The sequence below is a fragment of the Musca vetustissima genome, unplaced genomic scaffold (genome assembly GCF_032173495.1).
Source record: "Musca vetustissima isolate MV318-11 ecotype Yass unplaced genomic scaffold, APGP_CSIRO_Mvet_v1 utg1129, whole genome shotgun sequence".
Lineage (NCBI taxonomy): Eukaryota > Metazoa > Arthropoda > Insecta > Diptera > Muscidae > Musca > Musca vetustissima.
Genome location: NW_026888644.1, coordinates 709,958 through 854,136, shown reverse-complemented (window position 1 = coordinate 854,136; position 144,179 = coordinate 709,958). Strand labels below are relative to the sequence as shown.

General features: G+C 33.7%; 1 protein-coding gene across 1 annotated transcript; it reads right to left on the bottom strand.

Annotated features, from left to right (window-relative positions):
* Nucleotides 1-73,709: 73,709 nt before the first annotated feature.
* LOC133336539 (TWiK family of potassium channels protein 18) lies at nucleotides 73,710-143,888 on the bottom strand. The gene is made up of 5 exons (XM_061544822.1): nucleotides 143,642-143,888; nucleotides 143,182-143,338; nucleotides 119,194-119,290; nucleotides 118,956-119,082; nucleotides 73,710-74,889 (listed from the first exon to the last, which is right to left on the bottom strand). Exons 1-5 carry the CDS (start codon nucleotides 143,886-143,888, stop codon nucleotides 74,177-74,179), a joined length of 1,341 nt encoding a protein of 446 aa, XP_061400806.1. The 3' UTR covers nucleotides 73,710-74,176.
* Nucleotides 143,889-144,179: the final 291 nt, after the last annotated feature.

Sequence of the window (144,179 nt, the reverse complement as noted above, 5' to 3'; positions counted from 1 at the left end):
AATATTCCACGAAACTTTAGTTGGCCTATAGAGGTGTTCTGAGTCTTTAGCTCGTCTATAAAAACTCTCTGACCTATTAACACGTCTATGAAGGACTACCTATGGCTTCAGGTAGTGTACAAGCCATTCAACTAAGGTATGAACGACTATCTGATAGACTCTCTTATACTTCCGTGTACGAAAGATCCTTCTGCTGATCTATGAAAATATCCCATCTCTGTAAGACTGTTTTACGCTTCAACACATCTATAAATATAGCATGATCCTTAAGATCTTCTATGAGAGACCCTCTGAACTTTCAACTCATGTAAAGCGACCTATTGAGCCTTTAAATCATAGAAAAAGGTCCATTGAGCCTTCAACTCTTCTATAAAAGATTCCCTGAGCCTTTCACTAATGTATGCAGAACTTCCAGTGGCTTTCTATAGAGTTTGGGTCTTCAGATCGCCTTTTTTAGACTTCCTGAACATATGGCTTGTCAGAGCAGGAACATTTTGAAGAATATCCCTTTGAAAATATGTTGTCAAACCCTACCAGAACAGAACGTGGATTCCTTAATATTTTTTCTTTCAATCCATAGCATAACTTGGATTTTTTTAAGAATATTTTGAATATGTTTTCCCGCCATAGAGAGCATATATGTATTGTCAACACGTATACGCTCACTGGGTCATATCAGTTCTCTTGATAAATTGTGAAAGATAATTTTTTATTCCCCTTCAAAGTCGGTAAATAAATTTAAGTATTTTCATTCAATCCATAGCATATCTTAGATTTTTTTAAGAATATTTTGGATATGATTTCCCGCCATGGAGAGCGTATACGTATTGTCAACACGTATACGTTCACCGGGCCATAATCATTTCTCTTGATAAATTGTGAAAGATATTTTTTATTCCCGTTCAAAGTCGGTAAATAAATTTATCAGTACGAGTAAATATCTAGCAGTAGCTATTTTCTAGTGGTCTCTCTTCATGGTACATAAACATTGCACAATTTGTCTAACTTCTGACCTCTATACATATATGGGCGAGTGTGTGTACGGGCATGTTTGTCTGCCATTTGTAGTGATGTGGCTGTGATGCTTGATATCAGCTTGTTGCAAATATTTGCACATCCCTTACCAGGCTACCAGCTAGCCAGCCAGCCTGCCTCAATATTTGCCTAAATGATTTTTAGAAAAAAAAATTTTGCATTCATTTTTTTATATGTCGAAGGGTTCGTGTTGGACATCGGATCATATTGCAGTTTATTTTAAACAATATTATAAATATTCATATATGCTTAATCCCATAAAAATGTTGAGATTTTATATGGATCCGTTGGTCATAAATATTGTTTTTTTTTTGCACGAGTATGTTCATATAGGAAATTTGGAATATTGTTGATGGAATGTTCGCTATGGAGAATATATATTTTTTCCAGCAAATGAGAAGACATATATTCAAAATATTAAGTAAAAAATATGACATATAAGTATTGACAATATGTATACGCACTCATGAACAAATAATATATTGGACGTATAAGTACTGATAATACCTATACGCACTAATGATCAAATAAAAAAATGTACAAAACATATACGCACTAAAGACCAAATAAAAATGCGAATATTTCAAACTGTGTACCTTAATATTGCTAAAAGTATAAAGAAATATATATTTTTCTTTAGGTCTTCAGCTTTTAATATTTATGTCATTCTACCACTTAATAATGTTCTTCAAAATTATTGCCCGTATGAGTGTCGACAGTACGTATACGCCACACAGACCCCTTTGTCATTGAATTGTGAGATATTTTGTGGCAGTCTTTTGTAATATTTCCTTGTGCAGACAACTGACATCCTTATTTTTGCTATCTTAAATCATAATTTCATTTCTATCTTCTTTATTAGCTCAACATTATTGAAACATGATAACAGCTGGCTCTGGCCATTAATTGAAAATGTCTTATGACACTTGATGGCTGTCTTGAAAATTGACAAACCCCAATAACACTTTGAGTAATTAACATTTAGTTTTATATATTTAATTAATTTATATTGTATTATGACAGATTTATTTGAGTAGCAGAGAAGAAGAAGAAAGCTCTAAGGAGCAATAAAATCATGCATAACACCTAAAAGTATGCAATGGACAAAGTGTTTCGACATTTTAATTTTATACACCAATAAATCTGTAATGATAATTTTTTAGTTTCTTGTTCGAAGGAAGATGTACTTAAAATATCTTCCCTACGGCTTGTCCTCGAGGAGTCCGGCCATTTCACATAAATCTACCAAGTATTTAGTCATTGCTAAGCAAATATGCTGATAGTGAGACAATTGCTTGGCCATTTTATGCTACATGTCCATAAAAAATGCCTAGACTTTTATGTTGTGGAAAATTTATTTATTTTGGTAGACTCTTGAATTTCTACCAGACAGGGAGAGATAAAGACAGGCATTACAAAAAATCTTATTTGATATATAATGGTAATACATTACTTATATGTTATCTGTGAATACAGTAAGAAGCAAAACTTCTTTAACAAAATTTTAAAACAAAAAACTATTACGGGAAAATCGTCAGAATAAGAAAAGTAACAAAATAATGCTTAAAATCTGAAAGACTCCTCCTTTAAAAACCCTTCAGGTCTGTTTATAAATATTACCTTAGCCTTAAGATCTTCTATGAAGGATAATTGTTTATCAAAGACACCAGGAAGCATCAGCTCATATACATCGACCTCCTCTGTCCTCAAAATGTCTATAAAGATTTATTGAACCTAAGCCTTCAGCTCTCCTCATGTTGTCCTTAAAGATTCATGGAACCTTCAAATGATCCATGAACGATTCTCAGAGCCTTCAGTTTGCCTATAGGGGGTTGCTAAGCCTTCAGCTATTCTACAAAATTTTCCTGTACCATAAGTACATCTACGAAAGGCGACAAAAATCCATCTATCCTTCAGCTCGTATATGAAAGACTGCCTGAGCCATCAGTACATCTATGAATGTGTTTCTGAGCCTACAGCTCAGATCATCAGGCTTCCTGAGCCTTCAGCTCAAATCATCAGGCTTCCTGAGCCTTCAGCTCAAATCATAGGGCTTCCTGAGCCTTCAGCTCGCATCAAAAGGTCGATTGATTTTTCATATAATACTCCAGGTCATATATACAGACTCTCACCTTGCCTTTAAAGATCAAGGCCCCCTATGAACACTTCCTGAGTCTTCAGCTATACCCTGAAATACTTCCTTCAGCACATTTATAAATAATACCTGAGGATTAAAGTCGTCCGCTCGTCCATAAAATCTTCCTGAGCTATAAATAAGCCTTTAAAAGACTCCCTGAGCCTTCAACTCTCGTCAAAAGATCTACAGACTCTCTGTGAATTCCATTCATCTATAAAATTTTCTGCTCCTTTCTTTAAAGGCTGTCTTAGCCTTCAGCACCATTATAAATATTAGCTATACCTTAAGGTCTTCACTCAAAGACACTCTGAGCCTACAGTTCATGTCAAAGGATCCATTTAGCCTTAAATTTGTTTTTGAAAAACACCTTGCACCTTCAGATCATATACATAGACTCTTTAAGTCTTTAATTGACGCTAAAAGCTCATTGACCCTTAAACTGACCTCTGAAAGATTCTCGGAATCTTCAGTTTATCTATAGAAATTTTCCTGGGTCTTCAGCTGGTCCAGGAAAGATTCCCAGAGTCTTCAGTTTGCCCATAGAGGTTTCCTTAACCTCCAGCCTATAAAATCTCACTGAGCCAATAATAAGCCTGCGAAAGCCTGCCTTAAGTTCACAAGACCTCTGGATCTTTCAACTCATCTTTGGATGACTCCCTGAAACTCTTCTATAAAATCTCCCTCACTAAGCCTTGAGCTCTACTCAAAGGGCTTCCCGAAACTCAAGCTCGCGTGAAATAAGCCACTTGTCCTTCAGGTCATCTATAAAAGACTCCAGCTCATATATGTATACAGACCCTATGTGAGTTTAGCTTTCCCTGAAAGATCACTTTCGCCCATAAAGACTCCATGAGCCTCCCGTTCTTCTCTGAAAGACTCCCTAACCCTTCAGCTGAGCCTTAAGTTCTTCTATAAGAAACAACCAGAGGCTTCAAATCTGAAAACATTCATTGAACTAGTTTATCTATAAGGATTTCCTGAGTATTTATTTGGTGGCAAATGCCTTCAGCCTTCAAATATCTGATATCGGAATTCAAACTGCTATTGAGATAATTTTGTCCCTATATTTAAATAATTTTTTTTCGTACTTTGATGCGTATACATATTGTCAACACTTATACGATCCAAGGGCACTACATATTAATAGAGTGGCAAGAGCTACAATAAAGGAACCGTTTACTAAATATGCGGAATTTTCTGCCTCAATCAATAACCAAAATTCGAATGATAACGGTGTTATTTTGTTATTATAATCCACCTCTATATTTTAGCGCAGATCATCTCTGGAACTCTCACAAAGTTGAAGGTATTAAAATGATCCCAAAATATCTGACCTTTGAACCATTTGATCATCAAATATATGAAAAACTAAATTCGATACATGGTTGCGTATACGTTTTTACAACACTTATACGCTACCGGATTGAAATTAGACTTCTGTTCATAGCTCAGTTATTATTTGGAATTTTTTAATGTAAAAAGTACATTTTGAGAGCTGAACTTAAAGGTCTTCTATGAAGCCCAGCCTGAACAATTTTGTCTATAGGGCCTCAGCTCGTGTTGTCTGCCCTCACATATTTGATATCTGAATTCAAAATGCTCGGTAAATTAAAGCTATTGGGTCTATTTTGGTCCAAATAATTAAATACAAAATTGTCGTACTATGTTGCGTATACATACTGTCAGCACTTATACGCACTGCGGGTATTACATATGACCTTATGAGATCTACTATAAAGGGAAAAGTTCATAACGAAAGTAAAAAAAATATGTTTTTGCTAAATTACCCGACCACATTTATCAGCAAGACATTGTTCACCCCCAAAAATTTAGCCTGCAGTTTAGCCATATAAGGAATATAATTTAAATTCTCAAATTAAATCCGTTTTCCGAGGCATATGAAGCCCTAGTACATTAACAGAATATTGGACAATAAAAATGCGCCTTTTTTTAGAAATTATTTCCCCAGTTAAATTTTATAGGTTTTGGATGCTCAAAAAACTCATTCTGCTTTAGCTCACTTTCTGTTACTACTGTCCTTACAAAATACAAAGTATATGGAAGTTATAAGGAAAAATATAAAAAAAAAGAAGAAACGAATATGTACAATATGCCAACAATATTCTTTACAAAAAGAAAATGTAAACAAAAAAAAAAATAAAAATGTCCAACAAGAAAAAAATCACACACACACAAACACATTTCACAAAGTATGGCTACAGCTGGAGCCTGTAAAACATATTTATGCTTGCCATTCATACTACCACTACTACTACTACTTCAGCATGGCCTCAGCATTCTGCCTTGAGTCCATTCTGTGAAATGACCAAATACTGGAGCTGGTCTGTTGTTGTGTTTACAATCTCTGTCTCGTCTTGGCCTTCGACAATTGTTTACACGGAAGGAAAAAAAAAGAAAAAAGGGACTGTCAGAGGGGTGCTGAATTCAATGGCTGGCAATAAAAAGATATTCTCCGTACAGATAAAGATTATGAATACGTAGTTGTATGGAATTTATGTGCCAGTGAAAATTACACCCCTGACACCATAAAATTACAACAAGTTACCACGATGAAATTGAAAAATCATGTTGGGTTACTTTTTTTTCCGCTCGCTCCCTTTATCTGCCTCGTTGAACTAAATTTCCTTCTAAACGGTGGTAGCTAAATGGGGACTGTTTTTGCTCACTGAAAGCAATTCGTAATTAACTAAACCCTCGGTTTAGCCCACCTTTACGACTTTTGTTTGGCTGTAATAAAATAATATTCCATTGTGAACATTCGGAGAAGTATAAAAAAGTGGAGGAAACCCTTTTGTAATATGTAATGCCATAAAAGTGGCTACACTTTTCAAATAATTGTTTTTAATCCGAAACTTTTTAATAATATTATTTAATAATTAATTGGTAATTTCTTTATAGGGGATTTTTGTTCTTTGTAATAAACAAGAGGGAAAAAATAAAATTCCGGAGTTCTTAAGGGGTTACATTATAAATCAAAAATGGAGATTATTATCCTTACATCAATATAAATGTACTGAGAAGATTATATACTTAGAGGAGGCCACGTAAAATAATAGTTCGAAAAATAATAAAATAGTCGAATCCCTCCGAATAGCATCTTTTTACTACACAGGGATTAGGAAATTAGGGATAATCATTGATTTCTTTGATAAGGCAGGATATGTCATCACAAATCTTTTTTATACACCAATACCCTGAATATAAAATGTCACCTTACAAAATTCTTTGAAATTCTGATCAGATGATCACCGCAACTCTCATTGATCCATTTCTACATATATGAAATACATAAAAGTAAGACCCGGTTGCGTATACGTGCTGACAACACTTATACGCTCCCGGATTGAAAGTACTTTGAAGCTCATATCTCAGTTATTAGGAGGAATTTTTGAATGTAACAAAAAAATTTTGAAAGCTGGAAACCAATGGAAATATAATTTCTAATGCAGATATATTTCTAATAATAGGTGATTCAAGATATATGAAATTTTCAGGAAAAAACCAAATACCTTCTCATTTACAGCCATATGTAATTAAGCGCCATTCCTTACGAGTTTGATGTGGGTTAGCCAGTGAGCGAGTATTTGAAAGGTTCTGAAGCCCTCGTATCAATAAAATCATCACAGATAGTCCAAATAATATAAGGTCCTTTACAAAATCCTGTCCTTTTACAAAATTTGGAATTCTAACCAGATGATCACCGCAACTCTCATTGAACCATTTCTAAATATATGACATACATAAAAGTAAGACCCGGTTGCGTATACGTGCTGACAACACTAATACGCCCCCGGATTGAAAGTACTTTGAAGCTCATATCTCAGTCATTAGGTGGAATTTTTGAATGTAACAAAAAAATTTTGAAAGCTGGAAACAAATGGAAATATTTCTAATGCCGATATATTTCTAATAATAGGTGATTCAAGATATATGCAATTTTCAGGAAAAATCCAAATACCTTATCATTCACAGCAATATGTAATTAACCGTTATTCCCAAACAGTTTGAGGTGGGTCAGTAATTGGTTCTGAAGTCCTCTTTTCAATTAAATCATCACAGATAGTCCAAATAATATATAATATACTAGCGGGCATTTGGGAAAAGATCTCTGTCATTAGGCGGAATTTTTGAATGTAACAAATAAATTTTGAAAGCTGGGAACCAATTGAAAGATAATTTTTAATGCAAATATATTTCAAATAATAGCTTATTCATGAGAATGCATTTTTCTGGAAAAATCCAAATACCTTCTCATTTACAGCCATATGTAATTTACCGTCATTCCTAAACAGTTTGAAGTGGGTCAGTAAAAGGTTCTAAAGTCATCTTTTCTATAAAATCATCACGATCAAACGATCCTGAGGTCCTTATAAACAAATCTTTCCAAATATTTGTTGGAGTGTTAATTAGTAAAACATGACCACCTATAAACGGTTCGATGTTGGTCTACCTGCGGGACATTACTTGGAATGTATTGTAGCCATATCTTCACTAGCACAATAAACTATATCCTAAATAATACCAGTCACCTTTCGATTCATGACCAACCTCGATTACACAGCATTGACCTCAAAAAACTACAACGAGTCCATTTCTTCACCGGAAAATAATGAATAAAATATAATGGTACTCCAATGCGACACAACTTATAGCCGATACATTTTTTCCCCATTTTGCAGAACTAAATTTCTCGTGGAGCTAAATTTTTAAGTACAGTTTCAAAATTTAGTATATAATTATCAAAATATGGGATATATTTAAAACCAGTTTGGAGATCTATTCGCTTTTCATTACTTATAGTGACCTCCAGCCTCGTTTACATGTAATTGACCATTAAACACAAAATCGATTATATTTCTTCCACAGAAATCAATGAATAAACCAGTGAGCGGAGCAGTATAGTCGGACGGGGCCGACCATATGATACCCTACACAAATTCCACGAAAATCGAACTTCCTGTCGTCCTATATTTTGAGATTGGGCAATATTTCGCGATATTTGCACACTTTTGACTGGCCAGAGGTCAGAAAATGTTACTAATAATCAGAAAAACCCCTCTAATTACGTGTCTAGATTCCCTTCACCGTAGGTTGTGTTGTGATGTTCGGCTTTCGACTCGAAAAGTACAAATAATTAAGTTTTCGGTCCACTTCATCCGAAAAATTATTATCTGATAATCACCTAACATTTTAGGCGTTGTCCTTGACCATAACTGGAACCTCATGGAACATTTCAAAGCGATGAGGCTATATATCCGCCCCAAACTGTGATAATAGGTTACTAAATAATATAAGAATACGTAAGCACCTGTAAATATTTAAGCGTAACTCCCGCATCAGAGTACCTACGACAATATGATTGGTATTAATTTAAAGGTCAACCACTCCTCTTGGATATACTACCAACTTCTCGGGCCTATGTCCTTCAGGAGTAAATATATACGCCATAGAATACAAGTTTTGTAATTTTTCACACAAAAATCAGGGTCCATTTGACCCGCTAAATATTGACCGATCTTTATAAAAACAGGCATGTTTATTCTTTGGCCCGCCTTCTCCATATGAAAATTCGCAAAATTCGGGTCATAATTGCGGCCTCTGGAGCGACTTGAAAATTGGACAAAAATAAAGTTTTTGGTCCATTTCATCCCCTAGATATCAACCAATCTTTACCAAAAACAATAGGGGACTTCACTGGGCAGAACCCATCCTACATGCAAAATTTCTTGAAGATTGGTCCATAACTGTGGCCTGCATCGTGGTGACAAATTATAATGGACAGACGGACGGACACACATGTCTAGATCGACTCAGCTAGTCGAGATATGACGATCGGTATACCTAAAGGTGGGTCTAGGACCAATATTTCGCGGTGTTACAAACTCTTGGGACTGCACAAAGCTATAATACCATGAAAACATAGTTGTGTAGGGTATAAAAATACCACAGGTAGTCCAAATAATATAAGGTTTGTCGTTATCAATAGCCTCCAAAACGATTCGAAACCAGTATACTAGCGGAGCAGCAGTGGATGGGTATTGAAGTCATCTTTCATATATTCAAAATAATACCGAATTCGAGATACCTGCTCTCTTCTGGGAACACACAGAGATCGCCTATATTCACTTCGTTCGCAAGAACATATCTGACCAATGAGCCATTTATTCTTCAAATATATTAAATAAAAAATATAAGAGTCTTGGTTGCGTATACGTATTGACAACACTTATACGCTGCCGCACTTAAATTACTTTAAAGCTCATAACTCGGTTACTATTTGGAATATTTGAATATAAAAAACTAATTTAGAAAGGTATAATGTTACTTTATAAAATACATGGGTCATACCCTTTATAAAATATTAGATCCATTCCAGAATCTATCATCCAAAATCCAGAAAACTTCCTAGATTCAAGATCACATGTAATTAACCACCACTGCTAAACGGTGCAATGTCAATCTAACAACGGACATTTGGGAAAAGATCCTGAGGTCCTCTGTTTCATCTCAAACAGTACCAGATTCATGATATATTCAATTTTCTGAGAAAAAATCCAAAAACTTTTCTATTTTCGCCACTCTTAAACATGGTATGTCCGTCTATCAACGGGACGTCATTCAAAAGGTCCTGAAGTCCTCTTTCCAAATATTTGTTGGAGTTTTATTTAATTAAACATGGCCAACTATAAACGGTTCGAATTTTGGTCTAACTGCGGGGCATCAGCATCAATCAACTTTATCCAAAATAATTCCAGATTCGAAATATGTTCACTTTTCTAAAAAGATCTTTTTCCCCTTGGTTACATATTATTGACCTCTTAAAACAAGGTTGAGTCAATTTCCATTTCAAACCTAACCTAATGGTACCATAGTGCGTATACGTGTTGACAAAACGTATACATCAACTCTCTGCAATTACTGAATACAGCTTATTGACCTCTTAAAACAAGGTTGATTCCAAGGTCCATTTCCATTTCAAACCTAACCTAATGGTACCATAATGCGTATACGTGTTGACAAAACGTATACATTACCTCTCTGCAATTACTGAATACAGCTTGAAAATCATGTCGCAACCTCAGGTTCAACAAATAATTAACTAAATAAATGCCTATAATACAGATTATGTTAGGTTTTTTATGAGGTATATGATTTCTTCAAACTTACATTTTCAGGTCTAAATCTAATTTTTCTCAACCGAAATTTTCCCCCCAAATATCATGCGGCCCTAGAGTTCTTCGACACAACCTTTATTTCCTAATCTCCTTAACCTCCACATTAGAAACATCCAGTACCACACACACATTTTATTTATTTTATGAACTTCGCACGCACCCAATCTAAGATATGTTCCACCTCTGCGCCCAGCATGACAGCTAAAGTTATTCTCTGAAGCTCTACGCAACATCAGGGAACTTGCTGTTCAAAATTCTTGAGTTAATAACAAACAACTTTGCTGAAGAAATCAACACTTTTGCTTCTGTACTTAGTCACTTGGTCTTAGCTTCTCTTCGTAACTCTCTGCAGGATAAGAAAAACCAGTAAGGAAAGTAGTAAAGTCGGACGGGGGCGACTATATGATACCCTTCACCACTTTGAGTATATTCAACAGATGAATCCTAACAGAAGTCGCATTTTTAAAGGACCAGTAAAATGAAATTGGAACCATAAACACGTCATTCTGCAACCGATACTAAATTCTTCATTTGGTCAGATATAGAAGCTATATCTAAATCTGAACCGATTTCAGGAAACTTAACACACATCATTCTAGACCTAATTTGTTACGCTGTGCCAAATTTCGTGCAAATCGAAAGATATATAGGGACTTTGGTGCACCATTTACATTAAATCTGACGAAAGTATATGTGGGAGCTATATATAAATCTGAACCGATTTTCAGGCAACTTTACACACATCATTCTAGACCTAATTTGCTACGCGGTGCCAAATTTCGTGCTTAAATCGACTCAAAAAGTGATTCTATGCATATTCTCAAAAGGAGCCATGGGTCTATCTCGATTATTTTTGCATGTTACAAACATATGCACAAAAACATAATACCCTGTACCAGAAAAAAGAATTTGGTTCAAGAACCTCAAAACCTGGGGGCTACCAGAAAAAATGGGCCAATATTTATAATTTATAGTGGAGAGATGTGCTACCTAATAAGAACTCGACGTACTAAATTACAGTCAATTTGGTTGAAAAATCCGATCAGAACCCCCAAAATACCAAAAAATTTGGGGTACCGTTATATGGGTACTACCAGAAAAACTGGACCTATATTTATAATTTTTAGTGGAGTAATTTGGTACCCAATAAGAACCCAATGTACAAAATTTCAGAGAATTCAGTTATAAAACGAGCCCAAAAACCCGAAAATACCGAAAATTGGGGGTGCCCTTATATGGGGGCTTTCCGAAAAAATGGACCTTTATGTATAATGTTTGGTAGGGATAGCAAATCTCCCTACCAAACATTATACATAAAGGTCCACTTTTTCGGAAAGCCCAATAAGAACACAAAGTACCAAATTTCAGTGAATTCGGTCGAAAAATGCGATCAAAACCCCCAAAATACCGAAAATTGGGGGTAATCTTATATGGGGGCTATCCGAAAAAATGGACCTTTATTTATAATTTTTGGTAGGGAGATTTGCTACCCAATAAGAACTCAATGTACAAAATTTCAGGGAATTCAGTTAAAAAACGCGCTCAAGAACCTCAAAATACCGAAAATTTGGGGGTACCCTTATATGGGGGCTATGCGAAAAAATGGACCGTTATTTATAATTTTTGGTAGGGAGATTTGCTACCCAATAAGAACACAAAGTACCAAATTTCAGCGAATTCGGTCGGAAAATGCGATCAAAACCCCCAAAATACCGAAAATTGGGGGTAATCTTATATGGGGGCTATCCGAAAAAATGGACCTTTATTTATAATTTTTGATAGAGAGATTTGCTACCCAATAAGAACTCAAAGTACCAAATTTCAGCGAATTCAGTTAAAAAACGCGCTCAAGAACCTCAAAATACCGAAAATTTTGGGGTACCCTTATATGGGAGCTATGCCTAAACGTGGACCGATTTTTTCCAATTTCAATAGGGTTCGTCCTTGGGCCAATTAAGTGACCTGTGCCAAATTTCATCCAAATCGGATCATAAATGCGACCTGTACTTTGTTAACAAAAATACATGGACGGACGGACGGACGGACAGACGGACATGCATAAATCGACTCAGAAAGTGATTCTATGCATATTCTCAAAAGGAACCATGGGTCTATCTCGATTATTTTTGCCTGTTACAAACATATGCACAAAGACATAATACCCTGTACCACAGTGTGGTGAAGGGTATAATAACAACGAGAAGAAGTGACAACTAATGAAATATTTAAATCCTTGTCCTTCAGCCACATTCAAAGTTTTTGCTATAAGAACACCAACAAATAAGTCTTGAATTTTTAAAATCAAACTCTCGATAAATGCTCCTACTGCTGCTGGTGGTGATGTTGGTGTTGGTGTTATTGTCCTGAAGATAATAATAAAACAGACACGAAAAATAATTCCTCTTAACTCGAGTTAAGTGAAAGATTAAAATGTTGTGAACCTTATTACTTAACAGCAGCAATATGCGTAATTAATTGGCCCCGGGATTGATAATTTGTAAACAAAACGGGAAAAGTAAATACGAATTCTGGCCTTAACTTGTTCGGAGAGATATTTATTAAATTGTGCCGGGCAATTGTATTGGGGATTACAATTCTTCGGGGGCATCGAATTGACCTTTGTGGTATTAATTAAAGGAAATTGTTAAACAAAGATGTTAAAAGCTTTTTGGCATTCTTGGAAATTGTTTATTGGTTTAGTGGCCTTAAATTGGTCACACAAAAATGTATCGTGGAAATCAGACACGTACATATCTACATGAATGGGGAAGATGGCAAATAAATTGTTTGGAAAATGGAAAATATAAAACTGAATCATAACTCAGCATGTAATATTCTGATCTAGACTACATCTTTCATAGGACAACATATACGCACCATTGTGCAAGTCTCTCTGTCTGGAATACATCGAACTGAGATGAAAGAAGAATCTGTTAGGCAGAAACTATGGGTCAGATATATTTTTAAGCTCTTTATATAAAATTTATTTTATTTATTTATTTCATATGCGTAATTGCAGATTAATTAAAAAAAATAAATCTGCAATTACGCATCCCAGAAAAAAGAAATCGTACCTTGATGCGTATACCTATTGACACAACGTATACGCTCTTAACCCCTGAAATATATTATCTAACTTCTAAAGCAATTTTGTGGCATTTACATTGAACTGAACATTATTCGAAGCTGTTCGACTTGATGTCTAAATGTTGAAGGGTTCAGATATGGTACTGTGGACGAATGCCCAATGATAGCTATAAACTACGGTTCACATATATTTTTCATATTCTCAACTACACTTACTTAAATCCGAATATAAGCATAAAACGATACCAATGTTAATACATTTGAAGATAGAACATGTACCTTGATGCGTGTCCACAGGGTGCAAACATTGGCTATACGCTTCGAACCTGAAACCAGTGAGCGGAGCAGTGTAGTCGGACGGGGCCGACCATATGATACCCTACACAACTTCCATGAACATCTAACTTTCTGTGGTACCACAATCTGAGCTTGGGCAATATTTCGCGATGTTTGCACCCTCTGGACACACCAGAGGCCCACAAATATTACTAAAATTCAGTACAGTGCTTCTAATTACTTGTCCAGATTCCTTTCAACGTGGGTTGTTTTGTGATGTTCGGCTTTCAATTGTGGCCTGTAGATCGAAAAAAATACATTTTCGGTCCACCTTATCCCAATATTATTATCTGATCATCACCGTAAATTATAGGCGTTGTCCTTGACCATACCTGGATACTAGTGAAAGTGATGAGCGCTATATTTCCATATTTCCGCCCTCTAGTGTGGTAATGGGTTACTAAATAATATCTGAGTACGTAAGCACTTGTAAACATTTAAGTGTAACTCTCACATCCGAGTACATACGACAATAAAATTGGTATCAGTTTAAAGGTCAGCACCTCCTCTTGGATATACTATCAACTTCTCGGGTATACGTCTTTCAGGGGTAAATCTATACGCTATAGAATACAAATTTCGTTATTTTTCACACAAAAGTCAGGGTCCATTTGACCCGCTAAATATTGTCCGATCTTTATCAAAACAGTCATGCTTATTCTTTGACCCGATCCCCTTTTGCATGTAGAATTTCGCGATGTTTGGGCCTTAAATGCGGCCTCTGGAGCGACCAGAAAATCAGACAAAAATAAAGTTTTTGGTCCATTTCATCCCCTAAATATTATTCGATTTTTACCAAAAACAATAGGGGTCTTCATTGGCCAGAACCCATCCTACATGCAAAATTTCGTAAATATTGATCCATAACTGTGGCCTGTAGACGGACGGACGGACACACATATCTAGATCGGCTCAGCTAGTCGAGATATGACGATCGGTATACTTAAAGCTGGGTCTAGGACCAATATTTCGCGTTACAAACTCTTGGGGCTGCACAAAGCTATAATACCCTGACAACATAGTTGTGTAGGGTATAATAAATTATCTACTTCCTGAAGCTGTTTCGGGGCACAGACATGGACATTGATGCGTATAAATATTTACATTAGGCATACGCTCGGAATCTGAATTAAGATATCTACTTTCTGAGGCTGTCTTGAGGCACAGACTTTGTCCTAAACTTTGCCTGAGTTCAAGTATGATACTGGAAATTAGTTCCCATGACAACTCAGATGTACCGACTGAAATCTGAATATATGCAAAATCTGGTGCAAATTGTCATTTTATTAGACGTCATTGAAAAATAAGTTGGATCTTGATGCGTATCTTGATATCCGAGAAAAAACACACCTGGTAGCGTATAAGTTTTGTCATAACGAATACGCATCGATGGCTATAAAAATGGGAATTGGTGCGTATACATATTGGCAGGGCGATAATTTGTTTTAATAAGAAATAAAATGGACTGAAATTACCAACAACTTAAATTTGATATCATTTTGAAGTCCATAAAGAAGTTCACCCTTCGCTGTATCAATTTCCTTTTTTTCTTCGGAAATTTTTTTCACTAACATCAGCAAGAAAAAAAGCTTCGTATGTTTACTACTCTCCCCTTATGGGAAAAGAAATATGAAACCTAAACATCCACAAATTGAAACCCTTTTTTTTTTGTTTTGTTTTGAAATCGTAGTAAAACTGCAATCAATTCTTGGCATTACGGCAATAGCATTCATATTTTTTCTATTAGAATGCAGTAAAAGAGACCACAAACGAGAAGCAGAAAACTAATAATTTGCCCGTTCATATGTGAGAGTGTGCGTGTGTGTGTGTGTGTGCAGGACACACATGAGCTTGCCTTGTCCATTTCCTTTTTTTCTCTGTTGTGGATTTAAAACTTGAAACCGTCACGTAGCATAGTTGCTTACATTACCTCCTACTTTTGGTTATTTTTTTTATGTCTTCGGTTTTTTTTTGCCCAGTAATGACCCTGATATAGTTGCCGGGTGCTGCTGCTACATGTTACGAATCTGTTAGATGTGGTTTAAAATTCCAGACAGCATTGAGAACATTTGCTGCTTGAACGACAACGTTAACAGTTTCCTATCGAGCAGCTAGTCAACAGTATTTCATAATATCCAATGCCTAAGCAGAAATGCTGTGGCCAGGAATGGTTTATCACAAAATGAATGAAGGCGAACTGAGGAAGTGTTACAACTATCAATTCTTGGCTAGTCCTGTCACCATCGTTGTCCTCATCATCATCATTGTCGTCATCAACTTCAAGTTTATTGCTAACCATATCACAGTTAAAACATCAAAGACTACAAAGTAGGCTGCTACAAAAAAAGATATATGCGGAAAGCTTAGGCAAAAATAATCTCGCCCAGACCTTTTTTGTGTCCTTTTTCAATTTCTTTCGTTTCCGGGAGATTTTCTATGCAGTGTTGTTTTTCTTCTCATCTTTGTTGTAGTTTAGGAAAATTGTAAAATATGCCATTGTTGTGGCTACACTCATGGCATTTCTAAATTTCTAGAATCGGAAGAATGATGGGAATTGGCAAAATTGAATTGTAACTCTTGTTTTGTATTTTCACACACACACTGCCATTTAAAAGAGGATTCCCAATTTGGCTTAGTATGGAGTAGACGTGTCATACGCACTTGAATGGTGGTTACTGTCTGGCCATAAGATAACACCATGGCTTAGTAGAGAGGACAATATCACAGTCATAGACAACACAAAAAATCCATTGGAGTATTGAATGATATTTTCCCATGGTTGTTCTAGGCTGGCAATTTATTTTAGCCCAAAATACAGGAGGCATCAATTCCCAGCAATGATGTATTGTTTCGGAAGAGGACGGAGGGTGGAGAAATCAACATAAAATTTTGCCCAAACGGAAGACAATTTTAAACGATTAAGTTGTGGTTATAGAATATTTGAATAATAGTTATGGGACAAAGCCAGAAAGTTTTGAAAAAAAAAAATTCAAGAGATTTCAGCTGGAACATTTACGAACAATGTGCTAATGAAAATTGGTTTGTTTGGGGATTTGTGGAGGTTTTCTTTATTGAAAACAGGAGATAAGTGATATATAAGGAGGAATATTGGGGGGGAAATATTTAATAGTTGAGTCATCAATCAGGCGTGGCAATAAGCAAAGGGACCATAAAAATATTTAAAGGGAAATACAAGAGATTTGAATTTCATTCCTAGAAACTGAATTAAACTGAAAACTTAGGTAATTGGGGTGCGTATACATATTGTCACAACGTATACGCATCAGTGGTCAACAAATATGTATTGTAAAGATTTATTTGGCTACAATAAATAGAAATAAAAACTAAAATGGTGGACCTATACCGACATTTCCACAAACCGATTATGTAAACCATAATACAGATTTCAGAAATTTTTAGTGGATAATTATAACCTCAGTCAACTGGCTAATGAGTGTGTATACACTTTGACACGGCGAAAATGTGCCTCATCGAAATATTGTTTCCAGACCCCATGTTTCTTTGGAACAAATTTTTTTTCAGAAAATTTTGATTTCATCCAAACTTTGCCCATCCTATTATTTCTTCCACACTTAGTTCAAGTTCGAAGATGGGGAATATCGGTCCACTTCTTCGGGTACCTCCCTTCTGCGGGTTATAGTTCATGTAAATTCCCAAAACGCGGAACAAATCAGATAACTATTTTAATATAAAAAGGGGGGTTATATGGGCACTACCACAAAAAGGGGCGAATATTAATAATTTTTGGTGGGGAGATTTCTTACGACTACAAAAATACCAAATTGCGGCGAATTTGGGAGAAAAACGCGCTCAAGAACCCGAAAATACCGAAAATTGGGGGTACGCTTATATGGGAGCTATCCGAAAAAATGAACCTATATTTATAACTTTTAGTGGAGAGACTTGGTACCTATTAAGAACTCGAAATACTAAATTACAGCCAATTCGATGAAAAAAATGCGATCAAAACCCCCCAAAATACTGAAAAGTAGGAGGTGCCGTTATATGGGGGCTACCGGAAAAAGTGGACCGATATTTATAATTTTTAATTTAGATATTTGGGCCAAATAAGAATCCAATGTACCAAATTTCAGAGAATTCGGTTGAAAAACGCGCTCAAGGACCCCAAAAACCGGAAAAGTGTGGGGTACACTTATGTGAGGCGATCCGAAAAAATTAATATACCCTCCATACTATGGTGGAGGGTATAAAAAGATTGAAATAAGATTAAAAAAAGATTAAATACAGTGGGTATAAATTATATATTGAAAACAATTAATAATATAGTTTTTTTTTTTTTTGAAGAAAAAGAGGGAGATACGAAGGATTTGAATTTCTTTTTTAAAAACTGGATTAAGGTAGTTAGGGTGCGTATACATATTGTCACAACGTATACGCACCAGTGGCTATCAAATATGTAATGGCAAGATTTATTTTGTTACAAGAAAACATAAATGAATTATCAATTGTTATTTAAGAGGAATTCGGTGCGTATACATAATGTCGCAATGCATACGTATCAATGTTCAAAGAAATTCTATTGCCGAGGCCTTAATGAAATCCAGCAGTATGCCCAAACAAATTTTCAAAAAAAAAAATCGTAAAATTTGAGAGTGATATTGAAATTGAATTGAGACATTTCACGAAGTAATTTTATTTCAAATTACCTTTGCTGATAATGTTTTGCACTAGGCTATAATGTTAATCAATATTTTGGACCCCGGAGCGTATACGTTGCGGCGATAGGTATACGCACCCAATAAAGATTATGTTTTCTTTTTTGTAAATTGACATCAAGAAATGAGAAATTCTCGGTGTTCTTCAAAATGAAATAAAATCAAATACTTAAAGGCAACATTTTAGAGGTTGTACCCTACCTACACCTTCTAAAGAAAACTATAAAAATTTTTATATTAAAAAATATTCAATGATATACCAAAGGCAATGCTCGATTTTAATCATAAAACTGAAGAAGAAAACTCACACTCTTACATACACACAGTCAGATATGAATTATCAAAGTGTTTTCAATGTATGTGTATATGTTTTTCTTTTTTGTTAACACAAAGCTATAAGTTTGTGTCTGTTTGCCTGCAACGAAGGTAAAAGCAAACAAACTTTTGATTTTTATGTTTTTCTGCCATTGCAATGACTTACATGTTCACATAAGACAGTCCAAACAGAAGCTGATAGGAAAACAGCCTGAATGAGTATATGTAAAAACTACGCACACACACACACACACCAGAAAAACAAGAAAGACGTATGAACGCCTACTGTTTTGGGAAATTTACTCAGCAGTGTTTGTAAAAAAAGAAAACAAGAAAAAATCTTCACAAAAACTGTAGAGATTGAATGAAATGCTTTATTGAAATCAAACCAAAGATACTTCAAAAAAAAGAGGGGGCTTGGTAAAAAAGAAAATGCAAGCAATATTAAATACAGTGGGACAAAAATATATATTATTCAGGGTCTATTTGTGGGTGTAGACATTCATTATCTAGGTGTGATTTTTTTAATAATACTTGTCTAGGCCAATTTCTTTTCTACAGGCATATTTTTTATATTTTCCAATATAATATATATAATATAATTTTTAATATAATTATATGTCTAGGAGTAAATTTATTTAAAATATTTTTTGTGCCTAATTTTAGGCGTGAATTTGGGAAGGCGTGATTTTTATACCCTTCACCATACTGTGGTACAGGGTATTATGTCTTTGTGAATATGTTTGTAACAGTCAAAGGGAAACGAGATAGACACATGGTTCCTTTTGAGAATATGCATAGAATTATTTCTGAGTCGATTTATGCATGTCCGTCTGTCCGTCCGTCTGTCCGTCTGTATATGTTAAATTGTAAACAAAGTACAGGTCGCATTTATGATCCGATTTGGATAAAATTTGGCAGAAGTCACTTATTTGGCCCAAGGACGAACCCTATTGAAATTGGTGGAAATCGGTTCAGATTTAGATATAGCTTCCATATATATTCGTCCGATTTAAGGTCAATGGTGCACCAAAGTCCCTATAAATCGTTCGATTTGCTCGAAATTTGGCACAGCGTAACGAATTAGGTCTAGAATGATGTGTATTAAGTTTCGTGAAAATCGGTTCAAATTTAGATATAGCTCCCATATAAAGTTTCGTCCGATTTAAAGTAAATAGTGCACCAAAGTCCCTATATATCTTTCGATTTGCACGAAATTTGGCATAGAGTACTGAATTGAGTCTAGAATGACGTGTGCCAAGTTTCCAGAAAGTCGGGTCAGATTTATATATAGCTCCCATATATATTTTCGTCCGATTTGAGGTAAATGAGGCACCAAACTTCCTACATATCTTTCGATTTGCGTGAAATTTGGCACAGAGTACTGAATTAGGTCTAGAATAATGTTTGCCAAGTTTCGAGAAAATCGGGTCAGATTTATATATAGCTCCCATATATATTTTCGTCCGATTTAAGGTAAATGGGCCACCAAAGTTCCTACATATCTTTCGATTTTCACGAAATTTTGGTATAGCGTACTGAATGAGGTCTAGAATGATGTGTGCTAAGTTTCGTGAAAATCGATTCAGATTTGGATTTAGCTCCCATATATATTTTCGTCCGATTGAAGGTAAATGGGGTACCAAAGTCCCTATATATCTTTCGATTTGCACGAAATTTGGCATAGGGTACTGAAATTAGTCTATAGTGATGTGTGTTAAGTTTCGTGAAAATCGGTGCAGATTTCATTATAGCTCCCATATATATATATATATATATATATAGATATATATATATTTTGTCCTATTTAATGTAAATTGATTAACACAACGTACTGAAATTGGTACTCCTTCGAAAAAGCGAAGTCTGTTAGGATACATATGCAGAATATACCCAAAGTGGTGAAGGGTATCATATAGTCGGCCCAGTCCGACTTTACTACTTTCCTTACTGGTTTATATTTGTAAGCGTGATTTTTTTTGTATTTTTTTTTGCCTATTTGTAGGCGTTTATTTTTTGTCGATTTGTTAGAAGATTTTCCAGGGGCTACTTCTAGGCGTTCATTTTTTTAAATAAATTTTTGGACATTAATTTTTTAACATCATTTTTTAGCCAGCCCAAATTTATCGATTTCTAGCCCACTGTGCCGTTATGAAAATAACTTCAAAAAAATGAAATAATCCTATCTTGAATGAAATGTCGCACACGCTTAAAAACAACTACAAAAGAAAAAATCGCACATAGTCACCTAGACACAGATATACTTATAGCTCAAGCATTACACACACACACACTCACGAACGGAAAAAACATATGCAATGACTGGCAATACCAGAGCATCCGCTCACTCACACATACATACACACATATACACACTCTTGCAACATAGTTGGTGCCACATAGTTGTGACATAAAGCACTCTTGTCTTTTTTTTCGCAATGTTGAAAACTTCAAGTAGCGAAAGTGAAGAAGAAAAAAATGAAAATTACAAACCCACTTCTCTGTATGCTGCCTGCCACACTTCCACATAGACTTAATAGAGCTGCATGTGTGAATGTGTGCCTCTAAGTGTGTGTGTGTGAGTGTGTCTGCAAATAAGCGAAAGCAAAATCAAGACGAAATATTTTCAAGTTAAGCCAAGGTGCGACTTGAATAGTAATCATTATGCGACTTTGAACTTATTTCCTTGTCGTTCCGCCCTTTTCCCACTTTCGCTCCTCTGCTTTCCTTCGTTCTTCCATTTATTCGTTCTTTAAGCCATCCATCTATCCATCCAGTTGCCTACCTGCTTTGCTATTTGTGTTCTCATGGTTTCATTACAGGCCTTAAAACTAATACAACAGAAACAGCAGCAGCATCAACTTGACTGTTAAAGAAGGTGTCGTTTTTTTCGTGTCGTCGTTTCCGCCTCTCTGCCAGCACTCCTCCACTATTTTATCCACCCGTTCATTCAATCTTCGGTAGTAGCGAAATCTTAACACTGACTGAGTAAAAATAAAAGATAAAGTACTGCTGCTGGTTTATATGAATCATAGATCTTTTGTGTGTGATAAATCCTTGCAAGACATATCGCACACACACACATCGAATCTTGGTGGGTACATGTGTGTCTGTGTGTGTGTTCAAGCAAGCGACATCATTTTTTTATATGACCTCCATATTGTAACGGAAAAAAACTTAAAGTTTGCTACTACTGCCATAGTTTCATTTTTTTTTAGAGGCATGTGTGTGAGCTTTAGTGTGTGTGTGTGTGTCGGCTGTGTGTGTGAGTGCATCTAAGTGATTTTTTATCTTAGCTTTATTGTCATAGACGACAAGTTTATTAGGAATTGTTCGATGGAAATACGCTTTAGAAAAATTGGAAATGGAAATACGCTATAGAAAAATTTTCACATTGGTGAAACACATTCTATAGAAAATTTTGCATTGGTGAAGATTTTTTTAAAGAAAATTTTGCATTGGTGAAGATTTTTCTAAAGAAAAAATTTACATTGGTTAATATTTTTCTATAGAAAAATATCCATTGTTGAAAATTTTCTGCAAAAAAATGTTGTAAACAATTTTCTATAGGAGAATATTTTTCTATAAAAACATTTCATTGTTGATGATTTTTCATTGGTGTGACTATTGTTTATAGAAAAGATTTTTCTATAGTGATAATTTTTTATAGAAGAAGATTTTCTATACAAAATTTTTCATTGTTGAAGATTTTTCTAAAAAATTGATTTCCATTTTTTACCAAAAAAATCCTCTTTGTAAAAATGTTTCCTTCTGGAAAATTTGTAATTTTTTGAGGAAAGTTTTCATTGTTAAAATTTGAGAATAAAATGAAAATTTTTTTTAAGAAAATTTCCTTTCCACATTTTTTTTTTTTATTTCAAAACAGTTTTGTTTTTGGAAAATTTGGTTACAACAAAATTTTCTTTTACAAAAAATTTCCACAACGCAATGCTTGTTATAACCTCCTACCCCCCGAGGACAATGTCTGCTCGTAATTTTCTTCTGTGTTTGTTTTTTATTGTTGTTGTTTTATTTTTTAAAACTAAATTCCTTAGATCCATGGGTGAACCTTTGCCGAACTGTGTGACCTTGTTTAGTAATTCAATCGCCTACTGTCACACTAATCCAAGCACACACACACACGGACGACTTTATATAGCTTTGGTACTAAAAACTACCAACATTAACCTGAGAAATAACTGTGTTATAGTGTGACGAGAGGTGGGGTGAGTAACTCTGTAAGTGCGCTCTCTGCCTCTCTCTCCCACACCCACTTAGAATATTATGTTAACATTAAACACGTAGTTGGTTGAGACAATAACTCGTGGGAATTGTCTGCTTGGCAATGAGTGTGGATATTTGCCCATGTGGTTGGATGAGTGGGTGAGTGGAAGGGTGTTCGTGTGTGTGTGTTTGAGAGACGTGTGTAACCTTTTAACAAACTCATTTACAAATGCTTTTTCGGGTTCTGCAATTCACATCAATTGTATTTGGAGAGTGCCAAAATGAAAGTGATGTTGGTAGTGTTGTCATTACTTGTTCGTGTGGATGTGTGTTTGAACGAGTTTAATGTCGAATTTCTCATAGGTGGGTGTGTGTGTGGTAAACATTGACATGTGTTTTTGTGCTTGGCCACATATGAGAGTGTGTGTGTGTGTGTTTCACTTGTGTGTGAATTTAAATTGTTTTCGTTAATTTTCAATTATTGTTCAACACTAAAATAAAACACCAAAAAAAAGAGAAAAAAAACTTTCACATGTAACTTTGTATCAATAACTGCAAATGGGTTTGGGTATAGGTTTTTATGTCAACTGCACACACCCACCCACACATACACAGATAAATGTGTGTCAGGCAAACACATTTCTAGTACGATGCCATGAAATTGTTTGCCCATCTACCAAAGTGGAAATACCACCACCAGGTTTGTTACAATTTTTTAATTTGTCAAAAGGTTTTCTACGATCCTCTTGCTGTAGCAGTTTGTTGTAGTTGCAATTTTTTATTCATTTTGTATTCGGTAAATACCACATTAAATATTAATCGTGACATACATATAACCATGTAGTGTTTTTTTTCTGTGTGTGTGTGTGCGTGTAAGCGAAAACGTTTTTAGATGGTTGCCTGGAAGCGTGCGTTATGCATTTACAATTTAAAGGCAAACATACAGTACTTTGTATATATATTTATTTATAATCAGCAATACAATTTTTATGGAAAAATTTTCTATAGAAAATTGTACACCAATTCAAAAATGTTCCACAGGAAAACAAATTCTATAGAAAAATGTTTCACCAATGCAATTTTTCTAAAGAATAATTTCTATCAATGGAAATTTTTCTATAGAAAAATGTTTCACCAACGGAAATGTTTCTATAGAAAAATGTTTCACCAACTGAAATTTTTCTATAGAAAAATGTTTCACCAACTGAAATTTTTCTATAGAAAAATGTTTCACCAACGAAAATTTTTCTATAGAAAAATGTTTAACCAACGAAAATTTTTCTATAGAAAAATGTTTAACCAACGAAAATTTTTCTATAGAAAAATGTTTAACCAACGAAAATTTTTCTATAGAAAAATGTTTAACCAACGAAAATTTTTCTATAGAAAAATGTTGCACCAACGGAAATTTTTCTATAGAAAAATGTTGCACCAACGGAAATTTTTCTATAGAAAAATGTGTCACCAATGAAAAATATTCTATACAAAAATATTTCGGAAATTTTTTATAGAAAATTTTTTCAACAATTCTCTGCAACATTTTTTATAGAAAATTCCAATGGAAAATGTATTTTTGCATTTCAAACATTTAATCATCTATTAATAAAATCTCTCACATACTGACCTTTTCTGCATTTCTATTCGTAGCTGAGTTAAGACGTATTGCACACACACACACACACTCATACGTACGCACGACTACACAATTGGAGGGACATTTGTGGACACAATGTATTTTCTTTTTCTCTTCTCTATTCTGACGATGTAGTTTTGTATGGGCTTGTGGTCATATGTGGAGATTGTACGTGTCTGTGTGTGTGTGTTGTGTACAAATATAAATAACTTTTGCATCTAACAATATTAAAGATGTCGAGGTTAACGTTAAAACGTAACCCTCTTTCATGCGGATGCCATAGAAACTTAGATTCATGTTTATGTTTAAGAATTTTGTTTGTTTGTAAATTTACATAGCCTTATGGGTAGTAAAGTGTATGTATTTTACAGTGGCAGGCAAAACTGAGAAGCAAAAATATAGATTATTAACAAAAACTTACAATTAAAAAATGAAATGATTAAAAAAATAAAAAAGAAAAAAAATAAATTTTTAAAAGTATTTGCCTTACTTTTGTCCCCCACTGTATCCCTTTGTTTGGCTGCACAATTTCCATTTCAGCCAACTTTACTTTTGACCAAAAGAAGGCGACTGCATTCATTTCAAAACTCATAAATGTGTGAGTGAGTTAAAAAGCCACTATCTAGCCACTAGAGTTTCAAAGTTGAGCTGAGCACAATGTGAGATTTATAGGACCTTAGCTTAACTTCACTGGGAGAAGAAAAACAACAACAAACATTAGGAAAAGATGTCAAGCGAAAAATATATATGTAAAAATAATATACTAAATGGCTAATATTACGAAATATATCAAAGAAATATGACCACTTTGTGACCAATGGCAAAACAATTTTTGTTGTTCTTCATTTCCCAGGAGTTCAAAAAAAAACTAAAGCCCAAAAATCTGTTAATAAAGAAATTTTAATTTAAAAGTAATTTTTTAATGGACAGAGAAGGAGTTGAATTTTTAAAAAATATTTTTTTCAAGGCCCATAAAAGGCGAAAAGGAATATTTTTTCGTGGAATTTTTAAAAAATTTTTTCACTTTTTTTATTAAAGGGGACCATAGGAGGCGTGGATTTATTAAACAATATTTTTTCTGGGACCCTAGAAGGCGTAGATTTATTAAAGAATATTTTTTCTTGGACCCTAAAAGGCGTGGATTTATTAAAGAATATTTTTTCTGGGACTCTAGAAGGCGTGGATTTATTAAAGAATATTTTTTTTTGGGACTCTAGAAGACGTGGATTTATTAAAGAATATTTTTCAAGGGCCAACTGAGGCGTGGATTTATTAATGAATATTTTTTCAGAATATTTTTTCGGGGTCCCTAGAAGGCGTGGATTTATTAAAGAATATTTTTTGGGGGTCCCTAGAAGGCATGGATTTATTAAAAAATATCTTTCAGCGACCTCTAAAAGTCGTGGATTTATTAAAAAATATCCTTCAGCGACCTCTAGAAGGCGTGGATTTATTAAAAAATATTTTTTCGGGGTCCCTAGAAGGCGTGGATTTATTAAAGAATATTTTTTCGGGGTCCCTAGAAGGCGTGGATTTATTAAAGAATATTATTTCAGGGACCTCCAGGGTCCCGGGGATTTATTAAAGAATATTTTTTCAGGGACATTAGAGGGAGGGGATTAATTAAAGATTATATTTCAGGGACATTAGAGGGAGGTGATTTATTAAAGGTTATTTTTCAGGGACCATTTTTAATTATTTCAATATTTTTTTTTCTCCGAAAATTTTTTCTCCATATTTTTGTTTTATGTCTTGCTAAAATTTTTCAATTATTTTTCAGAACCTTGAAAGTTGGCAGAATACAAACACATACTCATGCATGTTGTACACTTAAATCATTTCCCAATCTGAGCACATGTAAATATGACAACATGATAGCTGCTGACTGGCAAATCGAATGACAAGAAAACAAGAAAAACAAGAACAACCAGTCTCAAATCATTGTTAGCTGATTCTCTGACTATCTGGTTGTTCGTATTTTTTCAAAGAAATCCGAAGCCCCCACCTGTGATAATAACATCGAGAATGCCAGTGACTGCAGCTACAGCAATAACAACAACAACAGTTATGCATACATGCTTTAATTAAGCCATGCTGCGAGGGAATCAGGGTGGGATAAAGCTTATTGTTGTCTCCTGACTCACCACAGGACTCCATTGGCCCAATACCAGCTACTTTCACTTGTCAGCTTATATATGTAGGGATTTTTCTGCCACAATTTTTTTTTTTCAAATATTCAAACATATGACAAGGATGTGAGACAAAGGACATATGGAGCAAAAGAAAAAGGAAATCGTGCTTAAATAATTTTTCAAAATTAAGAAAATTTTTTTTGCAGGAATTACTGAAATAATCATTGAGAGGTATCGATATGTTCTTTGTTAAATATTTCAAAGGAAAAGGAATTTCAAATGGAACTTGTGTAGTCCTGTCAATAACCATTGCTTGAAGTCAGCCCATCACTGGGGATACGTTGCCATGTCAATTAAAGTAACAACTCTCTTTAGGCTGCTTGGCACTGTCAGCAGTGATTGGGAATAGCAGGAGCTTTGATTGCCCGGAATGATTGATGGAGATTTGGTGGAGTACAGCAACAGAAACAGCAAGAGATTAATGGGGAACTTGAGGAAACCCAGAAATGATTTGCATTTGCCAAACGCAAGCTAATATCTTTAAGAGGCCTTTAAAAAAATTCCACATAGAAACGATTAGAAGGGAGACGCATAAATTGAAAACCTTAAGAATTCTTTTATCCCTAATTTGACTCCCTAATATGGCCACAAGGAGATAATTACCAATTACCAAGGCTTAGAAATTTAAAATTGTCAAAAAAACAACCTTCAACTTTTCCTTAGAAATCAATAACCGCACCCCGACCATTTTTGACTTCAATCCATTCCGAAAAATCAGTGCTTTCAATTTTCTCACAGCCAATATAAACTGTCTAATTTCTAATCGGCTCAGCCTAGCTTAACACAAAAGGCACGAGAAGAAGTGAAAGGAAAAAACTCTATTTTCCCCCCTAAAAATCCACCTCAAAATTTTGGCTGAAACGTGTCAGATTACCAACCACTTCGAATTAAGAAGAAAATCCAGAAAAAAACTGAAGTCTGGCAATAACAACATTGACTACGGCCAGCTAACAAGGCTCAAGTGTACTTCTACCACGCAGAGGTCAAAGGAGAATGTCAGAAAACTTGATGGCCACTACTATCAATAAAAACAGCTGAAACAGCGAACAGCGACACATGTGAAGAATTACAAAGAGGTTGAACCGAAGTAATAAAGGAACACATAGGAAGGAAGGAAAAACATTTGTAGGAGTTATAGGAAGACAAAATAAGAAAAGAAATGCAAAACTGAGGAAGGTTGTTCAAAATTAAAGGGGCTAAGTAACTGGCAGTCAATAATTGTGGATTTGAAGTAAATGGAGTATTTTTAAAGGACCAAAAAGACGTGATTTTATTAAAAAAAAATTAAGTGTTCTGTAAGGACCAAAAAGGCGTGGTTTTATTAAAAAATATTTTAAAGGACCAAAAAGGCGTGGTTTTTTAAAAAATATGTTCTAAGGATCAAAAAGGCGTGGCTTTATTAAAAAATATTTTCTAAGGACCAAAAAGGCGTGGTTTCTGACTTTCTGTAACCTATGACAAATTTCATTTTATTTGGGCAGATTTAGAGTCATCTGGGTACCATGGGACAAATTTATGGACAAATTGATACACGCTATTCGGTACGCCGCACTGATAAAAATTTTATTTCAATAAGACACCCATTCGAAATACATATGGAAGCTATGGCTGCATCTGCACCAATCCGCAATAACGTCATTCAAGGCTCAATTCGATACATTTTTCAAAATTTCGTGTTATTCGGACAAACATTAGGAGTTTGGAGAGCCATTTATGTAAAATCGGACGAATTTATAAATATATGAGAGCTATATAGAAATCTAAACCGATCCTATTCTTATCACACATCATTCTAAACACAATTCAGTTCGCTATGCCAAATTTCGTGCACATCGAAAAATATATAGGGACTTTGGTGCACTATTTACCTAAAATCGGACGAAACTATATATGGGAGATATATCCAAATCTAAATCGATTTTCACGAAATTTAACACACATCCTTCTAGGCTGAATTCAGTACGCTATGCTAAATTTCGTGCACATCGAAGGATATATAGGGGCTTTGGTGCAATATTTACCTAAAATCGGACACAAATATATATGGGAGCTATATTCAAATCTGAACCGATTTTCACGAAATTTTACACACATCGTTGTTGACATAATTCAGTACGCTATGCCAAATTTCGTGCAAATCGAAGAATATATAGAGACTTTCGTGCACTATTCACCCCAAATCGGACGATACTATATATGGGAGCTATATCTAAATCTGAACCGATTTTTCCCAATTTCAATAGGGTTCGTCCTTGGGCCAAATAAATGAGCTGTGCCCAATTTCATCCAATTCGGATTATAAATGCGACCTGTACTTTGTTTACAATTTAACATGGACAGACGGACGGACATAAATCGACTCAGAAAGTCGATAAATCGTCTCAGAAAGTAATTCTATGCATATTCTCAAAAGGAATCATGTGTCTATCTCGCTTCCTATTGCCTATTACAAACATATGCACAAAGACATAATACCCTGTACCACAGTGTGGTGAAGGGTATAAATATTCCTAAGAACCAAAAAGGCGCGATTTTATTAAAAATATGAGTTAAGGACCAAGAGGGCGTGGTTTTATTACAGCATACTTCTAAAATATTTTTTAAGGATCAAAAAGGTTACGTTTTTTAGGATCAAAAAGGCTTGAATTTATTACAAATGTTTTTTAACAAAAAGTCATGGATTTATTAAAGAATATTTTTTTAAGGATCCAAAAAGATGAAGAGGGACAAAATATCGTTTTGTTATTCAAAAATATTTTTAAAAGAACCAAAGAGGAGAGGTTTATAAATAATTTTTAAGCACCAATAAGCTTGAATTGATAAAATAATATTTTTTAAGGATTTTTTTGAATAATTTAGGAAAGGTCCCAAAAGGCGTGAATTTATTATAAAATATTTTTAATGCTTGGATTTATTAAAAAAATATATATTTTTAAGGACCAAAAAGGCGTGAATTTATTAAAAAATATTAAAGAAAATATTTATAAGGACCAAAAAAATTTATGACAATAATTGTTATATTTTCATAATCTTTTATTATTAATTTAAAGCGGATTCTTTTATGAAAGTTGTAGGGGGGCGTATGAATTATATTAATTGTTAGGTAATGAGTATGATTTATGTACATTACTCATAGGTCTCGACATTGAAGTGATTCTGTGTTATCATGGTAACTTCGAAAACTAGATCGAATTACTGTAACGTCTAAGTCATTCCAAAGCAGATCCAATGATGACATATTTTTTTTAATCTCAAGATTTTTTAGGTGTGGAAAACAATGCTGATATAATTAAAATTCTAATAAAATAAAACCAATTTAATGAATTTACGAATTTAATAAAACGAGGGCCATGGATTTTATTTTCATTTCACCACATCTGAAGATAAGGATTTTTGTTTTTGGAAAACACTCTAAAGCCTTGAATATCGTAACAGGGTTATATGATTCGTATGAATAATATTTATATTAAGGCAATGAGTATGGGTTACGAACATTAATCATACGCATCGGAGGATGCCTTTATAATATACAACACTTTTAAAGTATCCCAACCCAAATCAATGTTATCAAAAGTGTTTTGAAAGAACCCTAAGAACTATACTCCAGAATTTATACTAATTATTTTGAAGAATAATTTTCCTCCTCAAACAACGTTAGTGTTATATAATTAAAATAAATTTCATATTTTTCTTTTAAATTATTTTCTTCATAATTTTAATTTATTTTTCTTTTTAAATTTATTTCTATACAAAATTGATCTCAATTATATTTCAAACTAAATCCAATTAGAACCCATCACACACATTTATATCTTTTTGGAAATTGATTTCTGTTTCCTAAAAAGTCATTCATACATAAAAAAATAAATTGTTTTGTAATTTGAAGTCATTTATTGTATTACTTCCAGCTCAAGTCTTTTAGAAAAACTTGAAGTCTTTCAAAAAAAAAAGTAAAACTAAACAACTTCCCTGATCTTGATGTTAACAATATTTAGAGAAGGAAAAACAAAAACAAGAACAAATTCAACACTTTGATATGTTTGACGTTTTTCTTACTTAAAATTCACTTGTATTATATATCTTCTATTTTATTTATTTTTATTTTGTATATATATTTTGTTATTTTATTTTTTATTCACCAGCTAGTTATGGCAACAAATTGAATACAATGACTGCAATGACATGACATATACATGTGTTGGTAAACTATAGCACACATACTACAAAGAATAAAAAAACTAGACATGAATGTATAAATTCGTGTGTGTGTGTGACTGCGTACAATTTCTGCCTTTTTTGTAGCTGTTTGCAACTTGTCCAACCAAACAAATCTACAAATCGTTAATGGTATTAAAATTCTCATGCAACAAAAAAAGCACACACAAAAAAAAAAAATACACAACGAAAGCTACAACTTTGTTGAACTATGCATGAATGTATGTATGAGAGAGTGTGTGTGTGCGTGTGTTTGTATGCCTTGAACGTTTTCATTGTGTGCATATGTGTTGTCGAATCAATTCAATATATCATCAATGGTTGTTGTGTTCGTTTTTTTTTTTTGTGTTCGCTGTTTTTCGAACATCAAGGCAAAAAAGGACATGCTATCAAACACAAACTCACACACACATACTCAGTGAGCAAAACAAACTTACAAATATCGGTACGTGTGTGTGATTGTTTGGTGTATATGCGTACATGAAGGCAGCTTCGTTTTTTGTATGTGAACATTTGTATAACAATGAAAACATTATGAGGCAATGGAAAACGTACACACACTCGGTCATACACACACACGAACACACATACAAATAGCTGTTGATTTTCCAAATATAAGGTTTATTTTTTTATTTTATTTTGGCCACAACTAAAGGATATCATCGTTTTGGATAGCACCGTTGTAAATTGAGCTACATGTCTGATAGCTGGTGGTTTTAACAGATAGCGGTGAGTGAGTGTGCGTGTGTATGAGTGAGTGAGCCAGAGAGTGTGTGTATTACAGGTACTAAGTAGCATGTAAACCGATTATTTATATACATGTCTATATAACACCAAAGTTAATTACAATATCCGTTATATATACCCTGACATACTCACACACACACAAATATATCTACTTAGGATAAGAAAAGGATATTGTATCAATTTACAAATTGAAAAGGGAGTAATAGGGTGCGTATGACTAATATTAATTATGGGTAGGGGAGTATGAGTTATGGCGCATCACTCATACGCATTGATGTTGAAGTGTGAAGGGAGCACATGTAGCTTTAATGAATATGCTTCTTGGAAGTTGGTAATGGGTTTAAAAAAATTAAGTTTCTGAATTCAGGATAATTTCTTAATTTAAAAATATTCTTTTTGGTTCGAGGCTTAACTCAAAAATGATGAAAAAATGGGCCGCCTACAAAAGTGGCTAATGTGAAAAATATGTCACAAGCTCCGCCCATGGACGTGGCTTAATTCAAAAATGTGTCTTAGGCTCCTTCCATAGGCGTGGCTTAATTGGAAAATTTAACTAAAGCTGCGAATGCGAATTTTACTACTTCATTCGATTTTTATTTATTTATTTATTTTATTTTTTTTTTGCAGAAAAACTCTATACGGATAATTTAACTGTATTAACATTTAATTCAGCAAGGTTTTATTTGTAGATAAGAACGCATCCGCAGAATTTGTGGGCGAAAAACATAATTTCAGCACAATTTTATATATGAAACCTTAATTCAGCAAGTTTTTATTGCATATTTTATTATTTTGATTGCGATTTTCTTAATTTTTATTGCAGAAAAATCAATTCAGCAAAGTTTATTTATAGCAAAAAATAATTTCATGAATTTTTTATACAGAAAAATCGCAATCCAGCTAAGTTTTTTATGAAAACTTAATTAGCAAGATTCTTTTTGAATATGTCATTATTTTGATTGCCATTTTCTGCATTTTTATTAGAGAAAAATAAATTCAGCAGAGCATATTTGTAGAAAAAAAATAGTTTCAAAAAATTTTTATATAGAAAAATTTAATTTTTTTAGCACAAAATCTTATTATTTTTATAGCTATTTTCTTCGATTTTTTTGCAATTCAGCCAAGCTAACTATACAAAATTTCAATTCAGCAACTTTGTATTTCTGGAAACTGATAATTCTGGAATTTCAGCATTTTTTTAGGAAAATTTATATAGAAAATTTTAATTCAGCAAGGTTTTTTATGCAAATTTTATTATTTAAATAACTATTTTGTCCATTTTTATTATCGAAAAATCAATTCAGCAACGTTTATTTGTAGAAAAATTTAATTCTTCATTTTTATTCTTTTAATAAAATTATTGTGTGAAAAAATCTTAATTCAGCTAAGCTTTTGTCACCAATGTTATTGTTTTTATTGTGGTAATTTGCAGAAAAATCAATTCAGCTAATTTTACTGTATTAAATTCTTATTCAGCAAGGTTTCATTTGTAGAAACTGTAAATTCCGGAAATTTGTTTTGTGAAAAGGCACTTTCAGAATTTTTTTATAAAGAAAAACCCAATTCAGCAAATCTTTTCTTCGTAAATTGTATGAGATTTGTTTCGATTTTCAATTCAGCTAATTTAATCATATTCATTTTTAATTCAGCAAGGTTTTATTTGTAGAAACTGACAAATCCAGATCTGTATGTGTGAAAAAATCAATTCATAAATTTTCGTATAAAAAATCGTAATTCATCTAAATTTGTCATTGCAAATTTTAACAGTTTTTCTTCGATTATTTTCTGAAATATCAATTCAGCCAAGATTACTCTATTTTATATCAATATTTAAGACATAAAAATTTAATTCAGCTAAGTTTTTATTTTTTTTAGTTCCGATTTTTTGCAGAAAACATAATTCAGCCAATAAAGCAAGCTTTTAATTGGTGAAAATGTCAACTCCAAATCAATACAAAAAAAATTGTATGTAGAAAATCGCAATTCAGCTAAGTTTTTCTTTGCAAATTTCATTATTTTATTGATTATTGCGGAAACATCAATTCAGGGTTTGTGCAGAAACATATATTCAGCCATGTTAATTGCATGTAATTTCAATTCAGCAAGCATTTATTTGTAGAAAATGTCAAGTTCAAATCGTTTCAGCAAATTTTTGTTTAGAAAATCGTAATTCAGCTAAGATTTTCTATGCAAATTTCATTATTTTATCCATTTTTGGCAGAAAAATGAATTCAGTAATGATTTCACTTTAAAACCGTAATTCAGCAATGTTTTATTTGTTAAAAATTTAAATTACCAAAAAAAACATCCATTCAGCAATTTTTTTTATAGAAAAACTGAATTCAGCTAAGTTTCTTTCACAATTGTTATGATTTTAATTTTCCCCACTACAGCACCAACAATTATTTGTCAAGCAAATGTCATCAGCTGTAAAACAGCTTGACTGCTTGGCTTTTCCGCCTGTTTATTATATCGTTGTTGTTGGTCCGGCGTTGTTATTATATGCCCTGGTCATCCATATGCCACTGCGTCTGTATGTTTGTGGTGCCGTGGATGCTTCGAAAAAAATTAACATTTACAAAACCTTTCACTGATGGTTGGCTGGTGGCGGCGGCGGCTTGTGTTGCTGAATACCGCATATTGAGCTATAAATGACCTTAATTTGTTTCACAAAAACCGCGCATTTGATATGCGCAATGGCTGGGCAGGCCAACACTATGGCCGGACAATCATCAGGCAGTATCAGGATCATCAGCATCGCCATCGTGAGCAACAACACGGTAGGCCAGTGCATGGACATGAACATGGATATGTGGTCAATATATTTCTGTTACTTGATCCACCAACACCAACACCAACACCAACATACATACGTTGCCTGTGACTTCTACATCCTGCCAGTTGACAGAGGCGCCATAATAAAATTGAACAGCCAATTTTTGTTGTTGTTGTTCATCTTTGACACAATTAAAGGATTGATGTTGTTGTTGTTGCTGCTGCATTTTATTTCAAAAATTAATCATACAACCCAAATCATTTAGTCTGATGCTTAAGTTATTCATCAGGCACACAAATGCACAGGGAGAGTGAGAGAGAGCAGAGGAGAGAGGGAGACATTTCAACACACACGTATGAATTGTTTGGCCCCACAAGGCATATTTCATTGTCTCGAAACATATTGACCTCAATTTACACAATTTTTATGAATAAATATTATGCCTTCTGTCCCATTATAAATATTGTAATGATGGCATTAACGATGGTGGAGACCACAACAACAACAAATGTGGGTTAATTTTCGAAGAAATGGGAAAATCATTTCGAAATGAGGTAATAATTTCCGTGGAAATGTTTATGTATTTAATAAGCGCAATTAAAAGGATGTATGTGCCGAACATTATGGTAGAATCAATAAATAAAACAAATGAGAAAATTTTTAAAGAGAAAATTACTTCTCTCTGTCCTCAGGTCTCTCTCACACACTCAATAACCTGCTCTTCGTCGAAGTCAACCTGTTGTGGGTTCAATATGTTTACTTTAGCTTCCCACTCTGGGAGGTATCAAAAGGTATTATTTTTTTCTCCTCCCCTCCCCCAATTCCCTTCTCTTCACATCATCATAATATTATATTTTCCCAACTCTTCTCTAAAAAGACTTAATTTTATTGCAGATTTCCTCTGCATTCAATTCCTCTAGGCAACTTCCTAGGATCGTCTTTGCTAGGAACTCCCACAGGATGAGGAAATAAAACAACAACATCCAAAAAAACAAACAATTGTTATTTTATCCAACATCAAGGAAATACCAAAAGGATTTCACCTGATGCACTAGCAAAAAATATCCTTAGAAGTTTAGAACATCCTCTCTCTCTCTCTTCCTCCCTTCTCATCATCAACTTCAAAGAGAATTTTCATCTAAAATGCAAATAAATTGTTGTTTGAGTGTGTGTGTGCTTGTGACAAAGTGTCAGTCTATTTGTGTCTATGTCTAAAATTATTTTGTTTCGTTTTGTTTTGAGTTGTTGTTTGATAAAGCTGTTGTTGTTGTTTTTGTTGCTGTCGTCGTCGTTTTTCTGCCTTGCATACATCCTGTCTGGTAGTCTAGAAATAGTTTATCATTGTTGTGTTATTTTTATATGTGAAACGATTTTTTCACATAAAAATGCATGAAAATATTAAGATATTGATAGAAAATACCCAATTCAGCTAACTTTTTCAGAAGGAAACCTTAATTCAGCAAACGTTCCGCTACCAATTCGAGTAGAAATTCATAAAAATATGATTTTTAAAGAATATATCGAATCGAAGAAAATACCGAATTTAGCTAAATTTTTTTTCAAGGAAATTACTTTTTGTTTTTTTGATAATTGTTGAGATTTTGAATATAACTTTTTCTCAAGGAAAGTTTAATTCAGCATTTTAAGAAAATACCCAATTCAGCTAACTTTTTCTGAAGGAAAACATTAATTCAGCAAACGTTCCGCTACAAATTTGAGTAGTAATTCTTTAAAATATTATGATTTTTAAAGAATATATCGAATTCAGCTAAATTTTTTTCAAGGAAATTGTAATTTTTTTGAATAGGAATTCTTGAAATTTTTATGATTTTGAATTCAGCTAACTTTTTCTCAAGGAAAGTTTAATTCAGCAAGGCTTTTCTTGCAAAAAAAAAATTATTTAGCAGCTATTCAAAATTTCAAATAACATAAACAATTATACAGCAAAGATTTTTAGGTCACAATTTGAATTCATCAAAGTTTTTCTCAAAAAAAAAAAAAAAAATGATTTCCACATAGGTTTCATAAAGAAAAACTCTATTCAGCTAAGACATTTGTTCATTAAAACTCAAATTACCCTCAATTTAAAAGAAGAACTCAATTCAGCTAAATTTTTCGAAAGGGAAATTTAATTCAGCAAGGATTCTTAACAGAAAAACTTTATTTAGTAAAAAAATTTCTGTTAACAAAATTATATTGTATAGATTTTTGGCCATGATTTGAATTCAGCAAAGTTTTGTCTCTAAAAAAATCATTTCAGCATAGAGTTTTGAAAAAAAAACTGAATTCAGCTAAGACATTTCTTCATTAAAACTCAAATAATTCATAATTTAAAAGAAAGATACCAATTCAGCTAAATTTTCCGTAAGGTAAATTTAATTCAGCAAGGATTATGAACAGAAAAACTTTATTTAGTAAATAATTTGTCTTAAAAAATTATGTTACATAGATTTTTGGTCATGGTTTTAATTCAGCAAAGTTTTTTCTCTAACAAAATAAATTCAAGCATAAAGAATTTTGAAGAAAAATTGAATTCAGCAAAGATATTTCTTCATAAAACTGAAATTATCCTCAATTTAAAAGAAAGAAACCAATTCAGCTAAATTTTCCAAAAGGTAAATTTAATTCAGCAAGGATTTTCAACAGAAAAACGTTATTTAGTAAATAATTTCTGTTAAAAAATTATATTGCATAGATTTTTGGCCATGATTTTAATTCAGCAAAGTTTTTTCTCTAACAAAATCATTTCAGCATAATTGTTTTTGAAGAAAAACTGAATTCAGCAAAGATATTTCTTCATTAAAACTAAAATTACCCTCAATTTAAAAGAAAGATACCAATTCAGCTGAATTTTTCGAAAGGTAAATATAATTCAGCAAGGATTCTTAACAGAAAAACTTTATTTAGTAAATAATTTCTCTTTAAAAAATTATGTTGCAGAGATTTTTGGTCATGATTTTAATTCAGCAAAGTTTTTTCTCCAACAAAATCATTTCAGCATAAATGTTTTTGAAGAAAAACTGAATTCAGCAAAGATATTTCTTCATTAGAACTAAAATTACCCTCTATATTAAAGAAAGAACCCAATTCAGCATAGATTTTAGGCCATGATTTGAATTCAGCAAATCTTAATTCAGCCAAGTTTTTTAGTAAACTAATATAAGAAATTGGAGGTTTTACTTAAATTCAGCAACATTTTTCAATAGGCAATCCTTATTTCATATTTTCTGTACTGAGGCGTATGAGTGCTCATGATCGAAGTAGTAAAAATTAATCATACGCAATGGGGTACAAAATTTGAATTCTTGATAGAAGGCTGGGAGGAGTCATCAGACATCAGGAGAGTTGAGTTCTTTCTATGGAAAAACATACTCAGAGACTGTTTCTATGGAAAAAGATCGTAGACGGTGGGGACAGTTTTTTTCCTAAAACCTTTCTCGAACTACTCAAGGGAGTCTCAAAGTATTTTGATACGACATCTTGATTCCGGTACGTTTTATAGTAAAAAAATATAATCATAGAAGGTTTTACTTCAATTCAGCATAATTTTTCAATAAGGCATCCTTATTCAGCTAAGTGTTAGTGGGGCGTATGATTGCTGCTGATCGAAGTAGTAACTATTTATCATACGAAATGGGGTACAAAAAGAAAGAACTTGATGGAGGGAAAAATGCATCGGCCATTAGGAGGACAGATATTTTGCTATAGAAATAAATCTTCAGAGACTGAAATCCAATTCTTAGGCACTGAGGACAGCTCTTTCATCTATGGAAAAATATTCGGAACAACTCTAGTTTAGTAAAAACGATCAGATTTTTCTGAATTTGTTTCCAGAGGTAGATGGTTTTACCCTAATTATGGGGATATTTTTTTTTCTTGGGGGACGTACCCCGTTTCTCGGTTGTTTGACCCGGAAGTTCGTTACGGGTACCCGTTATATGGATCCGTTTAATATAAAATCATTTTGAAGGTTATAAAAATACCTTTCCATTGAGTGGTGATATGATGGGGTTATCTCAAACCGTTTTATAGACACAGTCAAAAAAACTGGGTTTTGTATCCCGACGTTTTTGAAAAATTCCCTAAAAGTCGAACTTACGTCCATTATAGTCTCTCTGCAATCCTGATATATCACATATTGATAGATCACAATTTGCCCTTTCCAAAATGGTGCGATATGTGACTGTATCCGTTGTGCATCAAAAGATAGGAGCATTAGAACTCCAAAAAACAAAGAAATTCTGTCGCGTAGCCGGTGTTGGTATCTGTCCATAGGACAAAGTCATAAATCCCCGCCCGAAGGCCGGCTTCACAAAAAGTTTTTTTTTCTAAAATCATTCCTTAACTTCCCATGGGGAGACCCTAGAACATCCTCGAAGTTCTTCTGGCTATCCTTAAATCAAGAAAAAAATACTAAGACCCTGAAGACCGATTCCATTCTGGCCACTTCAGCTATCCGTTTGTGTTATTTTTTCATTTCTCTAATCTCATATCTAACTGACAAGCCAAAGCCAACATTTGTTAGATATGTTTAGACACACACACAAACACACTCTCTTGCATCCCGTGAGACAAGAATTCTCACATGGACTTGACGGCTTACCGGTGTTTTGTCATTTTAGCCCAGGTCGTAGCTAATGTTAGTTTGGATCTTGTCATTATATTTAACATCATCGTCATTGTTTCCTTCTCACGGAGGTTGTAGTTCTCACGGGGAGGTTAGGTAAGGCTGAGAGGGTGGGCGAGAGTCTGTGGAGGTGCCGCTGTAGATTTGTGTTTAGACGGCAAACTGTCACAACAAACAACGGTGTCTAGCTTTGTTCGTTTGGCCAGCCGAGCAAAGGTAGGTTTTGTTGGCATAATGGCTCATATAAAGGTGTCTATGTGTATTGGTGGGTGGCTACATTTGGTCTGTTGCTTCTTCAGAGGGAAGCAAATAAAAATTTAGAATTTTGGGTAAATAAAATTGGGGCTAAGAAATGTAAAAATGGGCATATTTGAATTTATTGTTGGAAGATAAAAGGAAATGGAAAATTTTTGATTAATTGTTTGCCAGGAATATTCAAAACAAATATCTACTTCTTCTCAACTTTCCCCTAACTGTTATTGTTATTATGAAACTTTTTATCACTCCTCAGCTTCTTATTCTTCGATTAACCTGATTGTTTATTTCCGCTGATACGCAGCATAACTTCCTGTTTATCCTTTTTGCTGCCATGTCTGTTTGTTTGTTTATTTACCTTTTAGCTATCATTTATGTGGCTAACCGCTTTTATTTGTTTATTTATTATCCAGGTGGTGATGGCAAAGCAAATGGGAGAGGGGGAAACCAGATGATGGAGAAACTGATGTGTGCTGTGTGGGGGTGGTGAAACCACTGCTGCAAAGAACTGCCACATTCAACAATAATTTAATTGTTGTTCATTTTCTCTCTCTCTCTCTCTCTCTCTGTTTATTTCCGTTCCTTTGTTTTTAATTCAATTTGCTGGCGTCTGGTTTGGCAGATTTTTTTCTTTTTCTTCATTTTGTCTTCATCACCTTCCTCATCATCAGTGGTATCTGCCTTTTTTTGCCTTATGCCTTTTTTTTTTGTTTTTGGTGCGGCTTGAATATTTTAAGCAAATAGTCTAAAGAAATAAAGAAATTTTGTTTGTTGCGGTTATTGTGGTCTCATTACTTAGCTGAGCGTTTAGTTGGCAGTTTTTCGGCGTTTAAGTTTTTTTGTATTCTTGCTTTGTAGCATAATTTCTTTGTTTTCCTTTGGTAATTTTTTTTCAGGCTTGGTCATAAATATTTTTTGTTCATTAAAATTAATTTTATGTACCCTACAATATAATTGGGATAAAGGGTAAGCAATATTTAAGGCGTCCGCAAAAATAACCGCCAAACAAAATCGTTTAATTTCCCGATTAAAGGTCAACAGCACCTCTTCCTTATACTGATATATTTTCCGAATATTACCAATATTCAGTACAGCCCTTCTAATTACTTGTCCAGCTTTTAATTTCGGCCTATAGATTGAATCAAAAAAAAAAACACAAGAAAAGTAAGTTTTCGGTCCACTTAATCCAAAAATTATTATCTGATCGTCATCGAAAATTGTAGGAGTTATCCTTGACCATAACTGGAACCTCATGGAATATTTCACAGCGATCAGCGCTATATTTCCGCCCTCCAGTGTGGTAATGGGTTATTAAATAATATCTGAATACCTAAGTACCTTAAATATTTAAGTGTAACTCCCACATCTGAGTACATACGACCATATAATTAGTATCAATTTAAAGATCAACCACTCCTCTCGGATATGCTATCAACTTCTGGGGTCTTTGTTAATCAGGGGTAAATATATACGCAATAGAATACAAATTTTGTTATTTTTTACACAAAAGTCAGGGTCCATTCGACCCTCTAAATATTGACCAATCTTTATCAAAATAGGCACGCTTATTCTCTAGCCTGATCCCCTTCTCCATGTTCGGGCCATAATTGCGGCCTCTAGAGCGGCCTCTCTTCAAAGGGTAATCGCCCAAAAGGCTGTAGATATATAACTAAACAGGCAGAATTCTTCAATAAATTACCCGAGATTTATTTTTAGGACGCTGACTGTGTAGGCTCTCACTTTTCCCTGCTGGGAATTTTTTTCTAGTATTTATATCGAGTACTACATTTTTCCTTCAGAATTTAATGTGAAAGGATCGCAGCCCTAGGTTATAGAAAATCTGACTTGAAGAGGCTTCAAAATCGTAAAGACGTCTTCTTCTGAGTATCAAAGTTAAGTTTTAAAATCTGCCAACAAAAATCGTTTTCTGAGATATTTTTCTAAATGACCCGGGTGCGTATAAGTGTTGACAAAACGTATACGTCATTATGTTCGGAAATACTAATCCTAAGAATGATTCGGTAAATATAAAATTTAAAAAAAAATAATTATAAAATGCAGTAGGAGACCAGAAAAAGATCTTACATCTGTTATGTTTAACTACCAGAAACAAAGGCATAAATAAGAAAAAGTAGGGAAAATATTGTATTTTAAGATCCTTTTATGAACAAATAAGAAGTCTACTTCTTCTGGAAATATTTTTTTTTTTTGATGAAAAGATCTTCTTCGTTTTCTTCTGAGTAACAAAGTTTTGTTTCAAATTCTTCCAAGACATTGAGGTTTCTGACATATTTTTCAAGGTGACCCGGGTGCGTATAATTGTTGACAAAACGCATTCGCCATTGAGTTCGAAAGTACTAAATATGGAAAGATCCCGTTCGACTTAAATGGAAACATTTTTAAATTGCAACTGCGGAGAAGATAATGATTTCAAACTCAAAGGGAAATTTTTAAATTACCAGAGACGAGGACATCTCTATCTCTATATATATAAAAATTACGTGTATGTTCGTGATCGATAAACTCAAAAACTACTGCACCGATTTGGACCAAATTGTATGTACATGCTCTATGGGTCGTGAGGAGTGTTTCTGTGTAGTTTGAAGTTCATCCGACAGATGGCGCAATATTTAGTTTTTTTGTGGTTTTTCACTATAATTCAAGAACTAATGCACCGATTTTGACCAAACATTACGTATATGTCCTATGGGCCGTGAGTAGTGTTCTTGTGTTCAATTTTAAGTTCGTCCGACAGATGGCGCGATATATAGCTTCTTTGTGTTTTGTCCGATTAGAGATTGGGTGCTTAATCGGTGTGCGCCGACGCTAAGTATTCCGACACCGACTCATACATAACCTGTTTGCGTGAAAAACGCGAAAACTGAATAACTTATCAAATTGAAGTAAAATTAATTTTAATCTATTTATAAAAATTATTTAAAAATGTATAGTAACTCATCAATTGAGAACGCCGGCACCGATTTGACTCAAAATTTCTTTAACTTGCCTGTAATTGAAGAGGGAAGGCTTTTATGCAAGAACATTTTGAGAAAATTATTGTCAATTTATTACATTCAGGAAGTATATATATAAATATGAATCCTACATGGAGACAACTGCGCATTAGATGCTCTAGGTGTCTATCTTATATGTGCCTTTATGGTTCCTCAAATATATTACTCATGATGTGATTGTTCTTCGATTGTTTTTAATTGCAGTGGGAAGAGTTTTACCAAACAAAATTTTCAGAAAAACATAAAAAGTCGGAGATTGGAGTATTTTATAGGATTTATTAATCGTATGAGATCAAAATAGGAATAGTAATTATCTTTTGAGATAAGAGTAGTTGGATCAAAACTTAACCTTCTACTTAAAAATGTTTGGTGGCATAAATTCGATCAATTGATAAACTGAAATACCACATATAATGACATAATTTAATATTCAACAATAACAATATTACTTAATATACTGGAGTATCAGTAAATGAAGGTTTACCGTCATGAGGAAAAAAATATGCATAATACTTTTTAATTGTGGAAATTTGACGTACAATTTTGGAAAATAGGGTCTGAAATATATTTTCCATGAATTGGTTAATTTTGACCAAACCCATATTGATGCAATTCTGATAAGGCAAAACAACGTTTGCCGGGTCTGCTAGTATTTTATAAAAACTAGAAAGTAGTAAATAAAGAGTTAACTACATATGGAGAATTTGTTTAGGAAGTGGAGTAGGTTTTTCTTAGAATGAGTTCATTGTTTTCGGATGAATATGACCTCTTCTCAATACCCATTTTTATATCCTTTCACCACACTGTGGTACAGGGTATTATGTCTTTGAGCGTATGTTTGTAACAGGCAAAAGGAAACGAGATAGACACATGGTTCCTTTTGAGAATATGCATAGAATCACTTTCTGAGTCGAAATATGCATGTCCATCCGTCCGTCCATGTATTTTTGTGAACAAAGTACAGGTCGCATTTATGATCCGATTTGGATAAAATTTGACATATGCCACTTATTTGGCCCAAGGACGAACCCTATTGAAATTGGGAAAAATCAGTTCAGATTTAGATATATATATTTTCGTCCGATTTAATGTAAATGGTGCAACAAAGTCACTATATATCTTTCGATTTGCACAAAATTTGGATGGTGTACTATATTAAGCCTACAATGATGTGTGTTAAGTTTCCTAAAAATCGGTTCAGATTTAGATATAACTCCCATATATATTTTCTTCCGATTTAATGTAAATGGTGCACCCAAGTTCCTATATACCTCTCGATTTGCTCGAAATTTGGCACAGCGTAATGAATTAGGTCTAGAATGATGAGTGTAAAGTTTCCTGACAATCAGTTCAGATTTAGATATAGCTTCCATATATATTTTCGTCCGATTTAATGTAAATGGTTCACCAAAGTCCCTATATATCTCTCGATTTGCTCGAAATTTGGCACAGCGTAATGAATTAGTTCCTAAATGATGTGTGTTAAGTTTCCTAAAAATCGGTTCAGATTTAGATATAGCTCCCATATATATTTTAGTCCGATTTAATGTTAATGGTGCACCAAAGTCCCTATATATCTATCGATTTGCACGAAATTTGGCACAGCGTAATGAATTAGGTCTGGAATGTTGTGTGTTAAGTTTCCTAAAAATCGGTTCCGATTTAGATATAGCTTCCATATATATTTTCGTCCGATTTGTTGTAAATGGTTCACCAAAGTTCCTATATATCTCTCGATTTGCACGAAATTTGGCACAGCGTAATGAATTAGGTCTAGTATGATGTGTGTAAAATTTCATAAAACACGGTTCAGATTTAGATATAGCCCTTTAAAAATGCGACGTTTGATAGGATTCGTCTGTTGAATATACTCACAGTGGTGAAGGGTGTCACATACTAGGCCCCGCCCGACTTTACTACATTCCTTACTGGTTATTTATTTATTATTTTTATTTTTTATTTATTTATTTATTTATTTATTTATTTTTTATTTATTTATTTTTTTTTTTCTTTGTAACAGACAGAATTTGAGAAGTTGGTTTTTGCAGGGACTTTAGAACCCTTTAAGCAGATTTTTATATTGTTAGGCTTTCAAAATTTTTTCAAAATTCATTAAGAAAATACATCTGGTTATTTCCTTCCAAATTCGTACAGTGTATTCATATAATAATACGTATATGTCCAATGGTCCCAACAATTCAAAAAAATAAAATAGCGTCCATTGTTTCGATTTCTTTATAATTTTAGCATGGAGATATTTTCGAATCCTCTGGTCCTGATTTGTTTTTATGATGAAAAGGCTGACTCGGAAAACCAAGTAATTGAGTCATTATTTTTTTGGCAACAGTTTCCAGGGCCTTATTTTCTCGCGAAAAGGTGATCACAATCGAACCTCCTAGATACATAGGGGTATGAGTGTTAATAATTATTATTGTGATGATGGTTTGGGACGTATGAGTGTTATGTTTCATTTATTTCCAATAAAGGAAAATAAAAAGTATACGTCCACGGCAGCAATAAATAAATCGCAGTGGCAATTTTATATCTGCTCCCACCTCAAAAAAATATATTCAATTATATTTTTTCCTATTTGCCAGCTTTTGTTCCCCTCATACAACATTTAATTAAATTTTTATCTACCCACACATCTATGTATTTTATAAAAGTTTATTTTTTTCTCTACTCTGACCTGTGTCCGCACGCACATCATGCAAATGGAACCAAAAAAAAGAATGCTATTAAATTAATAGTGTCGCTGACATGTTGCTTCAGCAAAATATTAATGAAGAATTTTTCCAAAAACGGCGTTTTGTCAAAAGCAGTGACGTGGCCGATGATAGCTCTCCCCATCACCAACCATCTTGGGATAAGTAATGAATGGTATTATTTTTTCTTCTATTTAATAGCATCACTATAATGTAGTAGAGGAGAAAGGGAGAGAGCGGAAAAACGAAGGAAGATATAAAATTAAATTTAATGATACTTAAAGAAGATTGCCCACCATGACAGGTAATCAGACGCATAGTTGGCCACATATAAAAACGTAAAGCAAAGAAATAAGCAAGGGAGCAAAAAATCAGATGAATTTTTAAATGAATCCGCTTAAATTGTGGTCATCAATGGGGAATCTACAGAGGTATGTTGGCAATAAACAGCAAGTGATGATTGACTTTTGAGCTGCAATTATGAGTTTGCTACTAAGAAATCTGTTGCTGAGACAGCAAGCATATCTAACTGTAAAATTCTCGAATAAATCATATTCTAAAATGTATATATTAAGCCCTATTAAATTTTATTTTTAAAATGCCCAAAAATGTGGTTTTATAGGACATTTTAATGTATGAACAAGGTGCGTATGAGTGTTGCCGAAACGTATACGTCGTTGGTTTCGGTAAATACAACCAGTAAGGAAAGTAGTAAAGTCGGACTGGGCCGACTATATGATACCCTTCACCACTTTGGGTATATTTTACAAATGTATCCTAACATACCACGCGTTTTGTTATAAATCTATATCTGAACGGCCTAGCTATGGATCTTTTCACGAAGCTTAACAATATCATTCTAGACTTAATTCAGTACCCTATACCAAAATTCGAGCAAATCGAATGATATATAGGATATTTGGTGCACCAATTACCTTAATTCGGATGAAAATACACATGGGAGCTATATTTAAATCTGAACAGATTTTCACGAAACTTGGCTGGCATCATTCTCGATCTTATTCATAACTCTGTGCCAAATTTCGTGCACATCAAAAGATTTCCAGTGACTTTAGTGGACTATTTACCTAAAATCGGGCGAAGATATATGGGAGCTATATCTAAATCTGAACAGATTTTTGTGAGACTTTGCACATATCATTCTAGACTTAATTTAGTACGTTGTGCCAAATTTCGTGCAAATCGAACGATATATAGGAACTTTGGTGCCCCATTAACCTTAAATCGGACGAAGATATATATGGGAGCTATATCTAAATTTGAACCGATTTTCACGAAACTCTGCACATATCATTCTAGACTTAATTTAGTACGTTGTGCCAAATTTCGTGCAAATCGGACGATATAGAGGAACTTTGGTACACAATTAACTTTAAATCGGAGGAAGATATATACAGGAGCTATAGCTAAATCTGAACCGATTTCCACGAAACTTGGCAAACATCATTCTAGACTTAATTCAGTACACTGTGCCAAATTTCGTGCACATCAAAAGATTTCTAGGGACTTTAGTGGACTAATTACCTAAAATCGGGCGAAGCTATATATGGGAGCTATATCTAAATCTGAACCGATTTTCACGAAACTCTACACATATCATTCTAGACATAATTTAGTACGTTGTGCCAAATTTCGTGCAAATCGAACGATATATAGAAACTTTGGTGCCCCATTAACCTTAAATCGGGCGAAGATATATATGGGAGCTATATCTATATCTGAACCGATATTCACGAAACTTTGCACACATCATTCTATACTTAATTTAGTACACTGTGCCAAAATTCGTGCAAATCAAAAGATTTCCAGGGACTTTTGTGGACTATTTACCTAAAATCGGGCGAAGCTATATATGGGAGCTATATCTAAATCTGAACCGATTTTCACGAAACTCTGCACATATCATTCTAGACTTAATTTAGTACGTTGTGCCAAATTTCGTGCAAATCGAGAGATATATAGGGACTTTGGTACACAATTACTCTTAATTGGGAGGAAGATATATATAGGAGGTATATCTAAATCTGAACCGATTTCCATGAAACTTGGCAAACATCATTCTAGACTTAATTCAGTACGCTGTGCCCAATTTCGTGCAAATCGAAGGATATATAGGTACTTTGGTGCACCATTTACCTTAAATCGGACGAAAATATATATGGGAGCTATATCTAAATCTGAACCGATTTTCACGAAACTCTGCACATATCATTCTAGACATAATTTAGTACGTCGTGCCAAATTTCGTGCAAATCGAACGATATATAGGAACTTTGGTGCCACATTAACCCTTAATCGGATGAAGATATATATGGGAGCTATATCTAAATCTGAACCGATTTTTCCCAATTTCAATAGGGTTCGTCCTTGGGCCAAACAAATGAGCTGTGCCAAATTTCATCCAATTCGGATCATAAATGCGACCTGTACTTTGTTTACAATTTAACATGGACAGACGGACGGACATGCATAAATCGACTTAGAAAGTGATTCTATGCATGTTCTCAAAAGGAACCATGGGTCTATCTCGATTATTTTTGCCTGTTACAAACATATGCACAAAGACATAATATCCTGTACCACAGTGTGGTGAAGGGTATAATAACGATTCCGTGCTGCTTATATTTTAAACATCTGTCCATATTCTACAGAAGAAAAATTTCCTTATAAGAATATTTTTTTTTCAATTCAGATAAGTAAAGTATGTATCGAGAAGAAGTAGCGAATTTTCCAGATTTTTCATAATAAATTTCCTCACCAGAATAAAAGAGTTTATTGTTTCTCTCTCTATGAACAAGAGAATACCATTCGTAGAAGGATAAAATGTCCTACGTGCTTCTAAAAAATTTTCTTCTTCAGTGGACGAAATTTTCATCTTCCGATGCGAAGTTCTTGTGGGAAAAATCTTCTTCTGTGAATTAAATCTTCCGTGGATGCAGTTTTTTACATCTTCTGAGCAGGAAATTCTCTTCGCTGGATAAAAAAGTTATTCTTGAATATAAACCAGCGTGTTATCTTCGTCGGGAAGGAAAACCTTTTCATTTTGGGTATCTCTGTATTTTCTTATCACTCCTTTTTCACTTCTCCTTTTTCTTGTGCTTAGGAAATACTCTTCTCATGAAAAAAAATTATTTTTTGTAAATTGTCCTTGGTGAAATAAGGCCTCTGGTTAAGAAGCCCTCTTTTTCTGGGAGAGAAAGACTTCTTTTTAAAAATAAATATTTTTCTTGGAAATAACTCCTATCAACCTGAGCAAGTAATCCTCTTTTTTTCTGGCCAAAAAGACCTATTTTTAGGAGAAAGAAAAAAATAATTATTTTGGCCATGTGGGCGTATAAGTGTTAACAATTTTGTAGAGGGGAGCGTATGAGTGTTATCTTTAATTGATTTGGTACCATGTTGCGTATTTGTAATTTGTATACGCCTCATGGTACCAAACAAAATCTAAATTGAATTATTTATTTCAAATCTTATTTTAATTCTACTGCCCCAAAATGCTATTTTCAGAATCTCCATTTCAACTAAAAACTAATTTTAAAATATATGTAACCACACACTCCTGCTTCTCATCCACCGAAGCGAAAAATCCCCATAGTCTTTTGCTTCTCGAGAAAAAAAATTAAATAAATTGTTAATGTTATTTAAAAAACAACGAGAGATCTAGGAAATTGTATTGCTTTTAATTGAGGATTTTTGCAGAATGTGTACGAGTGTGTGAGTGTGTGTGTGAGTAATTAAATAAACACACATCTCCGACACATATAGTCATACACACGCACACACACACTCATTTAACCATACATTGACTGTTTGTCATTTGTACAGGCCTTGGGGAGATAATTGCAGGGAAAGCCTTTGGGTCAATGTCGTTGATTCGATTTAAACTTTGGAAGCAACTGAGCGGACCAACCAGCCAGCCAGGCAGCCAGCCAATCATCCAGGCAAACCAACAACATCAGACAGCAATTACACACACAGTTAAACAGGAATTCCATCATATGTATATCGTATATTTGTGTTAAGGATATAGTTGGAGAAAAATGAAAACAAAATAAATAAATAAGGAAGTGTGGGCTTCTGGCGGCACAGACCGATTAAAGGACATGCTACAGCATGCAGGGCCTTGGAATGAGATAAGGAAATTTTAAAGGGAATTTAGACGTAAATTTAACTATAAACCTAATGGTCTGCAGGAGAAACATTCCGAAATTTTTAATATGGCTAATAGAGGATTAATCCAACCCCCTCATCATAGAATATATATTTTTTATTACACCTCCCCCTCCAAATAGTTTTTTTTCTTTGCTGAAAAATTAAAACATTTTCAAAATCTTAACTACCAAATAAATTACATGAAATTTAATTTAAATTCCTTGCAATGTCATTAAATTTAGATTTGAAATGTTGAAGCAGGATTTTGAAACATTTTAAAGCAGCTAAGAATGAATGAATTTACTTACATCCACCAAGAGCTTTTCAATGCCTAAAGCCAAATACAACTTCATATACATACATATATATGTGGTGTTGGTGGTGGTGTGTGTGTGTGCCCATATCCGTGTTACTCTCATAAGTGTCACGATGATACACAAAGACATGTTTAACATGTGAAACATCATAATCTGCCAAAGCATTGGCATCACCATCAGCATCACCAACATCGTCATCAACGTCAAAAGCATCATCACTATCAGCAGTGGCATCATCGGCATTGTCATCATCATCATCCTCATCTGCTGGCATGCTGATCATTGACTTTATCATGTGAGCCAGTGTGTGTATGTGATGGTGGTGGTGCTACTGCTGCTGCTCATCATTAACATTATGGTTATTTGTAACGGTTACCAACTTTTAACTCAATATCTGTTGTCGTTGTTGGCTTAAAAGCAAACACCATAGATTGGAAAAGTGCTCAGCCCCCAACCAGGACCACATCACACAAACAATGGGAAGCAAAAAAAAAAAAAGAAGAGTTGACATAACCATGCCATGAAATTCAGCATCCACCGCAATGAACTATGACAATTGGCGGGCTTCTGGGGTATAACAAATAAATTTTGAAAAGCAAATTGTGGGTCAAAGTGGATCTGGAGAAGACTGGAAAGAGGAAAATAAGCAAAAAGTACTTTAACGTAAACTACTCTTTCCCCAGATGAAGAAATATTTCTTCCGCAGGTGAAGGGGAATTCTTCTCCTAAAGAAGATGACTTCTTCTTCCTTTTCCTAAAGGAGAAGTAGATTTCTTCTCCAGAAGAAGAGGACTTCTTCTTCAGAAGAAGGGGCTTTCTTCTTCTCCAAAAAAGGCGGTTTCTTTTTCAGAAGAAAAGGTTTTCTTTTCCAGAAGAAGAGAATTTATTTTTCTCCAGAAAAGTAAAAAAGGATTTCTTTTCTAGAAGAAGAAGAAGACTACTTCTTCTCCAGAAGAAACCTTCTTCCTCTATAGAAAAAGAAGTATGCTTCTTCTCTAGAAGAAGAGGTCTTCTTCTTCTCCAGAAGAGGAGGACTTCTTCTCCAGAAGTAGAGAAATTCTTCTTCAGAAGAAGACTTTTTCTCTAGAAGAAGATTAATTTTTCTAAACAAGAAGTGGATTTTTTCTCTGGCATCATTTCCGGAAGAAGTGGATTTCTTCTAATTAAGAAGAGGTATTCTTCTCCAGTAGAAGAGGTCTTCTTCTCTACAAGAAGAGAATTTCTTATCCAGAAGAAGAGGCCTTCTTCTGCAAATGAGGAGGACTTCTTATTCTCCAGAAGAAAATATCTTCTTCTCGAGATGAAAAGGAGGAGGTCTTCCTCACCTTAAGAAGTTAACTTTTCTTCTATAGAAAAAAGACATTCTTCCCTAGAAGAAGAGGTCTTCTTCTTCCCTAGAAGAAGAGCTCTTCTTCTCTAGAAGAAGATTACTTTTTCTAAACAAGAAGTGGATATTTTCTCTGGAAGAAGAAGGGGGGTTTCTTCTTCTCCAGAATAAGAGGGCATCTTTTCCGGAAGAAGTGGTTTTTTTCTCCTTAAGAAGAGGTCTTCTTCTCTTGAAGAAGAGGTCATCTTCTCCGGTAGAAGAGATCTCCTTCTTCTCTCGAGATGAAAAGGAGGAGGTCTTCCTCTCCTTAAGAAGTTAATTTTTCTTCTATAGAAAAAGACATTCTTCCCTATTAGAAGAGGTCTTCTTCTTCCCTAGAATATGAGGTCTTCATCCCTAGAAGAAGAGGTATTCTTCTTCACGAGAAGAGGCCTTCTTCAAATAGACTTCTTCTTCTCCAGGAGAAGAGATCTTCTTCTCCAGATGAAGAGGGGGAGGCTTTCTTTTCTTCTATAGAAAAGTTCTCCAGAAAAGCTGGACTTTTTTCCAGATCTTCTTCCCAAAAAGTAGGGAACTTCTATTAAAGATTAAAGGTACTTCTGGGGACTGGGGACATATTCTCTAGCAGTCTTTCCTCATCATCGTGCTTTGAAATTCCCATTTTCCTCTCTCCAAACCACTGTCTTCCCACATCAATATCTCTTCGTGGCTGCATATAACATTATTTACCACCATGTCAATAAAAGATAGACATGTGCTTAAGGCTAAAACTTTGGAAAGCCAGTCAGAAGCCAACATTGATGATGGGTATCTTCTAGCTTTCATCCATACAGCAACAACAACAACAAACCGAAAACTCTGTAGCATAACACTTGACATAATTTCATTAATGTTTCCAGCAGTAGCAGCAGCAGCATCATCGCATAAAACTCTAAGACTACAAGGATAGATAGAGCCTACCTACCCATCAACTGCATACAGAGATGATACATTATCCTTCATTCCCCCCTCCCCCTCTTTGTCTTCCAGCTAACTCATCAATTCATATGAAAATTTGAGTGAAAGTTTTTTTCTTTTTCTCGGGATGATGATGTTGGCTTGTCAGTCAAGTGGTGTCTGCTGCTGTAATGGGAATATGTGTTGAAGCCAGGTGAGAGGGTGTGTATGTGTGTGTTTTGTGGGGAGGGGACTGGTGCGTATTTAAATATTTTATTAACTTATTTTAACGGTTGTATAGTTAAGAATCTTGACATATGAAAATTATGTTTGTTTTTTTCTTACCATTTTCTTGAGTGGCAGGGTAATGTGTTCAGAGGGTGAGCGGGGAGAGGAGGTGATGTATGAATTAGGTTATATCAAGATAAACAGTGGAACTTTGTTATAATGCTGATTGAAGCAGTTGGTTGTTTGTGAAAAATGCACGAAAGAAATTAAAAAAAAACATTTCACTTAAATTTTTCATAAATTAACTTTTTCATGATATTAGACGCCTAAAAGTATGCACTACATTTTTTAGATTATAAAATGTAAACAGTAGAACCTTGTTTTAATCATAATTTCAGCAAGAGGTTTACAATTGGACCTTAAAAGTAAATTAAAGTTGCGTTAAGATCAGATTCATTGCCTTAAGATCAGATCCATGACGCCTGAAAGTAGGCATTACTTCTTCTATTATAGAAATATGAACGGTGAATCATTGCTATAATGCTATATTCGGTTTGTGATTTGGTAGTGGAAATAGTCAACTATTTAAGCACTTGATATCAAGTGCCTGAATGTGTGCACTGAATTTTTTGAAGTCTGAGTAATGAACTAGAGCCTTTGTAATGAACTAGAGGGGTCGCTTCATACCCACTATGAACCCTCTCAAGTTGCCCGCACGATTTAGATCATGGTGAAACTTTCCATATTTCGAGTATACCACTTTTTCGTGAATATTCCACATACCCTTCTCTAATTTTGTATAAATGTGCCTGGTTTTCGCGGTCGAACCCCAGCAAATGTATAGATTCTGTGGCCTAATAGTAGACTTGAAGTGTTAAGAAGACCAGCTACCAGCATATTGAAAATTTTTTCTTCTTTTTTATTCACAATTTTTGTTCTATGGCCCTATCTTCTATACCATGATTTTGATCTAAGCAAAACAAACTGCAGTGGCTAATTCCAAAACATCCTCATAACAAATCCTGCACATTATCGATATCCTTGTTGGCTCATCTCATATCAAGCCCATAATTTTTTTTGAGGCAACAGCTCTCCATATCATGATACCACAAAATGTAAACTAAAATCTTGAAGGGGTTTTCCTTGTCAATGAATCTACCATCTATGATATGGATTTGTGTACATCATTACAAAGGCATTGATAGCCTTCAGAGACCTTACTCAGATCGCGTTGACAGGAAACACGTGTTAAATTTTAAAACAGCTGATTGTGTACAGTGTATCTATGGATTTTGCAAAACGAAAACAAATTGAAATTTAATAGCCTAAAAGTATGCAATAAAAAATTATGCAATAAAAATAAAAACAAATAAATAAAATGCAACAATGTTCGGAAAAATTACAAAATAGAAAAAAATTCAAATAAATTTGGAAAAATAGGTAAAAAGTAATAAGGTCCAGGTATGGATAATAATATACCCACCTGTGGATAATAATATTCAGGACTGCGGATAAACATATTCAGTTATGTGAATAATATCCAGGTCTATTAATAATAATAGTTAGGACTGTAGATAATAATATCCACATTTGCGGAAATTATACAGGCCTGTGGATAATAATCCAGATCTATACATATTAATCCAGGCCTGGGGATATCCAGACCTGTGGATAATAGTAGCCATTCTGTGAAAACTATTTAAAGTAATATTCCCCCCAGTGGATAATATTCACACCTAGGTGTATATACATCTAGGCCTATGGGAAAAATACCCATATCCAGGCCTGTGGATAATAATTCATGGTAAGGCCGAAATATAATAGTATCCTGTAGAATGACTAATTTTATTTAGGACTATGGATATACAAATTCCGTTCTGGGGATAATAATATCCAGGCCTGTGGATAATAAAACCCAGAATTATGCGAAATAATATCCAAGATTTTGGATAATAATATTCAGGACTGTAAATAATAATATCCATCCTTGGGGATAAAATTACCCAGGCTTTTGATAATAATTCAGACCTGTGTAGGTAATTATATCTATCCCCATCTGTGGATAATAATATCCCGCATATGGATAATCATATCCTGGCATAATAAATAATTAAATTCAGTTCTGGGGATCAAAATATCCAGGCCTCTGACAATACACAAAATTGTGGAAAATAATATCAAAGATTTTGGATAATAATATCCAGGCCTGTCGATAAATATCCAGGCGTAGTTGTGATTATAGCTAGGCTTTTGGACTATAATATGCCGTCTGTGGATAATAATATTCTGGCCTGTGGATAATGGTAAATAATAATATCCTAGACTATGGATAATTATATGCCGGACTGTGGAAAAAACATATCCAAGACTACGTAAAAAAATATTCAGGCCTGTAGAAAATAATTCCCAGTATAGTGGAAACAATTAAAATTTTGGATAATAACATCCAGGAATTTCTATAATAATATCCACACTCGGTTATATATTTTTCAGACATGGGATACAAATTGCCCAAGCCAATATCCAGACCTGCGGATAAAAATATCGAGGACTATGCAAAATAATACCCAGGCTTGTGGTAACAATATCAAGGCCTGTGGATAGAATATTTACAATTTGAAGTCACCCATCCTTGGGGATAAACTTATATCCAATAGTAAATAAAAAAATCTATTCATAAAGGATAATTTCTTCATACCCCTATTTTTGGGTTTCTTATTCAAATATTTTTTTTTTATTTTTTGCATTGAAAACTCATTAGTCAACAATTCAAAGTTTTTAGTTGGATGTGTGTTTGTGCGTCGTATCAGGGAGATAATTTTTCCGCAATAAACGCCAAAAAATTCAGCATGTTTGCTCAACTTAAACGATGTAGATGGGTACGTATATTTAGGCCAAACATAAAATGACAGTTGAGCAGGATGTTTGTGTGCGCTCATATAAAAATGAAAGAAAAAAAAATAATTACAGTGAGGCCTAAAAGTAGGCAATAATTTTCGAAAAATGTACGTCTTTCGTAGTCTTTGGAAAAAAATTTTACAAAATCCACGCCTTTGGTAGTCTATGGAAATCGAAAAAAATATTTTTACAAAATCCACGCCTTTGGTAGTCTATGGAAATCGCAAAAATATTTTTACAAAATCCACACCTTTGATAGTCTAAGGAATTCGAAAAAAATATTTTTTAAAAGTCTTTTTTTTAGTCTATGGAATTCGAAAAAAATATTTTTACAAAATCCACTCCTTTGGTAGTCTATGGAACTCGAAAAAAATATTTTTAAAATACCTATCATTATTATGTTTAAATCTTAGTATAGCACAGGTCAGCCTAAATGTAGGCACCATTTTTGAACCTTAAAGAAAAATCATTTTTGTTTCCTCCTAACATTTATTTTTTTCTATTCATTTATATTTCCCTGCTATAATTTCATTTTCATCCCACTCTCAATTTCATTTTCTCTCACATTGGCTCTCCATTCCTATATTCTCTCCCTTTTTTGTTTGGGGAATACATGGCATGAGTTTGATTGTTTTAGTAAATGAACAAATGCTGTGTGTGTGTGTGTGTTGAGATTGTGTTTTGCGAAATTGTTTGGCAATCAATCAAAACCCAACCGAAATACAAATATACAACTCGCCCCATGGGTGTATGTGTATAGCCCAGATATATACATGTTGATGTATATGTGAGAAGAAGAAGAAGAAGCACAGAAAACAAGAGCCTATGTCTGTAACTTGTCAACAAAATGGCATGTCAATGGGCTTCATTTCCTCCATTCGGGACAATCACTGGGTCACAGGCAATGACAAAGTGGTTCGCATACAGATATGTATGTATGTGTGTGTTTCAGCCTATGAATAGTATAGGTTATGTGTTTGAATATGTGTGTGTCTTTATGTCATACATATGCATGTATTACTTCTAAATATATGCAATATAGACCATAAATGTATGAATAAATGACAGCATCAACAAACAAAGGGAGACACACAAACACACACAGACATATGAATATCTTTATTTTCGGTTGATGTGGTTTTTATTTCAATTTCAAGCCTTTGCTATGTGTTAGATTATAACAAAAAAAGTTCTCAAATTTTATGAAGTTTTTTCTTTTTTGAAACAAAGTTTATTTTTGTTTGTGGTGGTAGAACAATTTTTTTATGGATTTCCTATCTAAACAAAAACAAACAATCAGGCCAAGCCATCCAGCCAGTCACGTTAACCATCTGACTGACATCCTGGCATTGAAAAGAAAAATAGAAATTCAATTTAAAATCCCTGGTGTTGACTTATTGCTAAATATTTATTGTTTGTCGTAACTTTATTACACCGTAAATATTAGCCTCTCCACCAACACAATAACAATAATAACAACAAGAAAAAGTAATTTTGAAATTTATGAACAAATCACAGTTTTGTTTACTTGTGGCATTTTGTTACATTTACTTCCTCTCGCCTGTCTCCCGTCCGGCCACATAATTCAACGTAGCCCCGGTGTTGTTAAGTGCCAAAGAAACAAAAAATTTAAATGTTTGTCGGTAATTTTCCCAATTTGCTGGCTGATAAATCAGAAGAGCGGGGGAAAGTTCAAGAGTATCTTTTGTTTTTATTTTACTTTCTCTGTTTTTGTTTTGAGAGAAACAAACAAAATTATCTGGTAAGTAAGTTTTGGCGAACATTTTCTTGTTTATTGCTCGGTGTTGCGTGCCAAGAGAACAAGTGATAAACAAGGTGTAGGACAGGTACATTATGCTTTTCGTGGAAATAACAAGAGGACACAATTTCACCTTGAAAACAAAAAAGCAACAACAGAAACAAAGGTCAACAAATTAAACAATATTTGAAATATGTACCGCAATAAAATCTGTACCTCTGGTAATAACTGAATCCACGTCTATGGACAAAATATTTTTTAAACAAATCTACGCTTAGGGTAGTCTATGGAAAAAAATTTAAAAAAAAAATCAACGACTAGGGTAGTCTATGGGAAAAAATTTTAAAAAAAATCCACGCCTAGGGTAGTCTATGAAAAAAATTTAAAAAAATCCTCGCCTCTGGTTATCTATGAAATTTTTTTTAAAAAAACCCACGCCAGGGTAGTCTATGGAAAAAGTATTTTTAAACCAGTAAGTATAGTCGGAGGGGGCCGACCATAGATACCCTACACAAATACCACGAAAAGCAAACTTTCTGCGGTTTTATGTCCTATGAGCCTGGGCAATATTTCGTGATATTTGCACCCTTTTTACCGATTAAAGATCAACAACTCCACATTCTAACCCTGGCGTATTTTCCAAAATTTTTTTCTTGAAGTGAATTTTTACGCCATAAAATAAAAACAAAAGGGGTCACTTTAGGTTTCGGTTGATTTTACCCTCGGAGTATTCATCTAAACAGCCGCTCTAAGTATTTAGTCAGATCCCATTCACCTAGTAATATATGTGATGATAATTGCCTCTAGAGCGACTAGAAAATCTGACAAAATTAAATTTTTCTGTTCATTGCAGCCCCTGAATGAAATCTCAATTTTACCGAAAACTTTTGAAAATACACACGCCCTTGGTAGCCTATGGAAATTGTATTTTTAAAAAATCCACACCTTCGAAAAAATATTTTTAAAAAATCCACGCATTTGGTAGATTTTTTATGGATACATTTTTTAATCCAAGCCTAAGGCCTTTGATTTGTGTTTATGTACGTTTATGTCGCCTTTCGTCTTTATCACCTGCATCACGGCTAACAACCTTCTGCGCGACAAATTTATATGACTCTGCACAATAAAATGTCCTTGACATTTTATATCTAATTTTAAGTGTTAGGTTAACAGTTTACCATTTTAAGGATATAATTCAACCCAAGAAATATCTGATCGTCAATATTTCAAGGATTTCGTTACACGGGAAAATTAAGCTAACAAAATTTATTGAATTGGGAACGCCTTCCATCGTCAAACTTTTGCTATTTGAGTCATAAAAAAACGCCCCAACCAGGCAAATGAAAGTGAAACACAATTAAGATGTTGTGTTAGTGTAAAATTTGGCTAACTCACACACACAAACACGCATACATCAACAGCTACTGCCGCAATGCCTGATGTCGTCCGTCGGTTGGTTCATAAATATGTATGTCTCCGTGTGTGGTATTTCAAGTTTAAGCAGCAGCAAAAGGTCAAAAAGGTTTCGGCACACAGGACGACTACCAGAACTACGACAAATGTGTAACCAAATGTCGCATAAACAATAACTTGGTCGGAATTTTAAATGATTTCCAAGGGCAAGGAATTTTTGAGGAGGTTAGGGATGCCGCTGTGGGCTGAGGGGGGATTTTGAAAATAAAATAAAAAATTCTCAAATAAACATAAATTATTTTTAAAAAGCAAAATTGATAATGGTTCTTGGAATTTCCAAATTCTTTTTAAAAAGTTTCCAAATTTGCATCCCTAGATCTAAGATTCCAAACATACCCTTAAACCTGTGTGTGTGGGCTAGGGAATTTCTACAAGCATGGAATTTATGTATTTCGTACATGGTGTATAGACAGATTTGTGTCTTTGTATATGCGCCTGTGTGAGTGTGTTTGTTTGCCATTGTGTGGAAATGAATTGTAAGTTGTATACATGATAAATGTACAGATTTGCCATAAATCTCGAACAGTTTTATACGCCTATTACAAATGCAACAAAAAAAATTTGAAAACGAAAGGCAAAAAACTAAACTAAAAAAGAATAAATAAAACTAACAAAAAGAAAGACAAACTTACAACGAAGCGAAACCGAAATGCATACATTTACACATTATTACCGCACCGAGAACTGTGTAGGTGTATTGGGTACGGGTTAACCAATATTTCTTTTTCAGATGCTACGCAAAAAACCCCCCTTTTTTGTGTTGACATTCAACCGCATAATGGCGACATACTTACAAACTAGTTCCTTATGAGACGGCGTTACCATTTTTGCAATATTTTTTATGTCCTGCCTCGATGTTATGACAGTCTAGTCTATTGGCAGCTGTGAGTATACTGAAAAGAAAAACTTATGGCCCCTTTGCCTCTAGGTCTTCTCTCCTTTGGGTTTGATATTTCAAGTTGTTACTTTTATTTTTAGAAATAATTTTCAAGGCCACTTTACCCAGCAGCAGGGTAGCAATTTTTTTCACATATATAAATGCAAAACAACAACAACAACAGTAAATTGTTTGCTATTTTTTGTTGCATGCGGGTTAGAAAACAGTATTGCCATGGCATAGTCATCAGCATAATGAGTAATACCGCACAGGGTCATGGAATAATTATGAACAAACAAAATTAAAGAAATAAATATTTGCAGATCATTTGAAGTTTTAAAATTTTACAAACAATTGATTCTTAAAAAAATATTTTTCGGGTACTACCAAAGGCTTGGATTTTGTAAAAATATTTTTTCCATAGTCTACCAAAGGCGTGGAGTTTTAAATATTTTTTCCATAGACTAACCTAGTCGTGGATTAGACTAACCTAGGCTTGGATTTTTTAAAAATATTTTTTCCATAGACTAACCTAGGCGTGGATTTTTTAAAAATATTTTTCCATAGACTAACCTAGGCGTGGATTTTTTAAAAATATTTTTTCCATAGACTAACCAAAGCGTGGATTTTTTAAAAATATTTTTTCCATACACTAACCTAGGCGTGGATTTTTTAAAAATATTTTTTCCATAGACTAACCTAGGAGTGGATTTTTTAAAAATATTTTTTCCATAGACTAACCTTGGCATGGATTTTTTAAAAATATTTTTTCCATAAACTAACCTAGGCATTGGTTTCTTAAATATATTTTTTTCCAAAAACTAACAAAGGCGCGGATTTCTTAAAAATATTTTTTATTTTTTTTTAAGTTTTTATTCTTTAGTTTTTGTTGTTATTGTTTTCGCTTTTTTGTTGTTACTACATGACTTGCAGACAAACTAACTTCCTCGTTAAGGGAAACCACATCTTCATCCTTATGCTTATTGATGATAAGCCAATGCTGATGCTAAATTCATTTTGGTGACGGGATAGCAAACCCTTTTTTGTCGTGATGCACAACATTCGGAATGGATGCTGGCAATATGGATGCTGATGCTTTTTTTTTTGGTTGGTATGCAGTGTTTAATTTCCGTTGCCATCAATTTATTGGCAATCAGTAGCAAGGACCTCGATGTCGTCATCAACATCATTATGGTTATCGGCAACAGCATCACATCACAGACTCATCAGCAGCTAACACAAATATTTTTCACACTAAAACAGTCAGCTACAATGAATGTACACCATGTTCCTCCCGATCCTCCCTCAGCATTCTTCAATCTCCCTCACGCCCTTTATTAGTCTGCCCCCACTACATATTTATGGATTATTTTGCAATGAGAACGACAATCGATTTCCCTTCAATTTTGATTTTTATTAGAAAATCATCTCCTTTTTTTGCGCCAATCACCCTGCCAACAAATACCCCTTTTTTATGGTTTACTCTCCGTCGCTAAGCATGACGTTTACATTGAAACTATGCTAAACCTCTTAGCCGTCTTTGTGCACAGCAAACACAAAAAAGCTAATAAATTTCCCTTACTAAGCATAAAATAACATCCATCCATCCTTCCATGCTCCCCTCACGCCCCGGCCCTTAAATACCTTCAACAAAGGACAATGTGTTGTTTAAGGACCTCCAAGTACATGACGACAGCAGTAGCGCGGCAAAAGCAATAAGGATTTTAGCATAAATTGAAAAAAAATATTCCGCACCACAAGCGGAAGTGAAATAAAAACACACAAAAAAGCAGGATATCACAGTGAGGCAGACATCCAGCCAATCCCCTTCTCCCACCCCCATCCCATTTTGTAATGGCACGAGCCATTGTAATATATATATCAGCACCGAATTTAGTTATAAAATATCGGGAACCAGTGTCTGTCAATGACCAACGTCAATAAGTCTTCACAAGTCATCAAATAAAAACCGAAATCCGACAATCAGCCATTCAGTCAGCCCACGCAATTGGTTAAATTTGTTGACAGACCGAATTTCTCTTTCTCCTTGAAGTCTCCTTCAAGTGGGAAGCAAGTGGGAAATTCAAGATGTTCGGTTTTTTTTCTCTTTTTTCTTAGGAATTTCTGTAATGACTTGCAAATTCGAGATTAGCCGTTGAAAAACCCCATGGCACATGGCAATAAACCATAAATAATTATTTTTCCCCCTTTATGACGGGGGGGTGAACTTTATGACCTTGGTGTAATAAATGTCGTAAAGGTGAGTAATTGAATTTGAAAAAAATAAATAAATTGATTTTTGAGATATTAAAAAATATTTTTACGAATTTTTTAAAGCGTGACACGGATTTTAAAAAAATATTTTTCCATAGGTCAACAAAGGCTTGGATTTAAGAAAATTGAATTCATCAGAAAGGAGTGGATTTTTTACAAACACTTCTTTGAGGTTGTACCAAAGGCGTTAAATTTTCTAAAAATATTTTTTGGGCTATTAACAAAAGCAGGGAATTTTTATACCCTACACAACTATGTTGTCAGGGTATTATAGCTTTGTGCAGCCCCAAGAGTTTGTAACGCCGCGAAATATTGGTCCTAGACCCACCTTATGAATACCGATCGTTATATCTCGACTAGCTGAGTCGATCTAGACATGTGTATCCGTCCGTCCATTATAATTTGTAAACACGATACATGTAGGATGGGTTCTGGCCAATGAAGACCCCTATTGTTTTTGGAAAATATCGGTTTATATTTAGGGGATGGGCCAAAATTGACCAAAAACTTTATTTTTATCGGTTTTTCTGTTCGCTCCAGAGGCCGCAATTATGGCCCAAACATCGCGAATTTTTGCATGGAGAAGGGGATCGGGCCAAAGAATAAATATGCCAGTTTTGATAAAGATCGGTCAATTTTTAGCGGGTCAAATGGACCCTGGCTTTTGTGTGAAAAATTACAAAATTAGTATTCTATGGCATATATATTTGCCCTTTAAGGTCCTAGACCCGAGAAGTTGATAGTATGTTCAAGAGGAGTAGTTGACCTGATGCCAATTATATGATCGTATGTATTCAGATGTGGGAGTTACACATAAATATTTTTAGGGTGCTTACGTACTGAGATATTATTTAGTAACCCATTACCACACTAAAGGGCGGAATTATAGCACTGATTGCTTTGAAATTTTCCATGAGCACAATGCCTATAATTTTCAGCGATGATCACATAATCATTTTGGGATGAAATAGATCGATAACGTATTTTTTTGTGTTTTTTCGAGTCGATCTATAGGCCACAATTGAAACCCGAACATCACAACACAACCCACTGTGAAGGGAATATTGGCAAGTAATTAGAAGGACTGAATATTAGTAATATTCGGAAAATATGTCAGTGTAAGTGCTGTTGACCTCTAATGGGGCAAGAGGGTGCAAATATCACGAAATATTTTCCAGGCTCGTAAGAAACTCCAGCAGAAAGTTAGAGTTCCGTTGTAGTTGTGTAGGGTATCGTATGGTCGGCCCCGTCCGACTATACTGCTCTGCTCACTAGTTAAAAATATTGTTTGGCTATTAACAAAGACGTGGATTTTTAAAAATATATTTTTTGGGCTATCAAGAAAGTCGTGAATTTTTTAAAAATATTTTTTCGAGATACTACCCAAGGCGTGGATTTTTCCAAGTTCTACCTTGGATTTTTTAAAAATATTTTTTCAAAGTACTGCCCTTGGCGTGGATTTTTATACCCTTCACCACACTGTGGTACAGGGTATTATGTATTTGTGCATATGTTTGCAACAGGCAAAAGGAATCGAGATATACCCATGATTCCTTTTGAGAATATGCTTGGAATTACTTTCTGAGTCGATTTATGCATGTCTGTCCGTCTGTAGATGTTAAATTGTAAACAAAGTAAAAGTCGCATTTATGATCCGATTTGAATGAAATTTGGCACAGCTCACTTATTTGGCCCAAGGACGAACTATATTGAAGAAAATCGGTTCAGATTTAGATATAGCTCCCATATATATATATATATATATATATATATATTCGTCCGATTTAAGGTAAATGATGCACCAAAGTCCCTAAGTATCTTTCGATTTGAACGAAATTTGGCATAGTGTACTGACATGAGTCTAGAATGATATGTGCTAAGTTTTGAGAAAATCGGTTCAGATTTAGATATAGCTCCCATATATAGCATTGTCCGATTTTATGTAAATGGTGCATCACAGTCCCTATATATCTTTTGATTTGCACGAAATTTGGCACAGCGTACTGAGTTAAGCCTAGAATGATGTGTGCTATATTTCGTGAAAATCGGTTCAGATTTAGATATAGCTCCCATATATATTTTCGTCCGATTTAAGGTAAATGGTGTACCAAAGTCCCTATATATCATTCGATTTGTACGAAATTTGGCACAGCGTAATGAATTAGGTCAAGAATGATGTGCGTCAAGTTTCCTGAAAATCGGTTCAGATTTGGATATAGCTCTCATATATATTTTCGTCCGATTTAAGGTAAATGGTGTACCAAAGTCCCTATATATCATTCGATTTGCACGAAATTTGTCATAACGTGCTGAATCAACTCTAGAATGATGTTTGCTAAATTTCGAGAAAATCGGTTCAGATTTAGATATAGCCCCCATATATATTTTCGTCCGATTTTATGTAAAAAGTGCACCAAAGTCCCTATATACCCTTCGATTTGCACGAAATTTGACATTGCGTATTGAATTAAGTCTAGAGAGATGTGTGTTAAATTTCGAGAAAATCGGTTCAGATTTAGAAGTAGCTTCTATAAATATTTTCGTCCGATTTTAGGTAAATGGTGAACCAAAGTTCCTCTATATCCTTCGATTTGCACAAAATTTGGCACAGCGTACTGAAATAAGTCTAGATCGATTTGTGTTAAGGTTCGTGAAAATCGGTTTAGATTTAGATATAGCTCCCACAGTATTGTCCGATTTTATGTAAATGGTGTACCACAGCCCCTATATATATTTCTATACAGAATTGTGTCCAGGGTGATGTGCGTCAGGTTTCGAGACATTTAAGGTAAATAGGGCTCCAAGGTTCCTATATATATTTCGATTTGCCCGGAATTTGGTATAGGGTACTGAATTAGGTCCAGAATGATGCGGTTTTTTAAAAAATATTTCTTAAGGCACTACTAAAGGCGTGTTTTTTTAAGTATTTTTTATACCCTCCACCATAGTATGGTGGGTATATTAGTTTTGTTTTTCCGTTTGTAACTCATCGAAATAATCATTTCCGACCCTATAAAGTATATATATTCTTGATCAGCGTAAAATTCTATGACGATTTAGCCATGTCCGTCTGTCTGTCTGTCTGTTGTAATCACTCTAGCGTCTAAACGAATTGAGATAGAGCCTCAAAATTTAGCATAGAGTCGTCTTTTGTCTGCAGGCAGGTCAAGTTCGAAGATGGGCTATATCGGTCCACGTTTAGGCATAGCTCCCATATAAGGGTACCCCCAAATTTGGGTATTTTGGGGTTCTTGAGCGTGTTTTTCAACCGAATTCGCTGAAATTTGGTACTTTGAGTTCTAATTGGGTAGCAAATCTCCCCACTAAAAATTATAAATATAGGTCCATTTTTTCGGACAGCCCCCATATAAGGGTACCACCAATTTTCGGTATTTTGAGGTTCTTGAGGGCGTTTGAGTTCTTATTGGGTACCAAATCTTCCTACTAAAAATTATAAATATAGGTCAATTTTTTCTGATCATTTAACCTGTGGAGGATATCGAGATAAACAAGTAGAACGTAAGGTTCGATAATGAACTATAACCCGCATTTAGACCTAGCCCCTGTATGGAGGTTCCAGAAGAAGTGGACCGATATTCCCCATTTTCGAATTTGAATTAAGATTGGAAGAAATAATAAGATGGACAAAGTTTGGATGAAATCTAAATTTTCTGAAACGGATTTGGTCCAAAGAAACATGAGGTCTAGAACCAATATTTCGATGAGGCACATTTTCACCGTGTTAAGGTGTATACACCCTCATTAGCCATAAGGCTGAGGGTATAGTTATCCTTTAAAATTTTCTAAAATTTGTATTATGGTTTACATAATCCGTTTTTAGAAATGTCGGTATAGGTCCACTTTTTGGTATGTTCCCTATATTTTCATTTCTAGTACCTGTCAATATATCTATGGTGGAGGGTATCCAAAGTTCAGCCCGGCCGAACTTACTGCTTTTTCACTTGTATATTTTCATATCTTACCATTTTCCTTATTTCCTTTCCAAAAAAAACATTTGTATTGAATAAAACAAAATTTTAAAAATTTTGGTATTTTTTTCATGAATTTAAAATTTTATTGTTCTTCTTAGATTAATTGTCTGTTTCGTAGTTTTATGTTCTGCTGTTTTTTTTTTAATTTTATTTTCTTTCTGATTTTTCACATCTGCTGTTTTCCTTTTTCTTTTGTATTCATTCATGCAAAGGACATGCCATTGTTGTTTTTTTTTAAGAAATGTGTCGATATATTCATTTTATATTTTTATGCCAATATTTTCTTTGAAATTAAAAAAAAAAAAAAAAATAAATTTTTTTGTTAAGATAGTAAGAGATGGAGCATTTTGTGTTCATATTTTTTATTATTATTTTTTAAATTGATATATATATCGAATGTTTTCTTTTCTCTTCTTCATATTTTTTGTCTTATTTATAAATTTCTTATCACTGGCATTGTCCTTTCCAAACCAACTCAATTTGGTTTGGAGAAAAGAAAAAAAATTGTTAATTAAAAATTACAAATATTTGGTTTGTGGTGGTTGATTTTATACTAAAGTTTTTTTTTATAAGTAATTCTAAAGATAAAATTTGTTGTTTTTGTTTTATTATATATCGTTTGTTTTGTTTTTTTTTATAATGATATTTTATACAAGTTGTTTTTGTTGTAGTTATTTTATTTATATGCCATGTGGTTTTACAAGAAAAAAAACCCCTCAATTGGCTTTAATTTGCTTAAAAAGTTTTTTTTTGGTTTTCAATTTTTTTTTTATTTTTTGTTGATTTTATTATTTTTTTGTTTTAAAAATTATTCTTAAATACATATCTGATATTTTTGTTGTAGTTGTTGTTTATGTATTTATAATTTTTTATGCATTCATTCTTAAGATTTGTTCCTGCCTTCAGAATTTTTTGATGCCCTGCATCAAGGAGAGAGCTTAGGTAGTTCATAGATGGTCTCAGAGGCCATTTATGGCGAGATGACCTCTGAGACTATCTAGGGATAGATTAATGCTAAGGCTATATATGTCTAGGTCGTCTCTGAGGCCCATCCAGAGGGAATATCAGTGACTAGATGGCCTTTGAAGCTATCCGTAGCTATATGGTCTTTAAGGCTATTTTTGGCTAGATGATGTCTAAGGCTATGATTGATTGATTGACTCTGAGCGCCATCTAGTGATAGGTGGCAATTGAGCTCATTTTCTAATATTTGAGCTCTGATCCCCTTGGGCTTCTTGTAAATATGGCCACTGAGCCCATATTGTCATAGATGGCCTCTAAGCCCATGCTAACTATAGATGGCCTCAGAGCCTCAACTTCTTATTGATGACCTTTAGACCCCTGCAACAGATAGATGGCCTTTGCTACCCAGATACTTTCATTTTATAGTAGTTGTAGCTTTAAAGTCCTCTTTCTCTCTCCCTGAGTTGGGAAGTCTCAGCTCTGTCCTAATGTAGGGTATATCGCAAAAGTCCATCTGACCAGACCACCCTTCATTTTCTTTACTTATTTTTTTTTCTTTTTCCTCTGTAATTATTTATGTATGCAGTTGTGTCGAATTTAAATCAGGTCTGGTCTTCTTAGAAAAAATATATATAATATTTTATATGTATGTGTGTGTTTGTGTGTGTGTGTGTATAATTAAATTTACCTAAGTTTACATATCTTAAGACTTGTTACACTTGACTAATTTTACAATAATGTATGCCAGAGTGTAAATGTATGCACATGTGTTTGTGTGTGTGAGTGTGTGTGTGTTTGGTATGACTGTCATGTAAATACACGATGATGAGTGCCACTGATATATGCTTACAAAATGTTGTTAAGGATAAGGATACAGCCAGTCAGCCAGCTACTACTGTTGCTGTTGTAGTGATTGTTGTTTTTGTTGTTGTTTTTGATGATTACATATTTTACAAATGATTCTCGGTGTATGTCCAAAATTTATAAAACACAATTAATTTATTATTCAAATATGTGCATCCGGTCGTGTCGAGATATTCTCAACTATCATGTCATTGAAATAATTTGTTCACACGCACACACAGTCAAACATACATGTATGTGTGTCTGTTTGTATATTCACAATAAATTTCCTTTTAAACAGGACATTGCCATGACATGTTAAACGAAATTTTTGTAGGAAAGTAGGAAAATCACTAACAGCACTATGTCCACTACGAAATGAAATTCAATATTAAAAATGAACAATGGAAACCGGAGACATACACTAAAGATGTCTATAACAGATACAAATGTGATGATATATGACCAAGCATGCATGGGGTATATTGGGATGGAGAGGGAAATAAGTACAAAAGAAAAATCTAAGATAACAAAAATTTTAGAAGTTAAGGCAGAATCTCTTTCGTGGGAAAATTTTGAAAGCTTATCGAAAAAATTTTCCCCAAAAATTAAGGCTAGATGGCCTCGGAGCCCATCTAAGGCTAGGTGGTCTTTTTTTATTATATTTTTCACAATTCTAAAAGTGTTTCTAAAATTTTACTTAAAAACTTTCAAATTTTATTTTCCTATTGATTTTTTAGCAAATTTAAATAATTTTTATTTATTTTATATTGGATTTCTATTAAAATTTTTAATTGATATTTTTCAAAAAAATTTTTAATTAATTTTTTTAATATTTTTCCTTAATTTATTTTTTTTAATTAATTTTAATTTTTTTATTTATTAATTTTTTTATTCAATTTTTATTTTTTTTTTAAATTCCCAATTAAAATTTTCTGCCACTCCACCCCAATAAATTTCTTAAGTTTTATCTAGCATTTACCGTCTTGCTTGCTTCGTATCTTCTGTGAGTTTATTGACAAATAGTTGCATGGTTCAGTTATTTGAATTCAATTCATTTTTTTTTCATTCCAACTCTCTAAAATGCACATAAATTCTTGTTCTATAACACACATGCACTCTCACACATAACAAGCCACACATAACCTCCTCTCTCTCTCCCACTCTCCCACACCCATAAATCATACACACACAGGAGACATGCCAAAAACCCGAAGTGACACCGAGCAACACAAATCATTGTTGTCGTCATCATCATACACAATGACCCCTTTTATTGTTGCTGTTGTTGTTTTTGCTCTTATTCTTATTCATCTCCTTGTTGTCATTTTCATTGTGTACGGGTGTGAGTGTATGCATTTTAATCGTCACGTACAAACATGACGTTTCATTCCATTTCATCTCTTCTTTTCACTACCTATTCACAATTAATGTTGCATTGCATTGCAGTTTTTATGCTGCAGCTCTATAGTATCATCGTCATCATCATGCACATGCACACAGCAACATTACTGCATGCATGATTTCGATTTGACAACGTACAAAAACGTTGTCACTCATAGATGGAGAAAGATCATCATGACGATAGTAAGGGTGAGAGAATCTTACGTGGAGCATAACACATTTTTTGGTGAAAAGCTGGAGTAATTTTCTTTTCATGGAGAAAGGAATAATAAAAAATAAATAAAATAACAACAACAATGGAAAATAAAGAATATGAAAGGTAAAATCCAAGAAATAATGAATGGGGGAGATGTAAGTGTAAGGGGAAGTTATGTATATACAAATAATTCAACCGTTTCTCTATATGCAAGACTCAATGCAGTCCCAGACTGAGAGGGAAACTAAGTGACTACTGAGGAAAATTTTTAAATTTCTAATATTTAAAAAAATAATAATAATAAAAATTCTTTTGATAAAAAAAAAAAAAATCTAATGGAAATAATTTTTTTAAATTTTTAATTTTTTCTAACAACAAATTTCAAAAAATTTTAATTAAATAGAAAAATTAAATAGAATTAAATAATTAAATAGAAAATTAAATAAAAAAATATTTTGTAAATGTTTAAAACAAAAATTAAATTTTAATTTTTCATTCAAAAAATTTACAAATGTATTTTTTTTATAAAAATTTTAATAAATTGAAAACACAAAGTATAAAAATGTTTATGGAAAAAATTTGAAATTTTTTTATATAAAAATTTCCAAATATAAAAAGAAAAAAAGGTAGCGAACAGAATAAAAAATATTTGTATATTTTTTTACAAAAATGCGATATTTTTCCGTATAAAAAATATTATATAAAAAATTTTTTTAAAAAATTTGCATCTTTTATTTTTTTATAACTATATGCATAGAAACATTCTATTTGTATTGAAACGTTCACACTTTTTTACATTTTTTTAATATAAACATTTTAAAATTTTTTAAAAAAAAAATTTCAAATTTTTATTACAAAAATCTATAAAAAAATATATTTTTAAAAAATTTTTAAATTTTTATTTAAGAAATTAAACATTCTTAAAATTTCCCTTTCAAAGAAATCATTCAATTTCTTTTATCGTAATTCTTAATTTTTTTTCTGTATTTTCTTTTTTCACTTTTCCTTTAAAAATTTTATCATCTATTCCTCAGAAAGTTTCTTAAATTTCCTATTTTTCTATGAATCTCAATCGAATTTTTCTATAGAAAATAATTCTAAATTTCCTTTGAAATTGCCATGCCATTATGTAGGGTATTTTATTTACACCTAAATCCCGGTTATTACCCTCTATTGTTTGTCTTTATATGATTTCTTGTTGTTGTTTTTATTTTCGGTTTTTGTGGCCACACGACTGTTGATGGCAAGCCATTTGACAAAAACAAATCCAAACATAACACAGCACAACAGTCGTTATACGACAACGACTTGTTGTTATTGCTATTGCAATTGTGTTGATGACAACAATGACGACGATGACAACGACGACGACGATGATGCGAGTGGCGGCAGTAAACATAACAGCTCTCTCGTTTGCATTGTCATTACTTTTCTTCAACAATGCAACAGAGGACGACGATGACGACTGCAACGATGATGAGCACGACAACATAACACACACGAACAACAAGAACAACAACTACTTATGGCATAATAGGAGGGTAGACAAACAACAAATTTCTACACTGCACTGCACACACATTCAGAGTTTAAATAGTGGTGCACACTCATGCACACACACACGCACGCACACGCATAAATAGAGCACATAAGTAAAATGGGAGCACTTTAAACCACACAATAAAAAGTGCTGTGGTTTTGTTTTGCTTTAAGACTCTCCATGAAGAATATATGAAGAATAATAATTTTTGTGTGTGTGTGTGTGCAAAAAATGTGTGACAATAAAGGAATTCATTAAAGAATGGGGAAAAACAACAACAAAACACAACTTCTTTTTTTTTTGTAAATTCCCCTTGTTTACCACTGTCTTATTGGGTTTTGTTTTTCTTGGGAAACTGGCACAAAAACGACTGGTCGTTGTGATGTCGTTGTTGTTTTTGTACGAGTTATGTGTGGGTGTGTGTTCGTGTGTGTGCACTGTAACTTGTCACACATTGTTCAAATGTGTGACAATAAAATGTTGGTAATTAGTGAAATGATTATTGTCATAAGGAGACCAACAGTCCAATTTCTAACTGTCTTCCAGGCAACTGCGCTCTTCTCTCTCCTCCCTCACTCTCACTGAGATTTTGGCATACAACTTCTTCTCTCTCATTGCAATTAAGGTCACATTTCTAAAGAATAAGATGTGTTGTTGACTGCTGCTGCCAGTGTTGTTGTTGTTGATTTTACTGTTCATGCTGTCACTTTTTCTAATTGCACACAAGTGCATCGTTTTATGTCGTTGTTGTCTGTTTGGTGCTTTTGGACATTTGTGGGTTGAAAACTTTAATCATTTCCTTATAACAACAACATTTTTTTCTTTCATTTCATTTTTGCCACAAGCCATCGAACTCATGTGCGTATGTGTGTGTGTGAGTAGAAAAACAAACCAGCTGCCAACCAACATAACAGCGGAACAAATTGATTTTACAGATCTCATAATTAAACTAGCCATCCGAGAAAAGCAAACAAACAATGAGCCAAGTGAAATGGGCGTTGGAGACAAACAAAAAAATCACTTAGTGGAAATGAATAGAATTTTGTAAGAAAAAAAAATGAAAATAAGAAGAAAAGATTCTTGGCAAGCATTGGGATAACCACAGGAATAGAAATGATTTAGAGTGTACACATGCGAATAATTCATAACAAAAAGGATGTGAAATCTGTTTTTAAATAATGTGATAATATTTCATGATTTTTCATGATTATTTAAGACATGGGAGCGTATGAGTGGTAATAATTTCCAGAAAATAGAGATTAGAGCGTATGTATTTATTTTAAAATGTTGAAAAAAAAAATATTTCAGACATGGGAGCGTATGAGTGGTAATAATTTTGAAAAAAAAATGATTATACGGCGTATGAATATATTTTATTTTATTTTTTTTTAATAATTATTTAAGACATTGGAGCGTATGAGTAGTGATAATTTTGAGAGAAATTAGATACTAGGGCGTATGAATATATTTTAAAATTTTGAAAATAATTATTTCAGACATGGGAGCGTATGAGTGGTAATAATTTTGAGAAAAAAATATACATTGGGGCGTATGAATAACAATAATAACAAAATTAGGAATACGTTATGGGGAACGCAAAGAAATCGATTCCGTGTAAAATCTTAAGAAAATAAATTCGACCCCGAATAATCATTAATTGAAAATTTAAAAAGAAAGTAGCAAAAAATAGCAAAAAATTGAAACAAAAAATCCAAGAAAATATAAAATTGGCCAATGGAAAATTTTCGAAATGTTCATTAAATAAATCATATTTTGAAAGTCTTCAGTAAAAAAAATTCAAGAATTTTTTTTAATTTTTTTACTGAATGATCTGTTCCCGTACAGCAAACATCTACCAATTTTTGCTATTTTTTTCTATATCACAAGGGAACAATTTTTATCATAGTTAAAATTTTTACATTCTTGCAGGTTCTGGCACCGATATGAATTTTTTATTTAAATTTTCTCCAGGAATAGAATAATTTTAATTACAAAACACTGCATTTTTTTAGGCGAAGAAAATGCAAAAATGGTAGTATATAGAATTTTTAACTCGAAATCGTGATTGATTTTTTTTTTTTCTACCGACCCTTTATATTTGAATAATTCGTTTTTCTTTTCCAGACCTTTAAAATCAAAACCAAAAAATATTGAATGTATCACGAAAGTGTTTGTATGTATTTTGTTAATGATTTGTTTTCCTAAATATTTAAAACATTTATTATTATTTATGATTTTTATATAATATATAATTATAATTAATATAATACAATTTAAATTTCCTACTATTTTGTATATTTACATTTTCATCAGAACTAACCTACAAAATTTGACACTTAGTTGGCTAGAAATAGTTTGTATGTGGGTATGTATGAGTATGGTTTTAATGATTCCTTATATGTATAAGAATTTTTTTTATTATTTTAAATTTTAAAAACAGGACCAAGGAGTCAAGATTAGAAAAAATTAGAAAATATTAAATTATTTCATAAAACAATATATATTTTTAAAATTTATTTTTTAATTTTTTTATTATTTAAAAAAAATGTAATATTTTTTTATATATTTTTTTATTATTGTATAAAAATAACGTTTTTAAAAAAAATTGTTTTTAATTTTTTATAAAAAAATTTAAAAGAGAATTTTATTAAAAAAAAATATCCTCTTCTTTGACTCCTTAGTCCTGTTTTTTTAATTAAAAAAAAATATTTTATTATTAAACTATTTTTTTTGTGTTATTTTATTGGAATTTACTGGAATATGTTCCCACTTAATTTATTCAAAAAAATATTTTTAATACTACAATGTTGTTGTTGTTTTTTTGTTTTTATTATTTTATGACCTAGAAAAATCAGTTTAAAGTTATGAATTTTTTTGCTTTCATTTTTTCCTATTTTTGGTAGACGTATTAAATCGATTTTTTTCTCTAATTTTGATGATACCTTGTTAGTAGTTTTTCCTAATCTTCAGCTTCTCCTCCTTCATCTTCTTCTTCCACCTCAGCCATTCTACACCCGTATCACCTCACCCGGCTGAGTTTTCGATTTTAAATCACCAAGACTACCATCCAAGGAGTCTCGTTCACTATTCGATAGCGTTGTTGCCGCATCCTGATGGTCCAATTGTGACACGGCGCTTAGGGTAAATACATCATCTGGTTGGGTGGAGGTGGCTGGCGAATCACTAAGTAAACCACTCAAAGTGGGTCATCTTAGCGACTCACGTCACATGAAAACATCAGCTCCCGCATTACTGCCACCACCACCGCCAACCCCATGCCCCGAGTTGGTGGCTTTTCGTGGTGTCGTTGGCACGCCGTGGGGACACGTTGAACCCACCGTTGAGGTATTGGGCAGCGGCGGTACCATACCCTTTGATTCATCCTCAAAGGTTACCATTTTCTCACGGGGTTTCATAACTATTTGGACCTGGGGCGGAGGTGGTGGACCACATATGAGGGTTTGTGGTGGTCCCAGTTGTAGGCCATGCGGTAGGCCCATACCGGTGGGTGAACAACGCCTTGGTGGCGGCAATGCCAAATCTCCAACTCCCGACAAATTGAATTCACTTACACTACGCGGCACAAAATACTCGATATGATGTTCGGGTATGCCCGTTGATCTTCGTATGGGGGTGTTGCGTTGAAAATTCGAATTCAGTGTTCGCCTTGGCAAGGAGTTGTACTGGGAAAATAGATGAGCTGGTCCAAAGAACATGGTCTGATGCTGGCCCATGGTGTTGGGGCCAGGACCGCTGCCTGCAAGCAGGTCAGCGGTAGGTCGTTGTCAAGAGGATTTGGGAGTGACTGAAACCGATACCAGCGACACATCGTCCGATTGGGGCATGACATGATCTTGGACACTAAAGCGGCGCAGCCACATGACCAGCTCCGTTTGGATGAGGCTGAAACACATGGCCACCACGGCCATGCCTATTAGGATGTAACCGGAAGCTAAATATAAAGTGAGATTTCCCGAAGGCGTCAGCTCACCAAAACCAATGGTACCCAAAGAGGTGAAACAGAAATAGAGAGCCTCCAAAACACTCCAATCCTGCATTTTGTGGAACAGCAATGCTCCCGATGTGATGTAGCAGATGAGAACCATTACACATATGGATATGGGTACACTGGGTGAACCACCTGTGGGGGAGCAATGTTTACTCAGCGGACCATATTGATGATGATGTGGATGACCGGGTAACATTTTGGGTCCCGCAAAATGTTGTTGCCCTGATTTGTTTTTGTGTTTGGAATCACCCTTTTTACTCCCCGATGATGAGGTATTCCCACTGGAAGAGTTGCCACCACCACCGCTACCTCCATTACCATTACTGACAGCACTCTTTGAGCGAGCCTTGCGAAATAGGCAACGCATACCCGCCGATAAACCCTCACCCATGGCGGAGAGATACAGCAGGACAATGGGTATGCCAAAGAGGGCATAGATCAGGGCTGCAATGCGGCCCCATTGGGTGCGGGGTGAAATGCCACCATAACCTGGAAGAAGGAGAAAAAAATAAAAAACAATTACAATCAATTCCAGATAAGGCTGGGAGGTATTAAAAGGTATTACGGAGTACATCTAAATATTAATCAGTCTGAGTAGAGAGTAGTCAAGTTGAGCAGACATCATCGTCATTGCTACAAGCTCGTTAAGCTTATCTGATGGAGCTTTAACAAAATGTTTTTTTTTTTGCTTCTCTCACAGAAAAACAAACAAAAAATATTTAGTGTCACTGGTCATTGTCTTGTCTGCGAGGTCTTTGTCCCTCCACCATTGATACACATGCCAATAGCTAAATGTCTGTGTGTGCGGGTGTGTGCAAAAAGATTTTTCCAAATTCATTTACTAACACTTGTCTGGCCTTTCTCTCTAAGAGTGAGTGTGTGTGTTTGCCTGTGTGTTTATTTCTCTCTCTCTCTCCTCTGCCTTGTAATTCACATTCACAATCTCTTAGTGTAAGGCGCAAATTAACCTCAAACCACAACAACGAATGGCTTAAATGCTGCTAGTCCTGTAATTTTGTGGTTACAGCCATGTGTTAATTCGCCTTGTACACTGGCCATGGCATGGCTGGCATCTTGTTCACGTCGATTGGGCACACAAATGTAAACATTTCGAGGATAAACGAAATGTCCTCCCCCCTCGCCCATGCCATCACACGACCACCAACAACTTGATTAAAAGGCAAAATATATGGCCTCACACATTCAACCAACGAGGTTGGGTGGCGGCGAGCATGTCTCGTATTGTTTGAGACAACCATCTTGCAGTTGTAAGAACCAGTCGTAGAGTTTTGCAACATGTCATTGGACTACACTACAACTACAACTCTTAAGCCTGTGGTCACATTAAGCTTTATCGGTTTTTACACCATGCATCTGGCGGAGAGCCGTAAGGCAGACAGATTGGGAGATGGAGGAGGTAACAAACAGAAGATTAATTATGGGAACCAAAACAAAAAAAAAAAAACAAGAGAAAGTGATAAACTAGTAAGTAGGCATATTTAAGAGGATTTACTGACAATTTTGTATTTTTATTGATAACTTTGGAACTTCTCTGAAGAAAATTTTAGAAAAAAAAAATTTTAAAAAAATCGACTTTTTTAAACTAAATTTTTTTCTATTTTGAAGAAAAAAAAAGTAAAAATTTCTTAAGGAAAGAATTTTTGAAAAAGTAAATTGATTTTTTTTTTCGGGAAATTTTCCTAAAGAGATTTCTTTGAAAATTTCCAAAAATGTTGAAATTTTCCTAAAAAGAATTTTGTATAATTATAAAAATTATCTAATAGTTCAGATCTATTAACATATATGAATTTTCTAAAGGAAATTATAAAAAAGAGAATTTTCGAATTTCGAAGAATATTTGAAAATTTCTTATTGAAATATGTGGACATTTTCCCATTGAAAAGTTTAAGTTTTTTTTAATGTTTGATAATTAAAAATTTGATTTATTTAATAAAAATATTATTTTTTATACCCTTCACCAAACTGTAGTACAGAGTATTATGTCTTTGTGCATATGTTTGTAACAGGCAAAAGGAAACGAGATAGACACATGGTTACTTTTGAGAATAAGCACAGAATCACTTTTTAAGTCGATTTATGCATGTCCGTCCGTCCGTCTGTCTGTCCATGTTAAATTGTAAACAAAGTGCAGGTGGCATTTACTATCCGAATTAGATGAAATTTGGCACAGCTATTTTATTTGGCCCAAGAACGAACCCTATTGAAATTGGGAAAAATCGGTTCAAATTTAGATATAACTCCCATACATATTTTCGTCCGATTTTAGTTAAATGGTGCACCAAAGTACCTATAGATCGTTCGATTGACACGAAATTTGGCACAGCATTCTGAATAAAGTCTACAAAGATGTGTGTTAAATTTCTTGAAAATCGGCCCAGATTTAGATATAGCTCCCATATATATTACCCTCCGATTTAAGGTAAATTGTGCACCAAAGTTCCTATATATCATTCGATTGGCACGGAATTTGGCACAGTGTTCTGAAATAAGTCTAGAGAGATATGTGTAAAATTTCGTGAAAATCGTTTCAGATTTAGATATAGCTGCCATATATATTTTCGTCCGATTTTATGTAAATAGTGCACCAAAGTACCTAGAGATCATTCGATTGGCACGAAATTTAGCACAGCGTTCTGAATAATGTCTAGAAAGATGTGTGTTAAATTTCCTAAAAATCGGTCCAGATTTAGATATAGCTCCCATATATATTTTCGTCCGATTTTATGTGAATGATGCACCAAAGTCGCTATATAAACTTCGATTGGCACGAAATTTGGCACAACGTTCTGAATAAAGTCTGGAACGATGTGTATTAAATTTCTTGAAAATCGGTTCAGATTTAGATATAGCTCCCATATATATTTTCCTCCGATTTAAGGTAAATTGTGCACCAAAGTCCCTATAGATCATTCGATTGACACGAAATTTGGCACAGCGTTCTAAATTAAGTCTAGAACAATGTGTGTTAAATTTCCTAAAAATCGGCGCAGATTTAGATATAGCTCCCATATATATTTTCGTCCGATTTTAGGTAAATGATGCACCAAAGTCCATATATATCCTTCGATTTGCACGAAATTTGGCACAGCGTTGTGAATAAAGTCTAGATTGGTGTGTGTAAAATTGCATGAAAATCGTTTCAGATTTAGATATAGCTCCCATATATATTTTCGTCCGATTTTATATAATGGTGCACCAAAGTCCCTTCGATTTCCACGAAATTTGGCACAGCGTTCTGAATAAAGTCTAGAACGATGTGTGTTAAATTTCCTGAAAATCGGCCACGATTTAGATATAGCTCCCATATATATTTTCGTCCGATTTTAGGTAAATGGTGCACCAACGTACCTAAAGATCATTCGATTGGCACGAAATTTGGCACAGCGTTCTAAATTAAGTCTAGAACGATGTGTGTTAAAGTTCTTGAAAATCGGACCAGATTTAGATATAGCTCCCATATATATTTTCGTCCGATTTTAGGTAAATGGTGCACCAAAGTCCATATATATCCTTCGATTTGCACGAAATTTGGCACAGCGTACTGAATTAAGTCTAAAACGATGTGTATTAAATTTCGTGAAAATCGGTTGTGAAGGGTATCATATAGTCGACCCCGTCCGACTTTACTACTTTCCTTTCTGGTTTTCTTATAGAAAAATATTTTTTTCTTTTTTTATCATGTCCTGCAAAGATTATCTTCTGCAACCCCATGCCCCATCCCTGTATGGGCAATCAAATAAAATATTATATGGCTGACCTCGCCGCCCCTTCTTCCATCCTTCCCATGACATGTCATTTTCATTTAAGACAACTAACTCATTCCTTTACTAATACCCAAAAATAGACAATTACCTCATTTCCCCCTGCCCTTTCTCCATGGCTACTCTGCACGTTTTGTCGCTTAGCAAAGTGTTGCAGAATTGTGGAATTAAAAGTTTTCCACTTCGGGCATTTACACTCTAATAGCCTTTAATGGGGATGCTAATAAAAAAACAAGAACATATAAAAATAAAACTCAACTGAAACTCTATACAAATCAAATATAGACTATAGAAATGCAATGGTACACAAAGAGAGGGAGGGAAAGAGAGTGAGGGAAGAGTTGAGAGAGTACACTGTGTACAACGACTGGAAGACATTTAGGCAAAGCAGCACTTAAACGGAAAGAAATCAGAATCACATTCCAAGTCATTCATTCATTTACTCCCTCTGCCACCCTCTCTCTCACTCCCAGATTCTCTTCTTCTCTCTCTCTCTCCATCAATATTAATGGCGGCTTTTAAGGGGGACAATAAATGTATTTTTCTGCTCTGCAAAATAACTGAATAACTTAAGAAGTATGTCCAAGCAGTTGTCGGAGGTTGTGGTACAGTTGAACTCAATTCTAACGAAACAGACCACAGGATAGGAACAAAAAAGTTACGACAATTTTTCCGTTTCTCATTGCTGGAACATTACAGGCGTTGTAAACTTTTAATGTGGAAACTTTTATAATTGAGTAAAAATTGCAAAAAAAAAAAGAAAAAAATCGAAATGAAACGAAAAGGCCAGCATCGCCCAACAGAAATTCCGGAGTAATAAAACTAGCAGCAAATGAATGTTTAACACTTACCCAGCTAAGTCCTACCACTCAGTCAAATGGATAAAACCCACACAGACACACACATACACACTCATATTTATAAATAGATAGCCATACCCATCACCACTAAATGTGGTGTACGTGGTGGCACACACTATCATCTCCCCGCAAACATATCTCCTAACTGACCCTTCAGAGGAGAAAAAATATGCTGGCTAAAAGGTTATAAAAATATTTGTGTGTGTGTGTGCCCTTTAAGCCTTAAAAGTGTAATCTTGGTTACGTTTGCGGTCTAAATAATCTCTCTGGGGAGTTAAAGGTCATTCAAAATGGACTTATCGGCAATAGGTTATGAAGTTGAACTTATATGATGGCATAGGGGGAGGAGGGAGCATAGAAAAAAAGGTTAAATTCCATAACCATGAAAAGTAAGTGAAGAAAAAAAAATAAAAACAAATTACTATAACTACGCAATGAAATGAGATAAAACAGAGAGAGAGAGAGAAAAAGAGAGGGAGAGGGACTACATTAACTTAAGAAAGCCCTTAAATATTAAGCTTAAAAATTATATTTTATATTAAATTTAAATACTTTTATCTGCCATGGGTATTTTTTATTCTTCCTTTCCTTTGTGCTGGGTCACACAGCATCATTATCCACGGAGGCTGTGACCTTGCTGCCCATGACCTTCAGACATATTTTTAAAGTGTGAAATTGTCCTTAAAAATCGTTATCGATGGGCGAGCAAAAAATATGCCTGACAATGCAATATGATGTTACACTCTCGCTCGCTTGCTCGCTTGATTGATTATCAATTGATGATAAAAATATAGACACTTTGTCACAAAGGCCTCTCCTTCTGGTCACTTTCCCCGCACGTGAAGAAACAAATTGAGAACAATGACAACGAGCAAAAGTTTGTGAGAAAGATGTAAAAGAAAAAAATCAAAGCCTATGAAAGGCCTGGATTTTTATACCCTACACAACCATGTTGTCAGGGTATTATAGCTTTGTGCAGCCCCAAGAGTTTGTAACGCCGCGAAATATTGGTCCTAGACCCACCTTTAAGTATACCGATCGTCATAACTCGACTAGCTGAGTCGTTCTAGACATGTGTGTCAATCCGTCCGTCGGTCCATTATAATTTGTAAACAGGATACAGGCCAGACTTATGGACCAATCTTCACGAAATTTTGCATATAAGATGGGTTCTGGCCAATGAAGACCCCTATTGTTTTTGGTAAAGATTGGTTAATATTTAGGGGATGATATGGACCAAATACATAATTTTTTCGGGTTTTCTGGTCATTCCAGAGGCCGCAATTATCAAATACGTGGATTTTTATACCCTTCGCACACTGTGGTACAGGGTATTATGTCTATGTGCATATGTTTTTAAAGGGCAAAAGGAATCGAGATAGACCCATGGCTCCTTTTGAGAATATGCATAGAATCACTTTCTGAGTCCGTCCGTCCGTCCATGTATTTTTGTGAACAAAGTACATGTCGTATTTATGATCCGATTTGGATGAAATTTGGCACAGCTCACTTATTTGGTCCAAGGACGAACCCTATTGAAATTGGAGAAAATCGGATCAGATTTAGATATAGCTCCCGTATATAGTTTCATCCGATTTAAGGTAAATGGGGCACGAAAGACCCTATATATCTTTCGATTTGCACGAAATTTGGCACAGCGCAATGAATTAGGTCTAGAATGATATGTGTTAAGTTTCTCGAAAATCGGTTCAGATTTCGATATAGCTCCCATATATATTTTCGTCCGATTTAAGGTAAATGGTCCACCAAAGTCCCTATATATCTTTCGATTTGCATGAAATTTGGCACAGCGTAATGAATTAGGTCTAGAATGATGTGTGTGTTTTTTGAAAATCGGTTCAGATTTTGATATAGCTTCTATATATATATATATATATATATAATTTCGTTCGATTTAATGTAAATGGTGCACCAAAGTCCCTTAACATCTTTCGATTTCCACGAAATTTGGCACAGCATAATGAATTAGGTCTAGAATGATGTGTGTTTATTTTCGTGAAAATCGGTTCAGATTTAGGTATAGCTACCATATATAGTTTCGTCCGATTTTATGTAAATAGACCACCAAAGAGTCAAATTTTGGGCCGATTGGCACAAAATTTAGCACAGCCTACGAAATTAGGTCTAAATTTATGTATGCGAAGTTTTGTCGGAATCGGTTTAGATTTAGATATAGCTCCCATATATAGTGTCATCCGATTTTATGTAAATAGACCACCAAAGAGTCAAATTTTGGGCCGATTTGCACAAAATTTCGCACAGCCTAGGGAATTAGGTCCAAATTTATGTATGCAAAATTTTGTTAGAATCGGTTCAGATTTAGGTATAGCTCCCATATATAGTTTCGTCCGATTTTATGTAAATAGAGCAACATACTGCCAATATTGGTGCGATTGGAACAAAATTTTGCACAGTGTACTGAATTTAGTCCAGTTTGACATGTGTGAAGTTTTGTTGGAATAGGTTCAGATTTAGATATAGCTCCCATATATAGTTACGTCCGATTTTATGTAAATGGAGCACCAAACAGTCATGGAAGTTTTGTTGAAATTGGCTCTTTCACTTTGACGGATTTCATACAATGTTACACCAAAAATTCAAGTCAGACCATTTGACATGCAATTTTTTTATAGATTTCAGAATGGCATGTGTATGAGTTTTTTATGCCTCAAAATATCTATATAGACTACATTTGTTTTTTATCCGATTCCATGCCAATGGTCATCCAAAGATGCTATGTCTCTTCTATCAACAGGATATTGTACACATCGTCATCTCTTGTATGTACCCAAAGTGGTAAAGGGTATCATATAGTCGGCCACGTCTGACTTTTTAACTTTCCTTACTGGTTTTTAAATACCTAAGGCTTGGATGTTTTAAAGTCATCTTTAGGCTAGAATTTTTTTCGGATTAAGATAGAGCTTTAAAATTTGGCACACACATTGCCTCTACTTCCATTTTGGATGTTTTGGTATTGAAAATAGGGATATGATGGTCTAATTTCGTTATTATTAAATTTTTAACTGAATTTTCTCATCGATGTGGCTATAACATGGCATATCGGATTCCTGGGGAATTCAAAATTCCTAAAATTAGTCAGTTGTCAATATAGGGATTTTTTTTCTCTAGGTAAAATCGTCAGGACAGCCGAAAAACTTGTCTACATATAATTTTTTCCTAATGAATTATTTTTTTGTATTTATACAATGCCCTTCATTGGATCATTCATCAGTATTATTTTTTAAGAGCAATTTTGTTCCATTGTGGGAATTTTTTTCCTATGAAAAAATATTTCATTAGACATATGATAATAGTTACGACCAATAATATTTGTCTTTATTATAGAACATTTTTATTGATATGGCCTATTTTGTGGCACATATAACTATATATCTAATAAATAATTCTATAGATATATTTACATATCGATTGCGACACAGCTGTGTCTCATATTAATATTTACACTTCCTTCTTTGACTTCCCCTACACAAGGAAAAAATGTGACTTTACTCCCCTCTCTTTTTCCCCCAGTAGAAAACACATTTGTTGGTATGTTGTTGCCATAGTTGAAAGCTGGTCCCTTTTATTATTTTTGCCATTTGCCCATCTTTTGTTGTCATTGATTTTCATAAAAATAAATTCCGTTGCAAAAAAAAAAAAATGACCATCATGTCATCATCCATAAATATGCACAACATGTGTTTGAAGGGTCCCCTCGAATAATTCAAATATTTACAACAGATTTATGTATATTTCCCAGTCTTCTACTTTGCATCTTTTGTTTTCCTTTCCTTTTGCTGAAAACAAAAACATCCACATACAGACAATATTCTCTGAGAAAGCCGAAAGTGTGAAAACGTTTGAAGGCGTGTGTACACTACGTGTTTTGTTTTTGTTTTTTTTATTCTTTTTTCATTCATATGACGCCTGGTGAAATCATATTTCTTTTCAATTGCCTTCTCCTGCCCGCCTTTGCTAAGTAAACACACACATGAATATATTTGTCGTAAACAAGTCACATAAGTCATAGAGAGTCCCCCCATCTCTCTCTCCCTCTCCAATCGGAATACAAATGTTATGGATAGTTATGTGTGCTGTTAATCACATAAGTCAGTAAGTTTGTATTTTATTTCATTCCCTCTTTTTATTCAAAAGCCAATGTCCAAGTGTGTTGGAGCATTCATACGATAGCCAGAGAGGCCTATGTAAATAAACAACAACGACAACCGGGAGAGTAATGCCTACTCTCATCTTACATGTCTGTTATCTATCTGTTTTATGTGGAAATAAATCTTCGTGTTATATTGATTTAGACTAACGGTCTCCCACTCACACTCTCCCTCTCGATCTCCTCGAACATACGAGAGTTGGCATACGAGAGTGAACGGCATTTGGTTACCCAGTGAAATAACAAAAGCTGTTATTGTTGTTGTTTTTCAATTCATATGATCAACTCAATGTGTTAAAGTTGCCATTAAGTGTAAAAGGGACACAGCTTGCATTTCTATATAAGTTGTGTGGTGCCTAGTCTCACATACGCACACACACACATATGCCTACTCCCACATGTGTCCCCTATTACACATGAAGCTTTTTGTTGCCGCCATAGAAAATAAAAAAAAAATAAACACAGCTGAAGTCCTTAACCAAAAAAGAAACAAAAATGGAATAGAAAATAGACCCACAAATCCAATTCACTTCGATTTTCGGCTGTCTGGGACATTCATTCGTTCGGCTTATGTTCAAAGTATTTTTATGGTAATTGTTGTTGTTGTTGCTGTTTTGCCTATTTTTTCTGTGCTCTTCATTGTCTTGCTAAACAATATTTGGGCCGTTTTATATGGCAATTGTCTGTGATTATGCATGCATGGCAGTAAGAGGAGATGTTATGGGTAATCGAATACATAAGCCAATATGTGTGTGAGAGTAAATGAGTGGGAGTATGTATGTAATATGTATGTGTGTGTGTCTTGTGTATGAACATGTGACTTTGCATTTTGATTGCCTATAAGGCTGTTGAGGGTTTTTTGTTGCTGTTTCTCTATAAAATTACCACCAACAGCATATCAATTTTTAATAATGTCATAAAAATAATAAAATTGCCAATTGTAGGACACACATACACACACATGGGCGACACATTTAAGGAAATCCTTATATATGTAGTGTTTTTTTCTAATATCGATTTTTGCCACAGTGTGTTAATAATTTTCTTTTTTTTTGGGATTGGCTTTATTTGGGTTTTTTCTATATATAATTACACACACAAATCCATACATATAAATATGCATATGTATGTATAAGAATGTAAAATACTGTTTCACTTTATTATGTCTGTGGTTTTGCTTTAAGAAAACACAAATATTTCTTTGATGTGCTTTCTTGGTCATAATAATTACAAAAGGAAACCAAATACAAATACCCTAAAACTTTTACAAAAAATTTGTAAATATTCGTTTTTTTTTTAAAGAGGAATGAAAATGAAAATTCTTGTTCGACCAAGTGGAAACATATTTCAATTCCTTTGAGCAAAAATAACAACTGATTGATTGGCAGATTATATTGTAAACAATGTTGAACTCGTAGAAAATTCATCAGAATGAATTTTTCTATAGGAAAAAAAATAATTTTTTTCTATTTAAAAATTCACACGGAACTTTTTTTATACCGGATGATTCATCCGAAGAATTTTTATGTATAGAAAAAAATTCATTCGATTAATATTTTTTATGTAGAAAAATTCATCCGAGATTTGTTTTATACCGTATGATTTATTGGATGAAATTTTTCTATACAGAAGATTTCATCCGATGATTTTTTTATACAGAAAATTCATCCGATGAAATTCATTGGATGAATTTTTACATAGAAAAAAAATTCATCGGATGAATTTTTCCGTATAGAAAAAAATTCATCGGCGGATGAATTTTTCTGTATAGAAAAAAATTCATCGGCGGATGAATTTTTCTGTATAGAAAAAATTCATCGGGATGAATTTTTCTGTATAGAAAAAATTCATCGGGATGAATTTTTCTGTATAGAAAAAATTCATCGGGATGAATTTTTCTGTATAGAAAAAAATTTATCGGGGGATGAATTTTTCTGTATAGAAAAAAATTTATCGGGGGATGAATTTTTCCGTACAGAAAAAAGTCATCAGATGAATTTTTCAATAAAAAAAAATCATCAGATGAATTTTTCAATAAAAAAAATTCATCGGATGAATTTTTCAATAGAAAAAAATCATCCGATGAATTTTTCAATAGAAAAAATTCATCCGATGAATTTTTCAATAGAAAAAAATTCATCAGATGAATTTTTCAATAGAAAAAAATTCATCCGATGCATTTTTCAATAGAAAAAAAACCATCCGATCAATTTTTCAATAGAAAAAATTTTTCAATAAAAAAAATTAATCCGATGAATTTTTCAATAGAAAAAAATTCATCCGATGAATTTTTCCGTATAGAAAAAAATTTATCGGGATGAATTTTTCGTTAGTAAAAAATTCATCGGTTGAATTTTTCGTTAGTAAAAAATTCTTCGGATGAATTTTTTGTTAGTAAAAAATTCATCGGATGAATTTTTCTATAGTAAAAAATTAATCGGATGAATTTTTCGTTAGTAAAGAAATCATCGGATGATTTTTTCTTTAATCAAGAAATCATCGGATAATTTTTTCGTTAGTAAAAAATTCATCGGTTTCATTTTTTCTGTAAAAAAATTATTCGGGATAAAGTTAGCAATACAAAAAATGTTTGGTTAATCCCAAATTAAAATATTTCCCTTTGTTATGCAAATGTTTTATTCCTTGCCATACATGAGCCCTATAAATATCACAGGATTATTACTTTGTTATTAATATTCAAATATAATTTCCCTGAAATTGTTATTTCCTTTAATAGTAATGAAAATAATAAATTTTTTGTGATGGGCCTTTTAATAGACCTAGTTAATATTTATTGGCCGAATATAAATATTTTGGAGTTATTTTTCATTCCCACATATTGTGGTTGTTGTTATTATTGTATATGATGCAATTAATGCAAATCTTTTTTAATTAAATTTTATTAATTTTTTATGTCAATTTAGCAAATGGCGATTTTTTTATGACACGTCAATTTTTTGTGTGGTTAGACCAAATTATGGTAACAAATAATTATGGCGTTGAAGATGTGTTATTTTTATTTTTTGTTTATTAATTTTGCAAATGGTCGAATAAATAAAAGAAATATACAATACTGTGCAAAAGTGTTCAGCATGGGTGTTTGGGGACAAAATGGAAGGGGGGTTTAATTTTTCTAAAAAAAATTTGTGAGAAGGTTAACTATAAAATTGCAATGTCTGCAATTTTTTTTTTGGCTTCATGGCCCATATAGTTTCTAAAAATGCCTCCAAACCCCACTTTATTGTTCTCTGAAATCATAGCCATGACCTTCCTTTGCTTCTAATTTTTCTTGCAATTAGAAAAGAATTCCAATAACCACCAATCGATATATTTAAATAGGCCATATTTTAATAATCCACAATATACCTGGCCTTTAAAATTAAACCCATCAATAAATCGAATCATGGCTTAAACAATTGACACCTCAGTTGACCCCTTGGTATTACCAAAACGAAAGAATTAAAATTCATTGCTTTCTGTTGCTGGCATTTGGAGAAAATGCCTTAAGGATATTTGTACTGCAGTTGTAACACACTTGCCACAATTATTAGCACGGTCTTACATGCCCAGGCCAATGAATGCCAATGAATTGGCCAATAACAACAACTACAACAACATTTCAGGCATGCATGAAATTTCTGCTGCAATGCTGCTCGACTCGGCTAGATCTCCTTCGTGTTGCTAATAAGCAAAAATCTTGTAATAAAAATTGGAATATTGTACTTCATTAAGTGCAGAGTAAGGCAACACGCACACACACACAGACACATACAAGTGTATGCATGTGTATGTCAGCTGTGTGCACACAAGCATAATTATAACTGCAACGAACGTCGAATTAAGGAAAAAGTGTTTAATTTGCATTTTATCCATAGACACATGAACACACACTGAGAGCTAGAGAGAGAGAGATCTGTTACACCCAATACCCTCATACATGGCAAACCATTGTTCACACACACCCATACATCCATGTAACACACCTCCTACTTATCATCTACCTATAGCTAAACGACCATCAACCTACATCTTTAAGCAGACCAGAATTTCAGAATTTCACAGCTTCTCCATAACCTCCATATTAATTTCATCTACTGCAGGCAATTTGCTTCCCACATACATATGAGTGAAAAATAAAAACAAAAATTATCTACGTAGGGAAAAATTTAATTTTACTCCAATTACAAAACCAGCATCCCTTCCCCGCCAAAAAAAATTTTTGAGCGAAACTTAAAGTGAAACTTTGAATTCAGGAGAAAATTGTTTAAATTAGAAAAGTTTGATGAGAAAATGAATAGCAATTTTTCTAACAAGAAACCGAAAACTTTACTTAGAGAATGGTTTGTCTGTTGAAACAAGAGAAAAACAAAATGTTTTGCACAAAATTTAAAATTAATTAAAATTAAAATTAATCGGAATGAAATTTTCTATACTAAAAAATTCATCGGATGAATTTTTCTATAGCAAAAAAAATTCATCGGATGAATTTTTCTATAGAAAAAAAATTCATCGGATGAATTTTTCTATAGAAAAAAAAATTCATCGGATGAATTTTTCTATAGAAAAAAATTCATCGGATGAATTTTTCTATAGAAAAAAAATTCATCGGATGAATTTTTCTATAGAAAAAAAATTCATCGGATGAATTTTTCTATAGAAAAAAAATTCATCGGATGAATTTTTCTATAGAAAAAAAAATTCATCGGATGAATTTTTCTATAGAAAAAAAAATTCATCGGATGAATTTTTCTATAGTAAAAAAATGCATCGGATGAATTTTTCTATAGTAAAAAATTTATCGAATTTTTCTATAGTAAAAAATACATCGCGTGAATTTTTCTATAGTAAAACATTCATCGGATGAATTTTTCTATAGTAAAAAAAATGAATTTTTTACTATTCATCGGATGAATTTTTCTATAGCAAAAAAATCGGATGAATTTTTTACATCGGATGAATTTTTCTATAGTAAAAAAAAATTCATCGGATGAATTTTTTACTATAGTAAAAAATTAATCGGATATATCGGATGAATTTTTTACTATAGTAAAAAATTAATCATGAATTTTTTACGTAAAAAATTAATCGATGAATTTTTTACTATAGTAAAAAATAAAAAAAAATTAATCGGATGAATTTTTTACTATAGTAAAAAATTAATCGGATGAATTTTTTACTATAGTAAAAAATTAATCGGATGAATTTTTTACTATAGTAAAAATGAAATTAATCGGAAATTCATCGGATGAATTTTTCTATAGTAAAATATTCATCGGATGAATTTTTCTATAGTAAAAAATTCATCGCAAGAATTTTTCTATAGTAAAATATTCATCGCAAGAATTTTTTACTATAGTAAAAAATTAATCGGATGAATTTTTTACTATAGTAAAAAATTAATCGGATGAATTTTTTACTATAGTAAAAAATTAATCGGATGAATTTTTTACTATAGTAAAAAATTAATCGGATGAATTTTTTACTATAGTAAAAAATTCATCGGATAAATTTTTCTATAGTAAAAAAATCATCGCATGAATTTTTCTATAGTAAAAAATTCATCGCAAGAATTTTTTACTATAGTAAAAAAATTCATCGGATGAATTTTTTATAGTAAAAAATTCATCGGATGAATTTTTCTATAGAAAAAATTTGTCTCCCCTTGGAGAGAATTTTTCTATAGAAAAAAAATTCATCGGATGAATTTTTCTATAGTAAAAAATTCATCGGATGAATTTTTCTATAGTAAAAAATTCATCGGATGAATTTTTCTATAGTAAAAAATTCATCGGATGAATTTTTCTATAGTAAAAAATTCATCGGATGAATTTTTCTATAGTAAAAAATTCATCGGATGAATTTTTCTATAGTAAAATTTTTTTTTTATTTTGTTTATTCCTTTGAAAGAACTTTCTTTTATGTTTAAAATTTGCTGCATACTTTTAGGCTACTCCAATTAAAATTAATTGCTTCCTTTATAACCCTTACAAAATAAATTTGGGAATATTCCTCTTAAACCTTATTAACGTTGAGCTGTCCTCTCTCCTCTTGTGTCTCTTGCACACACACACACATACGTATACTAAATCAAGCATGCATGGTTATGCACGTGATTTTATGTTAAATAGGCTTGTTAGATATTTTCAGAGACTAAACATAACCCTCAATAGTTAGTTGGCCTTTTATGTTCCTAATATTCTTCTCCTGTTTGATGCTGCTGTTGTTGTTGTTGCCCATTGAGCTTTTATTCGCAACTGCAGAAGCAACCGAACATTTGATGTCGTTATCAGCCTAATGATGGTAATAGGCAAAACTAACCAATGGACAATGCCGACATGTCCTTTACAGATTATGATGATGATGATGATGGGATGTCGATGACCATATGGGGATATGTTGATGCCGGCCACCTGCTTGGCCCTTATTCTATATATGGGTTTATTAAACACTCACAGTGAATGTGTTTATGTGCATAAGTGGACCCCTGGTCAATTCTCATCCTATCTTCATCCCTTCCTCCCCATTGAATATTGGCAATTTCCATATTCGATTTATCTCACCTTCCAATCATCGACAACATTTTAATAGGCCTAATGGCCAGCAATCTGAGCTACGGACCGGACTGGAATGGACCAAAGCCTTTGATCGCAGCCGTTGTGCCCTAAATATATTTTTTTGCTGCGGTAATCATAGAAATTATGTTACGAATGGCATTGTTGTTGGGAAATTCATTGTGGAAATTTTGCAATTTTCGGACAATGGCAATTTGGTTGTGATTCGCCATGTGTGTGTGTGTGTTATTTAAAATTTTAATTGTGTGTGTGTCTATTTTATTTGCCAAATGTTAAGTGCCGTCGTCATTCATTTAAAACGACAATGTTTAAAATTAATTGTACAACTTTAATCCCTTGTCACATTCAATGGCCAAGGATTAGAAGCGGAGGCGGCAACCGAGCCATTAGTTTTAGGTCTTTTGTTCTGCTGATAAATGTAATTGTTGTTGTGGAAGTTATCGACATAATTGTTGTTGTTGCTGTAGCTGTAACAATTATTGTAATTTATGCACTAAATTAGACAACTAACAAATATACACATATGAAGGCACACACACATGCAGCACTTAACACATATGAACACATAGTTTGCTCTATTGACACAGTCACACATCGAAGTAGGGCGCACATAAGTTCGATGATTTTTTTTACTATAGAAAAATTCATCCGATGAATTTTTTACTATAGAAAATTTCATGCGATGCATTTTTTTCTATAGAAAAATTCATCCGATGAATTTTTACTATAGAAAAATTCATCCGATGAATTTTCCACTATAGAATAATGCATCCGATGAATTTTTCACTATAGAAAAATTCATTTTTACTATAAGAAAAATTCATCCGATGAATTTTTTACTATAAGAAAAATTCATCCGATGAATTTTTTACTATAAGAAAAAAAATTTTTTTCCATAGAAAAATTCATCCGATGAATTTTTTCCATAGAAAACTTCATTTCCGATGAATTTTTTACTATAGAAAACTTCATCCCCGATGAATTTTTTACTATAGAAAACTTCATCCCCGATGAATTTTTTACTATAGAAAACTTCATCCCCGATGAATTTTTTACTATAGAAAACTTCATCCCCGATGAATTTTTTACTATAGAAAAATTCATCCGATGAATTTTTTTACTATAGAAAAATTCATCCGATGAATTTTTTTTCTATAGAAAAATTCATCCGATGAATTTGTTTTCTATAGAAAAATTCATCCGATGAATTTTTTTTTCTATACAGAAAAATTCATCCGATGAATTTTTTTTCTATACAGAAAAAAAATTTTTTTCCATAGAAAAATTCATCCGATGTTGGCGATTTTTTTTCTATAGAAAAAACAGTACCTCAGGGGACCTAAGATTTTTTTTTCTATACAGAAAAATTCATCCGATGAATTTTTTTTCTATACAGAAAAATTCATCCGATGAATTTTTTTTCTATACAGAAAAATTCATCCGATGAATTTTTTTTCTATACAGAAAAATTCATCCGATGAATTTTTTTTTTTTCTATGGAAAAATTCATCCGATGAATTTTTTTCTATGGAAAAATTCATCCGATGAATTTTTTTTCTATAGAAAAATTCATCCGATGAATTTTTTACTATAGAAAAATTCATCCAATGAATCTTTTACTATAGAAAAATTCATCCGATGAATTTTTTTTCTGTAGAAAAATTCATCCGATGAATTTTTTACTATCAAAGCATTTATTCGATGAATTTTTTTTTTCTATACAGAAAAATTCATCCGATGAATTTTTTTTTTCAGACTATTTGATCCTCATTTTTTGTATTTAATTTAAATTTCCCTCTCATTGCCAGCATACTTCCACCGGCTGCTGTATAATATTTCATATTTAATTTTTCATATGTCCAACGATTGCATAACGATGTGTGCCCAGGGTTGGACAATATTAGTAAAGTTTTCGCACCACATAATTGTTAAAGTTCAAATAGAAAGTCCAGTTTGTGAAATTAATTGTAATGCTCCCTAGAATTTTATAAAACCTCAAATCAAGTGTGTGTATGCACATGTGTGTGCTACTGTCTGTGTGTGTGCTCCCATGCCTGTCTATGTGTGTGTTTGTTTCTCGTCCATTATAAATTTGCAGTTGTGATGATAAATGTTTGTTAATATGCCGACAAACAAGTTGGCTAAAATGCCATTTAAACCATAATTTAATGAACAAATTTTGTATAATCACATGCACACGCCCACACACAGACATGAGGTTATGAGAAACCTGCATATATGTGTGTGTGTGAACGTGTGTGCATTTGTATAAACTTTGATTAATATTTACCTCAGCTTCATTAATAACTGTTTTGTTGTGTAGGAAACATGAAATCATATAATTTCATTGTTGTAGTTGTTGTTGTTTTTATTATTATTGTTATTGTCAAGCGGTAGTTGGCTGTTGTCATTACCACTGTGTGTGCGTGTGTTTGCATTTGTATTTATTAATTAAAAATGTTTCACTTTTAAATGTATTATTTTGCATAATAAATAACAAAAATAACAACAACAGCACTAATCAGCCAGTAGTGAATGTGGCAGGATGGGGGATAGATTTTTGCTTTTTCTTTCAACACTTCTGCTATTTTATTATCAAAACAAAAATTGACAAAATTTGTATTCAATGGCGTGTATATTTACTCCTGAAGGACACAGACCCGAAAAGTTGATAGTATATCCAAGAGGAGTGGTTGACCTTTAAATTGATACCAATAATATTGTCGTATGTACTCGGATGTGGGAGATACACTTAAATATTTACAGGTGCTTACGTATTGTATAGTATTCAGTAAACCATTACCACACTAAAGGGCAGAAATATAGCGCTGACGCTTTTAAATTTTTCATGAGGATCCAGGTATGATCAACCTACGGCTATAATTTGCGGTGATGATCAGATACTAATTTTGGGATGAATTAGACCGAAAACCTAATTTTTGGTGATTTTTCGAATCGATCTATAGGCCACAATTGAAAGCCGAACATCGCAACCCAACCCACCGTGAAGGAAACTCTACTCAATATTAGTAATATTTGTTGACCTCTAGCCGGTCAAGAGGGTGCAAATATCGCGAAATATTGCCAAGATCAGAATATAGAACCCCAGAATGTTAGATTTTCGTGGAAGTTGTGTAGGGTATCATATGGTCGGCCCCGTCCGACTATACTGCTCCGCTTACTGGTTTTATTTTTTATTATTATTATTATTTTTTTTTTTTGTTTTGTTCAAAGATTTATTTGCTCAGCCCAAAGTCAATTTTAATGCCAAAAAAAATATTTTTTTTCTGAACAAAGGCCGTTTTAGTTCCCAGCTTTATTGAATTGCATGATTTGTTTGTGTTTGTTTTCAATTTGAGACTTTTTTCCCTCATTCTCTCATTTTGTTGATGATGTCAGTCTCCCTTTCTCTCTGTCACAATTAAAAACTTATAAATGTGGCACATTTTTATATATTTTTTCCCCCTCTCAAAATTTATGCACACAATAAAACAAATCTCCGAGAGAGACAAGCGTTCAATCAATAAATTCATTAAATATTTAATAACAAAAAAAAAATATAGAAAAATACATATAAAATTTATGCCACCAATTTTGAGGGTCAAATTGATGGCAACTGTTGGGGGAATAATCTAAAATGGCTTCTAGGGATTTGGAATTCTATGAAAAATAAACATTTCATATACATATTCGAAATAATGATTATTTTGCATATTTTTATATTACAATATTTTAGATTTTTTTGTTACAAAAATTACCTACAAAATTCCTAAAAGTATGCAATAGGTTATACACAAATATTTATATATAGTGTGCAAGACATATTGCATACTTCTAGGGAAGCAAAAATGAATTGCTAATCGAAAATAGTATTTCAAAGATTACTTGTAATGGTATTAGAAGCCTAAAAGTATGCTATAAAATTTGAATTATTAGCCTTATGCTAAGATTGTAATTTCGAATAAAAATTTGGGGATTTGGTGAAACATTTTCAAGAAATTGACCTAAAATTTATGTGGGAGCTATATCTAAATCTCAATCGATTTAAATAAAATTTAACACACGTCATTGTAGACTCAATTCAATACGCTGTGCCAAATTTCGTCGGTATCGGACAAAAAATGCGTATTTGGTGCATCATTTTCGAGAAATCGGACGATCCTATATGTGGTAGCAATATTTAAATCGCAACCGATTTGAATGAAACTTAACACACATCATTTTAAACTCAACTCGGTACTCTGTTTCAAATTTCGTCGGTATCGGACAAAAAATGCGTATTTGGTGCATCATTTTCGAGAAATCGGACGATCCTATATGTGGTAGCTATATTTAAATCGCAACCGATTTGAATGAAACTTAACACACATCATTCTAAACTCAACTCGGTACTCTGTGCCAAATTTCGTCGCAATCGGACAGAAATTGGGTAATTAGTAAACCATTTTCGAGAAATCGGCCTCCGATATATATGGGAGCTATATCTAAGTCTTAACCGATTTTAATAAAACTTGACACGCATCATTCTAGCCTTCATTTGGTACGCTGTGCCAAATTTCATCTCAATCGAAAAAAAATTGGGAGTTTGGTGCATCATTTACACGAAATCGGCTGAAAATATATATAAGAGCTATATCTATATCTGAACCGATTTTAATGAAATTTAACACACGTCATTGTAGGCTCAATCCAGTACGCTGTGCCAAATTTCGTCGCAATCGGACCAATATTGGGTATTTGGGGAACCATATTCGAGAAATCGGCCTCCGATATGTATTGGAGCTATATTTAAATCCTAAACGATTTTAATAAAACTTGGCACACGTTATTCTAAACTCAATTCGGTACGCTGTGCCAATCGTCTCAATCGAACAAAAATTGAGTGTTTGAGCATCATTTTCATGAAATCGGACGAACCTATATATGGTAACTATATTTAAATCGGAACCGATTTTTAAAAAAATTAACACACGTAATTATAGGCACAATTTAGTACGCTATGCCAAATTTCGTCTCAATCGAACAAAAATTGGGTATTTGGTGCACCATTTACACGATATCGGCTGAAAATGTATATGGCAGCTATATATAAATCCGAACTGATTTCAACAAAATTTAGCACACGTTCTTCTCAACGCAATTCTATACTCTGTGCCAAATTTCGAAGCTATATATAAATCCGAACCGATTTCAACGACATCATTCTAGTCTCAATTAGGTACACTGTGCCAAATTTCGTCTGAATCGAATAAAAATTGGATATTTGGTGAACAATTTGCAACACATCGGCCGTAAATATATATGACAGCAATATCTAAATCGGAACCGATTTTTATAAACAACTTAGCACACGCTATTCTAAACTCAATTAAGGATGTTGCGCAAAACTTCGTCTGCATCGGACTAAGCTTGGAAGTTTGGTGCCCCATTTAGAGAAAATCGGTTGAATATATATAGGAGTCCTGTATTTAAAACTGAACAGATTTTAATAAAACTTTACACACTTCATTAGAGGCTCGATTTAGTACGCTGTACAAAATTTCGTGCAAATCGAACCAACGTAGGCTCATTGGCGCACCATTCACTTAAAATCGGACGAAATTATATATGGCAGCTATATCAAAATCTGAACCGATTTCCAAAAAAATACCTCACTTTATTCTAAACGCCGTTTGGTACCATCTGTCATTAATAAAAACATTTAAAAAAAAAATACGGCCTTTTCGTCATTAACAAAAACATAAAAAACGTCTTTCGAGACTCATCTTAGTGAGTTCTTCAAATTTTCGCTGCATTCAAACTCCTAAAAGTATGCACCACACATGACTCAAGTCGTACGATCTTCCAAAAACAAACAAAAACTAATACACCTCATTCTAGGCTCAATATAGTACGCTGTTCAAAATTTCGCCTCGTTTGAACTCCTAAAGGTATGCTTTACATTATTAGGGTTTTTAATAAGAAATGTGCTATTTTTTCAATTATAATAAATATAAAACAAATAATTTTTTTATCAATAATTTTTTAGTACATATTAATTTCATAAAATTTTATTTAGCAGAAAATTCCATGGATTATTTTTTTATAAAAATCTTCATTTCAGAAGCAATTTATTACCATCAGTCATTAATAAAAACGTAAGAAACGCCCCGAATGACTCAATATCTCAATTTCAAAATGTAACCACATTTGGACTCCTAAAAGTATGCATCACACATACAAAATTACCACACTTCATGCAAGACTCAATTCGGCACCATCTGGCAAAAACAAAAACTTAAAACACGCCATTCCAGGCAGTAAGAAGAAATTGACATATTGGGCCTCCTAAAAGTATGCATCACACATATATGAACAATAATTAATGGGGTCTATAAGAGAAAAATATATATATTTTTCCTATTCTAATTTTAAATAAAATGTATATAACAAAAAAAAAAAATTTAATAGATATTCATTTCATTAAATTTTATTTATCTAGAAGATTTTTTTTTAACATTTTTTAGATTTTTGAAATAATCCAAGGATTTTTTTAATGAAATTGGTATTATTATTTTTTTTTAATATTTGAAATATTCTTTATTAAAAAATGTTCGTCAAGTTAATTTTTTATATAAAAATCCCATAACCAGATGTTTAACTAAATTCCTTAATAGTTGGTTATGAGTGCTGCATACTTTTAGGAGGCGTAATTTCACTTTATTTATATGCCTATTTTTTCAATTTATTTTTAGTTAATCCTTTCGCTTCTTGTGAAAATTTTTACAAAAATATTCTAAATGAGTACATCAGATGTTCTACATAATGAATGGTTTATGAGTGATGCATACTTCTAGGAGTCATAATTTCATTTTATTTAAATTCTATTTATATTTTTATTTTTAATTTAATCTTTTCACTCCTTGTGGAGGCAGTGCCAGTTTTATATAAGAAACCCCTACATCAGATGTTCTACTTTATAATTTGTATATGAGTGATGCATACTTTTAGGAGTCATAATTAAATTTTTTTAATATTCTATTCTTGTGTGTGTGTTTTTTTATTTAATCCTTTCTCACGTTGAGATAGCAATGACATTTAGACTATTTATAAAAATTATTTTAAACAACTCAATTGTTTCGTCTTACATCGATTTTTTGTTCTACATGTCTGGCACATGTGATACTTACGAGTATAACAATAATGTCTTAGGGAGGAGAATTCTAAACAAAATCTGCTTCTATTGTAAGACAAAATTTTCATATAATCCTCTGTCTGTTCGCGTGGGGAGATGTTACACAGAAAGTGACAACCACAGACATTATCTGAAAAGATTTCATTGAAATTCTTACTAGCTCAAAATGCTTGTCTTTTACAAACATTTTTTGGCATTATCAAGCCAGTAATTTTGTTTGTCGATGGTAGCATTTTCTAAAATGTATCCTCATTGAATTTTCTATTTGGTAAATATTTCACACAAAACATTATTAGCATGAAATAATAATTTCATATTCATAATTATGATGATGATGGTTATCAGGCAGGCAGCATCATGCTCATTATTATGATTTGGTAATAATCTAATCTAAGTAATGAGTTTTATTCATTAATTTCATGAAGTTGGTGCAAATGCTGCTCCTTCCTACCACGCTCTCTATCACTTCTTCTCTCCCTTACCTTTGTTTCTTGAAGTCCTCTCTCATTATTTTCTTGCCTCATTCTCTGCGACCTCAAATAGTTGTAAATTTAAATTAACACCAACATTTACCAGTCTACACAATACCCATTAATGTCGTTGTGGCGGGGCAAAGTTCCAGGTGGTGGTGGTGGCAACCGAGATGACTGTCATTGAAATCACAACTGAAACTCATCAGGACACCTACATAACAGTGCTTTTAAATATTTGCTTGTCTACTTTTGTCTGGGGAGATTTTTCGAAAACCTGGGCGTAAACATAATTTCTAGATTTAAATATATAACTTAGAAGACAGAAATTACCAGCAGTCTTGGTATACGAAGTGTATGCCATCAACATCGCAATCTTTCATCATTTTCTATGAAGAGAAAAATTGAACTTGAGCATTAAATATTTTATTTGAAAAAAGAAAAAAAAAATAGTTCAGAAGCAATTTAATTTTGTTCATAAAAAAATCGAAATAACAACACAGTCATATGACTATACTGTAATTTTGCTCCTAAAAGTATGCACCAAACTTTACTATATTTCAAATATTTGTAATAAAGTGCATAGATGTTGGTTATCCACGTAAAGAAATATAAAAAAAAATATTAGAAGACAAGGAAATCAGCTATGTATTCAGTGGAATAGCTAGTTAGCCCCTAAAACTATGCACCAAACTTTATAATATTAAAATTATAACATTATTTTTGTACAAATTGACTCGAAAGGAGCAATTATTACCTAAAAGTAGCAAACAATTAATCCACAAGTCTAGTCATGGAATTTTAGTTTCATTTTAAAAAATCCTATTTCAGATTTTTTAATTATATTAGCCTAAAAGTATGCACCACACATTTCAAAAAAATAATCCCCAGAAGTCTATCAGAGTCCATAATATACGGCAATTATCAGATTTCCACCACACTGTGGTACAGAGTATTATGTCTTTGTGCATATGTTTGTAACAGGCCATAGATAGACCCATGGTTCCTTTTGAGAATATGCATAGAATCACTTTCTGAGTCGATTTATGCATGTCCGTCTGTCCTTCCGTCCGTCCATGTATTTTTTTTAACAAAGTACAGATCGCATTTATAATCCGATTTGGTTGAAATTTGGCACAGGTCACTTAATTGGCCCAAGGACGAACCCTATTGAAATTGGGAAAAATCGGTTCAGATTAAGATATAGCTCCCATATATATTTTCGTCCGATTTAAGGTAAATAGTGTACCAAAGTCCCTATATATATTTCGATTTGCACGAAATTTGGCATAGAGTAATGAATTAGGTCTAGAATGTTGTGTGTTAAGTTTCCTGAAAATCGGTCCAGATTTAGATATAGCTCCCATATATATTTTCGTCCGATTTAATGTAAATGGTGTACCAAAGACTCTATATATCTTTCGATTTGCACGAAATTTGGCATAGCGTACTGAATTAGGTCTAGAATGTTGTGTGTTAAGTTTCCTGAAAATCGGTCCAGATTTAGATATAGCTCCCATATATATTTTCGACCGATTTAATGTAAATGGTGTACCAAAGTCCCTATATATCTTTCGATTTGCACGAAATTTGGAATAGAGTAATGAATTAGGTCTAGAATGTTGTGTGTTAAGTTTCCTGAAAATCGGTTCAGATTTAGATATAGCCCCCATATATATTTTCGTCCGATTTAATGTAAATGGTGTACCAAAGTCCCTATATATCTTTCGATTTGCAATGAAAAATATAGGTATAGTGTGTGTTTCAGAATGACATGTTTATGATATCCATTATTCATGATATATATGGTCCTAGGCCGATCAAAAAATTTGGCATAGCGTACTGTAGATATAACCTAGCTTGAAGCAACCCTGTATCTGTAAATGAAAAATATAGGTTGCCCACAGTGGCCATTTTCAGGTTAATTGTCCTTCAAAAATTCTACGTCTGTTAGGATTCATCTGGCCCCGTCCGACTTTACTGCTTTCCTTACTGTTTTTTTTTTTTTTTTAGAAAAAATCATGTATTTTTGAACTGATACCAAAATTATCCCTAAATTCTACATTTTAGATGGCTGTTGCCAGAGGAAAATATATTCTACCTAAAATTTCACTATAGGTCTTCGAACACCATAAATCTGTAGATACAATATATACCAATAAAATTATGGACACAATGTTAGCAATAAATGGAGGAATATTCGTGTTCTTGCTAAATTTGGATAATTTTGATTTTAGGTCAATTTTGACCTGAACTCTACATTTTAGTTGGCTGTTACCGAGAGAAAATATATTCTACATAAAATTTCATTATAGGTCTCCGAACAATAGAAATCGATAGATGCAATATTTTTCAATAAAATTATGAAAATAATTTGGCAAATATGTTAAATACTATACATTTTTGGGGAAAATCGTACATTTTTTGAATTGAAGCCAAATTGCCACTGATAACCTCATTTTAGAGGGGCTATATAAAGGGGAAATATATTCTACACCAAATTTCACTATAGGTCTTAGAACACACGAAAACTGTAGGTATAATATATAACAAAAAAATTACAGTTCCAATGTTGCTATTATAACTGAACCGTTTTTTTACATTTTGTGGGCTCTGTGTTTTAGACCTTTGTCGTTTTGGTGCCAAATTTTCCGACAATGCTATATTATAGAGAGATTATGTCAAAGGAGAAATTATTCTAGGTAAAATTTCACTATAAGTTGCCGAACAAAAAAAGTTTCTTTATGTACTCGGAGACCTCAAAATATCGATAGCAAATCTGGATATGCGAAGGGGGAAATTTGTTTGTGGACATTTTGAAAAGATACCAATTTCTTCCAATATTTTTCAATATTAGAGGTGCAATAAATGGAAAAACTATTTTATGTCGAATTTCACTAAAGGTCCCTGAACAATAGAAATCCGTTGATATGGTATATATTAAACTTTTTTTTTAAACAATTGAGGATTTCAATAAAAAACCCTTTTTTGGCCCTTTTTTCAAAAAATACCAATTTCTCCCAATATTTTTAAGTTTATAGGATGGCCATCAATGGTGAAAATATGCTACATTGAATTTCACTATAGGTCCCCGAACAAAACGTAAATATAATATACAATTATAAATTTATTGAAACTATTGGGAATTCCAACAATTCTACCACATAAGGAAATAAACGCCCCTAAAAGTATGCATCACACTACAAGGATTTCTTCTATTCTGATGGTTTTTAGACAATTTTTTCTCACCTATCATATCGCTGTGATTCATTTTTGATAAAAATAATGTTGATTTTCCTTATAAAAAATAAAAACATTGAGGGACACAAGGCAATCATATGGCTTAACTGGTGTAGGAAATTAGACACCTAAAAGTATGCAACAAAATTTTCCAAATATTAAAACAATTTCAGATAGGTTGACGTTAAAAATCAAATGAAACTATTATTACTGTTACTTCTAATACATAATAGCAATAAAGGAAATACAAACTCCCCCTAAAAGTATGCATCACACTTTAACGATTTCCTGTATTTTACCGATTTTAAGCAATTTTTGTTATCAAACACATGACTATGACTCTTTTAGTCGCAAATGGCACGTTTTTGGATTTTTTCGCATCATTTTGAAAACAAATCGATGTTTCAGTGTCATTGAACTTCTTGATTTTTCATCTCTTCTTAGTGTCAAACATTGAATTATTCTTAAAAAAAAATTAACTCCTAGAATTGTACAATATTTCAAATATTAAAATAATTTCAGACAGGTTGACTATTAAGCAATAAAATTATTTTTTCATCATTACTGCTACTTCTAATACATAAAAGCAATAAAGGAAAAAAACGAACTCCCCTAAAAGTATGCATCACACTTTAACGATTTTCTCTATTTATTGGATTTTAAGCAATTTTTCGTTATCAAACACATGACTATGACTCATTTAGTCGCAAATGGCACGTTTTGAATATTTTCGCATCATTTTGAAAACAAATCGATGTTCCAGTGTCATTAAACTTCTTGACTTTCTCATTTCATTGTCAAACATTTTATTTTCTTTATTTTGAATAATAGCAACTCATTTATGTACGCTTTTAATTTTTGTTCTCCTTTCCCCACAAATAATTTTCCAAAAATTACGATTTTTTTTTTATGGTTGAGTGCCCAGCCTTAAATTAATACGCCAGAACTTTTTTCCCCCATTATGTTTTTAATATTCTGCTGCAAACAATTTTATTGAGTCTTTTTTTTTTAATTTGCTGCTTGAGACATTTTATTATTTTTGTATTTGTTGTTGGTTGTTTGCTGATTTTTGTCATTTGCCAAGACCAAAGAAAGAAAAACAACAACATTTTTTTAATTTATGGTCTACTAAAAATATTTTACATTAGGCCCCCCAAAGGCAGTGTTGCTATTTAATTTTTATTTTGTTTTCAATTTTATTAGAATTTTTGGGTAAAAGATATTTTTTATTGAAAAAAAAGGAAAATAAATATTTAGAGATGGGGATATGAATCTCAGGAGAGGGGACTGAGTCAGGCTTCCATTTTGGAATTTGTAATTTTAGGCTTCCTTTTTAGTCATTAAACAAAGAATATGTGACATATGATAAGAAAACAAAGTTGCCATTTCTATTTTATTATCAAAAAAAATGGGATACAAAAAATATCCAATCAAAAAATATATACAAAATTTTTTGAAAAAAAAAATCCTACCAAAAAAGTAAAAAATGCCTTAACCCTAATTTTTATAATTTTTTTTTTCTAAAAAATTCCTACCAAAAAAATAAATCCCCAAGTTCACACCCTTTGAAGGTCATCAGTGTTAAATGCGGGTTACCTTTTCAACCTCCAAATAAATGTAGCACTTTCTCTCTCTCTCTCAGTCGCTCTCCCTCTCTCATACCCCCTTAGGGGCCTAGCGTAGACATTAACCTTCATTGAAATATTTTTCTGTTAATGATTTTGGTTGTTGTTGTTGTTTTTGCCTTCTTCTTCTTCATTTTTATGATGACATAAATTTTCAGTTGCAATGTCAAATGTGTTGTGCAAGTCATAAAACCAGAAACATGTCGGCCGGCACACACATACACGCACACATCATTATATTGCCTCACTAAATTATGATATTGTTTAATGATTTGCTTTCCATAGGTGTGTGCAAACAACTGTATGTGCGTGTGTGTGTGCATCTGTGTGTGTTTCTGTATTTATGGGTGCTGTCAAACAAAAAATTTTATTCCCTTAGGAAATTACCGAAAAAAACACATAGAGAGGAAGCATATGAAACATGTTTATCATGAGCGGATTTTCCGCTCATTAGGGACCAAAAAAAAACACATTGAAATTTATGTTTTGAAAATAAAGACTGCTTGGGATTTTATGACATGAATGGTGCATAATTTTAGGCTGATGTATTTGAAAAATGCGAAAATTGGTTTTTTGAAGACGAAAATGCTCGGAAAAATGTTTATAATTATAGAATGTTATGGACTTTAATAGACATCTAGGCATCTGATTACTTTTTAATGAAAGGTAGGTGGTGCATATTTTTAGGCTCATATATTTTTAGGGAGCAAAAATTCGGTATTTGATATTGAAAATGGATAGGTAAGTAGATATATGATAATTGCAAAATATTACCGACTCCGAAATTGAGATAATTTAAGCAAATGTGTGATGCATACTTTTAGGCTAAAATATTTTAAAATCTAAAATTAAATGTTTAAAGAAGATAATCGATTGTCTCGATATATCTAAAAGGGTGTAGTGTATTCTTATAAGGAAATATATTTCAAAACCGAAAATAAAATTTTTGGATTAGAGATAAAGCTAACAGTCTTGGAATCTTCGTCTTAATTTAATTAGTGCATAATTTTAGGCAGATTTATTTTTAGAAATCAAAAATGCAATTTTATGTCAATGGAAATATGGCCATCTGCTTATTTTCTATTCGATATTGAAAATGGGTATGTAAGAAGATATTTGATAATTGCAAAATATTATCAACTCTGATAAACTTCTGGGGATGATTTTAGAAAATGTGTGGTGCATACTTTTAGGCTAAAATATTTCAAAATCTAAAATTGGATTTTTGGAGAAGAAAATGGTACGAGAGTATCGATAAATCTAAAAGGGTATAGCATATGCTAATAGGGATATATTTTTAAAAATCTAAAATTGACTTTTTGGAATGTTGATTAACTTAACAGGGCTTGAATCTTCTTCATAACTAAATTCATGGTATATTTGTTGCATATTTTTGGGCTGTTTTATTTTTAGAAATAAAAATTTCAATTTTCTGGCAATGAAAATGGAGAGGTAAAATGTAATCTGAAATTTGCTGAATATTGCCGATTTTGATATACTTCTTGAGATTATTTTATGCAATATGTGGTGCATAATTTTAGGCTGATTAACTTAAAATTGTGAAAATGAATTTTTGGAGTAGAAAATTTAAGGAGATGATTGATAAATCTAAAAGGGTATGATGTATGCAAATATGAAAATATATTTCAGAATCTAAAATTGGATTTTTGGAAAAGATAAACCAAACAAAGCAAGAATCTTCTTTTTAATTTAATGGGTGCATATTTTGTGTCTGATTTAACTTTTAGAATCAACAATTCAATTTTAGGGCAATGAAAATCGAGAGGTAAAAATAACTCTGAATTATTGGGAAGATTTTGTGAAATGTGTGGTGCATAATTTTAGGCTGATTAATTTACAATTAGCCTAAAATGGGATTTTGGAGATGAAAATGGAACGAGAAAAATATATTTAAAAATCTAATATTGGATTTTTGGAAATACAAGTTATCAACATACGACCTTTGTAAAGCCACATAGCCCAATATGCCTGATGAGCCGCTTAACCAACGGTGAAAGGCGTCGCATAATGGTGGGTACATAGGTTCTTCTCCTGGCTATCATCATACGACCTTTGTAAATCCACATAGCCCAATATGCCTGATGAGCCGCTTAACCAACGGCGAAACGCGTCGCATAATGCTGGGTACGTGGGTTCTTCTCCCGGCTTTCCTTTTCATTGCAAAACTTAGATCATCAAGCTCGACTCGAAAGAGTATAAATAATCACTTAAGATTAGATATAAAGCTAACAGGGTTGTCATCTTCTTCTTAATTTAATTGGGAGAAATTTTATTGCATACTTCTAGGTAGATTTATTTTTTGGAATCACAAATTGTTTTATTTATTTTTGATATGAAAAGAAATGGTTCACTAATTAATAGGTCCCATACAAAATTTATAAATAAATTTAATTTTTTACTTTGTTTTCATGTATGGTGCATACTTTCGGTAGTCAAAACTATTTCTTAAAAATATGTGTATGGTTTTTAGCACTTCTCGTAGAGAAATAAAATGCAATGTCATCTAATTATCAGTAAACATCGCAGAATTCACATAAATCTCTTTCATGTTCGATTTCCATGTATGGAGTATACTTTTAGGGGTTACAACATATGGTCATCTGGTATATTTTCTGAAAATAAAATGGAACGCCAAGGGGCTAGAGACTTTCTATTTAAATTTATGGAATAAATGGTCCTGATTTTTAAATCTTCCACTGAATGATTTAATTATTCATTTAATATTTTCTTTCGTGTTCAATCTCCATGTATGTTGTATACTTTTAGGTGCCAAATATGGTCATCTGGTTTATTTTCATAAAAAAAATCATTTCAAAATAAATTTTGTCAAATTTATGGTCATTTCATGGCCTTTAATACACAATTTTATTTTATAAATTATAGACAATTTATTTGTGAAGGATACACTATGCCTCAACGTCCTTACAAAGGCCAAGAAAATAACTTTAAATTGCTTATGGCAAGAAGAACAACAATAGCAGCAAAAAAAGTTTTTTTCTTAAGACATTGATACGTACTTAAGCCTATGAGGGTGTGCGTGTGTATGCGTGTGTAATACAAAGGATATTTATAAAAAAATGCGTCTGTGTGACATACATATATACTATAAGACACACATGAAACGATGACAGTTATATCCTTTTTTATTTGCTGTTGGCTGTCAAGTGCTCCTTCTTCTGTCACTCACAAAGAAATAAACTTGAAAACCAAAAATACAATGGATAGCTACTAAATTGCTAGCTTAAATGTAGCGCATCCGAAACAGCCTTCTACATATGTACATAGAAAAAAAATATACAGTCTAAAAAACTGCAGACATATTTACAACAACAACAAAGTTGAGAAATAGCATGCTGACACTATGCCATACATATATGTGGGTGTCGATGCCTATGTGTTTGAGGGATTTTTTTTGTTGGATTATCCCAACAAAATTGCTAAACATAAATTATTCAAATTTGCCGCTTTTGTGTTGCCTACTTTTAGGGTGTTAAATTATTAGATTGTTTAGTTGCAAGGAAACAAAATGCAGATAAAAGTAATAGGATCGGATACTACCAGATGTAAAAAAGGGAAAATTATATAAGAAATCAAAATCATACTTTTAGGCTAAATTAGAATTAACCAGTAATGGAAGTAGTAAAGTCGGACTGGGCCGGCTATATGATACCCTTCACCACTTTGGGTATATTCTACATATGTATCGTAACTTATGTAGAATATATCTGAACCGATTACAGGGATACTTGCCAGAGAATAATTTATATTACATCAGTACGTTGTGTAAATCGGCCTAGTTATGGATCTTTTCACGAAGCTAAGCAACATCATTCTAGACTTAATTCAGTACCCTATACCAAAATTCGTGCAAATCGAAAGATATATAGGGGCCTTGGTGCACCAATTACATAAAATCGGACGAAAATATATGTGGGAGCTATATCTAAATCTGGGCCGATTTCCAGGAAATTTTACACCGATTTTTACGACCAACTATTGCACACATTTTTATACCATTCTAGCAATTCAGTACGCTATGCCAAATTTCGTGCAACTCGAAAGATATATAGGGTCTTTGGCGCACCAATTACCTTAAATCGGATGAAAATATATATGGGAGCTATATCTAAATCTGAACCGATTTTCAAGAAATTTTACACACATCATTCTAGACCTAATTAATTACGCTGTGCCAAATTTCGTGCAAATCGAAAGATATATAGGGACACCATTACACCATTTACCATAAATCGGACGAAAATATATATGGGAGCTATATCTAAATCTGGACCGATTTCCAGGAAATTTTACACACATCATTCTAGACATAATTCATTACGCTATGCCAAATTTCGTGCAAATCGAAAGATATGTAGTGACATTGGTACACCATTTACCTTAAATCGGACGAAAATATATATGGGGGCTATATCTAAATCTCGACCGATTTCCAGGAAACTTAACACACATCATTCTAGACATAATTCATTACTCTATGCCAAATTTCGTGAAAATCGAAAGATATATAGGGACACCATTTACCATAAATCGGACGAAAATATATATGGGAGCTATATCTAAATCTGGATCGATTTTTCCAATTTCAATAGGGTTCGTCCTTGGGCCAAATAAGTGACCTATGCCAAATTTCATCCAAATCGGATCATAAATGCGACCTGTACTTTGTTCACAAAAATACATGGACAGACAGACGGACGGACGGACATGCATAAATCGACTTAAAAAGTGATTCTATGCATATTCTCAAAAGGAATCATGTGTCTATCTCGTTTCCTTTTGCCTGTTACAAACACATGCACAAAGACATAATACCACAGTGTGGTGAAGGGTATAAAAATAAAAAATCAGAAAAATATAAAACTTATTGAATATTTTCGAGTCTGAACGCTTTCAAAAGACTAGAAGTCTCTTCTTATTTCGACTTATTGAAATATATGTGGTGTCTACTTTTAGGCTTATACATTCAAAACTTTATATTGACCTGATTTTTCTTTTATTAACTAAGGAAGCTGGCTAAATTATTTTTCAAATATAATAAAAAAAAAACAGGGAAAAATAAAACTAATGGAAATTTTCAGAGTCTGAGAGCCTTTGAAAGATTAGCAGTCGCTTTTTATTTGGACGCATTGAAATATATTGTGCATACTTTCAGGCTCATACATTCAAGAAATTATATTAACTTGATTTTTTTTGAAAATCAAAGCTGACTTAATTATTTTCAGAAATAAGAAAAAAGGGCAAGATAAAACTGATGGAAAATTTCCAGGGTCTCAGATTTCTACTTATTGAAATATATGATGCATACTTTTAGGCTCATACATTCAAAAATTTATATTAAAATAATTTTTCTCATAAAATAAAGGAAGCTGATACGCCCGTTTTTAATCTGACAATAAATCCTGCTCTATGAAAATTCCATTTCCCCTAGTTTGACAAAATACGGCCTATTGTATTTTTTTGAAAAATCCTCCTTATTAAAATTTTATTTATTCTCATATATGTATGAATGTATTAATCGGAAGATTTATATCCCTTACAACACCACTTCCTCTCAACAAAGAGGATGGAGACTACAAAAGTAAGTCAATTTTTCTTTATTTTACTTTTTTGTGTTTTCTTTATTTTCTTTTTTCCTTTCCCAATAACTTTACAAAGACCCAAAAAATACGAAATACGAAATTCCATCTTAAATTATATGGAAAATTATACATTTTCCTATGGTCATTATAGCATGCACGCAAGACACCCACACATTATTGAAGGGCAAAAAGGAGAGAGTGAAATGTAGAACGAACAAAATAGAAAAGTGGCAATTTTCTTTATAAATATTTCATTGCATGTCTATATGGATATGTCTATAAATCAATTGATATTTCTATATATATTATATTCAAAATAAATAAATATTAATCATTATATTTGTGAGGAAAACGCACACACCAATACCCACACACATTCATATATGCATACATATATTATTTCGGAGGGAAAAAAAGTTCCTTAGACACCACCATAAAATATTGTCCTATTTGTGGTCAATATTTCCTGGGAAATAATGATTAAGAATTAAAGGCCAAAATGGAGAATATTTCCAAGGATAGGAGAGGGGATATGCTCAATTACAGAGGGGAAGGGATGATAAGAGTTTGATACTGCTTCCTTTGTTTGCAAAAAAAAAAAAAAATATATATATATATATATATAAATATAAAATTTTTAAGGGTCAAGAGAGTATTTTCATATTAGTGGAGAAAGGGTACTGCTTATTGCGGAGGGGAAGGGGATAAAATTCGTATTCAAAAAGTTCCAAACCAATATTATTTTATATAATTAGTTCATATTTTATCCACATCACATTAATTGTTAATATATTGATTAATCCCTTTATTTCATATTTGTTTTTAATGGGTGCTGCATACTTTTAGGGGTCTTAAAATATACAAAATTGCTCTAAAATGTGATTTACGAAGTCCCACACATAATACGTTTAATATAAGTAGGTTACGTTACAAAAGAACATTACTATTTTGATAATGCATTTTATTTCCAATTGTTATTCTATGTGTGGTGCATACTTTTAGGAGTCAAAACAAAACAAATGTGATAAAAAATGGTGTGATTGATTTACATATATCACAAACACAGAAAATATATCGAAGTATTCTTAACTTCATATTTATCATTAATTCAATTTTATAATTAATTTCTCTACGTGGGGCCTACTTTTAGGGGCTAACCAATTTTATGCAATTGTTTTTTTTCTGCTAATTCCGAGAAATTATAAAAAATATGTCTTTAAGTAGTTGGTTTGTAAGTAAGATTACAAAAACATTACTATTTTGATAATGCCTTCAATTTCCCGTTGGCTTCTCATGACTGGTGCATACTTTCAGGAGTCGAAACAAAAAATTATATATGTCCAGATTGATTTAAAATTCTCATAGATAAACAAATACGACAAAATATTATTCAAATTCACATTGATGTTTTTTCAAAATTATTTTCCCTGAATGGTGCAGACTTTTAGGGGCTAAAACAGTTTTGCAACTCTTTTCTATTCCAGCTAGTTCCGAGAAACAATAAAAATATATAAATTTATAGTTGTTTTGTAGGTTAAATTATAAAAAAACAAAACATTATTATTTCGATAATGTATTTCATTTTACATTGACATGGGTGGTGCACACTTTTAGGAGTCGAAACAAAAAATTATAAAAATGTCCTGATTGATCATAGATAACTAAAACATCATCAAATGGTATAAAATTCACATTGAGGTTTTATTTCAAAATTAATTTCGTTGAGTGCTTCATACTTTTAGGGAATTAAATAATTTTCCGTTTGTTTTTTTTTTTTTAATTTCCAAATTGTTTTTAAATTTTCCAAAGGAATGTAAAAAAAATTAAATTAATTTATCATAATCTCCCCTAACCAAAATTCCAATGAGATCTTAAATTTTCATTATTATAATTTTCATTATATTAAGTAAAATTAATATTTTTGTTGCATACTTTTAAGTGCCTCTTCGAAAGTTGAGAAATTTCCTGTGATATTCAGTTCAGTAAAATTAAAAAAAAAATTAATATGAAAATAAAATACCAAAAAGCCTTATTACGCAATGAATTTGATGTTGCATACTTTCAGAGTTTCGTGTTTACCTGCACTTTTCATGTAATACACATTTGACTACAAGGAAATTGGATAGTTAACAACGAATATTTAGAACTCATACTGAAATTTTCTTGGAGCTAAAAACCATGTATTTCATGTTGTGTGTGTTGCATACTTTAAGGTGCTTAACCTTAAAACCAGGTATTTTTACAATAGATTAAACATCAAGGGTACTATGTTCTTGGGTAGTAAAAAAAAAGGACTAAACAGAAGATAGGTTTTAGGTATTAAGAAGTTGCAGCCAGCATATTTTATGTGATGCATACTTTTAGGCAATAAAAATATATGAAATATTAACGAAAAAAATATTTCGGAAATATTTACTAATTTTAAATAATTAAAAAAAAAACGGCAAAGTTTGCCTGAAGCGAACTTTTTACACACTCTATGGTATGGAGTGCATACTTTTAGGCGACTATCAGCTGATAATATTGGCCAGGCAATGGTAATTCTGGGAAGTGAATTGAAATCTACACAACCAGCTTTCGAACAAATTCAGTAGATGAAATGAGAATATTGAGTGAAGATTTCGAAAAAAGATTACAATAATTACGTTCCAGGATTTCTATATAATCTTCCTTTTGCGGATAATTCCGCAGTTCATGCTTAAAATTACCTCAGACCTCAAGCATATATACAGTTTCTATTTAATTTCATTCTTAACACATGTAAAGATGTTTCAAACATATTCTAACATTATCTCACATGATTATGGCTTAATTACAATGTGTGTGTGGTGCATACCTTTAGGCGCCATTACATTCTATACAATATTAATCAACTACGAACATTGGTAAATAAGACAGAATCTGTGTGGATTTCTTTTGTATTTCAATTAATACTCATTAATTCAATACTCCTTTCCCGTTCCCACAATTCCCCTTTCTTCCCCCCTTCCTCTCCCTTCATTTGGGTTTTGTTGTTGTTGTCAATCTTGTCTAATATGTAGTGTGAATTATTTCTTCTTTAATTTCTTTTGGCAATGATATGCACGCCAGTGAATAATACATTCGCCAATGGAACCGCACTTCGTATTCCATTATTTCTGCTGCTTCTCCGTCCCCCGCTTCATAGATTGGCTAATGTATAGCAGGGAATAATTTATGGCATGAGGTGTTGTGGAAGGGGGTTTTACTGCGGTATTTGCTTTAATAACATGGTCAATGGTGGTCGCACTGTTCTTAGTTTTATGTCTGTCCGGGTTATAAATTATGGGAGAAGACATAATAGATTTCCCCCTCCTTTTAGGGGTGGGGGTTGAGAAGGGGCAGAAAATGAAGGGGGATTAGAAAAATGTTTGACTAGAAAGAAAAATTGTAATTACTGTTGAATAAGTCCATGAGAAAAAAATCATTTTTTTCTCCCCAACACTTTTGCCTGCATCTCAAGACTATTATCACGATTTTTGAAAATCGAAAAACTGTGTATAATGGCAACAAAAAAAATAGTTTTGCAATTGTTTCATGTGCCGTTCGCACAAGGGAAGTGCTGGGGCAGAAAACAGATCAAGGTCAGCATCAAGGAAAGCCAGAGAATGAAAAGGCTGGGCGTGCATATGGCCATAATGAGTTAAGTGCTTGTTCGCATTTGATTTGTGGCCTAATGAGTTTGCAAAGTGGTGCTACATGGCAGCAGGGCGTTGCTTGGATGAGCTGGTCCGATTCAATTCGATGGCCATGTACTTTTCACAAAAATCAATTTATTTTTAAAACAAAGATTGATGAGTATTCGAAGGAAGGAAGGCGGGCAGGCATCACCAGGAGGAGAAAATGGATGTTTTTCCTTCTCATTAAAAGAATTTCTGCATATTTGACCGACAAGGTACTGACATTGAATTTCTTTTTTTCTAAGCTGCTGGATTTAATCTCAAGGATTTGCTTAACACAAATCCCACACAATGTTTTTCACTAATGAAGCTTAAGTAGAATTTAATTGAGCTCTATGCTCTGTGAATTATTTTTGATTACAGCCATGAAGAAGAAGAAGAAGAATAGAATGATGAAATAAAAGTCCTGAATGTAACTCTTAATGATAATATTGATTCAGAATGGCTTTGCAGGCTGATAAACTCAATCAATTACAAAGCAATTTGCTGTAGGGGAAATGTTATTGGTGTCCTGGACCGTATCTCCATGTGTGTGTGTGATTTTAATGGACTTCAAGGCATGAAAAGAAAAATAAAAAATCGGATAGCAAACACAAAAATTATCACAAGTCATCTTTACGAAAAATAAAATCACTTCTTCACATCCCTTCCCAAAAAAATCACTTCTTCTCATCCCTTCCCAAATAACACTTCTTTCTTCTTTTCCCCCAAACCACAGAAAAACACCTTCAACATGTGTACGAACAACAATAAATTTTTCCCATCCCTTTCTCAAAACATCACTTCATCTTCCTCCTTTCCCCCCAGACCACAAAAAAAAATTCTCCACCATGTCTACGAACCACCTTAATGGCTGGTCCAAAAAATAAACATTAGCAACAGTCGTGTTTGATTTATTCTTCTTCTTTCCTGTGACGTTCAAATCCCTGCCACACCACACAAAACCGAGAGAGCTGAGATAATCTGCAACATACAGGCATTAACATGGTTAACCTTTTGCTTTAGCCACAACCAAAGTCAAATGGAAGAAGTGGTCAGAAAAGGCAAGAAACTTTAATATCATTGTCACTCTTTTGTTCATATTTTCTTCTTTGAAACAATTATGTTGAAAGAAGAAAAAAAAAACGAAAATTAAAGTCAACCGAAACTAAATGAAATGTGTGAAACAGAGATTCCAAAAAAAGCCGCCTAAAAGTATGCACCACATTTTGTTTTCTTTCTAAATTAAATGAACCAATGTGTAAGGCACTATATTTGAAAGAACCTGCTATTAATTCAAAAAAAAATAGGAAGAAAGGCCACTTTCTGATATTATTACTACCGAATTCATAAAATCCCCCTAAAATTATGCACCACACAATTTTGTATTTTATTTATTTATTATTATTTTTTGTCTAAAAAAAAGAAAAATTCAAGCAAACAAAATTAAACGGAAATTAACTGAAATTTAAGCGTTATTTATATACCAAGAGTTAACTTCAAAAAAAAACTGCCTAAAAGTAGATACCACATATTGTTTTCTTGTCAAATTAAAGTAATAAATGCATCAGACAGTCAATTTGGGAGAATCTATTATTAATTCCGAAAATCTGTTCTTAATTCCGATTTCATAAAATTCTCATAAAAGTAGGCACCAAATATTTTTTTTATTTATTGAAAAAAGAAACAGAAAATTTTAACCAAACAAAATTAAAAAGAAATTAACTGAAATTTGGGCCACATATGGAGATAGAGATTTCAAAAAACTGCCTAAAAGTATGCACCACATTTTGTTTTCTAGCCAATAAAAATGAAAAAAGATGCCTCACGCAATCAATTTGGCTAAAGCTATTATTAATTCCAAAAATGTTTAGGAAGAAAGACCAATTTCTGATCTTTCTTACCATCGTTTTCTTAAAATCCCCCAAAAAGTATGCACCATATAATTTTTTCCATTTTTTGTAGAAAAAAAATTAAATTTTAAGCAAACATATAAACAAAAATTAACTGAAATTTAAGAGATATTTATTTACCCACAAACACTGTCTGAATTTTCCAATGTCTGGCTAAAAATATGCACCACAATCTATTTTCTTTTCGGCTGAATCTAATAAATACCTAGGCAATCATTTTAGGGGAATATATTACTAATTCCAGGTATATAGCCCCAACAGCTCAATTTCGGACTTTGCAAGACCCTTCCATATAATTTTTCCAAGGTTTTTTTTTATAGAAAGAGAGCAACATTTTTAAGCAAACGCAATTAAACAGAAATTAACTGAAACAAAAACTGCTTAAAAGTATGCAAAACATTTTGTTTTCTTGTCAAATGAAACTATTCTAAAAATATATAGCAACACGGCTCAATTCCGGATTTTATTACTACCGATCGGTTTTTTGGGGGGCTTGGGCACATTTTCAACACAATTAGCTCTTATTTTATTTTTCAGGTTCTCATGGACGGCCAAATCTCCCTACCAAAAATTATCGATATCGGTTAACTTTGGGTGTAGCTCCCATAAACGGTACCGACCCTATCAGTCGATGTTTTGACATAGTCCCAGCTCATTTTCGTTATTATTACGCTTTGCTGAGTTTATATGGAAAAACTTCAAATCAGCTACGGCTTCAATTCAGCCTCGCTGAATACGGATTTCTTTAATTCAACCTGGCTAAATAAGGTTTTTGATAGGAAATCTTCAATTCAGCCTGACTGAATAAGGGTTTTGTTAGAAAATCTTCAATTCAGCCTGACTAAATAAGGGTTTCGTTAGGAAATCTCCAATTTAGCCAGGCGGATAAGAGTTTCGTTAAGGAATCTTCAATTCAGCCTGGCTGAATTAGAGTTTCGTTAAGAAATCTTCAATTTTTATTAGGAAATTTTTAATCCAGCATGTCTGAATCAGGGGTTCGTTTCGTTAGAACATCTTCAATTCAGCTAAGCTAAGCACCACACTTATTTTTAATTTGTTTTTCTTTAAAAATCGGTAAATATCAGAGGTAGTTCTAATTTTTAAAATTCATGGCGCCCAAAAGTATACACCGGCTCTGTAATGTATCAGAGACTCACATATGTTCAGTATTATTATTTTGATTTTTTCCTCAAACCACACCACCTTATCAATATCGGTTTAGATTTTGATATGACTTCCATTCCCAGTCTTCCCTTTTTTCACTTTTTTGGTAATCCTACCCTCTTTGTGGCATAAGTGACCAGTAATGTCTTTCCTATGCTGTCTAGCTAATGTTGATCTTCCTCCACTTGCTTCCCTCTTCTTTCCCCCTAGTACTACTACCCTCCCAACAAAAAACCCCATTATATATTCCGTTTCTATTGGCGGTTTCATTTGTCTTTTTCGGTGTCTTTTGGATTTTTGTTTGGTTTTTTAGTTCTCTTCCTTTTTCTTTTCTGTTTTATTAAACGATTTTCTTTTTTGTTGTGTATTTGTCTTTAGCACACATTTAAAAAAAAAACGAAAGATAAACTAACTAATCTTTAAATGAAATGATAAATGTTGTACAAAACTACAAATTGCTCGAAATGTCGGTTTTTTTCAAAACATTATAAAAGCTGGAAATGATGGCTGTGACATGGAAAAGATGTTTCGTTTTTTTTGTTTTTGCTTTTGACTTACTGGACTATTTGAAGAAAGAAGTTAACAAAAAAAAAACACAACTACAAAACTGTCGAAAAAAGACATTTACCACACGCACACACTCATACATATATAAGAGAAATTTTGCAGTCATTTCAAAAATCAAAGATCAGAGAAGATGAAGAAGACAGGAAGTCAAGACAAGAAAAAAATTAAAAAGTAATATAATTTTGTTAGCTTGTTTCAATAGGAGATGGAGTAAAATAAATTTGCTTTAAAAAAATTATAAAAATGTCCTCTATTCGATACTAAAAAGTGTTACCATTTGAGTAGCCTAAAAGTATGCATCGCACCTTGAATTTAATTTTTAGTTATTCATATTTATATGTTTCCCAAAATAAAGGAATCAAATTTCTCAGGTCTTCAAATAAATTCGCCACCAAGAAATCAGACTATAGCATAAAATCAGAAATTACCAAAATTAGGCCATCATTGCCTAAAAGTATGCCTCAGACTTTAACTTGAGCATTACAGCAAAGCCTGCAGGATAGGCCCCACATCATCACGAAACAGGGAACAATAATTTGTAACCTCACCCCAAGTTTCTAAATATACAGTCAAGAGCACGACTCCAGACTATAAAAACAAATTTGGCTTGCAGTAAAAAAAGGAGCCTAAAAATATGCACCATGGCTTGCCAGATCTTCAGAATATCGCCAACTTAAAATAATGAATATTAAAAATTGATTTAAGATATTAACATATCCTCATTTCCTGGCTAAAATTTCTCTGTTCTTCTGGATTTTATACAACATTGAGTTACGACATTATAGCCTAAAAGTATGCCCTACACCTTAACTTAAGTATGCCCTACACATTAACATCAACCCAAATTATCAGATTAAAAAGTTTGCGGTTTTCATAACTACTTCAATTTTAAATGAGGCATGAACAATCATCGCATTATGGAAATAATAAAAATTAAAGAATAGCCTAAAAGTATGCACCACACTTTACCTTAATTTTAAATTATATGTGTAACCAAATTTTCTGGATTATAATTTCTCAGATCTTCAACAGTTTGCACAATTTTAATTTCTTAGAAGAAAAAATATTCAGATTATAGAAAAATTAGTACAGCATTGCCTAAAAGTATGCACCATACTTTAAATATCATTTTAAATCATTACCAGCTCTTAAATTGCTGAGACATCTCAGCTCGTATAACCTTTTGGTGGACTTTTTTTAACAACTCCTCGGAACTAACAGTTTAATTAAATTAAAAATGTGTTGTTGTTGTTGTGCTGATTTTCCGCCACACACACAAAACGGGAAATTGTCATTATTTGCTGATGCTGAAAGCCATAATTAAAGCGCACTCACACGCTTCATTGGCAATGACAATTGGATTTTTGTGTTTTTTCTCTCTCTGATCTTTTATCATTTTTCAAACATTCCATGTTTCCATATATCGCTCCCACCACACTCCCCCTTTTTTACAATTCATGGCCAAGGATGAAATATTGTTCAATTTTTCTGTACGTGTTGTTGTTTTTTATTTTTCTTCTTTGATTCATTAGCAAAAGCCTCTTTTGCCCGCAACTTCCTTTGGCATCATGGCAAAATAGTTTTTTTTTTTCATTTCAATTAAGCATTTCAAGTTGAACAACAAATAAATATCTGAAAGCGAAATGAAAATGAAAATTTGCTCTTCTGCCATCCCGTACCTAAAAGCGGACTTTTGCTCTACATTTTCGATTCCGGATGAGAATGACTGCCCCTCAAATTAATCACTTTTTTGTTTGCTGTTGTTGTTGTTATAAATTATTGTGGCCTTATAAATTAACTAACTGCCAGACAAAGGTCACATCATTAATATCACTCATACGTAAGGTATATTTTTTCGGCTGCTCCTGCTACTGCTGAGTTTTGTACGTGAGAAAGATTTTTAATTTGTTTCACCAAAAATAAATAGGGCATCATTGCCTCATACTTCCATTGGGAGGGCAATGGGAAATGCCACTACCAAAAATAATTTTTTTCTCTAAGACCTCAAAAAATGGGGGGTGGTGGTAATGGGAAACCCCCCTCTTTTAATTCAATTATGTACCAAAAATATATCTCGCCCCAAGACCGCAAAAAACTGAGGGGGTTGTGGAAAAACTTAATTAAATTTGCAAAGCCAGGAAGTATCTTCGAAGACCAACAACAAATTGATGTTTCTAATTTCCTATGCAATTAATTTAAATTATTAAAATATTCTGCCTTCGGATAAATCTCAGGTGATTATCAATCTAACCTCGGGTGCTGATATGTCAACTTACTTTGCAACAAAACAGGGTAAAATATGGATCATTCTAGGGCTAAATTAACAAGGAAATTAATAAATAGACTTAATGGTATTTTATAAATCCTAAAAGTATGCACCACACCCTGAATTTAGGACCATTGGTATATAAAATTACCAAAAAGGCGAAATGCTAAATAAAAAATCTTCAAATACACTTTTTGTATATTAACATTGCAATATTTTTTAATTTATATATTATGTTAGCCTAAAAGTATGCACCAGACACGAACTTTTAATTCAAATAGGACATATGTACTTCAAATAAAATTTGTTTTAGGTTATGTGATAGTTTCTTTTGCCAAAGTAAATTTGATCGCTATCCTGCACAATTTCTAAACTGGATCCTAAAACACTGACAACCTCAAAGTATGCACCACACTTTGATCTCATTTTAAAAATCCATCCAGGGTTTTAGAAAATCTCAACAAATTTTTGAAAAATGCTTGCATTAATACTCCTTGCAGCTCTTTGTTATAGACATCAACTGGGTTTACGAAAAACTATTTACAAGGAATATTAATGTACCCTAAAAGTATGCATCACACACTTATTTGCAGTTATAATCAAATGTGTGGTAATTTTATACACTTTATTTAATATAAATATACTCTCAGAGTCTGAAGGACAAAAATCTTCATATATTTTAAAGTCTTTAAAAATTAAGTATTTCTTTCCTCCCTAAAAATATGCACCATTCACTCAATTATTTGTTATTTCCTTATGAGATTATTTTTGTTCTAGAATAAAATGTTCTTGAATTTGCCATTAGGAAGGATTCCCTTAAAAAAAGTCTTCTAGATATTAGGTCAGTAAAAAATATTTTTTTTTTAAATACATTTTTAAAAAATCCAAGCCTATGTTATGCCACCAAAAATGTCAGAAAAAAATCTCCTTAACCCCTCACAATATATTTCATAAAACAATAAACAATTTCCTTTTCTCCCAACCAAAGCTAATTTTCTCTCCCCACCCCTAAAAATATGCTACATTCTTTGCAAAAATTATTTCCCCCCATATCAAGGCACACAAGAAAAAGTCAGAAAAGTAAGATTTATTGATAGCTGTCATTAAAGTATTTTTCAATATATGAAACAAATTATTAACATGTGAGATAGAGGGGTGGAGAGAAAGGAAAATATTTTTTTCCCCTAGAAATTTAATACCCCAAACTAATCCCCCCTCTCATACATAGAAGAAAAAAAATATGTCCACCAAAAGGTAATTGCCTTTTGTCACCTAGCCTTACACACATAGCCATATCTATACGCACACACACACACACATGCACAGTGTAATATTTGTGGCATCAAAATAAATAGATTTCCCATCCCTTCCTTTCAGTTTGTTTTTGTTGTTGTTTGCTATAAATGCTTCATAAATCTCTGTCAGTTAGACTTACCAATTGTTGTTATCAGCGTCAGCGAATAGAGAAATGCCGAGGCATAGGTCCATTTGTGTGAGGGCGGATTCATAGGCACACCTGTCTGATGGATTTTCGATTGACGCACCGAACGCAGCAATGTATCCTGGAAATTGTAACAAAAAAATAATTCAAATATTTATTATTCAGAAATACCACAATAAATTATGGGCAAATAAGAGATAAAAAAATAAAAAAACAAAACTTTGATATTCACCTGAAAATGTTGCACTTCTTGAGCAGCCAACCGCGTCCAATTCTCCTTGTACAAAATATTTAAATCCTCTGTTATCGACCAAAGACGATCAACCGTTCTAGAAAACAAAAATAACAAAACAACAATAAGCTATGAATAAATATTGACAAAACAAAAATATTATTTGCAGAAAAAAGTTTTCAATGGAAAACAACCACCAAATAAACCAATAATTGAGAAATTATTTATTTTCTTGCAAAATCGAAAAATAGACATCTCTGACACCTACATAAGCTGCTGTCAGGATTTATTTTTATGGCGCTCTATTAAATGGAAATTCAAATATACATTATTTTCAGCTAAAATCGATTCTCTTGTAATTTTGATAAACAAAAACGCCTAAAAGTATGCACCATGTTTTCGCTATAAAGAAAAAAACTTATTCGGCGGAAAAAAGGCATATATATATATATATATATATATATTTGTGTGGAAAAATCCTCAAGACCCTGAGAAGATTTTTTTGTATATGGAAAAAAGTACTTTTGGCCGGATTCGAGCATGTTTTTCTATACATAACAGTTCTCTGAGCCACAGCACAATTTTTTCCTACAGAAAAAAAGTATTCCGAACCCCAGATCATATACTTCAATCTACGAAAAAAAGGCCTCAGTGGACAAGAGCACATTGTATGGGAAACACACTCATGAAACTGAGAACAAACGGCTGTATCAAAAAACTACCTTTGGCCTGAGCAGAGCCGGTTTTTCTATAGACAATAGTACTCAGAACAGGGTTAACGAACCACCACATCACATATTGGCTTTGATTGTGTTTGTCTCACAGACAAGGTCCGTGGTGATTATTTTTCGTGCATATTTAAGAAACAAGCGACAACCCAACCTCCTTCATCAATTGCTCATACGAGACTAATCTGTTGGCTCGTTGTTTGTAAACAAGCAACCACTTGGTTGTGGAATTACAGTGGTGAACTGTCGTTTATTCAACAAAACTATGATTGTATGAGTGCACACAGAAAGCGCCCGCGGGCGCTGTGGTGGCGATGGTGGACTCAGAACCAGGACACATTTTTTCATATAGGAAATACGAAATATAGAATTTATTTAATTCTATAGAAAAAAGTTCCCAGTTTACTAGACCTCATCTTATGGGAAACATTCTCAGGGTCCTGAGAGCAAACGGTCCTATGGAGAAAAACTTCAACGTCTAAGCAAAAATTATGTGGAAAAAATTCTCAAGACACCGATGCGTACGTCCCTGCCTCATCCTATAAAAAATGCCTCTGTAGACAACGTCTAAGCAAAAATTATGTGGAAAAAATTCTCAAGACACCGATGCGTACGTCCCTGCCTCATCCTATAAAAAATGCCTCTGTAGACAAACGGCCTTATGAAAAAAAAACTCAGGGTCTACGAAAAATTTGTGTGAACCGAACCTGTGAAGACTTAGCAAATCTAATTTTCTTTTGTTTTAATTTCTTTCTACGTGTCCTTGAGCCTCTAAGGTCATTTTTCTATGAAAAAAATTCTCAAAATAAAAAAACAAGTTTTCTTGCCCTCGTCCTTTCCTATCCTTAGGCTCAAGTGACAATCTTCATTTAAATAAAATGTTCTCAGGTTTTACGTTAGAAAAAGAGTCCCCTTGTTTTGATCTCCACATTATTTTTTTTTTTTTCAAATGAAAAACCAAGTCCTGTGTCATCATTAAATCGTTTTCGTTTATATCCCTAAAACTATGCACCACAAATTTTTAGAAAAGATAAAAAAATAAAAAATTGTTGTTAAGTCCATAGAAAAATTCGTATATTTTATATCAAGTCTGTAGGAAAATTTCAGTAATAATGAAATTTTTGTGATTTGAAACACCTAAAACTGTGTACCTAACCAGGTGTGGTGCATAATTTTAGGGGGGTTTGAAATGACAAAAATTCAATTATTAAAATTTTTTAATTTTTATTTCTGTTTGATGATCGTTCGTTATTTTATTTTTTTTAAGTGATTATTTATACTCTTTCGAGTCGAGCTTGATGATCTAAGTTTTGCGCAATGAAAAGGAAAGCCAGGAGAAAAACCTACGTACCCACCATTATGCGACTCGTTTCGCCGTTGGTTAAGCGGCTCATCAGGCATATTGGGCTATGTGGCTTTACAAAGGTCGTACGTAGATAACTTGTATTTATTCCGCCCTGATGCGAAACTTGCATATGCGAATTAAATTCAAATTTTGTCAAAGTTCGACATTTGTCTTCATTCTAGGAACAGTCCTTTTCAAAGCAGATTTTTTGTTGTAGCGATGGATAATTAATTTTTATTTTAAAATTTATTTGATTTGATTTTTATTAATGATGTAAATTTTATTACTTTTGATAAAGGACCGATTTTTTTTTAATTTCGTAAATATTTTTTATGAAAAATACCATTTTTTGTTGGTAAAGTTTTCAGAGAGTGTTGCATTGGTTTAGGGGTATATAAAAAGTTCCAATACAAAATAGTCAATAGAAATACTCAAATGCTAAATAAAGAATCCAATTTTTTTATTTTTGACGATTTTTTCAGAGACTGTTGCATAGTTTTAGGAGTAAAAACAAAATATCCTTCAACAAAATATTCAACAAAATATCCTCAAATGTTATATTAAAAAATCTTCAAATTTTGTTCCCTCAGAAGTTTTTCAGTGAGTGTTGCATAGTTTTAGGGATATATAAAAATATATCCCTAAAACTATGCATCACACAATGTTATTAAATCGAAATTTATGTAAGCAAATGTCATTGACTAATAAAAGGAAAATATCCTTAAAAACAAAATTCAATAAATTATCCTCAAATACTAAATTAAAACCAGTAAGGAAAGTAGTAAAGTCGGACGGGGCCGACTATATGATACCCTTCACCACTATGGGTATATATTATTAGGACTATTAACATGAAATTGGATGAAATAAAATATCTGATATTTATCTAAATGTGAATCTACCTAGATCTATCCATAAACATGTCATTCGTTAGTTACAATGGGCTTCAAACAAACATAAATAGGTCATCCGTTGGGCTATGTCTGTACTTCTAGAAAACGCAACTACATAATTCTATGCTCAATTTTGTACGTTGTGCAAAATATGGGAGCTATATAGAAATCGGGACCAATTTTCTTGAAACTTGACAGACATCATTCTAGGCTCAATTCAGTACGTTATGCCAAATTTCGTGCAAATCGAAGGATATATAGGGACTTTGGTGGACCATTTACCTAAAATCGGACGAAACTATATATGGGAGCTATATCTAAATCTTGACCGATTTTCACGAAACTTGGCAGACATCATTCTAGGCTCAATTCAGTACGTTATGCCAAATTTCGTGCAAATCGAAAGATATATAGGGACTTTTGTGCACCATTTACATGAAATCGGACGAAACTGTATATGGGAGCTATATCTAAATCTGGACCGATTTCCACGAAACTTGGCAGACATCATTCTAGACCTAAATGATTAGGCTGTACCAAATTTCGTGCAAATCGAAAGATATATAGGGAACGTTTACATTAAATCTTTTAAATATATATATGGGAGCTATATCTAAATCTGAACCGATTTTTCCCAATTTCAATAGGGTTCGTCCTTGGGCACTTATTCGGCCCAAGGACGAACCCTATTGAAATTGGGAAAAATCGGTTCAGATTTGTGCCAAATTTCATCGAAATCGGATCATAAATGCGACCTGTACTTTGTTTACAATTTAACATCTACAGACGGACGGACGGACGGACATGCATAAATCGACTCAGAAAGTGATTCTATGCATATTCTCAAAAGGAACCCTGGGTCTATCTCGTTTCCTTTTGCCTGTTACAAACATATGCACAAAGACATAATATCCTGTACCACAGGGTGGTGAAGGGTATAAAAATCTTCAAATGTTTCCCATCAAAGAGTTTTTCGGAGAGTTTTACATAATTCTAGGGGTATATAATAGAAATATATCCCTAAAATTTTGACAAAAATTATTTTTTTTTCTAAGAAAAATATCCCTATATTAAATTTTCGTCAGAAATAATAATGAAAAAATTGTCTCAAAACCTTAAGGGGTTTAAATTAAATTGTAGATATATATATATAGGTTTTTGTATTACAAATAAATTATTTAACTCTGTAAATATTTTCCCAGTAATCATGATTTGCAAGAAATCAAATGAAGTTTATTTTTCTTTTCAGTTCAGATCAAAATAACAAAAAAAAAAAAAAAACCCAAATAGTTCACAGAATAACCTTACTTTGTGCATGCACCAACAAAAAGGAGAAGCATATTGGGGTCCTTGTTTATTTTTATTTCCTTTTTTGTCTTGATGTTGTTGTTTTTTTCTTGTGTCTTCAATAAACAATTACAAATGAACTTATAGATTTAATACCTTACTCTCCACCCGATCCCTACACCACCCAAACCTCTTCGAGTGTGTGTGGGTGTTTGTGTGTATGTGCTTAACATCCTCTTGCAATGGCAAAGGATATGGAAAATATTGGTTACGTTTTTGTGGTTCCTGAAGAGCTCTCATCTCTTCTTCTACGAAATTCTCTTTTCCATGTAGCTCAGAGAAGATGAATGTGAATGGTTGTATATCTATGTATGCATGTGTGTGTGTGTGAGTTGTTATTTTGTATTTTATTATTAGAAATGCAGTATGCATTTCCACACACACACACACACACACACACATAAACACATATATTATATAGATTGCTGCTTAAAAATGTAAGTATCTCCCCGCCTGAGCTGTAATGGTGTGTGTATGTCCCTGTCAGTGTGTCTGTGGTAGTATAAACGTAAATAAATTTAAATTCAAATGCAATCAATTGTAAATGTGTGTGTGTGGGGGAGAAAAGGAATAAAAATAACAACAAAAACAACACCATACAAAAAACAATTCCGCATCAATATGCATAACAAAAGGATATTGAATTCCATAGCTAGTGCCACAGCTCCAACGATTACCTCCACTTTCTCTCTCTCCCCCTTGCGCTCTACTTTTTCCTCTCTCCATTACTTTACAAAAATAAACAGAGCATGTAAAACTTGATTACACACGCTTTGGCATGCAATTCAACGATGGAAATGTTTTTCAACGAGGTTAATTCTAAGTTGCCCTCCTCCGCTCCCTTTTCCATTTCGCAATCAAAAAACTCCAAACACCAAAAACGAAGTTGAATTCTCGAAAATCTAATTGCAATTATTGGCAGCTACGCATAGCAGCAGAGCAGCACCACAGCGAACCACCTTGAGGCCTGAAGGTGTATTTAAGATCAATCACATTATGGAAACACTGAAAATTGCAATACACCCTCCTCCTACTCCTCCACGCAAAATATAACTCAATACGGCCTCGTCCTTTTTTTGCTGATTTGGGTGTATGTGTGTGTGTGTGTGTTCGGATGGCAGATGAGCTGCACTATGCAAATGTCATTATGCAAATACACAACAATATCCTTGTTTATATTCTGATTTTTCATGGTAAATTTGTTGCCTCGGCTGCTGCTGTTGTTGGTTTCAATCAGGGTCAGCCAGCCAGCCAGGCAGGCTTTGTATTTAGACAAGAGTAAATCAACAACAACCAAAGCATCGAGGGCCCTGCTGCAAAGCAAAACTAAATGTTGATATTGTTTAGTAATGTAAATTTATTGCGCTTGAATTGCAATTGTTGTTGTTGTTTGTGTTGTTGTTGTTGCTGCCTTTTTTGCATTTTTGTCCTTTGTGCATTTTAACGATGAATTTTTGATAGTTTTAAATACTGCAGCCAGGATAATGGAAAAATCCATTGAATTGGAAATAAAAATGTTGATGATGATGACGATGTTGTTGATGAAGGATAAAAGGGATTGTAATGGATTTTTCTTTCTAATGTCAATCACATCATCATGATTCGACATCTTTTGTAGTAAGGTACATTTATTGGGAAATTCTAAAACAGACGCCTAAAAGTATGCAACGCACAATAAAAAAATATTTGTATTTAATGAAATAAATTTTAAGGAAATGAGGAGAATTTAATTTTTATATAAACGACCTGAGGACACAATGGATTTTGTAAAAATATTTTTTTTCGAAGATTACAATAGGCGTATATGTCTTAAAAATATTTTTCCGAAGGCTAGTATAAGTCTGATTTTTTTTTAAATATTTTTTCAAAGGCTAGTATAAGTGTGGTCAAAATAGCAATCAATCGGCTGAAGAATAATAAAGCAGCAGGTGGCTAACTATTCAAGACTGGTGGTCTGATGCTTGTAAGGAGCATGCACCAGCTGATTAGTACAGTTTGGCTAGAAGAATGCATGTCCAATGATTGGAACCTCAGCATCCTGTGACCCGTGCACAAAAAAAGGAAACAAGACGATATGTGCCAACTATAGAGGAATAAGTCTCCTTCCCATCGCATATAAAGTGCTATCCAGCGTACTGTGTGAACGACTGAAGCCAATGGACCATATGACATTATTGGACCCTACCAATGTGGCTTCAGACCTGGCAAATCCAATATTGGAAAAAAACCCACGAAACCACATCGACACTTTCCACCTATTCGTCGACTATAAAGCCGCATTCGACAGCCCTATGCGTTCAGAGGTGTATAAAGCCATGTCTGCGTTTGGCATTCCTGCAAAATTAATACGACTATGCAGGATAACTTTAAGTGGCACAAGGTCAGCAGTTAAAGTCGTAAAGGACCTCTCGGATAAATATTTTTTTCAAAGGTGATAGTTTGTCGTGTGACCTTTTTAGCATCCTGCTGAAAAAAGTCATACGAGAGGCAAAAGTGAACAGAAATGGCATTCTGTACACCAAACAACACATGTTACTCACCTAAGCCGATGGCATCGACATAATGGGTCGAACATTGAGAGCGGTAACAGCCACCTTTGAACAAATTGAGAAGGAGTCTGCCAAAATGGGTCTGGCAGTAAACGGCGACGAGACCAAGCTGATGGTATCAACACGCAAGACGTCCAGTAGACTCGGACCAACTGTGGAACTTGAGAACTACAGCTTCGGGGTAGTCAAAGATTTTATATACCTTGGGTCGAACATTGAGAGCGGTAACAGCCACCTTTGAACAAATTGAAAAGGAGTCTGCCAAAGTGGGTCTGGCAGTAAACGGCGAGAAGAGCAAGCTGATGGTATTAACGCGCAAGACGCGTCCAGTAGACTCGTACCAAATGTGGAACTTGAGAACTACAGCTTCGGGGTAGTCAAAGATTTTATATACATTGGTAGCGTCATAAATAAAACGAATGACATCAATTTTGAAATTCGGAGAAGTATAGTGATGGCCAACCGATGCTACTATGGTCTGAGCAAACAACTCAGAAGCAAGGCCACCTCCCGCCAAACTAAATTCACACTCTACAAGACGCTGATACTACCCGTGCTGTTATATGGATCTGAAGCATGAGTACTTGCGCAAGCAGATGAGGCAGCTCTTGGAGTGTTCGAGAGAAAAAATTCTCCGAAAGATCTATGGACCCATCTGCGTTGACGGTGAATAACGCCGTCGAATGAACCATGTGAGTTGTACCAGCTATTCTCGGACATCGACATTGTTAGACGTATTGAGCTGCAGCGACTACGTTGGCTAGGTCATGTTGTGAGAATGGTGAGAATGGATGCCCCAGCCCAGAAGGCATATAAAAGCGAATCAGCTGATGGTTCACGCAGAAGGGGAAGCCCAAGAATAGGATGGGAAGATCAAGTGGAAGACAACATTGCCGAAAATGGTCTTTCAAATGGGAAAAAAACTGCGCAAAAGACCGATGCGCCTGGAAATCTTTTCTAAGCTCGGGCTATGAAACGAAAGTTCTGCCACAAGGCAGCTCAGTAAGTATAAGAGTGGACTTTTTATACCCTACATAACTATGTTGTCAGGGTATTATAGCTTTGTGCAGCCCCAAAAGTTTGTAACGCCGCGAAATATTGGTCCTAGACCCACCCTTACGTATACCGATCGTCATATCTCGACTAGCTGAGTCGATCTAGACATGTGTGTCCGTCCGTCTGTCCTTTATAATTTGTAAACACAATACAGGCCACAGTTATGGACCAATCTTCACGAAATTTTGCATGTAGGATGGGTTCTGGCCAATGAAGACCCCTATTGTTTTTGGTAAAGATCAGTTAATATTTAGGGGATGAAATGGACCAAAAACTTTTTTTCGGTTTTTCTGGTCGCTCCAGAGGCCGCAATTGTAGCACGAAATTTTACATGGTGAAGGGGGTCGGGCCAAGGAACAAGCATGCCTGTTTTGATAAAGATTGGTCAATATTTAGCGGGTCAAATGGACCCTGACTTTTGTGTGAAAAATGACAAAATTTGTCTTATTTGGCGTATATATTTACTCCTGAAAGACATAGACCCGAGCATATCCAAGAGGAGTATTTTACCTTTAAATTGATGCCAATTATATTGTTGTATATGCTCGGATGTGGGAGTTACACCTAAATATTTACAGGTATCTCCGCATTCGTAAATTATTTAGTAACCCATTATAACTCTAGAGAGCGGAACTATAGCGCTGATCGCTTTGAAATGTTCCATGAGGTTCCAGTTATGGGACAACGCCTATAATTTTCGGTGATGATAAGATAATAATTTTGGAATTAGTGGACCGAAAACTTAATTTTTATTTTCGAGTCGATGTATAGACCACGAATGAAAGCCGAATATCTCATCACAACCCACGTTGAAGGGAATCTGGACAATAGCCGTACTGAATACTCGTAATATTCGGAAAATATGTCAGTGTGAGGAAGAGGTGCTGTTTACCTCTAATCGGGCAAGAGGGTGCAAATATCACGAAATATTGCCCAGGCTCGGAATATACATCTGCAGAAAATTTGAGTCCCGTAGTAGTTGTGTAGGGTATCGAATGGTCAGCCACGTCCGACTATACTGCTCCGCTCACTGGTTTAAAAATATTTTTTTTTTAACTATCTAATTATTTCAATACATTATTTTCAAGGACTTTATTATTCCATAGAAAAATTAGCAATTCCTTTATTTAATTTTAAATTCCATTCGTTATTGTGTGGTGCATACTTCTAGGCTGATTTAGAACACTTTTGTTCCCCTAATTTTTAATTGAAAATCTAAAGGGCATAATTTCTCTGAAACCGCAATGCAAAGGTTTTGGGGTCATAATAGAAAACATAAAATTCGAGAGAAGTATTTTAAGTAATTGTAAGGACAAGCGAACTAACGAAGCAACTACTATTTATTTACTTCAATAAAAATACTGTGTGTGTCAACCCTTTTTCCCGCCCCTGACTCTCTATCCAATAGGAATTCCTTACAGAAACTAGAACGACAAGAAACTATTTTTTTTCGTTTTCTATTTTTTTTTTTATTAAGTAAACCAAAACTGGTCATATTTCCTATGAGCACATTTTAGGGGAAGAAAGTACCTAAGAGTTTTCTGGGAATAAATTGCACAACAAACAGAGGGTCGCAAGAAAGTACCCCCCTCCCCTTTGCTTTTGCTTAGAAAATTGTCATGAAACCTAACCCCTTAAATAGCCTGAGTATTATTTGCCTTAAGAGCTAAGAGCAGCAAATACGTTGCTGGATCCTTACTGGCCATGGCTAAGAGGAAATGCCACAAAATCTCTTGACAAACATAAGGGAAAGGGGTGTGAGAAGAGAAGAAGAAGGAACTTTTACTTTTGTTTATAGCCATAGACAGGGAATTATTTTTAGTTTAGATGTACATCTTGCAGTTATTCGGTCTTACTGCCAAGGGCCTAGAGAGGATACTTGGCCATTTTAGAAAAAATAAAAAAATATATTTTTTTGTTTCAGAGTGGAGTGTATTGTTTACTTTGTTGGTTTACTTAATTTAAGCTTAACTATTTCCTATGGCACAAATACAGCAACAATAAGAAAATTTTTAAGACTATAAAAAATTCAAAAACTATAGCAAATATAACTCTTAACATAGGGTGGAGGGGGACATTAATATTAGAATAAGGGGTTGATTTTTTTTTAAAAATATTTTTTAAATACCTTACACAACTATGTCGTAGGGGTATTATAGATTTTTGCAGCCCCAAGAGTTTGTAACGCCGCGAAATATTGGTCCCAGCCCCACTTTTTAGTATACCGATCGTCATATCTAGACTAACTGAGTTGATCTAGACATATGATCTTTACCCAAAAACAATAAGGGTCTTCATTGGCCTAACCTTTCCTACATGCAAAATATCGTGAAGATTGGTCCATAACTCTGTCTTTACAAATTATAATGGACAGAATAATTTGTAAACACGATACAGGCCAGAGTTATGGACCAATCTTCACGAAATTTTGCATGTAGGAAGGGTTAGGCCCAATGAAGACCCCTATTGTTTTTGGTAAAGATCGGTTTATATTTAGGTGATGAAATGCGCAAAATACTTGATTTTTATCGGTTTTTCTGGTCGCTCATAGCGAATTTGTACATGGAGAAGGGGATTGGGCCAAAGAATAAGCATGCATGTCTTTATAAAGATCGGTCAATATTTAGCGGGTCAAATGGATCCTGACTTTTGTGTGAAAAATGACAAAATTTGTTAGAATACAAATTTTGTCATAGATTTACCCCTGAAGGACATAGAGCCGAGAAGTTGATAGTATATCCAAGAGGAGTGGTTGGCCATTAAATTGATACCAATTATATTATCGTATGTAATCGGATGTGGGAGTTACACGTAAATATTTTCAGGAGCTTACCTATTCAGATATTATTTAATAAACCATTACCACACTACAGGACGGAAATATAGCGCCAATCGCCTTGAAATTTTCCATGAGGTTCCAGTTTTGGTCAAGGACAACGCCTAAAATTTTCGGTGATGATCAGATAATAATTTTGGGATAAAGTGGACCGAAAACTTAATTTTTTGTGCTATTTTTCGATTCAATCTATTGGCTACAATTATAATCCGAACGTCACAACACAACCCACTCTGAAGGGAATGTGGACAAGTAATCAGAAGGGCTGTACTGAATATTCGTCATATTCGGAAAATATGTCAGTGTAAGGAAGAGGTGCTGTTGACCTCTAGTCGTGAAAGAGGGTGCAACTATAACGTAATATTACCCAGGCTCGGAATAAAAATCCGCAAAGAGATGGAGTTCTGTGGTAGTTGTGTAGGGTATGGTATGGTCGGCCCCGCCCGACTATACTGCTCCGCTCACTGGTCTAATATAAAAAAGGGGGTTATATGGGGACTACCCCTAAAAGGGGGCGAATATTAATCATTTTTGAGAGGGAGGTTTGTTACCATATACGACTACAAAAAAACCAAATTACAAAGAATTCGGTTGAAAAACGCGTTCAAGAACCTTAAAATACCGAAAAATTGGGTTGTACCCTTATACGGGGGCTACCCGAAAAAATTTACCTACATTTATAATTTATAGTGGAGAGATTTGCTATCTAATAAGAACCCAATGTACAAAATTTCAGAGAATTCGGTTATAAAATGAGCCCAAGAACCCAAAATACCGAAAATTGTGGGGTACCCTTATATGGGGGCTATCCGAAGATATGGACCAATATTTATAATTTTTAGTGGAGTAATTTGGTACCAAATAAGAAGCCAATGTAAAAAATTTCAGACAATTCAGTTATAAAACGAGCCCAAGAACCCCAAAATACCGAAGATTGGGGTACCCTTATATGGGGGCTATCCGAAAAAATTGACCTGTATTTATAATTTTCAGTAGGGAGATTTGCTACCCAACAAGAACTCTAAGTACCAAATTTCACCGAATTCGGTCGAAAAATGCGATCAAAACCCCCAAAATACTGCAAAGTTGGGGGTAACCTTATATAGGGGCTATCCGAAAATATGGACCCATATTCATAATTTTTAGTGGAGAGATTTGATCCCCAATTAGAACTCAAAGTACCAAATTTCAGAGAATTCGGTTATAAAACGAGCCCAAGAACCCCAAAATACCGAAAATTGTGGGGTACCCTTATATGGGGGCTATCCGAAAATATGGACCCATATTTATACTTTTGATACCCAATAAGATTTGATACCCAATAAGAACTCAAAGTATCAAAATTTCAGCGAATTCAGTTAAAAAACGCGCTCAAGATCCTCAAAATACCGAAAATTGGGGGGTACCCCTATATGGGGGCTATCCGAAAAAATGGACCTATATTGAAAATTTTTAGTAGGGAGATTTGCTACCCAATAAGAACTCAAAGTACCAAATTTCAGCGAATTCGGTCGAAAAATGCGATCAAAACCCTCAAAATACCGCAAAGTTGGGGGTGCCCTTATATGGGGGCTATCCGAAAAAATGGACCTATATTTATAATTTATAGTAGAAGGATTTTATATCCAATAAGAACTCAAAGTACCAAATTTCAAAGAATTCGGTTATAAAACGAGCCCAAAACGGGGTACCTTTAAATGGGAGCTATGCCTAAACGTGAACCGATGTAACCCATCATCGAACATGACCTGCCTGCAGGCAAAAGACGACTCTATGAAACATTTTGGCGATCTATCTCAATTCATTTAGACGCTAGAGTAATTACAACAGACAGACAGACGGACATGGCTATATCGTCATAGAATTTTACGCTGATCAAGAATATATATACTTTATAGGATCGAAAATGATTATTCGATGCGTTACAAACGGAAAAACAAAACTAATATACCTCCATAATATGGTGGAGGGTATAAACAAAATCTAAGGAACACATTTTTTCATCAGACCCTGTGTGTCCCACCAACGACGGTATGTCTAAAATGCAAGTTAATTGAAAAACAAATTCTCGAGCCGTATTTGTATGTGTGTGTCCCACATTTGGTCTACCATCCAACGTACAAATGTGTGTGTAAGTATGTGCGATTGTGTGCGTGCAGCTGAATGAGGAAATTAAAGGCGTATAAAAAAAAAGAATGCAAGAGAAAAAAATGTAAATTGAAATGAAATAAATTTCAATGAAAATGACATTTAACAGCAAATACAAATAATCTGTAACTATATAGCAACATGGAAGTGGAACACACGCACACACAGGCATTTATAAAGACAGTGGAACCTAAATAAATGAATTTCTAAAGAAAAATAATTTATGAGGTTTGTTAAAGAAAATGCTTCACACGAAGTCGTTATTTTCAATTTCTTTTTTTAAATTTCTGAAAATTTATTCCATACTCCTGAAATAGGTTCCACTGTGCACACACACACACATACATTGAAACATCATGGGGGAAACAGCGGGATATGTCCACAACAAATATTAAAAAAGCCAATAACAAAAAAAAATAATTTAATAAAATTTAAAAATTTCCCAATTTTTTAAACAACTCACACCCCTCACCCCCCAAACATTCCAATCCCTGCTACGCCTTTAATTTCAGGAGGGAAAACATATAAAAATTGCATAGTTTAAACTTTCATTGTTTTTCGTTTGTTCGTTCGTTTACTTCCATTCTTCAGATCGTCGCTCAGGCATTCCGTAAATGTTAAATAAATTGTTTTTGTAGTTCACTTATTTTTTTGTTTGTAATTGTTGTTGCCGAGTATATATATTTTGTTTTACAAATATCCATACCCACAAAATAAAACATTAAATTTACATTTATATATATACACACTCACACTATACACACAAACATATGCAAATATTCACCCAGTTATGAGAACAATGAACTAGAAAGTGTAGTACAGTGCAGAGGCAGTTGCAGGGCAGTGGAGAGTGAGAAAGAGAGTGAGGGAGAGAAATGAAGAGCATACGAGCGAGTGCATCAAGCCTCGAGTTACTTTATTTTATCCTTGAGGTAGGGCACAAGGATTGTGCCCCCAACAGCACCAAATCATATACAAATTCTAAATAATGTTTTTAAAATGGTCCTGCAGGCAGGCTGGTTAGCTAGCTGCTACATCGAAGCTAACTATGTAGACAAATAATGTTAAGATATTTATTTTTGTTTTGTGTGCATGGACATAAGGCGGTCGTCTGCTGGGTAAACACATGTGAAGGATGAGATCATAGAGATACGATACATAATATTTAATGTGTTATTATTTTTTTAGATTGATTAATATGTGTGGTGCATACTTTTAGGGGCTTGCGATTTTTTTTTTGCTATGTGAGAGATAAGCTGGGAAGGATTTTTTTTTTATTTAATGGTCAAAGAATTTGTAAATTAAAAAAAAAACTTTAGAGGCTTGCGAAAAAAGTCCTCAGGGGACCGTAGAAAAATTATTTTTCCTATGGAATAAAGTATTCAAGTGGCCAGAACACAATTTTGTTATGGCAAAAAGGTACAACATGGTCCTCTGAAGGTCAGAGCAAATGTTCACCCTAGGAATAAAATCTCATTGGAGATCTGAGCACAATTTTTTGTAACAAAAAAAACAACAGAAGGGGCTATGGATTTTTCTAAAATATATTTTTTTCAAGGATAGAACAATGCCTATATTAAAAATCATTATTTTCGTACAGGCTGAGTGAATTTTTATACTCTTCACCACACTGTGGTACAGGGTATTATGTCTTTGTGCATATGTTTGTAACAGGCAAAAGGAAACGAGATAGACACATGGTTCCTTTTGAGAATATGCAAAAAATCACTGTCTGAGTCGATTTATGCATGTCCGTCCGTCCGTCTGCCCGTCTGTGCATGTTAAATTTTAAACAAAGTGCAGGTCGCATTTATAATCCGAATTGGATGAAATTTGGCATAGGTCACTTATTTGGCCCAAGGACGAATCCTATTGAAATTGGGAAAAATCCGTTCAGATTTAGATATAGCTCCCATATATGTTTTCGTCCGATTTATGGCAAATGGTATACCAAAGTCCCTATATATCTTTCGATTTGCACGAGACTTGGCACAGCGTAATGAATTAGGTTTAGAATGATGTGTGTTACGTTTCATGAAAATCGGTTTAGATTTAGATATAGCTCCCATATATATTTTCGTCCGATTTAAGGTAAATGGTGTACAAAAGTCCCTATATATCTTTCGATTTGCACGAAATTCGGTACAGAGTAATTAATTAGGTCTAGAATTATGTGTGCCAAGTTTCATGAGAATCGGTTCAGATTTAGATATAGCTCCCATATATATTTTCGTCCGATTTAAGGTACATGGTACACCAAAGTCCCTAAATATATTTCGATTTGCACGAAATTCGGCACACCATACTGAAATGAGTCTAGAATAATGTGTGTTAAGTTTCATGAAAATCGGTTAAGATTTAGATATAGCTCCCATATATATTTTCGTCCGATTTAAGGTAAATGGTGCACCAAAGTCCCTATATATCTTTCGATTTGCACGAAATTTGGTACAGCGTAATGAATTAGGTTTAGAATGATGTGTGTTAAGTTTCATGTAAGTCAGTTCATATTTAGATATAGCTCTCATATATAGTTTCGTCCGATTTTATGTTAATGGTGTACTAAAGTCCCTATATATCTTTCGATTTGCACAAAATTTGGCACAGTGTAATGAATAAGGTCTATAATGATGTATGTCAAGTTTCATGAAAATCTGTTCAGATTTAGATATAGCTCCCATATATATTTTCGTCCGATTTTATGTAAATGGTGTACCAAAGTCTCTATATATCTTTCAATTTGCACGAAATTTGGCACAGCTTAATGAATTAGGCTTAGAATGATGTGTGTTAAGTTTCATGTAAATCAGTTCAGATTTAGATATAGCTCCCACATATATATTTTCGTCCGATTTAAGGTAAATGGTGTACCAAAGTCTCTATATATCTTTCGATTTGTACGAAATTTGGCACAGCGTAATGAATTAGGTCTAGCATTATGTGTGTTAAGTTTCATGAAAATCGGTTCAGATTTAGATATAGCTCCTATATATATTTTCGTACGATTTAGGGTAAATGGTGTACCAAAGTCCCTATATATCTTTCGATTTGCACGAAATTTGTCATGGGGTACTGCATTAGGTCCAGAATGATGTGTGTTAAGTTTCATGAAAATCGATTCAGATTTAGATATAGCTCCCATATATATTTTCGTCCGATTTAAGGTAAATGGTGTACCAAAGTCAATATATATCTTTCGATTTTCACGAAATTTGGCATAGCGTAATGACATAGGTCTAGAATGATATGTGTTAAGTTTCTTGAAAATCGGTTCCGATTTAGATATAACTCCCATATATACTTTCGTCTGATTTTAAGTAAATGGGTTTGGATTTTTTAAAAATATTTTTTGAGGTATTAACAAAGGCAGGGATTTCAAAGACCACATCAGGTGTGGATTTTTTAGAAATAAAGATGCCTGTTCAATGACCTCTGATCTCATCCCTTGTTGACCTCATACACCATAATAATAAAAACTTTTTCCCTGTCTCATTATCATGTTTTCTTCGCCTTTATTGCTTTTTCGCTTCCTTGTCGCAGCGTTCAACAATGACAACGTGTTCATTGTTGTTGTTGCTGGTGCTGTTTAGTTGAATTCAAATAGTTTAACATGCAAATCAATTTGTAATGCGGTCCATTTAGTGGCGCAACCCAGGACCCGCATTCAAGCGAAGTGGCATGTAAGTGGAACTGTATGAATGGAATGGTTTTCTTCTTCTTCTGTTGTTGTCATTATACGACAATTATCACAGAAAGTGCAAAGAAACTGGAAATTGTACAGCTTCAGGACTTGTCGGCCAAAGAAAGAAGAAGAAGAAAAAAAGAAGAACCTCCTTTCAAGGAATTGTCATTTGGATAAAAAAAATGAATTAGGACAAAAGTCCCAGCACCAAGAGCTTTGCAGTAACTTTTTTAGCCAAACTTTGCACAAAAGGACCACGCTTTAATTCCTGGCCACAATGGAGCGAACGGTTATGCTGATGTTGCTGCTGAAGGAGAACAAGGCTCTCAGAAAAGCAAAAAGCATAAAATTGTGTGCCAGTCCAGGATAACCAGGGCTAGGATTTAATTTAATAAATCCAACTTAACTTGTATTAACAAAAAGTGAGCGGCTGTCTCAACAATGGCCAGGACAATACCATCACCATGATGATGCTGATGATGAAGATGATGCTGAGGACGATGTTGAAGCTGTTGCTTGTGATAGGCATTGCGACGGAAATGTTATTTCCAAGTTGTTCTTGTTGTTGTTGTTGTTGCTGTTGCCTCAAATAGTCCTATCATGTCTTACAACATGTTTCATTGGCCTTATTTGGCCAAGATGAGATTTTATTGTAATGCCAGAGAACTGGCTTTTTGGACAATTGAAAAGTTGGCATTATGTTGGTGTGTGTGTGTGTGTTCGTGTGCCTACAGAGCTTGTCTTCTTGTCTTCATCCTCACAAGAATAAACATTGAGTGTCCTGCTGTCATAATGATGGTCTTTTTGGGGTTTTTGGGAATTGCTCGATGTCCATTTATCTTTTGGCCCAGTTAGCTTAAGTCATGACAACTATGGGTAAGTAAGTGAATATGGCAAATGATTAAAGTGTCTCTATACACACACACACTCTCAAAGAAAAGATAGATACACACACACAATGATACACTTAAATTCTTCTGCAACTTTGAAATACCTTCTTAGCCGGAAAGGAACTTCTTTGTTATGGAGTACATATGCTTCAATGTGTAGGTATGTATGTATGTCTATATGTGTGTGTGTGTGCTTATACATGTCCACACATATGTCAATTTTCATATATTACATAAAGAAATGACATGCCGAAACATCAACCAGTTCTTATTACACTAAGAAGTTATCTCTATATGACTTTGTCTTGAGCATCAACAGGACGGCAAACAACAACAACGACCACTTCAACTGGGTTTAAGGACAATATGTCCTAGCCTTTTGTCATGTCCTCTTTCTTTTTTCCTTATTATCATTGCAATATAATTTGTTAGATAGTTGCCTTGAGTGTATGAGGAGGCATCCTTTTTCTTTATATATATCATATTGTTGTGTTGCTGTTGTTGTTGTTCGTCCTGTAACCGGAAAACTTTAGCCTTTATTGAGTTCAAATGCAATATGAACGGCCATTGAAAGGACTTGTAGGATCATCGCTCACTCGATGCTGCTGATGAAGAAAAATACTAAAGTTTCTTTCAGATGTTAGGTGAGCTCAATTACAGTGATGGACAGACTGTCCAACAAAACTTTTGTGTTTTGGAAAGGAAAGAAGTTTTTTTTTAACGAAGGAGTATGAGGACATATATTTTTCAAGTAGCAGAAGGGGTTTAAAAACAATTTTTCATGACAACGACAATATGGCGAGTTTTTAAAAATATTTTTTGGGGTACCACCAAAGGCATATATATTTTTTTTCGAAAGGGCTAATAGAAGGCCGGATTTTGTTTCTAATTATTTTTTGTAAACACGATACAGGCCACAGTTATTGTCCAATCTTCACGAAATTTTGTATGTAGAATGGGTTCTGCCCAATGAAGACCCCTATTGTTTTTGGTAAACATCGGTTAATATTTAGGGGATGAAATGGACCAAATGCTTACGTTTTGTCGGTTCTTCTGGTCGCTCCAGAGCCTGCAATTATGGCCCAAACATCGTGAACATGGGGAAGGGGATTGGGCTAAAGAATTAGCATGCCTGTTTTGATATAGATGGGTCAATATTTAGCGGGTCCAATGGACCCTGACTTTTGTGTGAAAAATGACAAAATTTGTATTCTATGGCGTATAGATTTACCCCTGAAGGACATAGAGCCGAGAAGTTGATAGTATATCCAAAAGGAGTGGTTGGCCTTTAAATCGATACCAATTATATTGTCGTATGTACTCAGATATTATTTAATAAACCATTACCCCACCAGAGGGCGGAAATATAGCACTGCCCTTACTTACTTACTTACTTACATAGCTGGCTTGTGACAGAATTTTCGTTCCATAAGCCGAGCTTAAGAAAGATTTCCAGGCGCGTCGGTATTTTGCGCAGTTTTTCCAATTTGAAAGACCATTTTCGGCAATGTTGTCTTCGACTTTATCTTTCCATAGTATTCGCGGCCTTCCCCTTCTGCGTGAACCATCAGCTAGTTCGCTTTTATATGCCTTCTTGGGTGGAGCATCTTCATCCATTCTCACAACATGACCTAGCCAACGTAGTCGCTGCAGCTCAATACGTCTAACAATGTCGATGTCCGAGAATAGCTGGTACAACTCATGGTACATTCGATGGTGATATTCATCGTCAACGCAGATCGGCCCATAGATCTGTCGGAGAATTTTTCTCTCAAACACTCCAAGAGCTGCCTCATCTGCTTGCGTAAGTACCCATGCTTCAGATCCATATAACAGCACGAGTAGTATCAGCGTCTTGTAGAGTGCGAGTTTGGTCTGGCGGGAGGTGGCCTTGCTTTCGAGACCATAGTAGCATCTGTTGGCCATGACTATACTTCTCCGAATTTCAAAACTGATGTCATTCGTTTTGTTTCTGGGGGTATCAAGGTATATAAAATCTTTGAATACCTCGAAGCTGTAGTTCTCCAGTTCCACAGTTGGTCCGAGTCTGTTGGACGTCTTGCACGTTGATACCATCAGCTTAGTCTTCTCGCCGTTTATTGCCAGACCCAGACTCCTTCTCAAATTGTTGAAAGGTGGCTTTTACCGCTCTCAGTGTTCGACCCATTATGTCGATGCCATCGACGTAGGCGAGTAATATGTGTTGTTTGGTATACAGAGTGTCATTTCTGTTCACTTTTACCTCTTGTATGACCTTTTCCAGCAGGATGTTAAAAGGTCACACGACAAACTGTCACCTTGTCTGAATCCTCGTTCGGTATAAAAGGGCTCCGAAAGGTCTTATCCGACTTTAACTGCTGATCTTGTGGCAGTTAAACTTATCCTGTATAGCCGAATTAATTTTGCAGGAATGCCAAACGCAGACACGGCTTTAAACACCTCTGAACGAATAGGGCTGTCGAATGCGGCTTTATAGTCGACAAATAGGTGGAATGTGTCGATGTGTTTTTCGTAGGTTTTTTCAGGATTTGCCAGGACTGAAGCCGCATTGATATGGTCCAATAATATCATTGACCATTGGCTTCAATCGTTCATACAGCACACTGGATAGTACTTTATATGCGATGGGAAAGAGACTTATTCTCCTATAATTGGCACATATCGTCTCGTCTCATTTTTTGTGCACGGGACACAGAATGATGAGGTTCCAATCGTTGGCCACGCATTTTTCTAGCCAAATTATACTAATCAGCTGGTGCATGCTCCTGACCTGCATATGACCACCAGTCTTGAATAGTTTGGCTGGTAACCCATCGGCACCTGCTGCTTTATTGTTCTACAGCCGCCATCTATTATTGGTTCTGGGGTATCCTCTTCGCCGCTACTATTTGATACCAAAAGCTTTTCAAAATGCTCCTTCCAGATCTCAGCACGCTGCCTGTATCTGTCACCAGTTTTCCTCCTTTATTTCTACAGGAGGATGTGCCTGCACTAAAGCTTTCGGTTTGGTGTTTTACCCGTTGGTAGTCATTCTGACTCCTGTACATCTCGATTTGCTCACGCTCACGTTTTTCTTGTTCTTTATTCCTTTTTTTCAGATGATACGTTTCTCCTCTCTCCTCTTCTCCCGATAGTTCTCCATCGCATTACCTGTTGGTACTGTCCGCAGGGTTGCCCTATACGCTGCGTTTTTCATATCAGTAGCATTACGACACTCCTGATCGTACCACGGATTTCTTGATGGTGGTCTTTGGTACCCAAGTGTTGTATTCGCAAGAAGTACTATACTAAGTAGTATTGGGAAAAATGTTTTTAAGAAATTGAGTCGAGGATTTTTTTTAATATTTTCCAAATGCCTAAGCCTTCAATTTCACCCTCTCCTTATGTTTTCAAATATTCCTCCCTCTATCCCTTGCATAATTTTCCATATTTATTTATGCAAATAACATTTAACGGGAGTTCTTAATTATTATTTTATTTTGTTTTTGTTTATGATCTAATAAAAAATTATTTAATTTTTAAAATATTCATCAAACTATGTTTATTTAGTGAAATTTACATACACACACACATACATTAATATGTATGTAAGTATGTGTCTATTTCAGACAATCATCAAAAAATCATCAATAAAAATTTTGTGTAATTTTTTGGGGGACTTTTTGTTGTTGGCATCATCAATAATTAATTAACTAAAAATGCTAAATTAAATATTAGTCAATTAGAAAGAAGAGAAAAAAACTTTTGAAAACTGTGCTGGGGATAAATGGCTTAAAATGTGAAATTGATGGAAAATTTATAATGAATTATTATTTGTTTTTTTTTTTTAATTTTTTTTTTTTTTTTTTTTGTTAGGTCACATTGGTAAGGGATTTGTCACGTACAATTGTAATCTGAGGGGGCTTAGGTGATGAATTTTCAAAAAAAAAATATTAAATAAATAAAATATTGGTGGGGAAACTAACTCACCTAATAACCAGTAATTCTCGGAACATAAGAGGTAGACAATGCGGTGGAATTTAAAAAAAAAAAACAGTAAGAAAAGCAGAAAAGTCGGACGGGGCCGACTATATGATACCCTTCACCACTTTGGGTATATTCAGAAGATGGAATCCTAACAGACGTCGCATAAGGGACCTATATTTAAATCTAAACCGATTTTCAGGAAATTCAACACACATCATTCTAGACCTAATTCATTACGCTAGGCCAAATTTCGTGCAAATCGAAAGATATATAGGGACTTTGGTGCACCATTTACCTTAAATCGGACGAATATATATATATGGGAGCTATATCTAAATCTGGACCGATTTACACGAAATTTAACACACGTCATTCTAGACTTAATTCAGTACGCTTTGCCAAATTTCGTGCAAATCGAAAGATATATAGGGACTTTGGTGCACCATTTACATAAAATCGGACGAAAATATATATGAGAGCTATATCTAAATCTGAACCGATTTTCACGAAACTTGGCAGACATCACTCCAGGCTCAATTCATTACGTTGTGCCAAATTTCGTGCAAATCGAAAGAAGTATAGGGTCTTTGGTACACCATGTACATTAAATCGGACGAAAATATATATTGGAGCTATATCAAAATCTGAACCGATTTTCAGGAAACTTAGCACACATCATTCTAGACCTAATTCATTACCCTGTGCCAAATTTCGTGCAAATCGAAAGATATATAGGGACTTTGGTACACCATTTACTATAAATCGGACGAAATATGTATATGGGAGCTATATCTAAATCTGAATCGATTTTTCCCAATTTCAATAGGGTTCGTCCTTGGGCCGAATAAGTGACCTATGCCAAATTTCATCCAATTCGGATCATAAATGCGACCCGTACTTTATTTACAATTTAAAATGGGCGGACAGACAGACGGACGGACGGACATTCATAAATCGACTCAGAAAATGATTATATGCATATTCTCAAAAGGAACCATGTGTCTATCTCGCTTCCTTTTGCCTGTTACAAACATATGCACAAAGACATAATACCCTGTACCACAGGGTATTATTTCACTGTAGTGAAGGATATAAAAATTTGGTTAGTTTGCCATAACTTCAAAGGTTTTTTCTGTATATTTTCTGCGGTCTTCTGAGGTCCTAGGACTCATTTATAGAAAATTAACAAAAATAATTGGAAAGGACATACCTTAGTCTCGTGTGCTTTTCAGAACCCTAAGTTTTAAATTGATTTCAATTAAATCCACAGTCATTTGGGGAAATGCTATGCAATTTCAATGGTCCCAGATTCTACGTATAAATAATCGCCAATCACAACATCGGTAATAAATTATGAATGGCTCAAAAACTCTGCAAGAAACTTCGAGATCTTTAACACTTAATAATAAATTTTTAAAGGCTTCACACTCGGCTCATTGGATCTCTATATCTATGATGCATGGTTGTTGAAGGATTGAATCTAAATCCTTTTGAAGGAACTTGAAGGCCTAAGGAGCATGCATAGCCCCTATCTGGAACCTAATGGGCCCTACCCGCCATATTAATAGGATTTAAGCTTCGTTGCTGCAATTTCAGACATCTGGAACCTAATGGGCCCTACCCGCCATATTAATAGGATTTAAGCTTCGTTGCTGCAATTTCAGACATCTGGAACCTAATGGGCCCTACCCGCCATATTAATAGGATTTAAGCTTCGTTGCTGCAATTTCAGACATTGAGCATCCTTAACTACCCTCAGCTCCCTTTAAGGTCATTATCAAACCCAATTAGAGATCAGCTTCCCCTATCCTAAAACCGAAAACCTAATGGGGCCCATATCCCAAATCTAATGGGTCCTACCCGCCATATTAAAAGGATTTAAGCATCGTTGCTGGAATTTAAGACACTGTGGAGCCTTAACTACCCTCAGATCCCTTTAAGGTCCTTATCAAACCCAATTAGAGATCAGCCTCCCCTATCCTAAAACCGAAAACCTAATGGGGCCCCATATCCCAAACCTTATGGGTCCTACCCATATTAATAGGATTTAAGCTTCGTTGCTGCAATTTGAGACACTGAGGAGCCCTAACTACCTTTAGATCCCTTTAAGGTCCATATCGAACCGAATTAGAGATTAGCTTCCAGCATTCTATGATTAAACATTTTTAATTCAAGGTTCAATTTTTGTTTTCATTTTGTTTCTAAACTACACATCCTTTAAAGAAAAATATCCTAAAAAAAATTTAGCTCTAAGGCAACACAACATCTCTCATCAATCTGACAATGTTGCAGAATTTTGCTTTAACTTGATACCTTAGAAAAAGAAGAAGAAGACGACGAACAAGAACAATCACCAAAAGGAAGGAAAAAAAATAACAAACCGAACTACATTGAAGGTTATCAGTTGGGGTCAATTGAAAAAGTTTTCAATTCTTTTACTCGGCCTCTCTGTAGTCCGCATTCTCGTTAGCCACAAAAAAAACATCAGCAGAGGCAGAATAAAAACCCCGACCTGCCCTGCATTTTGTTGAAACGAAAGAAAACTTACCTTGATCTGATTTCCGCATTGGCCAGTTCATTGCGTGGATAGGGCTTTGAGGCGGCCACTGCTGTTTCCAATGCTGTGGTATCATCCAATTCACCCTCAAGCGTTACAAAAATAATGGAACCCATGGCCGTGTATATAAGGACCAATATCAGAACACCTTAACGAGAAGAAGAAGAAGAAAACAAGAATAAGAAAGACAAGATAAAAGAGAATTGTTAAAATTTATATGAAAAGTGATATCCGTTTGGGGTTTGTTGTTATTTCTTAAGGCTCACAAACACACATCCTTTGCTCAGTCACAGCTCTTCCCCCTCTCACTCCCTCCATGCCTCTCTTTGTGCTTTCATTTCTTTTATTATGAATCATTAATCACAAATCTCCAAAAAGTCATATTTTTTGTGATGCCCAAAGGATGTGTGGGTGTGTATGTGTATCTTAGTGTATCTGTGTGTGTACCTACCTGTGGCGGATATGCAATGTGACTTGGGTGCTTTATGACAGCCGCACAGCCCCGTATTCCCCACATTTGCCTGATGATGCTGGTCACGCTGTTGTTGTTTCTCGCTTTTGGTCGCCGTTGCCGCCGCCGCCGAAAAACACATTGAATTTGTGGCCGTCGCTGTGGCGTTGTTGGCCGCAATTGAGGCGGCATTTGTTTGTGGTCCGCCAATGAATGCCGTTATGGGCAATGGCGGTTTTTTGTTCATAATCGCTGCAGCAGAAAAATAACAATAAACCGCAAATCAATTGTTATGATGGCCCAGCTTTGTTGGTGCTGTAATAAAATTGTCCTTAAGAATGGAGAAACGAAGCCGAAAAAAATGCGGAGAAATTCTCGTTCGCTCGCTCGCTGGTTCGTCCTGTTGTTATATTTCACATTTATTTACACACACAAATCATGGTGATGGTGATTTGGCAAGCAATGATTATTAGTATTGGGGCGATAATGACGATGACGATGTCTGTGGCGATGATGGGCAAATTGCAATACCCGGCTG

Bases quoted from the DNA above. Each gene is read 5' to 3' on its own strand.
- LOC133336539 (XM_061544822.1), bottom strand. From the start codon at position 143,888: ATGAACAAAAAACCGCCATTGCCCATAACGGCATTCATTGGCGGACCA. The intron at 143,339-143,641 runs GTAGGTACACAC...CTTCTCGTTAAG, and splicing joins ACATTGCATATCCGCCACAG to GTGTTCTGATATTGGTCCTT. The intron at 119,083-119,193 runs GTGAATATCAAA...TACAATTTCCAG, and splicing joins AAGAAGTGCAACATTTTCAG to GATACATTGCTGCGTTCGGT.